Below are 126,823 nucleotides of genomic sequence, written 5' to 3' on the forward strand. Positions count from 1 at the left end.
CAGTGGCCATTTAGATTGCTTCCACCTTTTGGCTATGGTGAATTATGCTACAGTTGGCATGGGTGTGCAAATATCTCTTCAAGATCCTATTTTCAGTTCTTTAGGCTATATACCCAGAAGTGGGTTTGCTGGGTCATATGGTAGTTCTATATTTAATTTTGCTCAATCCTTACTATTTAACAATTCTTTCTTTTGCTTATCTCTATCTGTACCTTATGACAAGCAGCTTAAAAAAACTAGGTAACACTTTTGACATCTGATTGGAAATACCCTTGGCTGGATCCATCAGTTTATTAGGTTCTTCATCTATTTTCCATGTTACTACAGGTAGCAACATGGCTAACCTTGCCACCACTACATAACAAACATCTCCTTTCATCCAGCTTCCAATATTTTCTTCACTTCCTTTAAGTCTTCATCAGCAGTCTCATTGAGGGCCATCAGGATTCAGCTAATGGTATCTTTAAGGCCCTACTACCTTCATCCCACTGCCTGCTCCCAAAGCCACTACATGGTTTATTATAGCAGCACCCCACTTTCAGTTAGCAAAATCTGTTCCAGTTATATATCCTGCATAATGATCACCCCATTCTTAATGGCTTAAAACAACACTGTATTAAATTTTTTCTCATAGTTGGGGGCATGCTGAATGAGCTCAGAGATTCTTGCAACTGTTGATCTCACGGTCATATAGTCAGAAGGGGGCTAGCATCATCTCAAAGCCTTCCTCATTCACATTTCTGGTGGCTGATGTTGGCTGTCACCTTGACCGCACTTGTGGTATTAGCTGGAACACTTACATGTGGCCTCTTTGTGTGGCTTGGGGTTCCTTCCTCATGGCACTGAAATTTAAGGGTATGCTTCCTAAACAGAAAGAGCTGGATGGGAGCTGTATTGTCTTTTATGACTTAACTTGGGAGGTTTTATTTCTGAAGTCATCACAAAGAATCACCACATTCAAGGGTAAAAGACCTTCCACCAATTAACTGGGTGAGAGGCAAGTATCTGGAAGATCATGTAAGACTGGAAATATTTTTTGCAGTTTTATTGTTGTTGTTGTTTTTGGAAAAGACATAAATCTGCCTCAGGTCTCATTTGATGAGGTGGTGACTTGGTTAGTTTCCAAGTTCTATGCCATTACTAGCCACCTCTCTTTAATTATAAGTAGGCCACATGGTCACAGTTATCTCCACAATCAGTAGAGGATAGGATTCTCTAATGTTTATAGGGGGTGGGCTAAAGGGGATATTGTGATCACTCTTCCTAAATGAAGTAGCACAAAGACCTAGATATGAGGCAAAGTTTTGTCAGAAAGATCAGGCCCTGGCCAACTATTACTTGAGGACCAAATCCAGCCCACCACATGTTTTTGTAAATATAGTTTTATTGGAGCACAGCCACACCCGTTCACATTGTTGCCTACAATCATAGAGTTGAGTAGTTACATCAGAGACCACAGGGCCCTCAGAACCTACAGTATTTTCTATATGGCCCTTTACAGAAAAAGACAGATTATTCATATCTCATCATAGGAACAGGTGGTGAATGTACTTTCCCGGCCTCTGGATCTTAGGATCAGAAAGATTTACCCAGTCTCTTTCACTCTCATCTCTTTGATTAAGGTGCATGGGGGGAGGGGCTGATGGGATGCTCTACCACTAAGAGGTGGGAGGATGGTGGACATCTTGGCCACCAACCTCACTGATGAAACTAAACAGACCATGAACCAGAGGCGGATGTTTATATAGACCTTTTTAAAGAAGACCTCAGAGTAGATGGAGTCCTATTCACAGTCTCCAAATCACTTCTTGTCACATCTGTTTAACTACGAGTAAATGAGAGGGGCACCTGGGTGGCTCAGTTGGTTAAGCATCCAACTCTTGATCTCAGGTCAGGTCTTGATCTCCAGGTCATGAGTTCAAGCCCTGCATTGGGCTCCACACCCATAAAAAAAAGAGAGCGAGAGAAAGAGTAGATGGCAAAGTCCGTGAAACAGTTTTTAATGAGGTTGGTATAGGCTGACACAGGAATGAGTCAAAAGAATTGACTCAGAAGGCTTCTCTGTGGAGGGATTAGAGGATCAGGTCTTCCTGATCATTGCTTTTAGAGCTTAGTGGTTGGGGCGGGGGGGAGTTCTTTTTATCTTATGCTGATTACTTTTTTCTTCTCTCCAGAAAGGGCTTTCCATAGCATAAACAGGGAGTCACTTGTCACGGGTTCTCTCTTAATAATAACAAATTTCTATTCATGGAAACTCTTTGTTTTCTGAAATCATTCTCCATGTCTTGAATTCTTCTGCCTGTAAATTTTTGTTTCCTCTACATTGACCATTTCTGTTCATTCCACATACTCTTCATAAATTAGTTCCTTTTAAAGAATGTCTTTCTGCTCAGGGAGTTCTTTAAGAGTTTTTATTTTCAGCTAGAGGGCTTTGTATTTTTTTCCAGTTGTGCTTTCATTAATTGCAGAGGTCAAAAGTCACGTTACAACTCTTTTGTTGTTGTTCTCCCCATTCATGTGTATAGCTCATACCCTATCACTCATTTTGGATTGTGATTTGAATTGTGATTTGAATCTATCATTTTCAACTAATATTCATACAGTTTCTGCACACGAGACATAAATCATCTCTTTTTTTCTCATCTTTTAGTACCTCATTCCAATGATCTACTAGTTGTCAACTAATTTACACCTTTCATTTTCTATTTTATTATATGGTATTTGTCGCCTGATTCAGAATGAAGATCTGGCTATTTCAGTCGCACAATGCAATGATTACAATGTTCAGTTTCATTTTCCTTGTAAACAAGAGTTCTTCTGTGTCTTTCTGAGACTTCTGAATTAATTAAGTTTGTCCTCTCAGCAAGTTCTGAATTCCAGGCTGCTACTTCCTCCGCTCTTCAATCTTGTATTTTCTTCTCCAGTAGGAAGGAGGACTTTCAACTTTATATTGTCTTTATTGCCTTTACTTCATTAGGGATATTTTTATATTTTTGAAAATTTTGTGGAATTCCTTATAATTCTTCGTAACATGTGTATGGATTTCTGTCTTTACAATATATATATTTTTAAAGATTTTATTTATTTGACAGAGAGACACAGCGAGAGAGGGAACACAGCAGGGGGAGTGGGAGAGGGAGAAGCAAGTTTCCCGCGGAGCAGGGAGCCTGATGTGGGGCTTGATCCCAGGACCCTGGGATCATGACCTGAGCCAAAGGCAGACACTTAACCGACTGAGCCACCCAGGTGCCCCTGTCTTTACAATATTTTATCCCAGTTCTTTACTCCATATTCTTTCTTGGTTTCAAGATGACAAGCATGTATTTCAACATGTTTTGGTCATCTTAATCAAGCCCAACGATTGTATCTTTTTCTTTTTTTTTAAGATTTATTTATTTGAGAGAGAGAGAGAGTGTGTGGTGGGGGAGGAGCACAGGGTAAGGGAGAGAGTCTCAAGCAGACTCTGCACTGAGCTCAAGCCTGACATGGGGCTTGATTTTAGGACCCTGAGATCACGACCTGAGCTGAAACCAAGAGTTAGATGCTTAAACAACTATGCCACCCAGGCACTCCATATCTTTTTTTAAAGATTTTATTTATTTATTTTATTTTGGAGAGAGAGCAAGAGCACAAGTGAGGGGAACAGAGGGAGAGGGGAGGGAGGGGTAAAGAATCTCAAGCAGACTCTGTGCTGAGCACAGATCCCGACACCCAGCTTGATCTCACAACTGGGAGATCATGACCTGAGCCAAAATCAACAGTCCAAAAAAAGACACTTAACTGACTGAGCCACCCAACCGCCCCACCCAAGGATTTTATCTTTAATCCCAGTCTCTCCAACAGAGAGATCTCTATTTTTGTTTATTGGTTTCTTCAAATATTTACTCTTAATATTCCATGTTTTTTTTTAATTTGCTTGCCCTCCAGAATTTTAATCAAACTCCCAGATATTGATTTTCAAATATTTGGAATTTTCAAATTTTCTTCATTACATCAGAATGTATTTCTTTAAAGAACTGAAGTTCCTGTCCAGGTTATTTCCCACATTATTGGCTAGACATTCTACCTGGACTAAATTTAACTTTGGCTTAATGGTGTGTAGCATGACTTTAATTAGAAGGAATATTGAACCAATATACTTTTTGAACTATCTTATAGTCCACTTGTCAACATGAGATGTCTTTATTATAAGCAATGGTATCATGGGATTACTTTTTCTTCACCCTATAGAGGCAGATAATCAGGTTATATTTAAGTTCCTTTGAGTTGTTTGATTCTTCTCTATGAATTTCTTCAAGTTCTCATGACATACTTAACAGAATTCTATGTTAGGTTTTTTAGTAAGGCTGAAGATTTTTATTTCCATGGAGTTATGTTTCACTCTAGCAAAATTCCTATTTAGTTAATAAATCTATTTCTCTCTCTACCCCCGCCCTTCTCTCTCCCCCTCTATCTTCCAAGCAGGAAAAAAAATGAAGGGAGTCCCAGGCAGAAGAAAGAACATAACCAGACACAGACATGAAGAAACTGCACTTATTTGTGGAAGAACTCATGTGAGCATAATGGGAGATGTGGCAGGAGCCTGAGGCTGGAAAATCAGAGTGGAGCCAGCGTGGGGAGGGTCCAGTATGGTCCAACCCTATGGAGTCTAACTTAGCTTGCTGAATGGACAACCATCTGAATGTGTTTGTTTGTTTTTACACAGGAGCAGCATGTAATTTCTATGTTGAGGAAAATAATTCAGAAGGTGGATTGATAGTGGGAGACAGGTTTTGGAAGGAGGGAGACCAGTCAGGAGATAGCTACAGTAATTTAGGGAGAGCTGGGGAAGGTCAGTTGTGTTCCAGCTCAAGCAGCATCTTTGAAACACTGAAGGGGAACACTCCATTGATCCACATATGAGAGGCCTAACCTAGGGTGTCAATGAGGAGGAGGGGGAAGTCATTGGAAAGAATTGGATGTAGACTGAATTGGTAGCCTGAGTAGTGCCTGACTGTTCTTCAAGGTGCTATCCCTACTAGGGGCACCTGGCTGGCTCAGTCGGTAGAGCATATGACTCTTATCTCAGTGTTATAAGTTCAAGTCCCACGTTGGGTATAGAGATTACTTAAAAAAAAAAAATCTTAAAAAAAAAGACACTATCCTGACTGAATTAAATCTTTCTGACTTTCCTGACTCTTGCTACCAGCCATTGCTACTCCTGTGCATTGTTTCATCAGTTGTGGTTACATTCATGTAACAGCATCTGACTACAAATGACTTCCCAATATCTGTCTGTGCAGTGCATACACTGTACCAGGTAAAAAAGTGGTAATGGAGCCACTGGAAGACTGACTTGAGAGCCCTTTCATCACTATGGCTGGTAGGGCTTACTTGACACCTAAATGGATGTGAGAGATAAACAAGAAGCCAATGGTGACTCTAACATGTCCATCTCAGGGGCGCCTGGATGACTCAATCCATTAAGCATCTGACTCTTGGTTTTGGCTCAGGTTCATGGGATCAAGCCCCACATCAGGCTCAGTGGGGAGTCTGTGTGAGGTTTTCTTTCTCTCCCTCTGCCCCTCCCCCAAGCACCCCCTCTCTCTCTAAAATCAATCAATCTTTAACATTTCCATCTCAGACAACTGCTTCATTAGCAAAGGTTAAGCGTTACATAGCGTATGAGGCTCTTTAACAAATGGACCATGATTAATTGTGAGAAATCTTAATCACCAGCAACAACCACGACCACAGCTTCTTTGCAGTACACATTGTCGCTACCCTCAGGAGACGACTTGCATGTTAACGCCCTCCCCTGCCTCTACTGTCATCCTAACATTTCAAGGAAATTCACAGGTCATTCTTAGACATTCTTTTTATAAGGATTCCTTAGACCATTCCTATCAGAAAATACTTTTTCTCTCCCATCTTTCAAAAATACCCCTTGCTCCATTCCACTACTCTTTTCTTTTTTTTTTTTTAAGATTTTATTTATTTATTTGAGAGAGAGAGAGAGCATGAACACATGCAACAGAGGGAGAGAGAAAGAAGGAGAAACAGGCTTCCCGCTGAGCAGGGAGCCTGACATGGGGCTTGATCCCAGGACCCTGAGATCATGACCTGAGCCGAAGGTAGATGCTTAACCGACTGAGCCACCCAGGTGCCCCTCTAATACCCCCTTCAATTACTGACCTATTTCTGTCCTTTCTAGAATAAAGGCCCTATAATCATTATCAGCAATTCTCTCCTTCCATTCTCTCCTGAACCAGCTACAATCAGATGTGCACCCACTCCACTCCCAAACTGCTCACCTCGAGTCACCTATCATCTCCACTTTTTCAGAGCCACTAGTTGCTTCCCAGGGCTCATCTTACTCACACTATTAGCAGCATTTGTCATAGTTGGTTGCTTTCTCCTCCTTGAATCACTTGCATTTCTTAGCTTGCAGGACACTTCTCTCTCCTGGTCCCTTTCCCATGTTTCTGCCTGCCCTTCCTCAGTCTTTTTTTCCCCATATTCCTCCTTATCTCTCTAACCTGTAAATGTTAGTTCCCTATCACAAACCTTGGTCTTCTCTTTCCTATCTATACCCATTCACTTGTGACCCTGTTGAGTGTCATGGTTTTATATATCATCTATATGCAGGTGACTCCCAAGTTTATATCTCCAGCCTGGACCTCAGTCTTTCCACATTCCACATTCCAGACCTGTGTATCCAGCTGTCTGTTTGAATCACCATTCAGACCAGTAACATATATTTCAGATTTTGCAAGTCTAAACTGATTTTTTTTAAGTAATCTCTACTCCCAACGAGGGGCTCAAACTCATGACCCTGAGAGATCAAAAGTCACATGCTCTACTGACTGAGTCAGCCAGGCACCCCTAAAACTGATTTTTTGATAGCTGCCCTTCACAAGGACAACTCCATCAGTTCTCTCCATCTCAGTGAATGGCAACTCCATTCTACTGTTGCTTGGTAAAAAAAATAAAAAATAAATATGTTGGTGTCATTTGACTTGGACTCATTTCCCTCTTTCTTATCCCACAGTTGATCTGTTAGTAAGTGCTGTCAGTTCTACCTTCAAAATAATGGAACCACTTCTCACCAACCCTTTTATTGTCACCATGGTCCAGGTCACTGCCACCTCTTGTCCAGATGATTACAAAAGCCTTGGAGACACCACAGTGAAAGGAAAGAAGAAAGCTAAATTAAGGGTCTTGAAAAATAGGTTACACCAATACTTCTACCCTCCAACACTACCAGAACTCATTAAAAAAAACAACTGTAGGTTTGGGGTGCCTGGGTGGCTCAGTCAGTTGAGCTTCCAACTCTTGGTTTGGCTCAAGTCATGATCTCAGGATTGTGAGATCAAGCCCTGCATGGGGCTCTGTGCTCAGCATGGAGTCTGCCTGAGATTCTCTCCCTGTCCCTCTGCATCCCCACCCCCGCTCACACACACTCTCTCTCTCTAAAATAAATAGAAATCTTAAAAAAAAAAAAAAACAACTGTACTTTATCTTGGCTGAACTCCATCTCCCAAGAATAGCAAAATATTAAACCAACTCTATACAAAGCAACTATAAAAACACAATTACAAAAAAATAAATACTTTTAGCTGATAAAAATTCTCCTCCCAAAATGAAACACAAAGTAGTATACTGTTACACAAACTCTATACTGAATTACATATTCTCAAACAAGCATATAAAAACAATTTTTTTAAAACCACTTAGAATGATAAATTTCAACACTAAGAAGAGATAAAAAAAAAAACAAATCCAGGATGAGATGCAACAAGAACTGATCAAACTCAGGAAAGTAGTTGAAGAAAAAGGTGTAAGTGTCTAAAAAAATGAAGGATAAACTACAGTGTGCCCAAGGAAGAAGGAATTCAAATAAAAATTTAAAAGAAACATTGAATCCATTGATGTATGAATGGAATATTATTCAGTAATAAAAAATTAAGAAAATTGTATCATTTGCAACACCATGGATGGACCTTGAAGGCATTATGTAAATGAGATTAGTCAGACAGAAAAAGATAAATACTGTGTAATCTTACTTACATGTGCAATTTAAAACACACATTCCCCCCCACACACACACACAAAACAACCAAATGCATACAAAAGAGATCAGATTTATGGTTACCAGAAGTGGAGGGTAGAGGAAGAGGAATTTCAGGAAGGCGGTCAAAAGGTGCAAACTTCCAGTTATAAAATAAATCAGTACTAGGGCTGTAATGTACAACATGATGACTATAGCTAACTCTGCTGTATGATACAAAGGAAATTTGTCAAGAGTAAATCCTAAGAGTTCTCATCACAAAGAAAAAGAAAGAAACATTGAAGAAAGTGAGTAAAACAACAAGAGAATGAAACTGAGATAAAGATATTTTAAAAGAAATCAAGAGAATGTGATGGGAATGAAAAACAAACAAAAAAAAATCAATGTACACATAATTGGAATTCTTGAAGAAGAGAAATGAAACAACAGAATAAAACTTGTGTTTAAAAATTTTTTTTAAACTTTCCAGAAGTGAATTTAAATATATTTCAATATTTTGAATTTGTCACATTATTAAGGGTCCACCACATGCATGGGGAAAATGACCTATTATAATGAGCTCTGAGACTTTAAAGCAAAGGAAAAAGGCTTAGAGCCTTTAGGCATAATGATAAAATTACTTATAAAGGTAAGGAAATTAGGCTGACATCAGACCTCTCAAGAGCAACCTATAGAACTTTAAAGCTTCAAAATATATATAAATTCATGCCAGAATAAATCTAATCCTCTTAAGGAAAGACAACAAAATAGCACTCAAAAATGAAATACTCACAATGCTTAAAATATAATTAAAAATTACTAAACATACAAAGAACCAAGGAAATGTAATCCATAATTATGTAAAGAAAAATTGGCCCAATTGCAAGAGACCCCAAAATCACATGTAAAGTAGCAGACAAAACACCTTTATAAATACATTCAAGGATGTAAAGGAAAATGACATAATGAAGTGAAAAATGGAAGCTATTGGAAGAAAAAGCCAAATCGAAATTCCAGAGCTGAGATGACATATCTGAAATGAAGAAATTCACTGGATGGAATTATCAGAAGGTTAGATACTGCAAAAGAAAAGATTATGTACCTGAAGATATAGTGATAGAAATGTTTTCAAATGAAGCAGAGAGGGGGGATAAGGGTTGGGGGGAAGAAAAGAACTTTACTTCAGTAATCTGTGGAACATTAAGTTATCTAATATATGTATAATTTGAATCTCAAAAAGTGGAGGCAGAGAAATATTTAAAGAAGTAATAGCCAAAATGTTTCCTAATTTGATGATAACTATGAATGTACATATCCAAGAAGCTCATGAACCTTAATCAGAATTAAAACAAATAAAACAACACCAAGTCATGTTTTCATCAAATTGGTAAAAACTAGTGAAAAAGAGAAACTTTAAAAAGCTTTTGGGGTTGGGCGCCTGGGTGGCTCAGATGGTTAAGCGTCTGCCTTCGGCTCAGGTCATGATCCCAGGGTCCTGGGATCGAGTCCCACATCGGGCTCCCTGCTCCTTGGGAGCCTGCTTCTCCCTCTGCCTCTCTCTCTCTATCTCTCATGAATAAATAAATAAAATCTTTAAAAAAAAAAAAAAGCTTTTGGGGTTTTTGTTTGTTTGAAAGGAGAGAGTGCATGCGCGCACGTGCGTATGCATGCATGCATGCATGGGGGAGGGGAGGGGAGAGGCAGAGGGAGAGAAAGAATCTTAAGCAGGGTCCACACCCAGCATGGGGCTTGATCTCAGGACCCTGAGATCATGACCTGAGCCAAAATCAAGAGTTGGTTGCTTAACCGACTGAGTCAGCCAGGTGCCCTAAAAAGCATTTGAAAACAAAACTCATTAGTAGTGGACCAAAGGCAAGAAATACCAAAGACTATTTTCAGAAACAATAGAGCCAGAACACAATGAAATGACATCTTTATTTCACTAGAAGAAAAACTCTCAACCTAGAATTCTATATCCAGCAAAAACATTTTTCAAAATAAAGGTAAAATAAAGACTTTCAGACAAACACTGAGAAAATTTCTCTCTCTCTCTCTCCCTTTTTTTTTTTTTTTTTTGCCAGCCAGATTTGTACTAAGGAAATATTTTTGGACGTTTGTTGTGCTTAAGGAAAATCAGACCAAGAAAACACCACTCTACCAAGAGAAGAAAAACAAAGAGACAGAGGAAGTGAAGGGGCAGAGGAAAGAAGAGGAAGAGAAGAAAAGAGGAGGTAGAGGAGAAAGAGAAGGAAGAGGAGGAAAAGCAGAAGCAAGAACAGAATAAGCAGGTAGAGAAGCAAAACAAGCAGAAGCAGAGAGAGCCTCCTCTTTTTGTAAATGAAGGGGCCACATGCATATTTTTATGTATTTTCCATAGATAAACACCACAATAGCAGAGCTGAGTAGTTGTGACAGAGACCGGTTTACCATCTGGCTCTACAGGAAATGTTTGCAAAAGTCCAGTTTATATATCTCAAATAGAGATTATCAGACTGGATATAAAATCAAGATCCAACTACATATATTACCTCCAAGAAACATGCCTCAAACACAGAGACATAAGTAAAAGGATGAAAATTATATACCAGCAAACATTAATTGTAAGATAAAGTGGCTATATTAATATCAAAGTAAACACTAGGATAGGTAAAATTAACATGAATAAAGAGGGGTATTTCCTAAAGATAAAAGGAACAATTCACTAAGAAATAACAATTTCAATTGTGTATCTAATAACAAAGCATCAGAATACAAAAGCAAAAGCTCTCACACCAGAGAGAATACGAAAAACCCATATAACCATAGCTGGAGATTTCAACACTCCTTTCTCAACAAGTGATAATACACAGAAAATAAGTAAGAATATAGAAAACTTGAATCCTGTCAACAAACTTGACCCAACTAACTTCGGTAGAACATTCCACTCAGCAACAGTAGAAGATAGTTTCTTTTCAAGCACACATGGACCATTCACCAGAGCAAAACATTTGCTGGGTTATAAAATAAGTCTCGATAAACTGAAAAACAATTGAAATAATAAAGAATATGTTCTCTATCCAAAATGAGATTAAATTAGGAATCAATGGCAGAAAGATCCCTGGAAATTCCAAACATTTAAAAATTCACACACACACACACACACACACACACACACACACCTTTAAAAATTAAATAACCCATTTCTAAATAGCCATGGGTCAAAGAAGAAATCACAAAGGATATTATCTCAAAACATATTTTACTGAATGAAAATGAAAACACAACATATCAAAATACATGGATTGCAGCTAATGTAATGTTTATAGAGGAATTTATACTTTTAAGTGTTCATTTAGAAAAGAAGAAAGTCTAAACATGTTCCCAAGTTTCTACCTTAACAAACCAGAAAAAGACAGTTAAATCCAGAATGAATTGAAAAAGGAAATTATTCAGAAAGTAGCAGAAATCAGTGAATAGAAAATAAGTGGTAAAGAAAATCAATGAATCAAGAAATTGTTTCCTTACAATCAACAAATCTGACAAAACATTAGCTAGATGAATCAGGAAAAAAAGAAAGAAAATAAAATTATCAACATAAGGAAATTACCTAAACATTCGAACACAGGAGACTAGTTGAATACACTATACTATATTCACATGATGGAGACCCATGCAGTTATAGCAAAAAATGAGGAAGGTCTCTGGGGAAGAAATGTGCAGTGGTTTCCAGAATATATTAAGTAAAATAAGTAAAATGCAAATCAGTACATGTAATATGCTACCTTTTATATAAGAGAAGAGGAAGTTAAAAATATACATAAATCTGCTTATGAAGAAACTTCTACATTATAAATTTATTATTATATTTATAGATTTCTTTATAAAAAGAAATACAGGAGAAATTACAACTGAAACCACAAAAATACAAAGAATTATGAGAGACTACAATAAATAATTATACGCCAACAAGCTGGATAAACTAGAAGAAATGGGTAAGTTCATAGAAACATAGTGTCTACCAAGAATGAATCATGAAGAAATAGAAAATCTAAACCTACCAGTAGAGGTAAGAGGGTTGAATCAGCAATCAAAAAACTAAATTCTGACAAACAAAGAAGAATTAATGCCAATGCTTCTCAAACTCTTCCAAAACATTGACGAAGAGGAATACTCCCAAATTCATTTTATGAGGATAGCCTTACCCTGATGCCAAAGCCAAATAAAGACACTTCAAGAAAAGAAAATTATAGGCCTGATGAATGTAGATCTAAAAATTCTCAACAATGTATTAGCAAACTGAATTCAACAGTACATTAAAAGGATCATTTCACCTTGAGCACATGGGATTTATCCCTGGGATGCAAAGATGTTTCAACATCTGCAAATCAACCAGTGTGATACACCATTAACAAAATCAGTGACAAAAATCATATGATCATCTCAATAAATGCAGAAAAAGCATTTGACAAAATGCAACATTTTTTTCATGATAAAACATTCAACAAATCGGGTTTATAAGAAATAAATGTTCCTCAGCATAACAAAGGCCATATACAACAGGCCCACAGTGATACTCAATGGTGAAAGTTAAAATCTTTTCCTCTAAGATGAAGAACAAGAGAAGGATGCCCATGTTCACCACTTTTATTCAACATAGTATTGCAAGTCCTAGCTAGAGCAAGTAGGCAAGGAAAAGAAATAAAATTCATCCATATCAGAAGGAAGAATTAGTTATCTCTGTTCATACATGATGTGGTCTTATATATTGAAACCCTAAAGACCCTACTAAAAACTGTTAGAACTAAGAAATCAATTCAGTGAAGTTGTTCAATAAGAACACAAAACCAACATACAGAAATCAACTGCATTTCTATACACTCACAAAGAACTATATGAAAAAGAAATTAAGAAAACAATTCCATTTAAAATAGCATGAAAAACAATACTTAGGAATAAATTTAACCAAGGAAATGAAAGCCCTGTACACTGAAAACTGTAAGACATTGATGAAAGAGATCAAAGAAGACACAAATAAATGGAAAGATATGCCATGTTCTTGGATTGGAAGAATTCATATGGTGAAAATGTCCATACTACCCAAAGCAATCTACAGATTCAAGGAATCCCGATCAAAATTCCAGGGGTGTTTATTTTCACAGAAATAGAACAAACAACTCTAAAATGTGTATAATCACAAAAGACCCCAAATAGCCAAAGCAATCCTGAGAAAGAACAGAGCTGGAGGCATTACAATACCTGATTTCACGCCATATTATAAAGCTGTAGCAATCAAAACGGTATAGTACAGGCATTAAAAACAGGCACATTGATCAGTGGAACAGAATAGAGTCCAGAAAAAAACCCCTACATATATGGTCAATTGATTTTGGACAAGGAGGCCAAGAACACACAATGGGGAAAGGACAGTCTCTTAAATAAATGATGTTGGGGAAACTGGACAGCCAAAAACAAAAGAATGGGGCACCTGGGTGGCTCAGTCGTTAGGCGTCTGCCTTCGGCTCAGGTCATGATCCCGGGGTCCTGGGATCGAGTCCCACATCGGGCTCCCTCCTCAAGGGGAAGCCTGCTTCTCCCTCTCCCACTCCCACTGCTTGTGTTCCTGCTCTCGCTATCTCTGTCTCTGTCAAATAAATAAATAAAATCTTAAAAAACAAAAACAAAAACAAAAGAATGAAATCGGACCCCTATCTTACACTACTCACAAAAATTAACTCAAATGGATCAAAGATTTCACTATAAGACCTGAAATCACAAAGCTCCTAGAAAAAAACATAGGGGAAAAGTGATTTCCTGGATATCAAATGTAAAACATAAGCATCAAATGCAAAAATAGACAGGGGACTACATTAACCTAAAAAGCTTCTGGACAGCAAAAGAAACAGAGTGAAAAGGCAACCTATGGAGTGGAAGAAAATATTTGCAAACTGTGTATCTGATAAGGGTGTTAATATCCACAATATATAAGGAACTCCTACAACTCAATAGAAAAAAAACCAAATAATCCAATTTAAAAATGGACAAAGGACTTGGATAAACATTTCTCCAAAGAAGATACATAAATGGCCAACAGGTACATGAAAAGGCGCTCAACATCCCTAATCATCAGGGAAATGCAAATCAAAGCCACCTGTGAGCTATCACTTCACACCTGTTAGGATGACTGTCATAAAATTAACAAAATGCAGTTTCCCCTCCTTTGACTCCCCCATATTAATTCGCATTTATCTCTCTTATGGAATTTATCATGTTTTGCCGGGGGATTATACATCAGATCCTTCAGTTTAAATCCTCCTCCTCCTCCTTGTGATCTTGGGAACTATGGAACTTGTTAGTACCTCACTTTCCCTAAGTGTAAAGCAGAGATGGTAATAGCCACCAATAGGTTTACTGTGAGGGTTAAATTAGATGATGCATGGGAAGAATTTAGAACAATGTCTAGCTATATGCTATGTACTACATAATTAAAAACAATTATATCAAAACGGAAAAATATCAATCTCCTAAAAATTGAAAACAAAACTGGAAGTAAACTAACTACATCTCAAGTTGATGGCACAGTCATATAGAGAAAATAATTAGATCAGGTGACTTTAAAACACACCGTTTTGACTATCTGTCCCTAATGGGATATATTACATATACAAACAGAATACAATAAAGGTAGGATAAAGCAGATAAGTAGTTTTATAAATGTCATCAGGAAAAAAGTTTCATCTGAGAAAATAAAACACAAATATAAAATCAAATAAATTAAGATACAACCCTATAGGGACACCTGGGTGGCTTAGTCGGTTAAGCATCTGCCTTAGGCTCAGGTCACGATCCCAGGGTCCTGGAATTGAGTCCCACATTGGCAACTTGCTCAGAGGGGAGCCTGCTTCTCCCTCCCCCTCTGCCTGCCACTCCCCCTGCTTGTACTCTCTCTGACAAATAAAAATCTTTTTAAAAAAATAAATAAAATAAAATAGAATAAAATAAAATAAAATACACAGGAACCACCTTGAATAATTTCTACTGGCCAAACTATTTAAGCATCAAAAAGAATAATTCAAGTAATTCAGATATATGAAAATCCATGCATTCACAATTTTTTAAAAGGCCTTAGTCACAACTGAAGTTGCAAGGGCACCTCATTATTCTAAAAATTGAAAAATGAGGGGCAGCTGGGTGGCTCAGTTGGTTAAGCGTCTGCCTTCAGCTCAGGTCATGATCCCAGAGTCCTGGGATCGAGCCCCATGTCGGGCTCCCTACTCAGCGAGAAGCTTGCTTCTCCCTCTCCCGCTCCTCTGTTTGTTACTCCTCTTTCTCTGTCAAATAAATAAATAAAATCTTTAAAAATAAATAAATAATAAAAAAATAAAAATTGATAAATGAAAAGAAACACGTACTGATGCTTTCTTTCATCTACAAGTTGTATGTTAAGGTAACAAAACAGTTGATGATAAAAAGTTCTCTATGGTGGCTTTCCAGCTGGTAAATTCAAAAGGACTGATAGAATTATAAATTCATTATTGTACAACCTCTAATAAAATACTGGATCACAATCATCAACTGACGCTAAAACAATCAGGTGAAAGGCTGATGAAAAACTTTATAATATAGGAATCAAGCTGACACCACTTGAACCCACGAGCAATATTTCATCAACATTGACACTACAACATTATGTGCCTCAATATGTGATACATTAGGAAGTATAGGGCAAGTACTAGGAAATAATCTTATCTAAAATATAGAACTGAATTTAGTAAAAATTATAGATCTAACTACCTTTCTACAGAAATAAGAGGAATATCTTAAGGAAGGGATATAATAAGGAAGGAATCAGCTAAATCCAGAATATGTAATTTGTCATTTCTCCAGTAAATCAATGGTAAGAACAAAAGGGTAGGGTACTAGTAAAACTGAGTAAAAGGGACTTAACTAAGTGCAATGAACCTTGTTTAGATCTTGAATAGAATAAAGACTAAAGCAACTGTAAAGAGAATCTTTGAGACAATCAGAAAAATTTAAACACTTCATGGATGATGGATAATATCAAGATTTTCTTTTTTTTTTTTTTAGTGTTTTATTTATTTGTCCGAGAGAGAGAGAGAGAGGGCGCACAAGCAGGGGGAGCGGCAGGCAGAAGGAGAAGCAGGCTCTCCGCTGAGCAAGGAGCCCAATGGGGGACTCGATTCCAAGACCCTGGGATCATGACCTGAGGCAAAAGCAGACGCTCAACCAACTGACCCACCCGGGTGTCCCTCAAGGGTTTCTTAATTTTGTAAGTGTGATAATGGCACCGTGGATATGGTTTTACTTAAAGTCCTTATTAGGGGCGCCTGGGTGGCTCAGTCAGTTAAGTGTCTGCCTTTGGCTTGAGTCATGATCCCAGGGTCCTGGGATAGAGCCCTGCATCAGGCTCCCTGCTCAGTGGGGAGCATGCTTCTCCCTCTCCTGCTTCCCCTGCTTGTGCTCACTTTTTGTCTCTCTCTCTCCATCAAGTAAATAAGTAAAATCTTAAAAAAAAACAAGTCCTTATTAGACACGCGCACTGAAGTTGGGATATGCTTTATGATACTTCAGCCAAAATAAGGGATAAATTTGGAGGCCACTATGAATTATATGCCAACAATTCGGACAATCTAGAAGAAATGAATAAATTCCTAGTAACACACCACTTACCAGGACTGAATCATGAAGTAATAGAAATTTCTGCTCCCTGATTTCAAAGTGTATCATAAAGCTATAGTAATCAAAATAGTATGATATTAGCACTAAAAAAAGAACACTAGAACAGAATTGAGAGCACAAAGATAAACCCACATATATATGGTCAATTGATTTACAACATAGAAGCCAAGAATATACAGTGGGGAAAGGACAACCTCTTCAATAAATGGTGTTGGGAAAATTGGACAGCCACATACAAAAGAATAAAACTGTACCACTATCTTACAGTATACACAAAAATTAACTTAAAATGGATTAAAGACTTGAATATAAGACCTGAAACTATAAAATACTTTGAAGAAAACATAGGCAGTCAGCTCCTTGACATTGGTCTTGGTGATGGCTTTTTAAATTTGACACCAAAAGCAAAGGCAACAAAAACAAAAATAAACAAGTGGAACTACATCAAAATGAAAAGCTTTTGCATGGCAAAGGAACCCATCAACAAAATGATAAGAGAGTCTGTGGAATGGGAGAAATATATGTGAGATATATATATATATATATATATGTATATATATATATATATATATATGGTTGTGATATATGGTAGAATATTATTCAGCCATAAAAAAGAAGGAAATTTTGCCATGTGTGACAATATGGATGGATCTTGACTGCATTATACTAAGTGAAATAAATCAGACAGAGAAAGACAAATATTGTATGATATCACTTATATGTGGATCTAAATTTTAAAAAACCCACTAAGCTCATATATGCAGTGAACAGATTGGTGGTTCCCAGAGGTGGGGTTTGGTGGGGTGGGCAAAATGAGTGAAGGTGGTCACAAGCTACAAACTTCCAAATAAGTCTTGGGAATCTATTGGACTATGTGGTGATGACAGTTAATAATACTGTGTTGTATATTTAAAAGTTGCTAAGAGAGTAGATCTTAAAAGTTACCACAAGAAAAAAAATTGAAACTATGTGAGGTGATCGATGTTGACTAAACTTATTGTAGTGATTATTTCACGGTATATACATGTATTAAATCCTTATGTTGTACACCTAAAACTAATACAAGGTTCTATGTCAGTTATATCTCAGTGAAAAATATATTTTAAAAAAGTCAAAATGGGGGCAGGATTAGGCTGTTAAAATGTTGTTAACTGTTGAACTAATCAGGGTTGAGGTTGATTATATGATGATCTCTATTTTTATGTATGTTAACATTTTTCACACAAAACAATGTTACGGAAAAAATTATTTAGCTGTCTCCAGCCTGGATTGGTATAAATTACTTACTGGTAATACACTAAAAGTCAGTTCAATGTTAAGTAATGTTTGTTGGAGGGGTGGGAAACCCTCATTGTGTAATTACATTAACACATAACATATAGTATCCCATGTTTGTGAGTAATAAATTCACTATAGTGAGAAATGGTTTAAAGTTTTAGGTTCTGTTTCTTGAGATGAGATGATCAATTTTTAACTGGATTGGTAAGTTTTAAACCATAAGCTGATAAAGTTGGGTGATAGATACATTTTCCGGAATACGTAAGAAGTCTTTTGAAATATCTTATTTTCTAAAGCAACCTTAGTATACAGCAAAGCTGGCTCCACATATGTGGGGAAGCACATAGCTTATGTGTGCATCTGGCAGAACCCCCAGTACAGAGAAGAGCAGGTGCTATTTCCCAATGACACCTACTTGTGCGCATCCCAATACTATAGTTAGAAAATGGCTCAGATTTTTAGTTGCTTTCCCAGAACTCAAAGATCGTCTTCCTGTTTATCTTGGTGGGATGCCTATGTTGTACTTGTGATTTTTCTGTTCTCTGTAACATATTAAAATAAGATCGTCACAGATGGGGAAACAAGAGGTCATTAGTTAACAATCAGATGTTTGATTTTTATTTCCTGAACAGCAAAGATACTCTCTTGTGAATTTTTAACATATTTTTAAAGGAGAAATGGGGCTAGTCCCTTGAAGGTAGGTTGTTCCTTAGGCTTTCCTCAAGAGTCAACACAGTCCTTTGTAAATTCATTTCCTCACTTAACTCTGTCCTGTGCATTGACTCTCAGCTTTGCCTCAATCTTAGTAAGTCTCTTGTCAGTTTGTAGTGGTTACTGCTTTATAGTTTACGTAAACATTGCCAGAAGCGCAAAGGGAAGCCAGATAGGTGGTGGGTTAGCTTTGGCCCAAGCCAGTGTGCTATGGAGATGACAGCACTTTTACTTTAATTCATCCTTCGGTTTCTAGAACAGTTAATCTGGATTAGATTGGGGGCAGGAAAAAACTCGTAGTAATCCCTGGTTTTGGGAGACACAAGCCTTTGTTCTCCCCCAGAGTATTAGGTAACACTCCTAATGCTACTAATCATATAATCCTGAGAATTGGGAAGGACACTCACTCATTGCCTTACTCTTGTTTCACCCTCTGTAAATGAGCCTAATAATAGTACCCACCTCATAGTGTTTTCATGAGGATTAAATGAATATTTGTAAAATGCTTAGGACAGAGACCGACATAATATAAGCACCATGTAAGTGTATAAGAGATAAGTTCCTTCATGCCAATGTAAATCTTCTCTGTAACATCTGAGTAAGTGGTCACTGTACAATGCTGGTAGAGTTCCAGAATCTCGTTGGTGAACTTCTCATTGGCTGTTGCACTGCCAGCAGACGGTTTGGTGAAACCTCACTAACCTGAAATTAGTTCACAGATTATTGAGCCCGAATAAGTGAAAAATCAGAAATTGCAGCTCTTTGGAAATATCTGAAATAATATTTTATATTTGACTGCTCTGTTCATGAAAATTTTGCAAGTGTCATATTTGATTATTTTCAAGGTATACATGTTCAGTTTGTGATTTTGTGTACTTGGTCGGTACAAAAGGGAAGCTAATGAAGGGTTTTTTTTTTAAAGATTTTATTTATTTGGGGCGCTGGGTGGCTCAGATGGTTAGGCGTCTGCCTTCGGCTCAGGTCATGATCCCGGGGTCCTGGGATGGAGCCCCACATCGGGCTCCCTGCTTGGCGGGGAGCCTGCTTCTCCCTCTACTGTTCCCCCGGTTTGTGCTCTCTGTCAAATAAATAAATAAAATCTTAAAAAAAAAAGTTTTTATTTATTTGGGGCGCCTGGGCAGCTCAGTTGTTAAGTATCTGCCTTCAGCTCAGGTCATGATCCCAGGGTCCTGGGATTGAGCCCCACATCGGGCTCTCTGCTCAGCAGGAAGGCCGCTTCTCTCTCTCACACTCCCCCTGCTTGTGTTCCCTCTCTCACTGTCTCTCTCTAATAAATAAATAAAATCTTAAAAAAAATTTTTTTTTAATTTATTTGTCAAAGAGAGACAGCACAAGCAGGGAGAGAGGCAGGCAGTGGGAGAAGCAGGCTCCCCTATAATCAGAGAGCCCCACACGGGGCTTGATCCCAGGACCCTGGGATCATGACCTGAGCTGAAGGTAGACGCTTAACCGACTGAGCCACCTAGGCGTCCTGCTAATGAAGGTTTTGATATGAGCATCTGTTCTTTTAACTAGACATCAATGAAAAGAGCATACAGAGATGTAAGTACACTTGTTTGCACACCATAGACCTAAATAGTAATTTTTAACAAAATTGTTGTACTACTTTTAGTACCTACATATAACTAAATTTAGAAGAATCCAATGTTTGTGGAATGAGTGTTCTCCAGTAAAGTTCCTGCCCTTGAGAATAGTTAAGAATCACTTATAATTACTCTAGCAAAAGGACTACAAAGTAATTGATTTTACTTGTATTGGAATTATAATTCATATAATTTATGTATATCAAAAATGTTTTAAAAGTTTGCTTTTTTAAGCCATTGAATAGCTCCTTTACATTTTTAAGAATTTCTTAATTAATTTGCTTGGAATCTTGCTTAGTGCAAAAGGCAGACCTAGCAATTCCTTTTTCTTTGTTCCCATCCCATTCTATCCATCCCTCTCTTATGAAACTTAGTCCAAATTCTAGGTTGTCATTATTTGTTTACATGTCTGCCCCCTGCACTGGACTATATACTTGCCCTGTGTATATGTACATGTATATATACATATGTATATGCCCTATATATATGCCCTACATATGCCCTACATACATATACATATGTATATGCCCTATATATATGCCCATATACATATGTATATGCCCTATAACTAGTTCATTTGTGTGTCAAACACAGTGTGGCATGTAGCATGCTTCTAATGCATTTGTTGAAAAGCCTAATTAGCAGTATCTGAAACAATATTTTACTGTATTTAATAAAGCTCCGGGAAAGTTGGATACACAACTCAGATTGATCCAGGTCTTGATTCTTTCCAGAAAGTTGGACTTTTAGTTTGGTTTGGAATTTGAAGCTGTGAGTATAACATTTACCTCAGTCTCCCAAAGTCCAGGCTAATTGGAATTACTGTCCTCTTTGACCAGACTGGATCCCCAGGATACTGTTCATTTATATAGAAGAATTTAGTGACACTTTCAAGTTCTGTATAATTGATGGAGAGCTGTGACGTCTTTGATTCAGGCCAGTTTAAAAAAAAAATTGTACAAAGTGGTTTATAATTATTCCTTATATTCTTCTGCCTTTGACCTACACCTTTCAACTCTTGTGTTGTTAGTTTGAAAGGCTGTCATCTCAAGGACTGATGTTACTTTCAATCTATTCAGAGGATATGCAAGCCTCGCACAGCATTTTCCACATTAGCAGGTGTTCAATAAAAATTGTGAAAATCTAAATTGCAGGTCTTTTTATTCTTAAATGGCAAGTGGAAAGAAATCTTCGGCTTATTTCTGAAAAGGTTTTTATGTTCTACAAAACAAAAATTGTATTCATCGGCGTAGCACAGATTCTAAAACGAGATTTTTTCTAATTTAAAAAGTCGTTAATGAAGTAGTGCTCGTTGGCCGCCAAAATCCAATTCTCAGGAGTAATTCCATCAGTTTGAATTTAAATGCCTGAATGAGGATACTGGAATGGCCACTGATTAACTTGAATTTGGTGGCCAAAAATTTCTTCAGAGGGTTTGACACTCGGCAAGATTTCATAAGGCTTAGAAACGGTTTTTTAAAAAATAAAGTAAAATTTCAGTACCTGCAAATGTGGCTCAAACGGGGCATAGGGGCTTAGATGAGTGCTGCAGCAATACTTACTTTTTGTTTTTAACCACTTCAGGCCTCGAAATCGAGGCTGTGTTGGTGTAATGGAAAAAGCAGCCTTGGAATCTGACAGAGCCTAATTCCTGGATTCAGTCCCAGTCCTGCGTGACCTTGGGCAAGTTACTTTACTTCTCTGAATTTCCGTTTCCTCCTATGCAAGACCAGGGCTGCGAGAGCCACCTTGCAGCGTAGGCTGCGGCGCCCCCAGAACACACCGGGTGGGCCCTCAACCGAGAGCAGCCATATTCCGGGCACCCGCTCCGCGCAGCTCTCGCGGCCGCGCTCTCCCCGGCAGGTGTAGGCACCGTCCGCCGCGCAGGGCCGGGCTGCGGCCGGGCGGCCCCGCCCTTCCGTTCTCGCGGGCCTGCTCCTCGGCGTCCCCGCGCAGGCCGCGGCGGGAGGTGGCAGCGCGCCGGCCTCCGCGTCCCGGGACCGCCCCGGGCGGAGCCCGCAGAGGGGCGGGGGCAGGGCGCCGGGACCCGGCTCCCAGGCCCAGCCCGGCCGAGTGCGGGCGCGCGGAGGCGGCTCCGCGCCTGAGCGTGTGTGCGCGGCCGCCGCCCCCTCGGCCCTCCCCTCGGCCCTCCCCTCGGCCCCCTCCGCCCTCGCGCGCCGCCCGCCCGGGTCGCGGCGGGGCCGTGGTGTACGTGCAGAGCGCGCAGAGCGAGTGGCGCCCGCACGCCCTGCGCTCCTCCACAGGCCGGGCCGGGCAGCCCCGGACGTAGAGGCGGCGGCGGCGGCGGCCGAGGCGGCGAGTCTCGCGCGCCGGGGCCCGCGTGCCCGAGCGGAGGTCGCCGTCCGCCGCGCAGGCCGCGGTCCCTCAGCTCGCGGCAGCGATGAGGCGCTGAGGCGGCCGCCGGCGCTGCGCGGCCGGACCCGAGGACGAGGAAGCGGCCGGGCCGAGGGCGCCGGGCCCCGGCCTCCCTCAGGCGGGGAGTGGCGGGTGCATGGCGCAGTGACGGCCTCTGTCGCTCCTCCCGCTCCCCGGCCCCGGGCGAGGCCCTCCGGCCGCCACCCCTCCTGCTCGGCTGCCGCCTCCAGCGCCGCCGCCGCCGCCGCCATGGCTAATGACAGCGGCGGGCCCGGCGGACCGAGCCCGAGCGAGCGAGACCGGCAGTACTGCGAGCTGTGCGGGAAGATGGAGAACCTGCTGCGCTGTAGCCGCTGCCGCAGCTCCTTCTACTGCAGCAAGGAGCACCAGCGCCAGGACTGGAAGAAGCACAAGCTAGTGTGCCAGGGCGGCGAGGGCGCCCCCGGCCACGGAGCGGGCCAGCACCGGCACCCCGGCCCCGCGCCGGCCGCCTCCGCGCCGCCGCCCAGGGCCGGCGGGGCCGGGGCCAGGGAGGCCAGGAAGGCAGCGCCGCGCCGGGACAGCGCCGCCGCCGCCGAGAATGCGGGCCCGCGGGCTGCCGGGGACGCGGCCAAGGCAAAGGCAAAGGCCAAGCCCGCGGCCGACCCCGCGGCGGCCGCGTCCCCGCCTCGCGCGGCTGCCGGCGGCCAGGGCCAGGCGGCGGCGGCCGAGGCGGAGCCCGCGAAGGAGGAGGACCCGGAGAAGACGAACCTGTACCCGCCGAGCAACACGCCGGGCGAGGGGCTGAGCCACGGCGGCGGCCTGCGGCCCAACGGGCAGACGAAGCCGCTGCCGGCGCTGAAGCTGGCGCTGGAGTACATCGTGCCGTGCATGAACAAGCACGGCATCTGTGTGGTGGACGACTTCCTGGGCAAGGAGACCGGGCAGCAGATCGGCGACGAGGTGCGCGCCCTGCACGACACCGGCAAGTTCACGGACGGCCAGCTGGTCAGCCAGAAGAGCGACTCGTCCAAGGACATCCGAGGCGATAAGATCACCTGGATCGAGGGCAAGGAGCCCGGCTGCGAAACCATCGGGCTGCTCATGAGCAGCATGGACGACCTGATCCGCCACTGTAACGGGAAGCTGGGCAACTACAAAATCAATGGCCGGACGAAAGTAAGTGAGTGCTAGGGGGTCGCGCTGGACATCCCTTACTGGGCGGGCCGCCCCCTGCGCGGCGACAGGAGCCGCTCAGGGCGAGGAGCATGGTTTTTCCTCCGTATAAAAGTGATTTCCTTCTTGTGTAGCACCCCGTAAGGAAAACGGCTCTAATCCGTACATAGGTGTTTATCTAGGTAGCCCCTTTCTCTGTGCCCACTGTTTCCCACCTACTGCCCGTTTACAAACGTCTTATTGCATGGTTTTGTGGCTGAGCTTAGGCCCTTCCTTTCACTTTGCTATTTTCTGCTGTTTTTCCTTTTCCAGTGCACTGTCAGTTCAAACCTTATTGGGGCTTTAGCCTCCCGATTGGGGGGTATTAGAGTAGTACCCCAAGCAAGTGCTGGTTCTGCATCTGTCTTGTGTTTGCATATACCCCTAAATTCTCTCTGTGGTGTTGGACCCACTCATCGGATTCTGGTTCACAGAGTGGAATGCTGTGTTTGGTTTAAGAATCTGCCAGCCTGACCGCGAAAAGGTAAATTTAAAATCAGTACCTAGTCAGAAGACTCCTCGTATTCAGGAAGAGCTTGGCTGCTCCACGCCTTCTCCTATCGCTCCTATCCCCCTCCCTGTCCCTACTGTTTTGAAACCCCCCCCCGCCCAAAACGGGGAAAGAAGTATTTCCGTTTTTAGATCTTGCAGTGTAGGTACGTTACATTTTTAGCATAGGTTTCCTTTATTTGCTTTGTTAATATAGTCCTTCTGTTGAAACAGAACTGTGTTGTAGCTTCCTGGAAAAAAAAAAACAAAAAAAAAAACCCCACGGAATTGGAGCAGGAGGGAGGGCTCATTCTAAAGTCTCAATTTGGTGGAATCTCTTTGTTTTCTCTTTACCGTTGTAGTTTTCCCCCCCACAGATTGTTCCGCTCCTACCTAGTCTAATCCCTCTTCCCTCCTCTGCATGGTAAACCGGAGACTCTTCCCTCCTTAATACTCTCTCGCAGTTCTTTTTCATTTTGCTTCCCTGGTCTTAATCTTTTCTTTGTATCCAGCTCCTCCCCAGGCCGCCCTGCTCCACCCTCCTCCACCATCAATCTCTGTCTGATATTTTGAGTTTTAAGAGCTTGTCTTAGGAGATCATCACGTGTGTGTTTGCACACACACTGACTCTTCCCACTAGTTCTTTTGTGTGTTGTCAGGGCATCTATTTTGGCAATCATCACGGGTGACTCTCAGGCTGCCTGAAGGCTGAGCAAAGGCAATGAAGAAAGTTCTGAGCATGACAATTTTGTGGGGAAAAATACAACATGAAGTCTAATTTATATATTGCCGTCTCATTACTGGATGAAGGCACGTGTCATAATATCATGTAGTTTCAAAAAAATGAACAGTCGCGTAATATTAAGCTAGAAGAAAAAAAGGGAGCCTGATTAGACCTCAGTCTCAGTCTTCAATAAGAATTTCACTTATATATTAAAAAAAAAAACAACAACTTTGTCATGGATCGAATCTTAATATAGTCATGAACTCCAGAGCAGGAAGGGAACTAGCCTGAGGGAATATCAACATAGCTCTATGCAGACTGACCAGTCATTAGTTGAGGTATAAACTTAAAGCGAAGTCATGAAGAAGTTAATGTCCTAAATCTTCCTTGATAGGCTTTCCTTAGTTAATTTAGCTTTCCAAGTTAAGTCTTCTCCTGTCCCCCCTGTTTTCGTCTGTCCTCAGGGAGGGGACAGTAGTCAGCCTAGCTCTTAGAGCAGTTGCTTCTCAAGGGGAGGTTGTTAGAAAAGAGCGACCTCTTCATCAGGCATCCCAGTGGCTGAAGGGAACAGTAGTCGAGGTTGTAAATCACTTTAGCGCACATACTTTATTTAGGGTTTTTTTTTTTAAGAGATTTATTTGCTTATTTGAGAGAGAGAAAGAGTTTGGCATGCACCAGGTGGGGAGGGGCAAAGAGAGAGAGAGGGGGAGAGAATCTCAAGCAGACTCCCTGCTAAGTGCGGAGCCTGAGGAAGGGCTTGATCCCATGACCCTGAGATCACGACCTGAGCCGAAACCAGGAGTCGGATGCTTAACTGACTGAGCCACCCAGGCACTCCGGAAAGGACAGATTTTAAATTCTTTAGATTGATCTTATGCTTACATTCATTTTCAGCGCACAGTTTGAGAATCCGTGAATGATTTTAGGGAATCCCTTTTATTGTATTTGGTTGAGAGAGTTTTTGTTAATTGTGTTTAACCATGTAATTTTAGTATTCCTTAAAAAACCAAAGATCTTGCTTTGGGGGAATGGGAAAGCAGTCAGATTATTAGCAACCATTTATTGAGCAACCACAGTGTGGGGTAGGCACCAGAGTAGGCCCGATACAGACATGATCACAATAATCTTAATCCTATGAAGTGTAGGTAGTAGTACTCCTAACTTACGTTTAAGGAAATATCAGGTCAGACTTGGCTAAGGACTACCACGTATGCTAACCTCGATGGGATTCAAATTTAGGTCACTGAGATACCAAGCCCCAGGCTCTTTCTACTATACTGCATATAGGTAGGATATTAGATGAGCTGTAGATTACTTAGCATACTGCTGGGACTAAAATTTGATACATTTTATTGAGGGCGATAGCATTAGGCTTGTATGTGAATAACTGTACTCGATGGTTGGCCTCTGTAAACTTTTTAGTAGATGACTACACAGTGTTTATTTCAGTATCTGAAAAGCCACTTTATAATTACCCATTTGAATCATGTTCATTTCTCTATAACTTTTAAGAGAGGCAGAATATAGGTACTATACTATATGGGATTGAAGAGAGGGTCTTCAGTTAAGAATTTTGTTATTCTTTACAACACTATAGTAATTTAAAAAGTTACTTGCCACAAATGTGTAGTGTTTTTCTCACTTAGATTTTCACAGCAACACTGTAAAATAGGTAGATTGTTGATATATTTTTCCTTTTCATAGTTCAGAAAGGTGAGCCTCAGGAAATCATGCACTTGTGGGAAATCATGCAGCATTCCAGGACTTAAATTGAAGTTTTCTGACCAAGATTCAAACGTCCTTTTTTATTTATATTATCTATTCTGAGTGGTCTTTGTGTGTATGAGGGCCTGATAATCAGATGATGTAAAATTGGCTGTGGCTCATTCAGTGTTAGGCTTTGATTTCCCCCAAGTTTCTACTTCAGACATGCTTATCTGGCCCACTGTTTGTCCAGCTCCTTTAAAAGAGGAACTGCAGGGGAAGGATGAAGTAATGCACGCCGACGCTGATGGAACTGAGCTTCAGTTTCCACTTTCTCTGGTCCCTTTTTCAGGATTTTCCCCTCTTTTGCCCTTAAACTGACCTTTAATCCTTTTTCCTTTCTCACACCCTTCCTTCAGCCAGCAGTGGTGTTCAGTGGGAAGAACTCATGATTTGTGAACAGTGGTGTCGTGTGGGCCCTAAGAAGTCATAGGTGGCTTTACTTGGGGAGAGAAGAAAAGGAATGCAGATGAGCGGGGATCATGGGAAAGTGCTGCACTATTCAGTTGGAGCTTCTCAGCTACTCTGAAGGAAACGATTTGCCTGTTAGAATAGAAATACCAGAATCCTATGCATATTTTTGGAATTCATCCAAAATTTAACTCTGTTCAGTTAAAATGAACATAAAGAAGAGGAGTGATAAATTGGGTTGAGACTAACAAGAAGCAGATTATATTCCTAAGATTTTTAGTTAGTGTCACTTAGTCAGCTCGGCTGATGATGGCTTTCAGAGCAAAGAATAGGATGAGGAAAATCCTGTTGGCTTTATTATCACTACTGAAGAGATGTGGTGACTGTCCTTTTAGATGTTACAAACAAAACTTCCTTCTCAGTCCACTTCTGCCACTTTCTCTGTATCTCAGCATCCCCCATGTACAAAGGGGAGCAGCTTGTTTAATGTTTTAATAGCTCTATCAGTCTTAAAGATCAAAGTCCGTTATTCCATATGTGAAAAGGTTGAAAACATTGCAGTTTCTCATAGTGCTTTACAGTTTAAAAGAGATATGTGAGGACTGAAAAAGCAGTCTTCATAGGTTGTGACTGAACCAAGTTCAACTTTGTAGGAAAACATTTTGTATAGTGGATTAGTTTACATGTAGTTCACATACACGGTAACTCCTTTAACTATTAAAGAATTTTATTTTAAATTAAAAGGGTTTGGGGCGCCTGGGTGGCTCAGTCATTAAGCGTCTGCCTTCGGCTCAGGTCATGGTCCCAGGGTCCTGGGATCGAGTCCCACATCGGGCTCCCTGCTCACGGGAAGCCTGCTTCTCCCTCTCCCACTCCCCCTGCTTCTGTTCCTGCTCTCGCTCTCTCTCTGTCAAATAAATAAATAAAATCTTTAAAAAAAAAAAAAATTAAAAGGGTTTGTGTGTTTTGGATGTTTATAACTCTTCACCCATCTGTTACCTAGTAAGCCGCAAAAATACCCCACAAGACCTTAGTCATGTAGGAGGACGGCATCTGAACATAGAAGGATGGTGGACTCTGCTGCTGTCCCATCTGGCTGGGATCCTGGATCTGCCATGGCTGCTGTGTCCTTGAGCCAATTGCTTAATATTTCTGAGCTTCAGTGACTCCATTTGTACAGTGGTGTTAAATCATAGTCGCCTTTTCTGCCTCGTAGGCTTGCTGTGAGTACATATAATTATGCGTGTAAAAGCACTTTCTAAATTGTAAAGCCCAGTGTGAAACTGTTGTTAACTATTACTCTACTTTTTTTTTTCTTAAGGTTTTATTTATTTATTTGACAGAGAGACAGCAAGAGAGGGAACACAAGCAGGGGGAGCGGGAGAGGGAGAAGCAGGCTCCCTACTGAGCCGGGAGCCCAATGCGGGGCTCGATCCCAGGACCCTGAGATCATAACCTGAGCCAAAGGCAGACGCTTAATGACTGAGCCACCCAGGTGCCCCAACTATTACTCTACTTATCTTAAAATTTTCCTATTTTTCTGAATCCTTCTGTAAGAGTTAGTGCTTTTCCTGTCTTTTCCCCCTTACAAGCTAGAGGGAAAAGAGACCGAGAATGATCACCCATTTTTGACCTGACCACTCCCCTCCCCAACACATATATTTCTTTTTAAACAGAGAAAATAAGTCCCAGAGAGGTTAAGTGATTTGTTCAAGGTCATAGAGTTCCTTACTGACAAAACTGATGCGACTTAATGCTGCATCTCATGTAAAAGGACATATTCCTACTTAACTAATTTTGGTATTTTTTTTGCCATTTTTGAGAATTGCTTGAACATATATAACTTCCTTTTTCTTCTCCCTTTTACTCCTATCATTGTACACTTTGGCTTATCTGACATTCTAGTTTAAATTTTCCTCCTTTAGGGATGCCTGGCTGGCTCAGTGGGTTAAGTGCCTGCCTTTGGCTCAGGGTGTGATCCCAGGGTCCTGGGACTGAGTCCCACATCGGGCTCCCTGCTCCGTGGGGAGTGGCTGCTCCCCCTGCTTGTGCGTGCGTGCTCTCTCTCTCTTTGACAAATAAATTTAAAAAATCTTAAAAAAAAAAAAAGATTTATTTATTAAAAATAAATAAATTTTCCTTCTTTAGTTAATTCCTCCCTAATTTCCCTAGATGTTCTTTTTTTTTTTTTTTTAAAGATTTTATTTATTTATTTGACAGAGAGAGACACAGCGAGAGAGGGAATACAAGCAGGGGGAGTGGGAGAGGGAGAAGCAGACTCCCCGCTGAGCAGGGAGCCCGATGCGGGGCTCGATCCCAGGACCCTGGGATCATGACCTGAGCCGAAGGCAGACAACTAATGACTGAGCCACCCAGGCGGCCCTCAAGTCAGTGTTTTACTTGGTAAACATGTCTGAGACCATGCATCCCTGGCTGCTAAGCACCATGGCGGACAGGGCTAGAAAGGTAACAGCTTTATTTTGAGCAGGGGGCAAAGACAAGGCAGCACTTTACAGCTACATTGTAACTAGATCCTGCATTCCCTAGATGTTCTTTATTCACCTTCTTTTCTTTCCTCCAACATTAAAGCCAAGCCATTTTCCTGACGCAGACCTTCTGCATTTCTGATTTACACATTCATTCTCTCTTTTGCTTTCCCTTTTTTTCCCCACTATCAGGCTGCAGATCTATCTTTGTTCATCTTCCCCGATGTTTTTTGAAGCCCGTGCCTTTCTGGTATGCCTTTGGGTAGATGTTATCAGCTTCGTTTTTATTTAATTTTTTGCTTTAGGCCTTTAAAGTGACACCAAATGTTTCAGTCTTTCTTTCATTTGACCAGATGCTTAGCTGGTTTTCACTGATGCAGTTTACTACTATGCCTGCCTTTTTGTGTTGTGTTTGCATTCTACCTCCTTTCCCACTTGTTTCTGCACTTGAAATACTGTCTGTAACTATGGGATGGCATTCATATCATTTATGAAGCATATTCATAGCTTGTCTTTGTTATTCCAGCTAAAACCTTTCTGTTCTAAAAAAAATAAAACAACAAACAAACAGAAAACTGACAGATGGTTAACCAAAGCCTTCCCTTAAAATAGTTGTTTTCACACTTGTATTTCCTAGTCCAAATGCTGAACTGTTCTGCCACCTTTATTGGAATGTTTTGTACTTCATTATCACATTTTCCCCGAACCAACTCACAGTTCTGTTTCCAAAGAGCTCTGATAGTATCTGTAGCCTCTATTTGCTCATTGAGGCCACTATAAAATTTTCATGAGTTTGGAATCCTCATTTTCTTTATTCAATGTCCCAAACCCCATTTTTTTGCTAAAGCAAAGTGTATGTACTCTTGGTTCCCCTTGTTTATTCTCTGAGTCCTGTTTTGATAATCTTTTCCTTCATTTGTTCATTCACCAAATATGAAGTGGGGACTTGCCTCTTCTAGGAACTAGGAATGCCTGAACAACGACAACACCGAAGAGCCCTCGTTCTCATGGGGCTTAAATTCTGTTTGAGGTAGGCGAGAAGTGGGGAGAGACAGTCACTAAACAAATGTATAAGTAAATATATAACATGTTAGGCAGCAAATATTAAGGCAAAAAAAAAGAGTGAACAGTGGTTACTCTCTTAGGATCGATAAAGTACTCAGATGATATTACACTTGATCTTAGCCAAAAGGCCGAGAAGCGATTACTCAGATGATATTTAAGTAGACACTTAAATGAAGTGAGGACCTGGGTTATGTGGATACATGCAAGATGAACACCCCAAGTGAAGATACTACATAGCAAATACAATGGCCCTGACATGGAATGTGCTAGATGGGTTCGGAAAACAGCAAGAAAGGAGGCGGCTGTGGTTACAGGAGAGTGAGGAAGGGAGCATGGTAAGAGATGTGGCCCATGAAGTGGTGGATTAGGAAGTAAGATCACATCTGGTCGGATTTTGCCTTGTAAGCCATGGCAAGAACTGTGGGTTTTATCCTAGGTGATGGAGAGTAACTGCAGACATGGTGAAAATGAGTTGCATTCTGGGCATATTTTAAAAGTAGAGTCAGTGAGATTTGCTGATGGATTTGATGTGAGGTCTGAAAGACAGGAAAGAGTCAAGAAGGACTCCAAGGTTTTTGGCTTGGGCAGTCAGAAAGAAATAGTGATTATTTTGTCTTGCCCTAACTTTTCTGCCTTTCTTCTCTTGTCCCACTTTTTCAGTTTCCATTTATAGCAGGTGGTTGACACTTATTTTGCAGCCAAAGCTACAGGAAAAGGTTCTCTGCTCTTCCTTTGCACATTCCTTGGTTGGCTGTGCTTGCTGCTACTGGGTTGGCCTTAGAGCACATCCTTTCTTCTCCAGAGGCTTTGGGGCTTCTTTGCACACCGTGCTCTCATCAGCCCTGCCACGGGGGCTGCCTGCAAGAATTACTACAGCATTTCTGGTGCTGCCAGCAAGTGTGGCTGTGCTGTCTTGCATGAATTGCTCACTTAAGATGGCTTATAGATACAAATCCTGTAAAAAGAATTACACAGATTCTGAAATTTGAGGGAAACATTGGAGAAAATTGAATGGTTCCATGTGAGAGGCAAACAGATTTAGATGTCGAAATAAAGTCAGAAATAAGACACCTTCATTTAAATATGCTGTTGAAAATAAAACTACTGTAGAAAATTGAGAAGAGGTAGAAGGAATATAAAATACCAAAAATAATCCCATTGAGGGGCACCTGGGTGGTTCAGTCAGTTAAGCCTCTGATGCTTGATTTCAGCTCAGATTTTGATCTCAGGATTGTGAGTTCAAGTCCAGCATTGGGCTTCATGTTGAGCCTGGAGCTGCTTTAAAAATAATAGTAATAATAATAAAAATAATAAAATTTAAAAATTAAAAAAAATCTCTTTGACATGTACATAGGACGATATGATAGCTTACTATCTAGTAGTATGAAAAGCAGGGATAAGTTTAGGATAGCTTAGGCTCCATATTCAATGGTCTGAAAAAATGCCAGAGAAATATGAATTCTCATCCCCTTGCTTTGGAGCCTGATACTGGAATTAGAAATAAAAGTACTAACTGTCAAATGGCAACTAATAGTGTTAAAATTAGAATATTGTATCCAGGACTTTGAAGGATAGAAAGCCTCGCTCTTGACTCCAGACAGAAGTATGGATAAACATTAGGTTATTGTGTATGAAATGGTTTTTAAAAATTTAAACCTGAGGGACACCTGGGTGGCTCAGTCGTTAAGCGTCTGCCTTCGGTTCAGGTCATGATCCCGGGGTCCTGGGATCGAGTCCCACATTGGGCTCCTTGCTCAGCTGGGAGCCTGCTTCTCCCTCTGCCTGCCATTCCCCCTGCTTGTGCTTACTCTGTGTGTGTGTCTCTCTCTCTGACAAAAAATAAATAATCTTAAAAAAATTTAAACCTGAGGGCGCCTGGGTGGCTCAGTCGGTGGAGCGTCTGCCTTCGGCTCAGGTTACTGTCCCAGGGTCCCAGGATCCAACCCTGCATTGGTCTGCCCACTCAGTGGGGAGCCTGCTTCTCCCTCTCTTGCTCCCCTGTTTGTGTGTGTGCTCTATCTCTGTCAAATAAATAAATAAAATCTTTAAATAAAAATAAATTTAAACCTGAAAAGTCAAACATGAACTATAGAATCCAGGAATCTATATTCTCAACTTAATTCAAACAACTTCTATTTAAGGCTGAATTTTGTATAATAAAACTTAGATAGGAAACATCAAATCTAGCCAACTAACTGAAAAGGTCTAATCAGGATTTTGGAGTCTTCAGAGATTGACCATGCATCTGAATTTTTTCTCAGTGTTGGTACTCAGCTCTCGTCTATAAATGGTAACTAGAAGTTCTGAGTCTATAGTTTTGTCATAGGAGTATCCTTCATTTTAGCTCCAGGCATTTGTTACGTTCTGTTATGTCTTCCACTGACTTCTTAGCACTATTTCTCTGAAATAGATGTCTTAAAAATTACTTTTTTTTTTTTTTTAAAGTAGGCTCCATGCCCAGCATGGAACCCAACATGGAGCTTGAACTCATGACCCTGAGATCAAGACCTGAGCTGAGATCAACAGTCAGATGCTTAACTGACTGAGCCACCGAGGTGCCCCTTAAAAATTACTATTTTTTTTTTTAAGATTTTATTTATTTGAGAGGCACCTGGCCCAGAGTCCTGGGATTGAGCCCTTTGTTGGGCTCCCTGCTCAGAGGGGAGCCTGCTTCTCCCTCTCCCTCTGCCCTCCCCTCCCAACCCCCGCTCTCACTCTCTCAAGTAAATAAAATCTAATAAAAACAATTTTATTTATTTGAGAGAGAGAGCGTGCAGGTGGTGGGGGGAGGAGCAAAGAGGGAAGGGGAACGAATCTCAAGCCAACCGAAGGCCCAGGCCTTTGCAATCCAACCACAGAAGAGACATCCATCATCTGTACTGTATTCTTTTGTTAGCAGCAAATCACTAGATTGATTCCACATTCAAGGAGAAGGAATTACAGAGGGGTGTGAATGCCATTTCTTGAGTTGTTTCTTCCTTTGCAGTGTCTGCCCCTTAAATGTTATTGTTCTTAACGGTCTGTGCTTTGTCTTCTCTCTTTGTTCTAGTCAACACTTTTTCTCTCTGGCTGATACCATGACGCGCTTGGGAAGCACAGGTTCTTAAGTTAGTTTGCCTGTGTTCAGACCCTTGTTTAGCTACTTGATTGCACTCTGATTTTAGGCAAATTTTCTAACAATTAAAGCATCAGCTTCCTCATTGGTATTAAGAGGAGTTAATAGCACCTAATTCAATAAGGTTTGTTTGAAGATAGATGGGATAACGCATGAGAAATGCTCAGCAGATGATCAGTTAGTGCTCATTTAATATTAGCTGTAACTGTAATAGTAACAGCAGGAGGATGAGGAGAGGAAGAGCCATGACTTCAGCTATTAGGGTTTGTTGGAGCTCCTCGATCTGTGCCTCACCCTGGCGTCTGTAGAGGACTAATGGATAGCTCCACCTGCATGTTCTGGAAGTACTGCAAACTCAGCATGATCAAGACTGAAGTTCCCTCCAGGTTTCCTGCGGGGGGTATGGGGGATGAGGATTGAAGGGGCTCTCTGGTGGGGAGAGGATGGAACAGGTTTAAAATTGACTCTATCTGTGGACTGCATTTACTTTTTTTGACAAGCGTTCACCGAGTGCGCAGCGTATGTCAGGACCAGTGCTGGGAACTGGTCATGTCAGCGCCCAAGCCAAGGTGATGCTCTCTGCCATTCTGGAGCGGGAGACAACCTTGAGCCTGCATTCCCATGCGTGGCGGGTGTTGCTGAGACGGACAGGATCCCACGGGAGCACGTCAGAGGGGGCCGAAGTTGGTCTGCAAGCCAGGAAAGGTCTCCTGGAGGCAGTTACTTAGACTGAGACTTCCAGCACCTCAGTCGGTTTCCAGTGGAGGAAGTCCATTGAAAGTCTCCAAGTCTGAAAAGAGCACAATGTTTTAGAAGAACATACCTTCTTTTATCAATATGGAAATTGTACTCATTTATTTTTATTTATTTATTTTTAAATACCTTTTTTTTTTTAAGATTTTATTTATTTATTTGAAAGAGAGAGAATGAGAGAGAGAGAGCACATGAGAGGGGGGAGGGTCAGAGGGAGAAGCAGACTCCCTGCTGAGCAGGGAGCCCGATGTGGGACTCGATCCCGGGACTCCAGGATCATGACCCGAGCCAAAGGCAGTCGCCTAACCAACTGAGCCACCCAGGCGCCCTTCTCTCTAGGTTATTATAAAAGCCTTTTTCTTTTTGTCTCTTTCCTTTCCAGTCCATTCTGTCCTGGTGTTACATTTCCAAAACACAGATCGTATCATTGTCCTGCTTGAAAATATTTGTTTCCCCTGAAATCTTCGTATGCTATACAGACTTAAAAAAAAAATTTTTTTCCCACTTCTCATCATATACTTTCTCCTCCAGGCACTGGAGCCTTCTTGCAGGTTTCTTGAACCTGTATTTGCTTTCTGCCTCAGTGCATTTCCCTGGTGCTTTCTGTGTGGAAAGGTGGTAAGGAGGTTTCTCTAAGTTGATTCTTGCCCTAGTGCCTCTAAGCAGAATTACACTTCTGTCCTGTCTGTTGCTGTGACACTTACCATTGATAGAACACTTTCTACATTGGTGGGTTTCCTCTACTGAGTGTGAGGCACTTGAGGATGGGACCCGTCTTATCCATGTTGCATGATGCTCCTTGCACCAGGCATCCAGTAAATATTACATTGGAATTTCCACTGCACTACTCCGATTGAGATTTTGATCACTTTATACCTGAATTGTTTCACAGTCTTATTATTTTTTCCTTAATTCACTCTTCTCTGTACCACTTCTATCCATCGTGTATAAATTTACCAACATTTATAAAAATCTTACTCAAAAACCTTCCTGAGTTTTATTTATAAGGGTACAATTTGATTCTCATGCACCTAATGCTGAGCCAACTGCTTAGGCCCACAGCATCTATCTGTTATTTGCTACTCCACTTGGGGAAAAACAACCACTATTTCTGCTGGACTGTTTTCTTCCTCTTGCTGCCGTTCTCCTCCCAACACATCTGCGAGTTCTTTGACTGGTTTATGACTCCCACACCCCTGCTCCAGCAATTTAAATCTTACACATTTTTTAAGATCGAGCTTAACTCCCATTCCTAAATATTGCCTTGAACTCTGTACCTCCACCATTCTTTTTTCTCAAAAACTTTGTATGCCTTTTATTCCTGAGGCATCTTCTCCAGAAAGTTATATAGGGCAGGGGGACTGTTTTATACTATTCTGTCTTACACAAAGCACCTTTCGTTGTTGTTCATGGTTTTTATTATTCATATATTAATACTTAATGAATGGGACTCAACTGTCCTGCCCGGTACCTCACCCTGCTTCCCCTTATTTCCATCTAATTTCTAAAACTACACTTTTTGAAAGGCTGTGAGGCTTTTTGTCCTATTGTGGTGAACTCTCCTTTCTGTGCTTACTGTGCTGTTTCTAGTCCCTATTTTCCAGATAAAAATAACCCAGGCCAATATGGCCTAAACTATTTTTAACTGCAGTTACGGGGAGAAAGGTCTGCTGTGAAGGTGGAATGAAGTCTCATGCCATTGTCTAGGCCCAAAGTCAGTTGATGAGGTTACAGATTGTGGTAGAACCCTGTACGTCCATGAATCTCAAGGGGAAGGGCCTGCGTGTCTTCCCTCCCTTGCCCCCACCAGTGGCATGAGACTCCCCAAGGAACAGGAGTCACTTCACAACAAAGCAACATAATAGACATGATGTTGAAAGTGACCTCTTGTATCCTCTTGTGCATGACCTAGAAGAGAGAAGCTTGTGGCTAATAAGCTGACACAGAGTTCAACATTGATACACATGATTCATGTACAAAGTAAAAATTTTCAAGAACAAAATTTTAAACTTCTAACATACCACAGTTTTATTTTGGTTTTAGAACTGTATTCAGAATTTCAAATAACATTAAAGGAGATTTAAGAGTGATATTTAACAAAAGAGGGCGTGGGTTAAACAAGATGAGAAATACTTTTTTATAACCAGAAAACCTTTGACTATTAACCGCATTCAGGCTTTTAATCAGCTTGGGGGAAACCGTTGATTTAACTGTTCGAAGAGGGCACTGGTAGTGCAGATGATAGTAACTGGACAGTATAATGGTTATTTGAATTTGATCTTGAAATGCACTCAAACATTTGTATGCTTAAAAAGAGTTGCACTTCCTAATTTTGCTGAAGTTTGGAACTTAAGATGTTTTCATTCTCTGAGAATGGTTTTTGGGTTGGTAAGGAAAGTAGCCTAAGATTTCATATTTACTGCAGATAATTTATGTGCAGAAGAATGGTTGTAGTTTTGGGTGCATGTTACCCAGAGTACTTTGTATCAAATTTTTTGAGTAAAGAAAAATTGGGCTAAAAGTCATGTATGATAATAAAATAGCATCCCTTACCAAGAGCTTAGAAGGTTTTTTTTCAAGGAATGATATAAGTTAGTGCTTCATAACTTTGTTTTGTTTCTGGACTTCTTTGGGAATCTAATGGAGGCTGTGTACCTTCTCACCCTAATAAAGAACATACACATAATGTTTTGCTTATAAAAAGGCCCATCCATAGACCCTACATTGAGAACACGTTACAAGAAAAGTTCTAAAGAATAAAACAAAAACCATTTTTAAGCATTTAATATCTTGTTATGGTAGAGTGAGGTTTCTTTCTTTATTCAGTTGCTCTTCTTCCTCCATGTCTATATAACTATGCTTTGGATTTTTCCCCCCATGGTAGGAGTCAGTTTAAGTTATAGAGACCCTGATAAAGGGATATACATTTTAACTTAAAACTAGTGGTATGTATGTATGGACTTCTGAAAGATGTTTGCCTCATAGAATCTGGATATAAAACAAAGCAAAGTTAACCAAGGTGGAAACCATGACCTTAGTACCTCTCCAAGCACATCTTGCTGGGTTAAACCTTGCTCTAGAATTCTAGGCGTGCAGTTCTGCCACGAAAGACTGAGAACCTTTATCACTAATGATTAACACTGGATTATGATTCTCTTTTTTCTCTTCTGTTTATGCTGTCTTATTCCCTGCTCCCGTTGCATATGTTTGTGTTTTGCTTCTCTTTTGGTTTTTTACTTGTGGCATTTCAGTAAGATTAATTTAAATTTTTTAAAAATAAAAACCTTAGGTCACCTGGGTGGCTCAGTTGGTTAAGCATCCCCACTGTTGATTTCGGCTCAGGTCATAATCTCAGGGTTGTGAAATAAGCCCCAGGTCCAGCTCCTCGCTCACTAGGGAGTCTCCTTGTGATTCTTTCTCTCCCTCTCCCTTTGCTCCTCCGCTTGCATGTGCGTGCTCTCTCTCAAAAACAAAAACAAAAACAAAACACCTTAGTAACAGTGCACCAGGGGCCCAGGAGTAGGGGTACTCTTACAAAAATGAAACTAGAATTCATATTGGTTGGTTTTATTTATATTAAAAATAGTTCCTATAATTGTTAGATCTGAAGCATTTAAAATAATGGTAAGGTATTTCTCTAATGTATACTTACTCTAAAGATTCTTGCAGGTGTTTCTTTTCTTTGTCTTAGAATTGTCTAGGGAAAGGGAGGACAGTGGGGAAAAGAGGTGATTGTTGACAGAAGCCAGGAATGGGAATAGCTGTGCTAGCCCTGCTCTGCTCTGGATTCTTGTCCTCTGGCTCTCTGAGCACTGAGCATGTCACTCAGCACCTCTCTCAGTCTTTTCATCTATGAAATGGGAATCATGTTGACCTTATTAGCAGGAGAAATAATGAATAATTGATTATTGTAAGAAGCTTTTTATTTATTTAAAAAATTTTTTTAACTTTTTTTTTTTTTAAGATTTTTATTTATTTATTTGAGAGAGAGTGAGCAAGAGAGAGAGCGCATGAGCGGGAGAAGGGGCAGAGGGAAAAGGAGAAGCATACTCCCCACCAAGCAGGGAACCGGACACCGGGCTCCATCCCAGATCCCTGGGATCATGACCTGAGCAGAAGGCAGATGCTTAACCGACTGAGCCACCCAGGTGCTCCTTAAGATTTTATTTTTAAGTAATCTCTGTACCCAACTTGGGGCTCAGACCCACAACCCTGAGATCAAGAGTTGCATGCTACACCAACTGAGCCAGCTAGGCACCCATGTAAGAAGCTTTTTTTTAAAAGTGATTATACTTTTAGCTTTCAGCACCGCCTTATCCAATTGTTAGGATTTGGCTTGGCTGCCCTTAACTCTAGACCTTTGTTCTCTGTGCATTGTGTTGGTTAACATTAGTATCACAAGTTAAAGTTCAGTTTTAGATTCAGAATTCTTGACCTGTTTTTAATAGGATATCAGAACCTTATTTTTGTTTGTTTGCTTCATTTTAATTTTAATTCCAGTATAGTTAACATACAGTGTTCTGTTAGTTTCAGGTGTACAGTATAGTGATTCAACAGTTCTCTAAATTGCTGATAAATGTACCCTTAAATTCCCTTCATCTATTTCTGATAAATGTACTCTTAAATTCCCTTCATCTATTTCACCCATCCCCCCACTCACCCCCCTCTGGTGACCACCAGTTTGTTCTCTATAGCTATAGTTTTTGGATTTGTCTCTTTGTTTGTTTGTTTTGTTTCTTAAATTTCACGTACGAGTTAAATTATATGGTATTTGTCTTCTCTGACTGACTTACATCACTTAGCATCATTCTCTGGCTCCATCCATGTCCTTCAAATGACAAGATTTCATTCTTTTTATGGCTGAGGAATAGTCTATTGTATATGTGTATGTGTTTATACACACATACACATATATACCACATTTTTTTTTATCCATTATCTCTCCATGGATACTTGGGCTGCTTCCATAATTTGGCTATTGTAAATAATGTTGCAGTAAACATAGGGGTGCATGTATCTTTTTTTTTAATGTATTTATTTATTTGAGAGACAGCAAGAGTGAGAGAGATCACAGAGGGAGAGGGGAGAAGCAGGCTCCCCGCTGAGCAGGGAGCCTGATGTAGGGCTGGATCCCAGGACCCTGGGGTCATGACCTGAGCCTAAGGCAGACACTTAACCAACTGAGCCACACAGGCGCCCCAGGGTTGCATTTCTCTTTTTGAATTAATTTCTTTGGTATTCTTTGGGTAAATACCCAGTAGTGGAATTACTGGATCATCTGGTAATTCTATTTTTAGTTTTTTGAGGAACCTCCATACTGTTTTCCATAGTGGCTGCACCAGCTTGCATTCCCACCAAAAGTGCACGAGGATTCCTTTTCCTGCGCATCCTTGTCAACACTTGCTGTTTCTTGTGTTTTTGATTTTAGCCATTCTGACAGGTATGATGTTATATCTCATTTTAGTTTTGATTTGCATTTCCCCGATGATGAATGATGTTGGGCATCTTTTCACATGTCTGTTGGCCATTTGTATGCCTTCTTTGGAGAAGTGTCTATTCACATCTTCTGCCAATTTTTTAATTGGATTATTTGGGGGGGGGTTGGTGTTGAGTTATATAAATTCTTTACATATTTTAGATACTAACCCTTTATCAGATATGTCATTTGCAAATACCTTCTCCCATTCAGTAGGTTGTCTTTTAGTTTTGTTGATTGTTTCCTTCACTGTGCAGAAGCTTTTTATTTTGACGTAGTCCCAGTAGTTTATTTTTGCTTTTGTTTCCCTTGCCTCAGGAGACATATGTAGAAAAATGTTGCTATGGCCAGTGTCAGAGAAATTACTGCCTGTGCTCTCCTCTAGGATTTTTATGGTTTCAGGTGTCACATTTAGATCCTTAATCCATTCTGAGTTTATTTTTGTGTATGGTGTAAGAAAGTGGTCCGGTTTTATTCTTTTGCAGGTAGCAGTTCAGTTTTCCCAACAACATTTGCAGAACCCTGTTTTTAATTAAAACAAATCTGTTGTTGATTAAGCAGTTGGCACATAGCCTTGGCACTGCGAAAAAAGAAATGGTCAGTTGATAAGGGCATCTTGCACTGAATTTCAGATTGTTGTATTACACCATGGGTCATGAAATAACAGACCAGGATACCTTGATCAAAGGATTTCTCTCTTGCCCCCCTCTTCCCCACTCCTACCCTGCTTTCACCTCCCTTCACCACCCCCATATCCTCTTAGCAAAATGAAGTCAGATGGCAATGAATATTTTATTTATTATTAATTTAATTATTTAAGGTGCATTTTAAAAATTGAAACTCTTGGACATTAATTTTAAAAGCTAGTCATGCATATAAATAAGCTAGTACCCATAAAACAATTGGATTAGATCTCACACAAATGAGTTTATACTTATTTTATAGTTTTTATTGATGTACACATAAATTAGATTGTTTCATAATTTGTTAGTATTACTTAGTATTTCTTTTATTTGCCATATAGTCTATAACTTAATAGGAGGCTTTAAATTCCTAAAAGTTAATTCTTCCCTAAAATGATGGGGAGTGTTTGGGGTTAGCTATTTTTCAGCTGTGCTTTGTGGCTGAAATTTTACTTTTACCTTTAATATATCATCATCTTGTAGTTGATCATCAATTCATAGAATTACTTTGGTGTCTGTGCTATTGAGTTTGACTCATGATAATTGTGCTCATAGTGAAAAATGCATTTTAAGAAGCCTTTGTTGCCCTTAAGAAATTGCTTGTAAGTTCCACACTTTTTTCCTAAAGTTGATTGTTCTTAACATTGTTAACAGTGGAAACATGAAACCCTTGAGAAGTCAGCTCTACATATTATAATATGTAGCTCTTTTTATGTCGACACTGGATAAGATCATTTTAGTCATTTACAAAAAAAATTAAGCTTATATGAAAATAAGTAATGATAAGGGTGCATGGGTGGCTCCACCCGTTAAGCGTCCGACTCTTGATCTCAGCTCAGGTCTTGATCTCGGGGTGGTGAGTTCTAGCCGTGCATTGAGCTCTGCGCTAGGCGTGGAGCCTGCTTATAAGAAATAAAAAAGAAGGAATGGAAGGGCAAGTGAAGTTAAACTGCATGAATCCATAACTGAATTTTTCTTACAGAAATATATCTACCTAGGTATTATATAGAAGAGTGATTGCTTTGAATTATATAATAGTTTAATAATTTAATATAGCTTAAATACTTGGTAATTTTAGTGATTGCTGTCTATTTTTAATTTGAGAGGGAGAGAGTGCATGCTGACGCGCATGTGAGTGTGTGGGGTGGGTGGAGGGGCAGAGGGAGAGGGAGAGAGAATCTTCATGCAGACTCCGTCCTGAGTGTGGAGCTCAGTATGGGGTTCCATCTCGACCCCGAGATCATGACCTGAGCCAAAATCAAGAGTCTGACACTTAGGGGCTCCTGCCTTTGGCTCAGCTCATGATCCCGGAGTCCTGGCATCTAACCCCGTGTTGGGCTCCCTGCTCAGTGGGGAGTCTGCTTCTCCCTCTGCCTTTCCTCCTGCTCGTGCGTGCTCTCTCACACAAATAAATAAAGAAAATCTAAAAAAAAAAAATAAAAGCCCCCCAGGTGCCCCAATTGCTATCTTTTCAATTTGGGAATTGCATATATATCTGAACTGTAAAAATCTTATATATGGAAAAACAGTTGCTGCTTTGTTTGTGACTTTATATGTTTCTGATTATAAAAATAATACAACGCTTGGAAATATACGAAGCAAAAACTGGCAGAATAGAAAAGCAATAGACAAATTAAAAATTACAGGTGAAGATTTCAATACTTCCTTCTAGTCATTGTTATAACCAAGAAAAAGAAAATCAGTAAGGGTATAGAAGACTTGAACACTGTGAACCAACTTGACCTAATTGACATCTGTTGAACACTCCTCAAAATGACCGAATGAAACACATTCTTTGCAAGCACATCTGGGACATCACTGGAATCGACCATATGCTTAGCCATAAAACATGTCTATCGATAAACTTGAAAGGATTGAAATCAGAGTATATTCTTGGACCACAGTGGAATTAAATTGTAAATAAATGATAGAAATCTTGCAAATCCCACATCTATGGCAATTTAACAACACATTCCTAAATCATCTATGAGCCAAATAAGAAATAGATGTAGACATCTAGGTCGATGGACAGGATTAAGAGTCCAGAAATAGACCCATATTTAAAACATCAATTGATATTTTTTGTTGTTTTTTTACAAAGATACTAAGGTAATTCAATGCAGAATAGTTTTTTTTGTTTTGTTTTAATAAATGGTGTTGGAGTACATGGATATCTATCTGGGAAAATAAACATGGCCCTTACCTCACTCCATACACAGAACTAAGTCCAGAATGGATCATTGACTTAAATGTAAGACCTAAAGCCATAAAATTTTTTAAAGAAAAAGTAGGAGAAAATCTTGATCACCTTGAGATGGGCAGCGATTTTTCAGGACAAAACAAAAAGATGAACCATGAAAGAAAAAGACTAACAAATTGGACTCTAAACATTAAAGCCTTTTGCTTATAGAAAAACACCACTTAAAAAGAGATGATATTTTATCTCCTTTGGGGACAAAATATTTACAAAACAAGTATCTGACGAAAGACTTGTATCTGGAATATATAAATTTTTTTGAGATATAAACCTATATTATAATCTACATATACGGAGATAAAAGAGGAAAGAAGTAACCACTGTTAATGCCTTGATATTCCTTTTTTCCTCTCTGGGTTGTGCTGTTATGGCTATTTATTTCTTTATAATTTGCTCTTAAGTTTTTGTCACTTAGCTTCTGTTTTCTTTTATTAGAAAATATTTTTAAAGGCAAAGTTCAGTGGTCAGTGTGATTCATTGGATGATAGAGTCATGGAGATAGATAGGTCAGTGATGGCTCACTTATGTAGCAACAAAGAACTGGTGGAGAAAACCACACTGTGTTTTCCGTTCTCCCATAAATGTGTCTGTCTCTCTTTTTTCCTCCTTGGTGGTAGGTAGGATCTAGTTCCTTGCGGACTGTTGGACTGAAAGCCATAGTTCCTCATTGGCTGTTAGATGGAGGACTTTCTCCTTTCCTTGACCTTTTATAGGGTAGGAAACACGACAGAATTTCACAATATGGCAGCTGGCTTCCCTCAGAGTGGGCAAGTAAGAGAGGGAGAAAGGTATAACTATTTCTTACAACTCAAAAATAAGAAGTGAAACAACCTAAAAGAGGCAAAAAATTTGAACAGATATTTCACAAAAGAAGATACATAAATGACCAGAGTCTATGAAAAGATTCTCAGCATTATTGGTTGTTAGGGATATGAAAATTAAAAGCGCAATGAGATAGCACTGTACCTACACTAAAATGGCTAAAATTTAAAATATTGGCAATACTAAATTTTGGTAAGGATGTTGCACAACTGGAATCCTCATATACTGATACATTCATTGTGGGAGTGTAAAATGGTACAGCCACTTTGGAAAACAGGTCAGCCATTTCTCAAAAAGTTAAATATAGACTCATCATATGGCCCTAAGTATCTTAAGTATTCACTCCTCTGTATCTACCAAAAGAAATAAAAACCTGTCCACACAAAGACTTGAGTAATTATTCATTATAGTCAAAAATAGGAAACAACCCAACATTCCATCATGTGGTGACTAGATAAGATGTGATACATGATGCAGTGGGATCCTATTCAGCCATAGAATGAAATGAACTGTACTCTTTGGGACAACAACATGGATGAATCTCAGAAACATTGTGCTAAGTAAAAGATTGTACCATAAATTATTTAACTAGCTCCTTGTGGTAGAAGTTTGTGTTCTTTCTGGTATTTTGCTATGACAAGTAATTCTGCCTTAGATACCCTTGAAAATATCTAGTTTTTATAAGACAAATTTCCAGAAGTAGAACTGCTGGGTTAGAAAAGATTTTTATATACTTACATGGCCAACATTACTGAATGCTTATGTACAACCACAATTGTAAGTACTCTTTCTACCCAGATTATCTTGTTTAATTCTCCCAACAACCATATTAAGGTGTAGGTACTTATTTTCCTCATTTTTTGGTTGAGGAAACTGAGGTACAGAAAGGTTGTTGTTGTTGTTTTTAAACTTGTTTCAGATCACACAACTAGGAAGTCACAGAGCCAGGGCCCAAATCAGGATCGTGTGATTGCAGAGCTTGCCCTGGTTAAGACACGTGAAGGAGGGTTCTATTTATGCATGTTTTGAGGGTGCTGTATTTATTTTCAGGTCTCCTACTTGATCTTGCTCCGTGCATGACAGAAATTTCTTAATTTTAAAAAGTTGGGGAGAAGCCAAGAATTTATCAAATGAGTCTTTCTCCTTCCTAACTGAAATAATTTCAGAAATGCACCATTGGAATGTTGTTTAATTTCAACACAGACAAATTCATAGTCAAGAAAAATACCAACCATTCACTTAAAGGAACATTCTTTTGAGAGTATACAAATATAGTATACAGTTCTTTGAGCTGGTTTTTTCAATGTAAATCATAAAGAGTATCGATCAAATAGTAAGTTCATATTAACCTCAGACACTTAACCACAATCCTGTCTTCAAAAAGGCAGTGTGTGCCTAGCGTCCTCCAGGCATGTAAGCTTCACATCAGAATCACACTAGTGTCAGGGGCCCCCTGTAGAGCTTCTGAATCAGAGATGTTGATCCAGGGGGAAGGCCAGACAATTTTTTAGAACTTCATGGAGCTTCTAAGACACATTTGGGTCTGAGAAAACTGGTATAGAGCATACTTTTAATCGATAAGGGATCTTAGGAATGCGATGTCTGATATATCAGATACCCAAAGGACATTTGTTGAATATTCTAAACACCTCTTAACAGCGAAAAGCTTGGCAAAGAAAAAAGTTACTAGTGAAAACGACTGGTTTACATTTTCTTGGTTGTATTAATCTTATAAATTGATACTCTCTCACCTTTTCCCCCATGGCTTCTACAAGTAGGTGATACCGTCTGCTTTTACTTGTTCATCATGTATTTATTCCTTAATCTCCCTGGTAATATGATGCGGGCCTTCCAAGCATTCAGGTAGACCCGGGTTTCACTTGCCCCCCTGCCACGTATTAGCCGTGAGACCTCAGAACTTAACCTGAATCCTTTCCAAGCTCAGGTTTCTGATCTGTAAAACTGGGGTGATTCCTGTACCACGGGATTGCTGGGAGGAAGAGAGCAAACCCAGGGCCCAGTACAGGGTCTGTGCATGTGGTTGCAGAGTAAATGGGCCCTGCTCTCCTGCTGCCATCTCCAGCTTGTCTCATCCCCTTGCACTCACCCAGTTTTCTTCAGGTTTCATCACATAACTGTGGCCCCTTAATGCTGTTTGTCTAGTTGGATTTCCTTCTCGCACCGTGAAGGTGTGCTTCCTGTAGGTCTTAGTGATATTTTAGAGGTTTCATATCTGATCTCAACTAATCTTCTGTCATCTTCCCTCTGAAACTTTATCCTGTGTCCCATTTTAAAATCCATGGTCTTGACGTCCTCCACGTCACAGTACTACTAAGCCTTGAATTGATTTGTGCTCCTGGTCTGGCTCTGGTTCTTCCCAGTGTAGGTTCCATTCTCACCCACACCGAGGTGCAAGCTGTGTTTGACCTGCAGTCCTCACTACTGTATTTAGACCTGCATTACCTTGGTTTTCCCAGTAGCCACAAATGTCATCTCCCCACCTCCATTATTCCTTGTCCTTCCTAATCTATTTTTTACATTCATTTTTCCCCCAAAGGGCTAAATAGGTATTTTAGGTTTTGTGGTCCATGTAGTCTTTGTTGCGACTACTCAAGCTCTGCTGTTGTAATGGGAAAGCAGCCTTAGACGGTGTGTGAGTGAGTGTGGCTGTACTTCAGTGAAACTTAGAAAACAGGTGGTGGGCTAGATTTGGCCCACAGGCCAGAGTTTGCTGATTCCTGTCCTAAATGACAGCTCAGATTATTATCTGTGCTTGCTTACATGACTTCAGGCATTCAGTAGCTTGAAAAATGGAGCCTGAATTCCTTAGTGCAGAGTATGTAAGATCTGCTATTATGTGGCCTTGATTTCACTTTATTTTTCTGTACTCCTCATTGTGCATTCTTTATTTTATTTTTTTAAAAATTTTATTAATTAGAGCGTGTGCGCATGCACATGGGTTGGGGGGGCAGAGGGAGAGGGACAAGCAGACGCCCTGCTGAGCGGGGGGCCCGATGCGGGGCTCAATCCCAGGACTTGTGAGATCATGACCTGAGCCAAAGGCAGACACTTAACCAATTGATTAGGACATGCCATGGTGTATTAGGGCATCTCATGGTTCTTTTGTTGGTCAAGGTCCTAGAGTAAGCACTCTGTATATCCTTTTTTTTTTTCCCCCTCCCTCCCTCCCTCCCTCCCTCCCTAATGACCACGCTATACAGTATTTCTTCAAATGGTTTTCTTTTTTAATAATTGATTGCAAGGTAGGACAGTCATCCTAGTGCCCCACTTCCTTACCCTTCACTAAAATATTTTGGTTTTAAGTGTTCTGCTTCCCACCATTTGGAGAAGAAAAATGGGATGCAATTGCACAGACTCCAGAAAGACTGGTTCTCATAGCAGCTGCTCTGAGTAATAGCTCCTAACTCTTAGATGCCACCAGACGCACGTGTTAGCGATATGGTGCTATATGGAAGTTCTTTGGGAAGGCGGCTTTAGGTCTGATGAGCCTGTCAATTTCTTCAGAACATGTTTTGACCTCCATAGAGTAGGATACTATTTTCCCTGTCTCATCTCAGCCTTTCAGAGTTCACTCGGTGATGAAGGAACATCTCTGGCCCTGTATGTCTTCCTTAGGGCTTGGAGGCATTCTACATCAGCTTCGTGGGCGCATCCCTTATGGGGCCTTGGAAATCTTCCTGGCAATATTCTAATTCTTTAAGTTAAATATTTTTTTGTCCTTTTTCTAGACCTGTGCTGGGACATATATAAGTAAAACACAGTCCTAGTCTTAACAGTCCTCATGGTCAAGTGCAGGGATCTGTAGACTTTCCCAAAGGGCCAGATAGTACGTATTTTAGGCTTTGTGGGCCACATGGTCTCTGTTGCACCTCTCAGCTCTGCTGTTGTACTTTTTTTTTTTTAAGATTTTATTTATTTAGCAGAGACACAGCGAGAGAGGGAACACAGAGAGAGGGAGAAGCAGGCTTCCCGCTGAGCAGGGAGCCTGACCTGGGGCTCGATCCCAGGCCCCCGGGATCATGACCTGAGCCGAAGGCAGACACTTAACGACTGAGCCACCCAGGTGCCCCCCTGCTGTTGTACTTTGAAAAGAGCCCTAGATGATACATCAATGACTGAGCTTGGTTGTGTTCCAGTAAAATTTTATTTACAAAAACTGAGGGGCCAGATTTGCCTTGCAGACCATAGTTTGCCAACCCCTGGCCTAGTGGCATTGTGCCAAAGGGTATTTTGAAACCACAGGTAACCAGTGTATCTTCCTTGAGTGTCAGTTTTACTCCATTATCATGTGGAAAAAGTTAAGTAGTTTTAATTGGTAAGTAATTTAGAAGATTCTCTTAATAACATAAGTAGCTACCCATGGCCTAGAAAATTGAAAGGACTATTTAAGATGAAACTGAGCCTTGCAAAAAGTATCTTGTTTGTGGTGAGCTTCTTAGATCTGTATCTGCAACTTACTGTGGTTTGTTGGAAAAGCTGAAAATTGCTGCTAGGCACTGGAGCCGTTGAAGGATTGAGAGGAAGGCAGTGACACCAGATTTTAATTTTAGACAGCTAACTTGGGTGGGGCACAGAGGAAGGTTTAGAGCAGGCAGGACCCGGCCATCCTGGAGGCAAGGAGACGAGTTAGGAGGCTGTTACAGGAATCCAAGCAAAAGATAAGGACCTCTTTTTTAAGATAGAGGTAACAAAGATGTAGAGATTCAGACAGATCGGAGACAAAGCAAGGATGTTTGGTTTGATTGATTGTGTCGGGGAAGGGACATGGAGAAGGGAAAGGAAAGGGTATATGAAGAAGAGCCACCTGAAGGCCAGGGAAGACAGGCAAGTAAGGTGTTTTGGCATAGTTGAGCTTACTTTGCCTGTGTACTGTACACACAAGGAGAAGTTGGTTTTGGAGGTCGAAGACTCCAGAGAGCCGTCTGGAATGTGGTGGATGGCATATGGATAGTAGCTAAAACCACAGGATCCAGTGCAGCCTCTGAGGGAAGAGTTTTACACAGCAAAAGTAATGCTAATCACAGAAGCCTTAGAGGAAACAATACTTCATTGGTGGAGAAGGGGGGGCAGGTAGTATTGGAAGGAAAAGAAACCAAAGAAGAATAGAGGTACAAGAGGAAGATCGGTAATGTCAAACACAGCAAAAGGGGCTTCATTGGCATTGGAACTGGAAGACATGTATTGCTTTTATTAAAAAGGGGGGAGGGTGTAATTTGGGACTTGCCCATGGCAGTTTTACTGGAGTTGTGAACTGTCAGAAAGCAGTGAGTTGAGCAGGAATGGTGGAAGTGAGAGCTGGCAGGGAGGGCCAGACCAGCCTTCTCAAACTGTAGTGCTGTCTTAGTCACTCGGAGAACTTGGGAAAGTGGTCTTGAGTCAGTGAGTCTGGGGTAAGACTTCAGCTTGTGCATTTCCAGCCACCTCCCCAGCAGCGGCAGTGCTGTTATTCTGAGGACTGTCTAGACCATAGGTCCCTAATTGTGCATCGAGGGCCCCCCAGGGCACTGCAGCAGACTCATAAAGAGTGCCTTGGAATATTTTTTAAATTTCAAGGGAAATACGGCAACATCTCTTGGATGGTACAGTATTAAATCACTGTATTCCTTTCCTTGATGTCATACCTTTGGAACCTGGGTTTTTAGTGCTTGTTCTGATAAAAAAAAATGTAAGTACCACCTAAAGATAACCGTGAAGCAGGAAATGAGGCTGTTGTGTCCAATCTGATTCCAGGGTTGGAAAAGTTACACAGGGCTGCCAAGGTACAAAATTATTAGGACTTTCATACCTGCCAAGTGGTTTGGTGCGTACTGCTTAATCAAGAGAGCTCATAGGTATTTCTTATGGCTTAGAAGTGTCATGAAAAAAATTGCTGAGACATTAATTACTCTGTGCACCAAGATAGTCTGAGAACCACGGACATAAACTGTACTTCATAGAAACTGGAGCCAAGCAGTTGAAAACACTGGACGGCAGCTAATAGAGGAGCAAAGGAGGGTTTGTTCTAAAGTAGAAGAGACAGGTATGTTCAGTGCTGGGGCAAGGAGCAGCTGACAGAGAAGTAGATGTGAAGATACAGGGGTAAAGATGTTGACTTGGAGTAAAAGGTCTCTGAGGAGATGGAACAGGATGGACTGTAGAGCCTGCTTTTCTAAAGGTTGCTTCAAACCAGCAGCATTGTTTTGTTGGGAGAAATGCAGAATCTCAGGCCCTAGCTTCAAACCTCCTGAATCAGAATATGGATTTTTAATAAGATCCTTGGGTGGTTTGTATGCATGTTAACATTCCAGAAGCGCTGTAGGAGGCAGGATTAGCCCTACCTAGGAGAAAGGACACCTCCTTTATTTATTCCATCACCACACTGTGTATCTTGTACACACCAGCCATTCTGATTAACAGAAATGAGATGATGGGGCTTTTACATTTAGATGCATTGGGAGTAAGAAGCTGAGGAAGTTTCTTCCTGGTTGCCTTAATTACCTCAGATAAATAAGGTACATCTCCATTAGTGAATTAAAAATTGGGGCTGAAATAATGGCTGAGACAGCCTGCAGTGGTGCTCAGTAACTTGGGTATAGCTACAAAGATTGGATTCATTTAAATTTGCTAGTTTGCAGGGTGAGGTGAAGGAAAACATAAAGAGGGCTGGTAAGACATCTGTCCTGGATCTGGAAAGAGATGAAGCCAAAAGGAGAAAGATGAGAAGGAGGGGTAAGAGGATGGGAGGTCTCCTTGAAAAGCCAATGAAAAAGTCACACATCCTGGAGTGGGAGGAGTGCTGCCCTTATTCTTACCACCAGGAAGAGGAAAATTCTTTCCTGTCAGGCTACAGAGATTTAGCGGGACTCAGTGATGGATTGGCTAACAGGGAAGGAGGATCAGTCTAGAGTGACTCCTAGGATCCCAGGAACACATTCTCATTCATCGGTGAAGAATTGATCTCTAATGAGGGGTCTTTTTTGAGGCAGGGGGAGTAATGCGGCAGCGTGGAGATAGGTTAAGATGAGATTTGGCAATGTTAAATTTGAGGATGGGGGACTATGTAGGTGGAAATGGCTAAACCACTGGAAATATAGATGTGGAACTCAGGTCAGATATGAAGATCGATCTGAGATCAATGATACATTAATAGCTTCTACTAATTGAGTGTTAATCCCTGTCAGGTGGAAAACTGAGCAGTTTATAGGCATTGTCACATTTATCCTCTGCAACCCGTTTTATTTTTTTTTAAGTTTATTTATTTATTTATTTAAAGATTTATTCATTTATTTCAGAGAGCAGGGGGGGGACAGAGGAAGAGGGAGAGAATGTGCAAGTAGACTCCCCACTGAGCGCAGAGCCCCACGCAGGCCTTGATCCCAGGATCCTGAGATCATGACCTGAGCTGAAACCAAGAGCCAGATGCTCAACCGACTGAGCTACCCAGGTGCCCCTATTTATTTATTTTATTTTTAAGTAATGTCTGTATCCAACGTGGGGCTTGAACCCACAACCCTGGAGATCAAGAGTAGCATGCTCTTCTTTTTTTTTTTTTTTTTTTTTAAAGATTTTATTTATTTATTTGAGAGAGAGAGAGCACATGAGAGGGGGGAGGGTCAGAGGGAGAAGCAGACTCCCTGCTGAGCAGGGAGCCCGATGCGGGACTCGATTCCGGGACTCCAGGATCATGACCTGAGCCGAAGGCAGTCGCTTAACCAACTGAGCCACCCAGGCGCCCAGTAGCATGCTCTTCTGACTGAGCCAGCCAGATATCCCTTTTAGGAACCCTTTGAGGCAGGTATCAAACCACTTCACAGATGAAGAGGTAGGCTTAAACAAACTGCCCATGGTTCACATGTTTAGTGAGTGGTAGAACCAGGGTTAGAAACCAGATGTTGCTGATTTCAAATCCATGCCCTTCATGGCAGAGCTCTACTACATCCTTGGTCACCAGCTTAGTCTAGGTGGTGACTGGTACCAAATGTGTTAGATCTCAGATGCAAATGTCAACAACAAAGTGAAAAATCCCTAGGCTTGAGCAAACCAAAAAAGATTGGTCCCTATAACTGTAGATCCTAATGATCAATGCTCTGACACAGTTGGAACCAAGGGTGCAAATAATACCATCAAAACTTGCTCTCTCGGCTCTTCTTTTCTGTTACTCTCTTGCAAGCTTTCTTCATGTGACAGCAAGTTGGCCCCAATAGTTTTAGATTTTCATCCTAGAGATGTACATAGGAAGAGAGCCTCTCTTTACCAAGGGCTCCAGATAAAATCCTGGAGTTGTATCCCATTGGTTCCGATTGGCTTGGGTCATGTGCCCATTTCTGAACTAGTCTCTGACCAGGCTTGATACACTCACCCCAGAGGGTAGAGAGTGAATCTCACCCAAACAAGATTGAGAACCACAGGTCAGGGTTGCCCAAGGACGAGGGGCAGTGGGTACTGGGAAAACAAAGGCAAATGTTAGCACAGGGGCAGAGAGGACATCCTCCTGTGTCATCAGTGTTTGAGGGGCAGACTGGCAGTGATGCGAATGGCTCACGTTTACTGGATGTTTACTGGGTACCAGGTGCAAAATGCATTCTATTTTTAATCCTCATAATATCCCTTTGGGGTGTATACTGTTGTTATGCCCACAGAGAGATTATAAGTAGTGGAGCTGAGATTGAATCCATGCTGGCCAACTCTAAACCTTGCTATACTTGATCATTATACTGTATGTTGTTTTACCCTGTCTGTAGCACCATAACATTTGCAGTTTTCTCATTGTATTTTCACATTTTGTACATTAAAGTTATGGATTTGTGGTGAGTGAGAGCATAGTGAATCAGACAGATCTAGGCCACCATTTGGTCTATTTAATATGCATAATAAATAATTTATATGACTTAAATAACATTTACCTTAAGTGTTAGAGTCGAAATTGCTTTTTTTTTTTTTAATTCTTATTCTTTCTGTTTTGAAATGTTTTGTGTTTTATAGTTTCGTGTTATAGTGACTTTTTCTATTTAGCCCTAGTACTCTTTTTTTAAGACTTTATACCATCCTTGAATATATAATATTGTAGTTGAATTTTTGCATTTTAGTGTGTCTCCAGAAATTATGATAATTTTTAGTTATTCTCGGTTTGTTTAGCCTTCATAACAATAGTTTCAAAATCTTACCCAGTAGTTCTATAAATGCTTTTAAAAAATAAAAAAAGAAGCTAGGGTGCCTGGGTAGCTCAGTCGGTTAAGCATCAGACTCTTTTTTTTTTTTTTAAGATTTTATTTATTTATTTGACAGAGAGAGACACAGCGAAAGAGGGAACACAAGCAGGGGAGTGGGAGAGGGAGAAGCAGGCTTCCTGCCAAGCAGGGAGCCGGATGCGGGTCTCGATCCCAGGACCCTGGGATCATGACCTGAGCCGAAGGCAGACGCTTAATGACTGAGCCACCCAGGTGCCCCAAGCATCAGACTCTTGATTTAGGCTCAGGTCATGATCTCAGGGTTGTGGGATGAGCCCCCCGCACTGGCTTCCCACTCAGTGGGGAGTCGGCTTGAGATTCTCTTTTTTTCCTCTCTCGCTGTCCTCCCTGCCGCCCCACTCTTCCACTCTCTCTCAAAAAAATTTTTAGGGGCACCTGGGTGGCTCAGTCGTTAAGCGTCTGCCTTCGGCTCAGGTCATGATCCCAGAGTCCTGGGATCAAGCCCTGCATCAGGCTCCCTACTCAGCAGGAAGCCTGCTTCTCCCTCTCCCACTCCCCCTGCTTGTGTTGCTGTCTCTCTTGCTATCAAATAAATAAATAAAATCTTTTAAATTTAAAAAAAAATTTTTAAAGCTAATTAGTGCTACCGCAAGGCTTTTATTATCAAATTAATTTATTCTGAGGTTACCCTGTTTGTTTATTAGAATTTGGTATTCACAAAATTAGAAAATAATAGCTTAATGTGTCTTTGACGTGGTATTTTAAGCAATAAAACCTGGTGTTTTGTAGTGACTAATAAAGTGAGTTTTTAGAATATAAAAGTTACTACTGTTTAACTTTGGCACCCATTATTTTTGGACTTTGTGATGCCAGTTATATTTCCTTTAATCCTGTTTGAAATGTCTACTCAGTGTCATTACAAAAGAAGCAATGTAGGTTTGGAAATCGATTGGGAAACCCAGATTTTTGTCCTTGGGGATTCCCATGTCTAAAGAGTTTGGGCCAGACCTTTAAGGTCTCTTACAGTTTTGAAATTCTAGAGTTTTTAGAATGCTTTGTCAGAAGTGTTGCCAGAAGGGGGGCGCTTGGATGGCTTAGTTAAGCATCTGCCCTCCACTCAGGTCATGATCCTGGAGTCCAGGGATCAAGCCCCACATCAGGCTCCCTGCTCAGCAGGGAACCTGCTTCTCCCTCTCCCTCTGCCCCTTCCCCCACTTGTGTTCTCTCTCTCTTTCAAATAAATAAATTAATTAAATATTTTTTAAAAAGTGTTGCCAGATGGAACCATGATGGTCTTCAAACCAGATTGAAAGACTGTATAGTCCAGGTTCCTTATCTTAGAAATAAAGAAACCTGGCCCAGACAATGTGATAGATCTCCCTGCGCTTTATGGCAGGTGCATGGAGCAGGGACAGAGTCTGTCCACAGCTCCTCTTTCCTTGCAACAGTTGTACCACGTTGAAGACTGCTAACATTCATTTATTTGATTAAGGAAACATTCATGTTGTTAGCTGCCAAGATGTGTAAATGCAGGAATGTGTATGAAAAGCCATATAGCATGGAGGCTCTAAAGTGGGCTGCAGAGTCCAAAAGACCTGGGTTCTCAGTCTTGCTGACCACTTAGATCTGCGGCCTCATGTAAACTAGCCATCCTAAGCCTGTTTCCTTGTCTGTAAAGCAAGGCTGGTAGAAGTAGGCATTTTATATAGTTGGGAGGATTAAATGAGATAACAAAGATTATGCTTAGCGTAGTGCCTGGCGTAAGGCTCTCTCAGAGATGATGATGAAGGTGTTCATGAAAGAGAAAAGCAATTAAGATTTACAGAACACTTCCCTTTTTTGTCTTATTTAACTCATAGCCCTGTAAGTAGATGGTGATAATCCTAATTTTTCGAATGAGGACACGGCTCTGGAGGCTTGGGACTTACCTAGCGCCCCATAGCTGTCGGTCATAGCTGCCATTAACCTGCTGCACAGGCAGTGTTTTTAAGCACTTTTTTGTGTACTAGTTCATCAGCAATGCAGGTATACCATTGTTATTTTCACTTTACGGACAAGGGAAATCAGGCACAGAAAAGTTAAATAATTTGTCCAGAGTGACCCAGCCAGGAAGGGGCAAAGTTGGAGTTTGAGTGCAGGCAGTTGGCTTCAGATCCCAGTCTTCTTTTTTTTTTTTTTTAAAGATTTTATTTATTTATTTGAGACAGAATGAGAGAGAAAGAGAGCACATGAGAGGGGGGAGGGTCAGAGGGAGAAGCAGGCTCCCCGCCGAGCAGGGAGCCCGATGCAGGACTTGATCCAGGGACTCCAGGATCATGACCTGAGCCGAAGGCAGCCGCTTAACCAACTGAGCCACCCAGGTGCCCCAGATCCCAGTCTTCTTAATCTCAGTGTGCTTCCTTTATTTTGTGTGGCCTTTGGGGAAGGTAAAAGCCCGTTTTGCAAACTGGAAAGCTCTACGTAAAATGTGGTGCTATTTTTATCTGACTCGGTCCCTGTATTCTGGAGATTATGATCTACTGGGAAGGTGTCTTCTCCAGGCTGAACCTATTCACATCCTGCCACTGTTCCTTACTAGACATTGCCCTCACCACTTTGGCCATTTAAAAAAAAAATACTCTAATGTATCCCCAGAAACGAATAGGGCCTGAGTAGTACAGAATCTAGTCAAACTGTTTAATGTAGCTTAATGTGGCCGTAGCTTTTTAGCGACACAGTGGCTAGTTTAAATTTATGGTCAACCAGAACTCCTTGGTTTTTTGTTTTGTTTTGTTTTAAGATATCTTTTCTCCAAACCATCTTACCCCTTGCATAGTTTACTCCACATGACGAGCATAATACCTGTCTCGCAGGGATTCTGAGAGTTAAGTAAAAGCACGTAGTAATACCTTGGTGGTGGTTTTCCTGTAAAGTGCACTTATCTAAACTTCTCCTATTCAGAAAAGTTACACTGATAAATCCCTCCATCTCTTCATTCAAAATCATTGATAAAAATGTAGATTAATTGGCTTCAGGCCTAAGAAAGTAGACTCTCCTCCCAGGCTGGCACCGGCCTACAGGTGGATTCAAAAAGAAGCGAACTATTAGATTGCACAACTCACATCTCACCATCTTATCAATCAAATATGGGAGGATTTTTCTTCAAGACTCTTTTAAATGTATCTGGTTGGTTCTTCATAATTAATTTACTTAAAATTCTCTCAAATTATATGCAAAAGTGGAGCTTCACCTTAAGACTTCTTGCAACATTCTCTTCAAATTCCAATCCTTATAGCAGTGGTCCTCAGTTTTTATCTTAGGGCCCATGAGTCAGTTTGGTTAGAGTCACTGGGCCCCACCTAGAACCAAAACACAACTTCCTCTTTTATAAACAGCACATTGATTATGCTAAGTGAAATAAGTCAAGCAGAGAAAGACAATTATCATATGGTTTCACTCATATGTGGAACATAAGGAATAACATGGAGGACCACAGGGGAAGGGAGGGAAAACTGAAGGGGGCCAAATCAGAGAGGGAGACAAACCGTGAGAGACTCTGGACTCCGGGAACCAAACTGAGGGTTTCAGAGGGGGGCGGGGTGGGGGGATGGGGTAGCCCAGTGATGGGTATTAAGGAGGGCATGTGTTGTGATGAGCACTGGGTGTTATACACAACTAATGAATCGTTGAACAACTACATCAAAAACTAATGATGTACTAAATGCTGGCTAACTGAACATGATAATAAAAAAAACCCAGCACATTTAGACATAATACTGAATGACAGTCTGTAGAACTTCGCCTATAGTAGACTGACACGTAATGTTGATCAGATGAGCAGGGTAGATGAGTTATTAAGAGGGTTCCGTAAACACTGTGACATAAAGACTGAGCCTGGGCCAGCAGAAAACTGTGGGTCAAAGAAGCAGGTGGCTCTGAAGAGCAGGGAGAAGCAGCAGAGTGGCCCAGATGCTTGTTCTCTCCCGTGGGAACAAGGCTTTGAGAGAAACACTGGAGGTTGCTGGTTCCTGGCACTATGCCTGAAAGTTAGTAGGTGTGAAGGCTTAGAGAACTTAACTTCTTAATGCTTGTTATGGAAATCTTGTATTCTACTTAGGCTCTTCTCCTAAACCATTCACTAGGTATACTTAAACATTCTTTTTTAAAGTAGGCTCTATACCCAGCGTGGGGCTTGAACAACCCTGAGATCAAGAGTCACAGGCTCTACTGACTGAGCCAGCCACATGCACCTACCTGAACATTCCTTTTTTTTTTTTTTAAGATTTTATTTATTTATTTGAGAGAGAGAGAATGAGAGAGAGCACATGAGAGGGGGGAGAGTCAGAGGGAGAAGCAGACTCCCCGCTAAGCAGGGAGCCCGATGTGGGACTCGATCCCGGGACTCCAGGATCATGACCTGAGCTGAAGGCAGTCGCTTAACCAACTGGGCCACCCAGGCGCCCCCCCCCTTTTTTTTTTTAAGTTTTTTTGTTCTGGGGGTTTTAAAAATTAATTTATTTAAGTAATCCCTACACCCCACGTGGGGCTCGAACTCATGACTCGAGATTGAGTCCCATGTTCCTCTGACTGAGCCAGCCAAGCACTCCCCTACTTGACCATTCCTAAAAATAAGCTGTGCCAAGACCGAAAATAAAGCTATATGGTCCTGAATGAAAACCAGTCTGTTGGCATAACTTAGTAACTATGCTTCTTTGTGTACGTGTACACACATGCACATACGTACATAGTGTATGTGTGTTATTTTTGTCATCCTGTGCAAATGGAAGGTTGTTGAACTTCAGATTTATTTCTCATAACCTAGTAATACTTCTGTCAACTTTTAGCATAAGATGGTAAAACTCAGCTTGTATTTTGTATTAAAGTGCAGATGATGTCTTTTCACGAAGGTCTTCAGATGCTCACCTGGGGCACTGCTGAGAAAGACACTTGGCAGAGCAGATCCGGAAGAAAAAATGATCAGTAGATCGTATCAAAGTTGTTCAAGTTATTCTCTCCTTTCTCTCTACCCTTAATCATTAATTGATTTACTCAATAGAGATCTGAGCACCTGTGTTTGGCACAGATTAGTAAGATCTGCTTCATTTTCTATAGGAGTCCAAAATCTGATGGGGGAAACCCAGAAAATAAATATTACAAGGGTGTCTAGGTAGGGCGATTTATAAGAAATTCAGGAACTTTTCTAAGAATGATGCAAAAAGCAAAGAACATTAAACTTGTTCAAAGTGATAAAAGCAGAGTAGAGGTTAATGTTATTTGAAACAGGGCCATCATTATTTTCTGGGACCAGATCTGGTGCTTGCAGTAACTATACTTCTGTGCAGTGGTATGAAGGCTCGGCGGAGTAAGCCCTTCAGCACTGTGACTTTCCCGCACCACAGCCCTTCAGCACTGTGACTTTCCCGCATCACTCGTGGAGGTGTGGCAGGACTGACATGAGATGCCTCATATGCAAGTTCTGTAAACTCAAGTTCTGTAAAAATACAAAGGCTGTGATTGGAACCTCTGTCGGTCACACCACAAACCCTTTTCAGAGGTGTTTGGTTATGGGCCGCCTGGTGGCTCAGTTGTTAAGCGTCTGCCTTCGGCTCAGGTCGTGATCCTGGGGTCCTGGGATCTAGCCCCACGTCGGGCTCTCTGCTCAGCGGGAAGCCTGCTTCTCCCTGCTTGTGTTCCCTCTCTCGCTGTGTCTCTCTTTGTCAAATAAATAAATAAAATCTTAAAAAAAAAAAAAAAAAGGTGTTTGGTTATCTGCCTAGAAAGGGAGTTATGCTGTTGTTGTTGTTACTGTTATTGTTATTATTATTGAAAAACTTCTTAAGGGTCTGATTTATATGTTTTTAATGAGCAGTCTTTTCAGCTAAGAAAGAGTCCTGATTCTCTGCCCATTTAAGTCTTAAACTGAAATAAGCATTTTAGCAATTATGGACTATCTCTCCAAAGCAGTAAGGCTAGGATGAAGTTGACACTTTCAGGTACTTCATTTGAGTGCATTCGTTTGTTTGGGGAAATTTTTATTTATTTATTTTTTTAAAGATTTTATTTATTTGACAGAGAGACAGTGAGAGCAGGAACACAAGCAGGGGGAGTGGGAGAGGGAGAAGCAGACTCCCCACTGAGCAGGGAGCCCAATGCGGGACTCGATCCTAGGACCCTGGGATCATGACCTGAGCCCAAGGCAGATGCTTAACGACTGAGCCACCCAGGCACCCCTGGGAATTTTTTTAAAAATCAGCTTTTTGTTGTTGCATTGATTCTGCATCAAGAATAGCAAATTAAGAACAAAACACAAACATTCTTTTGAAGAGTACCCCACAAAAGGAAATAGTTGTGGTTTACCAACTCCAATACGAAAAGCAGACTGATGGGCGCCTGGGTGGCTCAGTTGGTTAAATGACTGCCTCAGGTCATGATCCTGGAGTCATGCATAGGGCTCCCTGCTCGGCAGGGAGTCTGCTTCTCCCTCAGACCCTCCCCCCATCATGCTCTCTTTCTCTGTCTCTCTCAAATAAATAAATAAAATCTTAAAAAAAAGCAGACTCATGACTTCATAGCTGTGCTTCAGAAATGCGCCTCACAGTCACCTGCCCAAGTGAATGAAAACTTTTAATGTCACTTCCCTGCTCAAAACTCTTCAGTGGCTCCCTGGTACCCATAAGATAAAGTCCAAGTTAATCATCAAGGAACACTAACCTTCCGGGCAGTGGCCTTGGATATGTCCTGCCTCATCTGTCACACCCCTTGCCTGGTGCTTTGGGTTCCCCCTTGCTTATAGTTTACACACAGGACATGCATATGCACACACACTGTGCTCTCTGTTGTCTTTGTGACTTTTTCTTTTCCTGGAACATTCTCCCTGACCTCTATTGTCTGACTAATTCACATTCTTCTTTCAAGACCCATTTTTCCAGAAGCTTTCTCTGACCCCAACTTCCCCTGCAATGGAATAATACTCTGTGCCTGGCCTGGTCATTTTCATTGTTGGCTGTGTTGAAATATCATTAGTTTTCCTCTCTGTCCCACTGGAATATAAGTTCTTTAAGAACAGGGACTGTCTTCCTAAAACTGTGCCTTACACATACCCTAACTGAACATGTTCAGAACTGAATCCCTGATCTCCCACATGCCCCCATCCTCAGGCTGTGCCACCTGTTGTCTTTATCTGTTTACAGTAATTACATTTTTCCAGCTTCTCAAGCCAGAATCTTAGAGTCTTAGAGTCATCCTCTCATACTCCATGCCAGTCTTTCTGGAAATCTGCTTATTCATCCAATCACTTCTTACCACCGTGGCCCAAGCAGTCATTGTCCCTCACCTGATTTAGTGCAATAGCCTTCTAAATAGTCTTTCACTCCTGCTAGCCTTCAGTCCATTTTCTGCACCAGGGGTCAGCAAACATTTTCTGCCAAGGGCCAAATGGTAAACATTTTAGGCTTTCTGGACCACACTGCCTCTATCATGGCCACTCAGATGTGCTGTTGTAACATGACAACAGCCATACAAAATGTAAACGAAGGAGTGTTCCAATAAAACGTTACTTCCAAGGACAGTTGGCTGTAGTTTGCCGATCCTTGCTCTACATGGCAGCCAGACTACTCAAAACCCGCCAGTGACTTCCCCTCCTGCTTCGTCTTTACATTGGTCCCTGTCCCCACCCCTTGCCTCTCTGATCTCATCTTCCAATCTCCCCTGCTTTGCTCTCCTTTCCGGCCACACTGACCCTCCTTTTCCTCAGACATGTCAGGCACAAAGTGTGCATGGAACATTCACTTCCTCATCTCTTAACATTTTCTCAGATGTCAACTTCTCAATGAGGTTGACCTGACAACCCTATTGATAATTATGCCCCAGCATTGTATTCTCCATTCCTGTTGTTTTCCCCCACAGTGTTGATCTTCTAACATAATATAAGAAGTACACCAAATGATTCTTACTGAACACATTTGGCTATACTGACTTATAAAACAAAGCTCCTCAGCAAGCCAGTAAGAGCCTCTCTGCCCCGCCCCTGCCTGTCTTTCCTGCCCCATCTCCAGCTGCTCTGCACTGAGCATTTCCTCTCCCAACACTGTTTACCCATTTGCATTTCTCTCAAGGTGCCATATTTGTTCTTGCTTTTTGCAAATACTCTGTTCCCTTTACTGGGAGTTTCCCACTACTCTGGAAAACTTGTATTTTTATCCTTCAAAATTCTGTTCATTGGTCACTTTGCCCGCATAGTCTTTTCTTTTGTCTTTTTTTCTTTTAAGATTTTATTTATTTGTCAGAGAGAGAGAGAGAGAACAAGCAGGGGGAGCAGCAGAGGGAGAAGTAGGCTTCCCGCCGAGCAAGGAGCCTGATGCGGGACTCGCCCTGGGATCACGACCTGAGCTGAAGGCAGACGCTTCACTGACTGAGCCACTCAGGCGTCCTCGCATGGTCTTTTCTGACACCCGTTCCTAGGAGAGCATTCATCATCTTTGCTGTCTGGGTACCTTGTGTAAGACTGTTTGTGTATATCACACTGTCCTGGATGCTTTTGCATGACTTCCTTGTTGTGACCCAACTTGAGCCAATTCAGTTGTTTGAGTATTAGGTTCTTTTAAGAGATACTGCTCATGTTTGCAAGCTACAGATAAGTGAGCATGATAGATCTACTCCCCCAAAACCTAACATCCAAAAGGCACATTACTATGAAAGCAAAACTCACACGGAGCTCTGCCACACATACAGAAATTTATTAGTCAGCAAGCACAAAAATAGTCTTACAAACTATTTTCTAAACTGCATAAAGTCCCTCCTCTCCATCCTTCTAGGAACTCTGGCAGGTACCTTTTATGAGAGTTTTATTCCAGGCAGAAGTGCTAATCTGGTTGTAGGATTCAGCTTAACCTAGTTGGGATCAGACAAAATTCCCTTACAGGGAACTAATCACAGAACCAGCAGGAATCCCGAGGCCTAGGGTGCATTTCCAAAGAATATTCACCACAGGTTTGTTAGATTCATATGTGTGCTCATGGAGGAACAGTGGTCCCCTTTGATACCTGTAGCCAAACCACATATCCTGAACACGACTCTTTTCTACTACTATAGTCATTTCTCATATCTTTTATGCGAATTACCGTACCCTCTGGATTTGAGGAGAGAAGAGAAAACTGGACTTACCGGAGTGAGGTTTTTTTGTTTGTTTGTTTTAGATTTTTTTTTTTTATTCATTTGAGAGTGTGAGCGAGAGCATGAGCATGGGGAAGGGTCAAGGGGAGAAGGAGAAGCAGACTCCCAGCCAGACGAGGGGTTGATCCCAGGATGCCGGGATCATGACCTGAGCCAAAGGCCAACGCTTAACCAACTGAGTCACCCAGATGCCCCTGGAGTGAGATTTTTTTATTAGCAGCTTCAACACTAACCAGTGATTGTGCATATCCAGTAGGGGTTTTGCAGATGTTAACTCCGTGCTCCAGGAGGAGTATCAGGAACCTCTAATCCATGCCCTCCAGTCCATTTAAGATAAATATGCATTACACTCTATGCTGAAATAATGTACAGAATAGTTTAAAATCACACCTCTCTTCTGGACTCTGGAACTGAAACAGGTATTGAACTTTTCATCCATGTATCCCCTTGCCGAGTGCAGTGCCTGCTCAGTAGGCCTAGGGAAGTGCTGAAGCAGATGTTTGTAATATGAAACAGCTGAGTGTTTTGTTTGTTCTGTTTTTATTTTTCTTTTAATGTTAAATTGCATACTCTGCCAGGGAGTTATATTAATAACATAACAGGTTTACCATAGCTGTCTGAGTATGTGTCTTACCAGTGACATCTCCTTGCATGGGCTCAAATGAAATCACGCCACTCCCTGGGTGGGGATCAAGCTGAGGCCTGCCTGGGATCCCCAACCTCCTCACGGGAGAGAGGTTGCTCTGTCCTCCTCCTCAAGTTTGCGGTTGATGGGGGTGAGGGGGGGCTTTGTGGGTGAGTGGCGTAAATACAGAGCCCTGCTTAGGAGCCCGGGGAAGGTTTGTGCATAGCTGGTGAGATTGCAGCCGAGGTTAGCAAATTATAGGTCTCTGTTCTGACAGCAGGGCTAGACAGCTCAAATAGAAACTTCTTCACCAGATGGCTTCCTAATTTATAAAGTATAACTGCAATTCCTAAAAGGGAAATGGAGAGTGAGTAAGGCATCATTATATGTCTGTAGATCACACTGCCTGTTGGGAGCATCGCCCTTAAGTTGATTTTCAAATGTATATGCAAGTTCTTTTCTCTTGGGCTAGAATGAGGGCCCAGTAAGGAAAGTAGTGTGTGTGGTGTTAAACAGTCCATCATTCCTGAGCCACTTGGGGAGTAATTTGGAACAATGCTATTTATTATCTTTGGTTTTTTTCTGCATTTTTCACATTCCTATGAATATAGTCAGAAAGTCTCTTGGACTTTTTAAAACTTCAGTTTATATTAATAATTAATATGGTTATACTCTGCCTTCCTGCACAAATAATAACTACATTGTATTAAAATATTCTGTAGGAGCATAGTAAAAATGTTGAAATTGCTGTCATGTCACCGGACAGAAGACTAGTAGGTAGCTAAGGAGCTTAAAAATCCTTAGAAAAAGAATGAACAACCCAAGAGGAAAGCGAGTAAAGGATGTGAGTAAGCAGTTAACAAGAATTAAATGGCCAATAAAAATACGAAAACTGCTTTCACAAATTGAGATGTAACTAAAATAATAATATAAATTTTTACCTATCAGATTGAGCAGTTTTTAAAAGAATAAAATTCAGTAGCCAGGATTGGCAAATGAGTGGGAGGATGTGTAGACTCCTACAGAGGTGGAGGGAGTATAAGCTAATAGAACTATTCCGGAGAACGTTGTGGCAATAAAAAAATTTTAAAGACTTATAATTTCACTTGTAGGAATTTAATTTTAGGGAGGTACTGAGGATGTTTACAGTGACAGAGCTCCAGAACTGTTGTCAATCACAATATTGTTTATAATGGCAAGAAGCTTCTTAAAACATTTTATGGAAACAACTTAAATGCCCTTATAAGTCCTGTAGTTTTGTAGTATGTATTTATCATTTACAATTAGTCAGCTTTTGCCTGGTTATTTAACTGTTTTTGCTGTGATCAGGAAAGCAAAGCTTAATGAATTTTTATTCTAAGTGAGTTTATTCCATAAGAATCTGTCCTCTGTTCTCTTCTTCTCTCCCTACACTCTCTTCCTTGGCAATCTCTGGCAGCCACATGGCTTCAGCTATCCCATGTGAAGGTGGCTCCTAAGTCTGCATCTCTAGCCATGACCTCTTTTTGGAGTTCCAGACTCACATTTCCAACTGCCTTTTTTTTTTTTTTTTTTTTTAAGATTTTATTTATTTATTTGAGACAGAATGAGAGGGATAGAGCACATGAGAGGGGGGAGGGTCAGAGAGAGAAGCAGGCTCCCTGCCGAGCAGGGAGCCCGATGCGGGACTCGATCCAGGGACTGACTCCAGGATCATGACCTGAGCCGAAGGCAGTCGCTTAACCAACTGAGCCACCCAGGCGCCCTCCAACTGCCTTTTGAACATCTCACCTGGATGGCCCACCAGCGTGGCAAACTCAGTATGTCCAAAAAATGAACTGGCCTCTCCCAGACCTGTGCTCCCTGCTTCTATTAATGGTCTGTTACTCTCAACCACACACAAACTCGTAAGCCATCTTTGGTTCAGCCATTTCCCCCGCTCCTCCTGTCTGTGAAAGCACTTACCAAATCCCCTCCCTTGTCTCATGGTCACGACCCCTCCCCATTCCACTCAGCCCCTGCTCCCTCTTTCCCCACCCTTCCCAAAGGCCCTCCTGTAGATCAGACTGCTTCCTTTCTTTGTCTGTAGAGCACTTGTGTTCTGACTGGTCTTTTCGGTGTCTTGTTTTTTCCTGCCCCCTTTCCCAAAGCCATCTTACGTTCAACTTGTCATGTGTCTGACACACAGTTCTGATCCTGTTGCTCCCTTGCCCCAAAATGCTGGCTTTCCTCTCTCTCCCTGTAGGGTAAGAAGGCACTCGGCTGTTTCCACAGGCTGGCCCCCTCACCTTTTCAGTTTTCTTCCCCCTTCTCAAGAACTCTGTGCTTTAGCGAGTCTGAATATTCCTTGGCACCAAATTGTTCTGTATTTTCTTGTGTTTAAAACTTCCCTTACATACTTTATTCTGTTTGAAATACCCTCTCTCTAACTTATATATTTCTTTTCAGCTTAGTTCAGATGGAGCTTCTTCCATAAACTCTGGCATGATCTGTCATGGTACTTTCTCAGGGCCTCCTTTTCCATTCTTCTCTTTCCACTTGGAATTAGTTTGTTTCAGTCCCTGCTGATCTTCTGAATGGGCTTTGTTGCCCCACGTGGAATAGAGGCCTGAAACAAGAGAAACTGTCCTTGTTCTTATTCCTGAATCCTGTTTCTCAGTTCAAGTTTCATTTTTGCCATGACATGGATTTGAAAAATATACCTCCCAAAACACACAGTCTGAGGGTATTTATGGTGAGATACTTATTTGCAACATTAAAGTTTAGCAACTAAGTCAAGAGATTTAAAAAAATTTTTTTTAAAGATTTTATTTATTTATTGAGAGAGAGCATGAGAGGAGGGAGGGTCAGAGGGAGAAGCAGACTCCCTGCTGAGCAGGGACTCCGGGATCATGACCTGAGCCAAAGGCAGTCCCTTAACCAACTAAATCACCCAGGCGCCCCTAGAGATTTAAAAAAAAAATTTTTTAAGGTTTTATTTATTTATTTGACAGAGAGAGACACAGCGAGAGCAGGATCACAAGCGGGGGGAGAGGGAGAGGGAGAAACAGGCTTCCCGCTGAGCAGGGAGCCCGATGCGGGGCTCGATCCCAGGACTCTGGGATCATGACCTGAGCCGAAGGCAGACGCTTAACGACTGAGCCACCCAGGCGCCCCAAGATTTAAAATTTTTAATGCATGTAGATTGCCCTCCTCCATTACCCTCCCATGCTAATTAATACAATGAACAAAATTCATGACTTTTTATAAAGTTTTTAATTGTATTTTTTTGGAAATGAGATTTACCTAAACAGGTATAATTGAAGTCTGCAGTTTTAAAATTAGGTTATTCTTACAATAAATACCAACCTGTTCTTAGTTCACTTCTTTTGGTGACCTGTTTTTCTCCATATTTGAGTGGGATGGTATGTAACCCCAGAGGTAGCGATGGTGGTGGGTGGGTGTGCTTTCCAGGATGGTTGGGAAAGAGACTTAAAAGGTAAGGTATAGAGTTGGAAAACACCATATGTACTACATCTGTGCGTTTGAGAATTGAGCATTATGCATGTGGCATTATAGCAGCTGGGGAATCACGTAGGAACCCATGTTACCAATTTCATCTGAACTCTAGACTGAATACAAGCCTTACTGGAGCCAGAAATTGAGGAGGAGTACAGACAGAGTGAGTGAGTTTTCTCTCTAGACTGCTTCAGTTCACATCCCACCTCCACCACTTAGAGTCTCTCTGACCTTTGGCAAGATTTTTATTCTCACCGTAGTTCAGTTTTCTAAACTCTAATGGAGAGATTAATTGTACCTACCTCATAAATTTGTTGTGAAGTCCAAATGACTGGCTTGCAGTAAGTTCTTACTAAATGTTCACTGTCAGCATCCACAAAGGGCCAAGTACGGTGTACACTTAGGCAGTACTTTTTTTTTTTTTTTTTTTAAGTAGGCTCCACACCCAGCATGGAGCCCTGTGTGGTGGGGTGGGGTGGCAGGGCTTGAACTCAGGACTGTGAGATCAAGACCTGCGCTGAGATCAAGAGTCAGACCCTTGACTGACTGAGCCACCCAGGCGCCCCTAGGCAGTACATTTTAATAGGATAAATTTTCAGATAGTACACCAGTTCCCCTCATTCAGGGAAAATAGTACTTTGATAGCCCATAAAATTTTGGTTCTCTTAGCTTTGAATCAATGTTTTAACATAATTCTGTTCAAAAAGGAAAATTTTTTTTAAAAGTTTCCTGATTCAACTTCATACTGAATACAAGTCTTCCAATGCCAGAAATAAATGTCTTCAGATTCCAAAGAGGTATCACAAACCTCTTCCTTCCTTTTATTCTCAGAGTGAAAAACAAATTTATGGTGTTTCTTATCTTGAGAACATCCTCAATCATGTATATTTTCATATCAAAAAGGAAAAAATAGTATTTAATTATTTTGCTTATGTTTAAATAGGCTCTTCCCAGTGGAAATTGAAATATTTAAAGCTGGCATCTCAAAGAGATGACAGATTAGGAACATACCTCAGAATTATAAAGGAGCAATTGTATTGTTTCTTTTTCAGACAAATGCCTAGATTCTTCTGCTGTCCTCTACCCCAAACCTTAGAGGAGTGCAGTCATTTCTGGTGTTGCTTCTTCTGGGAAAGGACAGAAGGACAGCCAGGGAATATCACTTTAATCCCTAATAAGTCTCATTTCAATTTTTCTTGATAGACATTAATGCATTTCCTTATCCTTAGAACTGGTACATCTAATGTAAATCTGTTGGAACAGTTTTATCTTTTATAGATGTGGCTTAGTCCATTTGGGCTGCTATTAAAACAACAACAAAAAACCCCAGATTGGGTAGCTTACAAACCATAGAAATTATCACAGTCCTGGAGGCTGAAAAGTCCAAGATCAAGGTCTCCATGCCTTCTGGTGAGGGCCTTCTTCCTGGCTCGTGGCCATCGACTTCCCACTGTGTCTTCCCATGGTTAGAAGGGCAGGGATCCCTCCAGAGCCTCTTTTATAAGACACTAATCCCATTCCTGAGGGCTCCACATTACCTTACCTCATTACCTTAGCGCCTCATTACCTTTACCTTAGCACCTCCCAGAGGCCCCTCCTGTTGCCATCATCTTTAGGGGTTAGGATTTCAACAAATGAATCTGGGGGTACACACATGCAGACCAAAGCAGTGTGCTTTATAGTATCTTCCATATAAATCCTAGAATAAAGAAGCTGCCTTCTTAAAAGCTACCCCACTGTCACTTAACTGTTTGCTGTATTTGTAATCTTCAGACACTTTGCTTTTCTTCCCTTCACCTTTATCAAATCACATCTGTTCTTTAAAGATAACCTTAGGTATTATATGTAGCTCAAAGCCTCGTCCCTTTATTTTATTTTATCCCACATGAAAACTTCCTTTTTTTTCTAATTCTTTTTATTTTTTATACTACTCAGTTCATCATTTGTTTTGTGTGTGCCCACTTTTTTCTTTTCTTTCCAGTTAAGTCCTTTCAGACTGATACCATAGCAGCCCTTGTTGTAGGGTGATATGGTAGGTATGCCATAAATAGTTTTTTCCATTCTTTTTTTTAAAAGTTTTTATTTAAGTTCCTGTTAATGCCATAAATATTTTTTAATGCTGTCAATGACATCTAAACTAATAAGATGCTCAAGCAGCACCTTATGAGAATGAATGGTTATTAGTTGCTTTACCAAGGAGTTAATAGAAAATAAACTGAATTTACTAAAGTATTGTGAATAAGAGTATGTTAGTTGCATATTAAAAGCAAGCAAAACAAGAACAGCAACGTCAGAGTCTTCTTTACACAAATATATATAAAATGCACCAGGAAAACAAAATTACCAATTAAGAAGCAGAGCATGAATATTATTTCAAAACCGGAAAAGCTGTGTTACATTTAAGGAACTTTAAAATTTTGATGATGCAGATCATAGCTAAGGATAACTGTTTAAATGTGAATACTGGTTGTAAACTTCATCACTGCCACATTTCATGAGACTCAGAGAAATGACCACCCCCCTTTTTTTTAAGTTTTTATTTTAATTTCAGTTAGTTAACATACAGGGTTACCTTAGTTTCAGCACTTCCATACATCACCCGGTGCTCATCACGACAAATGCACTCCTTAATCCCCATACCTGGAGAAATACCTTTTTTATGTTTGCTATAGTCCAAATGGAGAGGAGTCTCGGTACATGCATCAGTTACTAAATGCAGTGTCACTGTGTCATTATTGGGCCATGCGTTACTTGAATAAATTCATGACCCTTCCAAACCTTTGCAGGTTTCCTACAGGGTTTCTCTTTCCCCAGAACTCTAGGAGTGTGGCCCCCTGGTTCTAGATTTGCTGTGATAGCCTGTCTTTTCTGGGTGTGCTTAGGCTCTGTCCTTCAGTAGTCTGTCCTTGTATGGCTGGAGGGGCTTGTCTGGCCATCTTCTGGGACTCTTACTCCTGGCTTCGCGACCCTCACAGTTATGTACCAGCTTGCAGTTAAATGCTGCCCCTAGTTGAAGGTTGGGGCAGAATCTGCTTGTTTGGGCTCTTCTCATTTCACTGCATCCCTCCACCAGTCGCCACCCTGGGTACCACCATGTCACCCAAGGTGACTGATACAGACAGATCCCATGTTGAGGCATAATCCTGATGTCTGCAGTTTTGTTCTGTTCTGGGGTGTCTGGCTCCTCATGACCATTGCTGAGAAACTCCTTTCCTCCATGATGTGTATAGTTATTAAAACCACTCCTTCACCTCGTCTTTCCATGTTTGGAAAGCATTAACCCCATCCATTCCATTCCATAGGGAGAAAACCTCAGAGTCGTCCTTGACTCTTCTTACTCTCCACTTCCAATCCATGAGCGGGTCACGTTGGTTTTCTGCCTTCAGAATTCTCCCCACTTTGCCGCCCTGGGCAGGCCTCCTTTGTGTTACTCTCCTAGAAACTGCAGTAGCCAGCCAGCCCCCCTTCTCTCTCTCCATCCCACCCACAGTCTGGAGTAGCGGTTATGTGGGTTCTGAAACTACATTGCCTGCATTCCTACCTGCCTCTACAGTCATAGACATTGAGAACGTTAAGGAGCCTTTCTGGGCCTTGGTTTCCTTTTTTTTTTTTTTTTAAGGTTTAATTTATTTATTTGAGACAGAGCGAGAGAGAGCACGGGTGGGGGGTGTAGAGGGAGAGGGAGAAACGGGCTCCCCCCTCCCCGAGCAGGGAGCCCGAAGCAGGGCGATCCCAGAACCCTGAGATCATGACCTGAGCCGAAGGCAGACACTTAACCAACTGAGCCACCCAGGCGCCCCCAGGGCCTCAGTTTCCTTAACAGTTAAATGAAGATGAGGATGATGATACTTTTTACCTCATGTGGTTGTGCCAGATGAGTTAGTACACACAAATTACTTAAAATAGTGCGTGGCAAATAGTCAACATCCAAAAAATACTAGGTAGTGGGTGATACGGAGGTTATTGCACTTGTTAGTTTTTATTCATACAGAGTTGAAACTTACTTTCTTAAAACATTGATCATTGATCTCCATTGATCATTGATCTCCGTTGGCTTCCGTCACTTTTAAAACAGTATCCAAAGTCCTGACCAGGGCTTGCTGAGCCCTCCAGTGGTTTGCCCTTGCTCATTCAGTCCAGCTGGCCTGCGGTGCTTTACCACTTGGCCCACCCACTTCTGCCTTTGCTCTCATTTTCCCTCAGCTGGAAATGCTGACCCCACAGATATTTGCACAACCTGCCACTCCCTTCACTGAAGTCCCTGCTCAGTGTGAGCCCCTCACATAGGTCTTCCTTGACCACTGTTCTAGAAATCATCCTGTTGTTTTCTATATCCTTCAACTTTATGAAAAGATAACTACCTAACAGTGTATTATACATAAACATGTATAATATTATTTCACCATGCTAGGTTCCCTAATAAATAAAAACAAGGGACTCTGTTTTGTTCATCATTGTAGTCACTGCCCGCCTATCTTCCCGCCAAGGCCTTTCAGATACATAGTTGGTGCTCAGGAGGTGTTTGCTATGGGATGGATGGGATGGGGTGGGCTGGAGTGGGGTGGGCTGGAGTGGGGTGGATGAACAAAGACAGATTTTCCCCTTTGTTCTTTGCACAAGAGATTCTGAGGTTACCAGATAGTTGGAGACGCCTGAGTGAACTTTTTCGAGATGAGACCACTTTAGAGAAGAGTTCAGGTTGGGTTTTTTGGTTTTTGTGTTTTTGGGGTTTTTTGTTTTTCATTCTTTTTGTGGATAAGACTGTATCATGTAATTTACAATAATTGTCTTTATTAATTATAGGTGGGTTAATTGCTCTGTTAAACTGGTATCTTATAGTTCCTGTTCAAGGTCTGTTGCATGTGCCTTACATTAGCAGCTAGTGACAAGGAAATTATTTATCTTTTATTGAGCATTATTAAATCCACTAAACCCATGCTATTCTGCCTGTTATTAACAACCTCAAGTCCCAAAAGAAAGCATTTAAGTCTATCTGGAATCAGGAAAAATAGAGACATATGAATATACACCAAAAATTCTGCTTCTGAAAAAGCAGTAGGTCCAGGGTGTCTAGGAAAATGTGATTTTTTTTTTTTTTTAAGCTTTCGGGTTTAAAATGCTTCCTAGTCTCTCAGAGTGGAATACTGAGTTACTTATTCACTAATCAGTTGAATATGAATTTTAAAAATTAGCATTTGCCTTTTATCTTAAATAATGATGTAATCTCATTACTGTTTGATAGCTTTATAAACTGATTCACTGACATTAATACTGACCTGTTGACTTCAATACATGAAGAAATTGGAGAAATAAAAGATTTCAGGAATAAGTGGTAACCTTGATCATCTTTGTTTTTGTTTTCTTCATAATTCCTGAGGTTTTTTTCTGTGAAATCACTCTTTCTAGTTTCAGTCAGTTAGTATGTACTACAGTTCTAGAACACGTGCGTTCTTCCGGTGCTTTTTATTTTGGACCTCTCTTGCACCTTCATGCTTAATACCAAACAATCTTCTGAACTACATCTCGTTATAATGTGAGCAAAAAATTATTTTCTGGTTTGAAGAGGAATTAGTCACATGCTAATTTGTCATGTAAGCCTTTTTTTTAAATCATGGAAATTAAGTGAGTGAATATTTGAAGTTGACCTTCTAATTTCAGAGACAGTGTCAGATGAGGTATTTGGCTGTCAGATAGTAATGCAGGTGTTCTGTCTGCAGGAAACTCAGGAAGGACAGAGCCTCCCATGGAGCAGAACAAAAACTCACTTGATCTTGATCATCAGTGTGAATAAAGATCCTGAAAGTGTGTCCTGCAGTCCTTCTGGCCTCTGATTCTCCCATGTGGGTTTTTCCCTTCACCATTAGGCAGACCTCACCAGGCCTTGAATTATTCACCAACCTACCCTTGTATTCTTTATAAGTGTCAACATAGGCTATCTTTGCCTCTTCTTATCTACAAAATATGATTTTTATTTAGAAGAATTTAAGTGTAGGAGTCGCCAAAAATCAGAGATTTCTTTTATATGCTGTTTTGCCTTTTTTATTCATCTATGTATAGACTTTTAAAATCATCATCATTATTATTACAGGCCATGGTTGCTTGTTATCCAGGCAATGGAACGGGTTATGTACGTCATGTTGATAATCCAAATGGAGATGGAAGATGTGTGACGTGTATATATTATCTTAATAAAGACTGGGATGCCAAGGTATGCAACTTAATTGACCATTTATTTTTTCCCCCATAGCTATTAAGACTCATATTCCTCTTAGGGAGACTGTCTTTACTTTAACACATGGAATAGTTAAAAATTCCTTAGATTTGTTTCAGTTTTGGGTATTAGGAGTGGATCTTTGTAAAGTGAAACATAATATTATCTCAAAAAGTGGATTCCCTTATTTTCAGATATTGAGGCATGCATCCAAATTTAACCTTTTTTATTTGTTGTTGTTTTGTTTTGTTTTTTAAGTAAGCTCTACGCCCAACGTGGGGCTCGAACTCACGACTCCGAGATCAAGAGTCGCATGCTCCACCGACTGAGCCAGCCAGGTGCCCCCCCAGAATTTAACTGTTACCAAAATGTATTTCATTAAAATATACACCTTTTAATAGCTTTAATAAAAAAAAAAAACTCCTCTGCGAATAATTGCTTTATAATGGCTTTTAAGAGAGATTATATATAAACAACTATTGTGGATTATTTCCTACTTATTCCTGTTGCAGAGATCTTATCTGGCATTCGGTTATTGAATCGAATATTGGAGGCAGGATTCCTTCTTTTCCTGATTATGGAAAAAAACTAGAAGTTTATCAATACTGACAAATCCTTTAAAACCAATTAAGTGTACAATACATTTAATTTTCTCTTGTTTTAAATATTTATTTCCTTAATATTGGCCTGAGTTTCACTTGAGTTTAAATGATTGAAAGTTCAGAAGTATGTCATGCTTTCTTACTGCTTTGGAGGTTGTCTAAACTAATTTTTGGTTGATTTTTAGAAATCCTTATTTACTTTTATTGAAGCAAAATATTCAAATAGAAAAGTGAACACAATGTATATCCCTGTGGATTTTCACAGCATGCACACACCTGTGTAGCCAGGGCAATTTTTAAAAACCAAATAACCTTTAAAACACTTCCCCGCGGGGCGCCTGGGTGGCTCAGTCGTTAAGCGTCTGCCTTCGGCTCAGGTCACGATCCCGGAGTCCTGGGATTGTGTTCCCTCTCTCGCTATCTCTCTCTCTGTCAAATAAATAAATAAAATCTTAAAAAAAAAAAACACTTCCCCGCCACACAAACCTATACACAGAATTGAAAACCACTAAGTCTTAAATATGTAAAAACCTAGTCCTGTCCTAAAACTTAGGATATGCTCATCGTGCTCTTTCTGTGTCATACTGATTTAAAGATTCTCCTCTGTCCGAGTTCAAAAGGGAGGTAAGTTTTACTGCTAAGTAGATTAAGTAAATTTCAAGGCATTCTGTTAACAAGCATGGTCTTTCCGTTATAGCTTTCAAAGTTTAAAATAGAGACATAAATCTGGTCATTTGCCTTGAGCCTAATGCACAAAACAGTATAATTTTGGTTAAAACTTAAAAATTTATTTATTTTTTTATTTTTTTAAGATTTTATTTATTTGATAGAGAGAGACACAGCGAGAGGGGGAATACAAGCAGGGGGAGTGGGAGAGGGAGAAGCAGGCTTCCTGCGGAGCAGGGAGCCCAATGTGGGGCTCAATCCCAGGACCCTGGGATCATGACCTGAGCCAAAGGCAGACGCTTAACGACTGAGCCACCCAGGTGCTCTAAAAATTTATTTTTTTCCCAATTTTGTGAGTATCTTGAAAGCTAGAAATATGTTTGAGCAACTCCTAACTTCTGTATTTTGTTAGGTTCTTTCTAGGCTGATCTTTTAATTTTGATCTGACCTAGCCAGGGTCATTAATATATAGTTTTTAAATTAGTGTATAAGCTGAAAAAAGTCCTTATTAGTATTTTTGTATGTAGAACTGAAAACTTCTTTGCAAGATTGCACTGAATATGTGCAGTGTGCCAGACATCGTTCTGGGTGCTGGAGATAGAGCAGAAATAGAAATAGCCTTCATAGAGCCTGGGATCTAGTGGAAGGTACAGATCAATAGATTAACAGTGACAACTGGTTAGGCCCAGTGCAGGCAGGACAGATTGCTGTGGGACTGCCTGGGCGGGTCAGGGAATGTTTCCCAGAGGAAGATTGGAAGCTTTAATTTTTAAACAATTCCAGCAGATCACCTGTGATATTCCCAGTGACTCCAGTCAGAGGTCAGGGGGAAGAAAAGGATGTGTTCTTGGTCACAGTCTAGAGATTCTTTAGATGTTTGCATGAGTGCCGTGGGAATCAATCTGAACAGAACCTGAGGAAGGTGGGCAAGGGTACAAGTAGCTTGAATTTAACTTAAGGATGAGCCTGATAAACAGCTTGCCTAACTACAGATTCTAGGCTCAGCCTCCATGATGTCTTAAATATTAAAGTTCCTTTCAATTTAAGCATCTACCTGCTTAGGAGTTTAGTTCTTCAAGGGTGAAGGGCTACTCAGTTGTGGGTGGGTTTGGCCTCGCTTTAACTCCCCCCAGATTGTAAATACCATGAGGCCCACATCGGTGGATGTTATTCCCTACTCTGTACCCGGGGTCCACCCCAGGTCCCAGAATACTCAGTCTGTATTAGAATGAATAGGTGAGTCCATCTAATCCTCAATAGAGATGGATGTGTATTGGGATAAATAGTAATTATCCTTTCTGGATGGAATCCAGTTCTGTAAACAGGTAGCCTTCAATGTGTCAGGCGCAGTCTAGAAAGGGAGAGCTATAGTCTCTAATAACGACCACAGTGATGATGGTGGTGACAATAAATGATGACACTTTGTACTGATGAAGTTAAATTCTTTTTTTTTTTTAAAGATTTTATTTATTCATGAGAGACAGAGAGTCAGAGGCAGAGGGAGAAACAGGCTCCCTGCTCCATGGGGACTCGATCCCAGGACCCTGGGATCATGACCTGAGCCAAAGGCAGACGCTTAACTGACTGAGCCACCCAGGCGTCCCTAGTTGAATTCTTTAAGTAAGAGGCATTAAACTTGTGACTGTCTTATTAATTACTGTTGAACCTTAAAATACAATAAACCGTTTATTTGACATCACCATTTAGAGTAATTTATCAAGATGATTTGAAACGGACACATTTTTAAAGAATAGGCTAATTAAGCACATCATAAGTATCCCTACATAAGAAACATGTGCTAGTTTTTACAACTTGTTTCTAAGTGTCATTTTAAGCCTTTTGAATTCAGATAATACTTTTGTTTCATCAGTAGTTACAGAAATCCCTAAAACAAGAAATGAATTTTTCCTTGTATCAGTGCATGTGCTGGAATCTCAACTCCTCTTCATACCTTGTTATTTGAGATACATTTGTGAATAATCCAACTAAGAATTTTGATTCTGAAATGGTCTTTTTTTCCTCCCTAAATTTCATTTTGTAGCGTTCTTGCTCTCATACTCACATATTTGGCTCTTTTCCATAGGTAAGTGGAGGTATACTTCGAATTTTTCCAGAAGGCAAAGCCCAGTTTGCTGACATTGAACCCAAATTTGATAGACTGCTGTTTTTCTGGTCTGACCGTCGCAACCCTCATGAAGTACAACCAGCATATTCTACAAGGTGTAGTATTCCTTTTAAGAAAAAATTGGTAAAGATTATGGTAGGAGAGGAGGGGGATAGGTAGGATATACTTGAGAGTTTTCTAGTGAGTATCTTCCTGTTCTTTAGTTACCTTTATCATAACGCTTCAGTCATAACTACTTTAATTTGAATAATTTTATTTATGATTTATTCCCAGTTAGCGCTAAAAGTTTGTGACTTTGCATAACCACTTCCATTTGGGGTAAGAAATGGAAGTACAGGTCCTTTCCTTCCTCCAGCCTGTCTCATTATTTTGTGCGTCTCTGACTATAATCCGTTCTGATTCTGTGAGTGGATTCACTTGGGGGACAGAAAGATTCAACAGAGAAAGGAAAGGACAGCTTTTCAAAGGCAGTGAGGGAAGAAAATGAAAGGGATAATGTAGGAAAATTAAACAAAGCAGAAAAACAGGACACCTGGAGAGTAGAAATGAAGAGGGAAAAAGAAAGGTTGCCACGTGGGGGAGTTAATGTTAGAAAAATAATGCGTTAGCTTTAATAATAAGCATCTAGGAGCCTTATTATACTTTTTGACGCTTTCTACATTGAAATGTTAAGACTCTTAAACTAGAAGATGTTGCAGACATTGTTATAAATATTTGTAGAAAAATTGCACTATTTTGTAAATACCTATTTTTCATTATAGAAGGGGCTTTGAATCTTGTGCTAGTGAGTTATGGGCCTGCAGTTGTTAGGTCTGGTGAGAAGAGGCTTAGGCATAGTCAGCCCAGGAGAAGAGCTGGCTTTTCCTGGTGGTATGAGGCACGGGCCAGCCCCAGGGAGGTTCAAATTCCAAAGACTTTATTGTCACCTCTCTTTTTTCTTGGTTCTTTTCCTTCTTTTCTTCCTGTCCTTTACTTTCTTTTTTTCTTCCTTCCTTCCACCCAACATGGGGCTCAAACTCATGACCCCCAAGATGAAGAGTCACATGCTCTACCATCTAAGCCAGCCAGGCACTCCTTTATAACTCGCTTCTTCCTGAGTTATGTTGCCTTTAACCCTAATTCACATAGTGGGCAGGAAGCTGAGTAGTTTGTGGCTAGAGATCCAAAGAAGCCATGAATGGAAACCAGGGGGGGATCCTGTCCCATCACATGATGTGCCATCCTAAATCCCCCATCTCTCTTCCCGGCATCCCAGTGCCCATCTCTGCCCCTGCTGTTTCTTTAAAACCCTTTTTGACCTAGAACCTGCTTCATAGACCCTCCCTTTTATGGAATCTTGAGTATGGTCTGCTTGTATCATTTCTAAATAAATAAATAACATTTTTAGGTAGTAAATGCCAGACAACTGTGAAGGATAGATACTACAAGACTCAGAGGAGGGAGAAAATGGTGTTAATTGGAACAGATGGAATAGATGGGCCAGGTTTCACAGTGAAGAGGGGAGCTCAGCCAGGCCCAGAATGACCAGAAGCAGGGAGTTATGACAGTGTTAGGGAAGCTCTGGGAGAAAGGTCAAGGTTGTTCAAGTTCAAGACTTTAATTACTAAGTAACTGAAAGTTTGGGGCATGGGCAAAAGAGAGAAAATTATCTCTCTGTGCCCCTTTCCCATTCCCAAGGCCACCTGGGAAAATAGAAGAGGCTACATGGAAGGAGCAGAATCTGGAAGTCAGGAGGCCAGACTTTGACCTCAGTGTCATCACTCAGCAGCTTTCCCCATTTGTCCAGACTTGCAGGCTCTGACTCTACTCTGCCTTTGACTCCTTCCTGATTCAGGTCTGTCACATTGTAGGGCTCTTCATTCGACCAGTGTTGCCCACCCCCCCGCCCCGGCCCCAGGGAACACTGGCCAGAATCTGCAAGATACTTTAACTAACTGTTGTGTTCTACTAAGGAATTCCCATGTATAGTGTGTTTTTACTTCCTATGGTGTATGTACACTTCCCCCATTATTGGGACCAGGATTGTAACTGTGTGCTTTGTAGTATTTAATAAAGCAGAGAGTCTTCCTTTATTTGTGGAACGAACTGTTCCAAATAAGTGAAATTTTCAGAGGAATAAAGTTTAGCTAAATAAACTTTAAATGTCAAACACAGTGTAATTATTTTGATAAAAATCCCCAAAACTCTAAGGATAATTTAACTCTTTCTTGATGACACCAGGTTATAAAATTACAAACCTCCACTGTTGGTCTTTGCTGTCCTACAGTGATGTCCTCAGAAGCTGTTGGAACTGTGAGCCCTCCCGTTCGCCACAGGGCCCCGGCCTCGGGTCCTCTTCTGCTTCTCTTCTCTTCTTTGAGAACTTGTGCTAGTGATACTGTGCTTTTTCTGCCGGGGCCGTTCTTTTCCTTTCTTCCTGTCTGTTTCTGATCTGCTGTGGGGTCGCAAAACAGATAAGCAAGCCGGTTAAGTAGGTGTTAAGAAAACCCTAAAAACTCCTCAACTTTGCAACATCCATTTTGGCTATTCCTGGTTCTCTGCTGCACTCTTGAGCGTCGAGGTTCCTGGAGAGGTGGGTTGTTACTGCGCTCAGTTATCCTCTGACACATCCAGTCGAGGCATTGTTTGGCATTACACGTTTTAATAGACCATTGCAAGAGCATACCACTATTTTTTCCCCAGTGTGATCATTCTTACCCTATTCTAAATTTTCTTTTAGGTACGCAATAACTGTTTGGTATTTTGATGCAGATGAGAGAGCACGAGCTAAAGTAAAATATCTAACAGGTAAACGTTATTTGGGGCCAGGGTATCCCGCAAGGCAGGTGCCCCGCAGTCCCGCGGTGCTGGCCGTGAGCGCAAACACGGTCTTTATTAACTCCACAAAGACTTGCTCCTTGTTTTTGTCAGATTCCTTAATTCCCTTATGTAAAAGAGGACTTCTCTCAAGTCATCTTCATTGTTCTCTTTAACGAACAACATTGTCCAAAGATGAGGAAAGTTTGAGGCAAGAAACCCAAGCAAATGATTCAAATACAAGCTGAGTTTTTCTGTGATTACCCTTTCCAGTCACCGGCTGCCCAACTTGCCCAACTTAACTGCCATCTGGCTTCCTCTCATTCTCCCGTTAGAAGGAAGTCAATAAATACCCTTCCCTTTTTAAATGTACATGCTCTAAGGAATATCCGGGTCTTCCACGTTGAATGTGGACATGAAGAAAATGAATACAAAGGAGATGAATTGAAATGCCGAAACCAAAAGTCAAACAGGCGTGTCGAGCCCGTCCCTGCCAGCCAGTGGTGTCCATAAATCAACACACTTGAACCGAATCTGAAGATCCTTCAGGATGCCAGCCCCACCCATCCCCAATTCCCACCCGAAACTGCCTCCTGAGAGTAGGGGGTCTTAGTTTTCCATCGATGGACCACTTCTCTCTTTTCTTTAACCCTGCCTTACAGCTCCAAAAGTCTGCTCAGTGCTCACATGACTGATTCGCTGTATTTTCATGAGCCATTGATAATCCCACATCAGCCTTTTGTAAAATTACAAAATTGGATGTGCATTGCTTTTTCTATGTATTTTTAAAGTTACTATTTGTGACAGAACCCTAGTGGGGTGCTTTCAGTGACGCTGAACACACTGCTATTTTATAGCAATTCAAATTGCTTTTCAAGTAAAAGGAGGTAAAATTATCTCTGTAGAGAATGGCTTTTCCCTTTAAAGGTTTACCAGTTCAGAGTAACGCGTTCATTATAACAATGCTGTGGGGTAGCGAGTACAGTAGTTTTCAGATGATGTGTGTTTGCAAAGCTGAGGCATTGTGCACACTGTTAGGAGCTCAGTGGGAAGCAGTATCAGAATAACAGATGCTCTCTGGTGCTTAATGAATGAATGAATTTTTTTTTTTTCCCCTTGCAGGAGAAAAAGGTGTGAGGGTTGAACTCAATAAGCCTTCTGATTCCATCAGTAAAGACGTCTTATAGAGCCTTTGATCCAGCAATACCCCACTTCACCTACAGTAATTGCAAGCTCTTTGTTAACTTGTGAATACGAATAAATGGGATAAAGAAAAATAGACAACCAGTTGGCATTTTTATAAGGAAACAAACAACTTTGTCATGTTGCATCAGAAAGAAGATTTTGACTGTGTGACTTTGTACTGCATGATTGACTCCAAACCTGTGATTGCTCATGGGAAGAATATAAGCTACCAGCAGAAAATGGGGTTGACATCTGGACGTGAAATAAGTGCCCTAGGTAGAAGTTTTTCATTCTTATATTTTGCCAGATCTGTCATCTAGATGAGTTCATTTCATCTCTCCCTTTTTTATATAGTAAGTTTGAATTTGAAGTAATTTTTGTATGATCAGGTACAATACATCAAAACTGAATTGACAAAAAATTACAGTATTACTCCCCCAAATAGCATCAATCTATTTTTGTAAACTTCTTCGTACTATTAAATTTTGCCCTAAAAAAGACCTCTTATCATGATTGTTGCCAGTGACTGATGATTACTTTCATTTCCTTTTTACTTACCATAAGAAAAGGAGCACTTTAATCGCCAACTGAAAACTCAGATTGTTTTGTAGTCCTGTCTTTTACACTAATTTGAGCTCTTAAAGATTGCTGCTGTCCTGTTTTTGACATTGTTCATAACAAAACATTAACAGTAAAACCGTCACCGTTTACTACCAGTAACTTTTGGTTCATGTTTTATAAGAAAAAAATACCCAGGTTTTATTCTTTTAAGTTAGTATTTTTAAAAGACTAAAGTGACTGGCACTAAACGAACTTGAGTTTGTCCTCAGCATCAAGTTCCCAAGACAAAGGGCTCTCTCATGCTTTCAGGTATATCCTGTAGATGTAGAAGGTGACGACGTCCCCTTCCTAAGACTTTCCCTTTTGCTTCCTGTCAAGTTGATCGTACTTCCAATTTTGCTGTTACGTTTTCTTCCTACTCCTGTGACGCACGTGGTCTGCAGTGGAGAACCTGGCTTCTGTTGGCTAGCTTTAGGGGGAGACTGAGCGCTGGGGCTGAGCCGCGTTAGTATAGACCGAATGTTAGCGAATCCTCGGAGCCGAGCCAGGGCAGGCATTCCTCAGGCGCGAAGGTCGCCTCTTTGTCAGTACTGAAAGCTGGATGTTTAGCTTAAAAATACAAAAGAAGTGGAAAACCAGGTAGCTTTATTATTCTATTCTGTTTTGTGACTTTTCTTTTACTTTTCAGAAAAAAGAGGGACTATTACACTATCACACAAGGCCTCCCAGACTTCTGTTTTTTGATGTATGAACTGGGAAGGATGTCTAGGACTTTGTTTTCCTGGGCTGATCTCTAGCAGAGCCCAAAGGGTGGTATCCATGTTTAGCATGAATTATGGGTCTAGACCTTGCCCACTTCAGTTTTCTGTCTCTGTCCTTGATCTTTGCCAAAATGTGTGTACAGAAATACTTCTGTATATTTCAACTCATGACAGTTTTAGCATCTGTATAGTTTGTATTCAATTAGAGACCTTTTCTATGGAAAGCTCAGTAATTTTTATTAAAAGATTGCTATTGTTCATGTAAAACATGAAAAAAAAATTGTTTAGTGAAACCGACAGCGTGGACTTAGGGCGGGATGAAAGATTCAGTATCGTGAACTCACTTAGGAGAACTTGCAGGAGAAAATTCGAGTTTATTGTTGTCTTTCCTGCCCGTGCTCGGTTTTGTTCTCCTTCCTCTTCTGTGTTCCAGACAATGCAATGTAAACCTCTCTCTAGTCAGTGCCTCTGCCGGCCGGACCTGGGGATGCAAGGTGTCTCTGCCCTCTGGTCTGCGGTGCGGCGTGCTGCGCTGGGCCCCCACTCAAAAGCGCTGTCGTTTTTAGGTCTAGTAGAAGTTGTGTTCTGTTGGGGGGGTGCGGTTCGTGTGGTTGTCAAGGTGGGACTGCAACAGCCTTTCCTTCTGGGAACCCCTGTGTCATTCACATGTGTATCTCTGCAGTTGTGCAAAGTGTCAGATTCTACTGTCTGTGCGTGTGCTTTCCAGGCAGGTCTTAAAATTTGTATCTTTCAGAAAATTGTAACAGATTTCTTGGAGATGATTGTGAAAGGATCAGGAAATCCAGGATAGCCATTTCTTTAGTATCCATTTAAAATCTGTTCGTTTCATGTTAGTGGGACTGTTAACTTGTCACCAAGCAGGACTCTATTTAAAACAAAATTTAAAACTACTCGTGGCCTATATGTGTTTAATCCTGGTTAAAGATAAAGCTTCTAATGCTGTTTTTCATTCAACACATTAACCAGCTGTAAAACACAGACCTTTATCAACAGCAGGCAAAGAATTTCAGGATTCATACACAGACGGTAAAGTCATGTAATTTGAAAAGCAGTGTTTCATTATGAAAGAGCTCTCAAGTTGCTTGTAAAGCTAATCTAATTAAAAAGATGTATAAATGATCTTGAAAAACTTATGGTTGTTATTTCCAGCTGTCTTTTTTTTTTTTTTTAAACCCTTTATCATACACTGACTTTCTTAATGGGCCCTTCCATCAGATAAAGTGCTTTTCTATCACACATCTCTGGCTTAGTCCAGAACATTTGGTATTGCTTTTTATAAATGATAACAAGGGAGAGAGAGAGAACAGTCACCATAGAAGTCTAACAATTTTAGAAACATCCCAGGGGTAATTGGCCTGTTCACGGGATCCATGAGCTCTTTGTTTAGATTCTCAACATTTGGATTCTTGCCCTTTCAATAGAATTTTTAAAAATTACTCTCACACCAGTGCTGTTGAGTATATCTGTGTCACCCCTCTGCAGCAAACAGGAAGGGGCATTAGGCATAGATCTGTAATTGTCACAGGTGTCCTGTGTGTGTGTATGCACAAAAGTTTAATTCGTGTGGTTATGGTCAGAGACTAAAATATAAGCGCTCTTGTAATGTGAGATCAGTGTACATGTTCATTTATCTCTTACCTAAAGAACTTTAGTGTGGTGGTTTTGTTATGTTCTAGCCTATCGTGGGGCATTCGGGAACATGTACTGAAATATAGTGGGGTGGATTAAAGGAGAGGGCAAATAAGTCAGAGATGAAGACTAATTAAATTAGGTCGTGTTGTAAAAAGAGCACAGGACTGACAAATCTCTGTTTAGTTCTGGCCCAGTCACTTAATTATGTGACCATTGGAGCCTTTCTCATCTGAAAACAAACACCTGCCGAGCCGTGTGAGACCTAAATGAAGTACAGATTATTTCCGAGGTGCGCATGGCCCAAGCGTGAGGACTCTGTGGTGGCCATAGACCGCCGTGGTAAATATTTACACCGTATGGTTAATCACGTCCTCGTGGACTGGAGGTTTTCAGTTCACGTACAAACACTCACGAGGAGATGCCCAGACTCTACCGCTTCAGGATCGTTCTTTGGACATCCAAGGTCAGGAATCCATTCCCCCCACTCTGCTGTTGGTTTTAATGCAGATTCTTTTCCTTATCACCAGCAAGTAAATTTCACCTGAAATACGGCAAGTGCCCAAGGATAAACCATTGGACAAATGACATGAAGGGCCTACCTAGAGCCAGTGAGGTGCAATGCCTTCAAAATGCTGAAGGAAAATGCTTTCCAAACGAGAGTGCTAAGCTCGGGCAAGTTACTAATGGAGTGTGAGGGTAAAACAAAGACACAGATCTTGAAAAATTTACCACCCACATACCCTTTCGCAGGAAGGCATGTGAAGGACATGCTACCCCAGATTGAGGAAGTCAGCCGAGAAAGGGGAAGATAAGGGATCCAGGAAACAGGAGACCCAGCAGAGTGGTGGAGGGGGTCTCCAGAACAATGGGGAAAGGAGACCTCAGGAAGACGGCTGCCTAGCAGGCAGGCAGGGAGACAACTGCTCCAGACTGCTAAGGGCTAGAAGCCACAGGAAAAGTAGGAAAATCAGGACATAAGGATACAAGCAAATTGTGGATGAAAAGTCATCACGATTTACTCTGCGTCCCAGCTCTGAATACCACCAGTAGTCTGAACTATCAACCTGATCTAAGTTACAGTGGAATTACATGAGGAAGATGGGGGATGGGAAGTGTGCTGTCCACTTGGGGGGGTGGGGATGGGCTGGGGGGCTGGACAGGGCCCTACATTCTTATCTTTCATGTGGGGAGCTGGTTAGCAAATAAGCTTTCATCCGGGAAGTCCAACGTGTGGCAATGTGATTATGTTACAGAGAACGAATCAGGCAACTAAACCTGAAGAGTCACTTAAGAGTTAAAATTTGTGCTCAGGGGAAGAAATCTAAAGCCATTCCTATGCCTGAGTCTTTAGATGGAGCCTGCTTTTTCTCTGTGGAAGCTCGTGGAGTTACTGTCTGTCCCTGGACCTCTGTAGTTTTCCAGTGTTCTTTAGTGTGGTAGGCATGTGGTCTGTAAATTCATGCCCTACGTGTGGGGACATTTTCTTAAACGATTACATTAATTATGTCCCCCCTCCATTCTCTTGCTCTTTCTGGACCTCCCATGGTCCAGACACTGCATCTACTGGGTTGTGCCTCTTGCTCTTAGTTACTGTGTGTCTTTGTCCTTTACGTTTTTTTATGTCTCTTTTCCAGTTTTGCCAGCGAGGGTTTCATGTCTATTATCAGGTTTTAATTTTCAGGAGCTCTCTTTTGTTCTAATTTTTTTTTTTTTTTTAGTATATAAGAACCAGTTCTGCTTAATAGATACAGTATTTAACCTTGCTTTGTGTTCATTTTAATTTTTCTCTTTCATATTAGAGGTTTTGTTCACACGTCTGGTTATTCTTGCTGGGTGTTCGTGTCTAAGGGGAGGTACTTGAGCTTCTGGTTTTCCAAGAAATATCGGCAGCCGCCTAAATCTGAATCTCTTTCGTAATCTTCCCAACACATGCAGATAAGGAGAACCGAGTAAGTCACCTAGAACGCATGCCCGAAGCATAACCGTGAGACACAGAAGTTCAACCTGCAGGAAAGCAGAGAACTAAGCCTCCGAGGCCAGCATCAGGACCCACGTGAAGGCAGAGTCAGGTGGAAGCTATAAGATAAAGGGACCAGGGAAACAGGGGCCTGGTGGTGGCAGTACACAGCGGGGGGGGGGGGGGGGGAGGCAGGGACCCCACCACAAGTGATGGAAATACAGTCTCCGACTGATGATGGCTGACTCAACGATTTTTCAACTTTACGATGGTGCAAAAGCAATACGCACTCAGTAGAAACTGTACTTGGAATTTTGAGTTCGGATCTTTTACCAGGCCACGGATCACGTGGTACATACTCGCTCGTGATGCTGGGTGACGGCAGTGGCCTCAGCTCCGAGGCAGGCACGTGACCACGAGGGTCAACAACCGACCCACTTCCTACCGTTCTGTGCCCCAACCGCCACTCTTGCTTTTCACTTCCAGTGCAGTATCCAGGTGATTACATGAGCTGTGCATCACTTTATTATTAAACAGGCTATGTGTTAGATGACTTTGCCCAACTGTAGGCCAACCTCCGTGTTCTGAGCACGCTCAAGGTCAGCTGGGCTGAGCTGTGATGTTCAGTAGGTTAGTGTATTAAGGGCATCTTCAGCTTACCATGGGTTCATTCAGTTGTAAGTCGAGGAAGATCTGTTTTGATAAATCTGACCCTGGTTCAGCAGAGCACTGACCACTGGGTCATTGAGGAAGAAGTTTGAAAGTTCACGAGATTGAAGGTGACTGTTTGGGGAAGGTACCGTTTCTGGGAGAAGGGGTAGAGGTCTCCTGGAGACTTGATGGTAAAGTGCAAGAAGGAAGCAAGGGTCTCACAGGGATGGAAAATATCACAGAATCAGAAGAGAACAACCCCTCCCAGCTCAAAATAAAAGTGTTCTCTCGGGGGAATACTGCATTTCCCTGTACCAGCAGAACACTAGTGAATCAACTCCAGTAAGCCACGCAAACCCCTCCTCTCTGCCTGGATAGAACCAACTGTTTCTGCAAGTCAAGAAAAGAATGCCTTTCAAAATGAGCAGAAAAAGGAAGACAACATCTATAAACACTGCCATTAGAAAACAAAATGAGAATCGTTTACACCTGATGAAAAGTCTCCCCTCAATGATAAGGCAGAAGAGAACTGCAACAAGAACTACCCTGAATCAAATATCCTTAAACAGGACTTTGCAGAAATTAAACTTAACACCGGAACTTAAAAACTCAAGGGCGCCTGGGTGGCTCAGTTGGTTAAGCAACTGCCTTCGGCTCAGGTCATGATCCTGGAGTCCCGGGATCGAGTCCCGTATCGGGCTCCCTGCTCGGCAGGGAGTCTGCTTCTCCCTCTGACCCTCCTCCCTCTCATGCTCTCTGTCTCTCATTCTCTCTGTCTCAAGTAAATAAATAAAATCTTTAAAAACAAAAACAAAAAAAAAGTTAAAAAAAAAACCAAAACTCAAAATATCAGGGACACCTGGGTGGCTCAGTTGGTTAAGCGTCTGCCTTTGGCTCAGGTCATGATCCCAGGGTCCTGGGATCGAGCCCCGCGGGCTCCCTGCTCAGTGGGGAGTCTGCTTCTCCCTCTGCCCTCCCCCTGCTGCATGTGCACACGCCCACACTCCCTCTCTCTTTCAAATAAAATCTTTAAGAAACCTTTCCAAATGTCAGAACAAAAATGAAACAAAAAGAAAACCTTCAGCAAGCTGTAAAAAATTTAAAAAGACAAAATTATCTCAAGATTAAATTACAGGGTGGCCAAGGAAGAATAGATTTCGACTGAAAATACAGTGAAGGGCATTGGAAAAAAGTAGAAAAGCAGCCAAGAGTCCATAACCAAAGTTAAAAGAGAAAGTAGAGTGGGTACACACAAGTGTGTATGCATTGAGGGGTGCTCACATGGTGAAAGGAGCATGGACAGTCGGCCAGTACACAACATGGAGGACTCACAGACATGCTAAGAAGATGGACTCCAACCTCCCCTTGTGGATCCTGTGGAGGTGGCTATTGAATATCTGGTGTTAAGTATGGAACTGAACAAGTGTGGGTGGGTCCATCTTCATAAATGCATTACTGGGGCGCCTGGGTGGCTCAGTCGGTTAAGCGTCTGCCTTTGGCTCAGGTCATGATCCCAGGGTCCTGGGATCGAGCCCCACGTCGGGCTCCCTGCTCAGTGGGAAGCCTGCTTCTCCTTTCTCTCTCCCTCTGTCAGCCGGTCAGGTGCCCCTCTATTGAATTATTTTAAATGTATACAAATGCATAAAAGAACCCTATGAGGAATCTAATGTAAAAAAATATAAATACCCTCCCGTTTCTTTCATATAGATGCAGATTTTCATATATTTAGTTTGCAAGGGATGCTTATAACCTGGAATGATTTGGGTCTTAAGAGTGTTCTAGCTTGAAAATACACAACCTTGGATTCTTCAGAGAAGTACGGAGAAGGGGGCGCCTGGGTGGCTCAGTTGGTTAAGCGACTGCCTTTGGCTCAGGTCATGATCCTGGAGTCCCAGGATCAAGTCCCGCATCGGGCTCCCTGCTCGGCAGGGAGTCTGCTTCTCCCTCTGACCCTCCCCCCTCTCCTGCTCTCTCTCTCTCATTCTCTCTCAAATAAATAAAATCTTTTAAAAAAAAAAAAAAAGATGAAGAGTCGGCATTTACGGGGTTATTATTGAGAAAGCACATAAAAATGGAACTTGAAAATGCCTAGCCATTTCATTCACTTAACACCAAGAATCTAAGAGGCTCCTCTTTGTTCTGTTAGACAAATTCTGATGTAGGGGCAAGGGACAGTATTTGTGTCCTAGGAAGCCTTCAGATTAATGTGGGCGAATGAGAGCGAAGTGCGTTGTCTCAGACATACTCAAAGGAAGAGCACTATAATTTCAGAAATAGTAGGAAAGTATAGGTGTTGCCTTGTCTGGAAGGCTTCCTGTTATGAACTGCCCGGTTTTGCCCTATGTGTGGGTTACTGGCTTGCTTTCTTGCAGACAACTGTGAAGTCAGCGTGTTGAGTGAGAGGTGAAATGAAAACAAGACTAGGGAGGTTAGGGTGCCCTGTACATCAGTCCTTGTTTGTTTGAACAAGCACACATTCTTGGCCTGCTGTGTCTCTTCGCGCAGGACTTGAGATCATAACCTATCCTTTCCTTTCTACGAATCAGAACTGGCAATTATTGTTCCAGTTGTTGGCAAGTTTCTCGTCCATTTGCTTTGGGCTCGGCTTCGTTTTTTTCCTCCCGAGAAGTTTAACTTACCAAGAGCGCCCCCTGGTGTTCGGTAAACAAAGAGGGTAAATCTTTTGGCAAGTTTGGCTCCAGTAGGGAAGGGAGCCAACAGCCGCTTGTTTCTGTATTACAGTGCACAGCATTGTAATTAATAATTAATAATGATCTGGCTCCAGATTCACCCAAGACCAGTCTTTTCATTTCAAAAGATATGTGATGATGAAGTATGTATCCTATAACCTTCTGGTGGAATGTTAGAAAAAACAAGAAACCCCAGCGCTAAATCTCCACATGGCATCCTTTTAACTCCCAAGGCAATTTAATCTGTAATAATAATTGTCATACTAGAGTTTCACTTCAGTGGTGCATATGCTTCTAGTCAACAACTACAACAAATTGCTAAAAAAGCGAGACACAGGGTAACAGGAAACCAGTGGCCCTCAGTAAGAATGAACAAATTACGAAGAGCTCACCTTTGTTACGAGCAGCCTGATGAGAGGTCCTGCATGTACCCAGGTGCAGGATCCCAGGGAGGCACTAAATTTGCATGAAGATACAGTTAGCTGTTTCACTTTGATAGTGAAATTTACTTAAAAATCCTGTAAGCTTTGCGGGGTGCCTGGATGGCCCAGTGTGACACTTGGTTTCCGCTCAGGTCATAATCTCAGGGTCGTGCCTTGTGTCGGGCTCCGCGCTCAGCACTGTCTGCTTGAGATTCTCTCTCCCTCTGCCCATCCCACTCGTGCTCTCTTGCTCTCTCAAATAAATAAATCTTTAAAAACAAAATCCGGTAGCACTGGCTGTTAACATGCAACTAATGAATCGTTGAACACTACATCAAAAACTAATGATGGACTGTATGTTGGCTAACTGAACATAATAATAAAAAATAAATCCTGTAGGGGCCCCTGGGTGGCTCAGTCGGCTCAGCGTCTGCCTTTGGCTCAGGTCATGATCACAGGGTCCTGGGATCGAGCCCCGCATCCAGCTCCCTGCTCAGCAGGGAGCCTGCTTCTCCCTCTCCCTGTCTGCCACTCCCCCTGCTTGTGCTCACTCACTCACTGTCAAGTAAATAAAATGTTAAAAAAAAAAATCCTGTAAGCTTTGAAAAAAACAAGCTCAGTGCTTTAGGACATGGGACAATATGAGTGTTTTGTTGTATTTTCCACTTTAGATACACATTTATGTAGTCTAAAAAGCAAGACAGAACTTTCCAAATTTAAAATTAGGTGATAGTGGATAGCCCTGACTCGAGTTTTTATAAAGTTTACTACCCTTCTCCCCCACCCCATCTCTCCAGAATGAAGGGTGATAGCATTTAAAGGTTGACCCAGATACACCAGCTGTTACTAGGGCAGGGCGTGGACTTTAATGGTAAAAAACTAAACCAACAAAACAGAAAACAATTTCTCTGATGTAAGTGACTCAGAGTTGGGGGTAGCAGAATTCTTTTGGTGCAAGTTTTTTCAAAAGCTTTAACATGAAGTGAAAGCTATATAATTCCACATTTAAAATTAACTTCCCTTTTCTTGCCTCCTAACTTGTCATCATCCCTTAAAACTGACCAACTCAAGGGGCGCCCGGGTGGTTCATTCGGTTAAGCGACTGACTTGATTTCCAGCTTGGGTCATGATCTCAGGGTTGTGAGAGGTCATGTTCTCAGCGCAGAGCCTGCTGAAGATTCTCTCCCTATCTCTGCCCCTCCCCCGCCAAAGAAACAACTGACCAACTCTTCATTTTACCACCTAGCTCTTTCTCAACCCACCCTCTCTCCAGCCCTGCCACTGCCCTTCTTCCTCCCATTAATGTTGCCCCCAGAGAATCCATCAAAACACTTCTCAAATGTTCTTGACTGGCTTACAAACCTTTCGAACCCCTCTCCCCACCCGCCCCTCCCCTCCAGAGCACCGCCTCCACCTGAATCAACAGATGTGTCACCAGGGACCACACAAACCAAACATAAAGTGGACTTAACACCACCCTCAAAATTCCACCTAGCTAGATCTGTCTGCAGTCCTTCTGCCATTTTACCCCTCACATCTTACTCTCTGTTCATTTGGACTGGCTTAGTTCCCCCAGTAGAATGTGCTGGTCTAGCTCCAACACCTTTCTTGTGCTCCCTCATTCTGCAAGGCCCTTTCCATCCTTTCTTACCAGGCTACCCTGACTCACCCTAGAAGATCCAGCTTGGAAGGTGTTTCCTCCAGGATACATCCCCTGATGTCCTGGCTGTGCTGATCGTCCTGAAGTCCCCACAGCTCCCAGCAGAAACCAGTCAAGTGCACTTCCTGTGTTCAAATTAATCTGTTCTTGTCTCACTACCCAACTAGGCTGTTTTTATAAAGCCTGAGGACATGGACTGTCTTATTTACTTCTTTGCCCCAGAACCTCATACAATTTTGGCTCAAAAACGGTTTACCTGCATATAATTTGCTAAATTGAATTAAGAGAAAATGATCCTCTGTGAAAGTATATAATTGCATATATTCAACAGAATACACATTTTAAGTCATTTATCTATAAATATTTATTAAAATACCATTTTTCAACTTCATACTTAAGAAATATCAAAACTTGTAAACACTCAACCAGATGAGCCAACGAAAAGGACTGATAACAGTGTGAAGACAGTTGAACAACTGGAACTCTCCTACATCGCCGCCAGTATTTACTAAAGTCAAACCTGCAAACACCCTGTGCCCTGGCACCTCCAGTCCTGGGTATATGCCCAACGGCAATGAGTAAGAATGTTCTCAGCAGCATTATTCATAAGAGCCAGCCTCAGACTGGGACTAATTCCCACGTCCGGTAATACTAGAATGCTCGGATAAACTGGCATATTCAGACAGACACTACAGAGCAATGAAACAGAAGGAACTTCTAACGTGGCAACGAGGGCAGGGCTTTATGAAGTTCAAAGACAAGCTCAAGCAACCCCTGGGGACGAGATGTAAACAGTGGTTACATTTGGAGGCAGTGGCTGGGGCCCGTGAAGAGGCACCCATGCGGCCGCCTCCTGCGGGAGCTGCAACGTTCCCTCCCTGACCTGGGCAGCCGCCGCCCAGGAGAGCACGATGTCCAAGTCCAAGTTCACAAGTCCAAGTTCACACTTCAGAGCTGGCCCCTCAGGTGTGTGGTCATGTTGCAACAAAGGTCAGAAAAAAGAAAACCTGTGAACTAAACTCTTGGAAAAAAGCCAACATGCTAGAGGTAACAGGCATGAGAAAGTAAACTTACGATAAAAGGACCTTTGTCTCTTTGCTGTAACATGGAAAGGGATGTTTTCAAAAAGAATTATACTTTTTAAAATGTCCTTTTTATTCTAACGGTTACAACTTTGGCTTAAGGTTCGTGATACTGTTTCCAGATAATGTTCCACTGTTAACATAAACTAGGCAACTCCGTGATGTTACTTAGGCCAGTTACTCAAGCACTTGATCCACTCATTTGGCTACATTGTGAGAAAACTGCTCAACTCTGGCTTACGGGATTGCAGGAGTAATAGTCTAAAATTTTTATTTCAAACTATATTCCTTCTGTACTTTAACCTAAAACCTGCTGCCACCTTTTTAGTGATGACAGAAAATAAAATTCTTTAAAATACAGAAAATGCATTTCCTCCTAAGATTAAAAAAAGAAACCAAAAAACCAAAAACGGTGAGTACCCTAAAACAACTAATATACTTTGTCCTCCAGATTGTATTTTTGGTCGATGTGTCTGACGTTCTGAATATTAACTTCCAGTTCTGGGACTGAGTTTTAATATTAATAAATATTCAGTTTAGCCAAATACCTGGCAGGATTCCTCACTGAATATTTTGAGGGAAGTATATAAATAAAAAGATTAAATACCTTTAATCAAATACCTTTAAGAGCAAGAGAGAACAACAGTATCTAAAAATTATACATGTAAACACGCAGAATGAACTCTGGGCTACAGGATACGCAAGGCAAGAGTGGAAATATAGCCCTTTTCAACACAGAATATTTTCCACTACAATCTCATATATATATATATCAAACAAAACTAGATCATTAACCTACAAATCTTAGTATTACTTTCACCGAACTTCCGGAGTGGCTGACCCCCTATTCGTGGGGTAATACAGGTGGCGTGTGACACCATTTGTTTTTCCAAGACTTTTTCAACTTTCGACTTCGATGCTATCCCCTACAAGGCACAAGTCCAAGTGCTCATTAATCTGAGACTCCACAACCTCATTCTGACAGACGGGACAATCAACCATTCTGGCTGAGCTGCTGGGGTTCGGAGTCGCAGCTGTAGGATGGGGACTCCACTTTGGAGCATTTCCACCACTTTGTACTTGCTCTTTCTTGATAAAATAACTGTCAACAACAGTCTTGTCTTCTAGCCTGGCTCGTTTACTTGGGAACGTCTCTTCAGGCCCACTCACATCCTGGGGTGCAGTCACAGACGTTGATTGCGATGCTTTTAAAGAATTTCTCAGGGGTTTCTTCGAAGAGGTGACCCTTCTTTGAGAACCAGAAGAGACTGAGTTTTTAGCGATGTCACCAGCTGCTAGGCTTTTTGTTGGAGATCCATTCACACTTCGGAAGGCCTTCTGGCTGGCAACTGAGACTCTAGGAAAGTAGTTGCTTAAGACATTTTGGTGACTGGTAGTGAGAACAGGGGACACTAGAGGAGTTTTTTTACTCGAACCATTCTGTTCCAATTTCACCTCAATTTTAGAATTACGTCTAAGAGCTTTTGCTGAATGGTCTTGACTTAAAAGATCTTGGGTTTTATTAATAGCATATGGAGTGACAAACTTCCCAGATGAAGGCGAATTGCTCGTTTCTCCGAGAACATATCCTTTCCCGCTGAAAGGGATTAACAGTTGGGTCTCACCTCTGTTGAGTTTCTCTGCAAAAGAAGCAAAGGTTTTCTTGACTCAAAATTAATACAGCAACAAATGTTAAGCTAATGACCTATTAATGGGAGAAGGACAATCTGCAGCGGTCAGGGGGCTCTGGGATGGAGAGGACACAAAGGATAAAAAACATCTTCTATTCAGATAAGGAGTTCTATCATCCAAACACTACCAGCAAAGGAACTTTTACCTTGAAAATCACTTAGCATTCTTTTTTTTTTAAAGATTTTATTTATTTATTTATCTGACAGAGAGAGCGAGCGAGAGCAGGAACACAAGCAGGGGAAGAGGGGAAGGGAGAAGCAGGCTTCCTGCCAAGCAGGGAGCCGGATGCGGGCCTCGATCCCAGGACCCTGGGATCATGACCTGAGCCGAAGGCAGACACTTAACTGACTGAGCCACCCAGGTGCCCTGAAAATCACTTAGCATTCTTGAAGTTTAGTTCCAGAGGGAGAAGTCTGCTCCCACATTCTTACCTTTTCTCCTACTCCCACAGAATGAGGACATATAATCTCTCCACGTAAATTCTTCTCTAGCTTCTCCACTCACTGAACATTTTGGATTTGGGAAGAGTAGCTTATTATGTTTCTGGATCCAACCAACAAATTCCCAAGGGAAGAAGCATTAACTTTAGTGACCTGGTTCCCTCTTCAAAAGGCAGTTACTCTGAACTTCATAGGAAAGGGATAAATCTTGAAGATGAAGTACCAGCACATACATGTCATATCCTTTTCCCATTCTTCTCCAATGAAAATACATACATCAACAGCAGAAGTCACTCGGCTAGAATCCAACTGATAGGAAGGGCTGGGGTCAGGACTAATTCCGGGCATTGTTATTTGAATTATTGTTTTTATTGTGACAATCATTTTGCCTTCTGTTTCCCAATGACTCATCAAGTCAAGACAGGGAAAGGGACTTTACCCGCCAATATTATCCGTGGAAACTATTTCTACTTTAACTCACATCTACATCGAGCGAAGTACATTTTTCTACCATCACTTCATAAACGGGGATTTTTTTCCTAAGGCCATGCTTACAAATATCTCTAGGAGAAAGAATCCTCCTTAAGCCCGTCCTAGCAGCAGTGCTCCAGAGGCCAGCTCTGGCTTCACGTGGTGAACCGCGGTCCCAGCCAAGGGGGAAGCACGGACAGCAAGCTACCTTTATCTTCTGGGGCTGTTGGCGGCGTCCCCAGTGCTGTCTTTCCTCTGCCCTTCCTGGAGTAGTTCTCTGGCTCCTTGATTTTGATGTAAGTGCCGCCGCAGGTCTTCTGGTGCTCGGCCCACCAGTAGTCGTGAGCAGAGGGCGCCCGGTTGGTGGCGCGCTTGACGTAGCCATAGTAGGGCTTCCTGTCCCTGCACGGGCCGCTGCAACGCCACCAGTGTCGCCGGTACTCGTCCACCTCGTCGTGGAAAGTGTGGCACACCTGGGCAGGAGAGAGCGCTCAGCGTTAAGGGGGCGAGCCCACCAGCGTAAGAAAACTGGTAAGCGGCCTTCCACTGTTGGAACCCTCCGGTTTCTGAGAGCTCCCTGCGGTGACGCTTTGGGCAGGACAGCGACTAGCCTTGGCTTCTGTGCAAAAGCTCCTTTTAATGGGCTAGCAGCAGCTAACACTTCATGAACTGTCTAAAGACAGACAGATGGGAGGTTAGAAGACAAAAAAAAAAAATTTTAACCCATAAAAGCCCCTATCAATGCTAAAACCTTTAGAAACCAAATTTTAAAATAATCAAAAATTATGATAAAGACACAGTTTCATATAATGCCGAATTGTTCCCCCTGCTCAACTGATACTTTCCCCCACAGGTCACACTCCCAAGGAGTCCTGGACGATCTCCTATAAATGCCCCACTCCACCTACACAAGCCTCTTGCCTGATGCAGCCTCTGCGACACCCACTCCACATTCTCGAAGCTCTTTGCTCGTGTCTGTACTGAGCCTTACGGGGCATCATTTTATCTGCTTAAGGTGAAAAGCTCCCCAGATTTCAACTGTCTTCATCTCTGTGTCCCTAGCAGCTAATACAGGCTCCAGCACAGTGAAGGTGCTCAGTCAGTATTTGCTGCCTGACTTAATGAAAAGCTTCATTCATTGATTCAAAGAAAATTCTCTGCAAATGGGCTTTGCAGTCCTTACACAGGATCCTTTAGTTGCACCCTCTAGAAGAACCCTACTTACAGATGAAAGCGGTCTGGATGAGAGGAAAGTTAGCCCTCCCACCTTGGTGGCCCTGAGGATAGCAGGGCACCACTGAAAAACCGATAATCCTAAATAACTCCTCGTACCTTTTTCTTCTGTCTTCTCGTAGAACATTACTACTGTACAAGATAAGGAGCATCCATAGGTGAGATTTTTTTTTTTTCTTTTTAACCAAAGACCTTTAACTTTCTAACAATTTCCCCAAGGGAAAGAATGTAAAGCCTTCTACAACTCTACAGCTAAGTTTTATACTGGCTCTCCATCCTAAGCAAAACACCTCTCTGACTTGCCAAGCATGCCAACAGTACACGTTATGTTCGGTGCACAAGACCCTGGAGGGTGGGGGTTTGGGGACAAAGAGCTACGGAACACCTGCCTTCTCCCTTATGTTGAGAATTCTTCACTTAATTCACTGGTCAAACAGCCAGGGCACTGGATCTGTTTTGCTTCAAATTCCTGTAACTCCTACAGCCTGGGATGTGACTTCTTTAACGATGTCGTCACTAAAATAAAACTATGCAACTGGATGCCCTGTGGAGTTTGTTATAACAGGATGTAACCTGTAAAAGCAAGGGGTGTCCACTCGGTAAAACCTCTCCTAAGTGAAAACACACAGACGTGCAAGATAAAAGAATATATCCTCTTCCAACTGAACAATAGGAAGTATACCAGGACTTTGCTTAAAGTGAAAACGCTAATGAGGAAACTAAAAGCCTTTTGTACCAGCAACTCCACAATTCTTTTGTTAATGCAGGCCACTTTCTTATGTTGAAGTAACTCTGTTTGATAATACACGAGCTCTCTGGAAAATTAAAGCCAACAGCTAGAAAAAAATATACAGAAGGTGAGCACTTTCCATTTTCCACCACACTGGCCTTTATTGCAGGAAATAATCTTTGCAGGAACGAATATTCTATTTAGTTCAATCCAGTGCAGTACCCATTAAGCCCTAGTGGGGGTGCTGCATCACACGTCTTATACAACGATGTGCAAAGCTAAGAGCCGCCCTGTGTGCAGAGGTGGGAAAGTAGAATAAAATACTGTAAAAGGTCAAAGAGCTGCTGAGGACATTCAAAGGACGGAGCAGTCCTGGCCCGCCACAAAGACGCAGGGCATGTGACAGAGCAGAGAGGAAGTGGCGCATGTGAGGGAGAGGATGTGTGAGGAGCGGCACGGGGGCTGCAAAGTTCCCTCAGAAGCCAGACAAGCTGGGGGCTGTGAGAGGCAGGAGAAAAGGAACAGTACGGTCACCTAATAAAATGAATCCGTAATAATAAAAGCACCTAGTATTTTAACTTGTACTCAAACCGGGCTACAATGTTTTGTGTGTATTTTCTCCTTTAATCCTCAAGGACCCGCAGGTAAGTATCCTTACTGCCCTCACTGCCTCCTCCTGCGTGAGGCCCCACCGTTCGCCATCCGTGGAGCCAGCATCGGAACCCTGGCATCAGACTCCTGGGTTTTTTGACCCCAGGCTCTGCTTCCTACAGTATCACGCAGAAATATGAATCCAGGAAGGCTTCTGGTGATGGCAACGACCCATGAAATGGCAGCACATTCAGGAACGATCAAAGGAGGAGACTATCACAAGGAAAGGAAGCTAAGGGACAGTTGTAATGACCCAGAGGTAGTGCAGGCCTGCAGCCACTTCTGCATCCAGTGTCGCCCTAGCTATGCTCAGAGGCCTTGGGGGGCCGCGGTGAGGCCCAGCCCGAGACGAGCCAGTCAGCGTCTCTTCGCCCGTCTTATCACTCACTGTGGAAAATCCTCAAAGACAGTATTTATTCCTACCTGTTGTCTATTTTTAGTTAAATCCCAAGGTTTACTGAATAAACTACTAAAAATCATAAATGTTATACTTGTTTAATATTTAGTAAACTAATTACTTAAATTAGTAAATGTTATATTTATTTATTATTTAAATCATATACCGTTATATTGGCTCCAGTCAGGCGATTGATGCGATGCATATGTTTACAAAACTCTGGGCCGTGCCCCTCCCGGTCTTTATCATTATTAGTGACAAATAAATAGGCATGTATCATTTCATGCAAGAGGGTCTGAAACAGAAAACAATTTGTTAGGGTGCTTTTGAAAATAAAAATGCATTTTCTTACTCTACCTGGGGGTCTTAACTCTGTTTGGATCACGGGCTCCTTTCAGAAATTGACAGAAGTCATGAACTGTCTTTCTAGAAAAATTACATACACATACATTCACAAAACTTTGCATATATGCTCCGAAGCTCTGCAAATCCCAGGTTAAGAACTCTGTTCCAAGAAAAGCCTTTTTAACTCTTCATCAAAACCCAAAAGGAAAGATCAATGAACTCAACTACATAAAAACTTTAAAATTCTGGGGCGCCTGGGTGGCTCAGATGGTTAAGCATCTGCCTTCGGCTCAGGTCATCATCCCAGCGTCCTGGGATCGAGTCCCGCATCAGGCTCCCTGCTCGGCAGGGAGCCTGCTTCTCCCTCTGCCTCTCTCTCTGTCTCTGTCTCTAATGAATAAATAAATAAAATCTTTAAAAAAAAAACTTCAAAATTCTGTGTGGGGGAGAAAACACAGTGACTGAAAAGACCAATTCAGAATGATATATGTGCAATGCATCTCTCAGGCTACTAATTTTTTTTTAAAGATTCTATTTATTTATTTGAGAGAGAGAGTGAGAGAGAGAAAGAGCACAAGAGGGGGGAGCGGGAGAGGGAGAAGCAGACTCCCTGCCGAGCAGGTAGCCCGATGCGGGACTCGATCCCGGGACTCCAGGATCATGACCTGAGCCGAAGGCAGTCGCTTAACCAACTGAGCCACCCAGGCGCCCTCAGGCTACTAATTCTTAAAACATGAAGAGCTACGAAAGTCAACACAAGATGACCAACAACCCAATTTTCCAGTGGGCCAAGGTCATAGATGGGTTCACAGAAAAAGAGATATAAAGTCTCTGTCATTGCTATAGAAACCAAATTTTAAAATGATAAAAAATTAGGATAAAGCATAAACATGAAAAAAAATGTGCACTTCATTTATAAAAGCAAATACAAACTAATGCTACACCAGTAGGCCACTCCTGCTTATCTAGAGTAGCAAAACTCCTGAAGTTTGACACAATTAGTAAAGCTAAGGAAAAAAACATTCCCATCTATCTCTGATGGGACTGAAAAATGGTACACACCCTCACAGAGGAGAATTTGGTAACATCTCACAAAATTACAAATGCATTTATCCTCTGACCCAGCAATCCCGAGACTAATAAGAAAGGTCATGTGTACCAGGTATTTTCATTGTGGCACTGTTTATAAGGTTAACACTGGAAGTAAGTGTTTAGCAATAGGGGCCTGGCTGAAGGAACTAGGGAAAATCCACATCACAGAATTCTATACAGACTTAAAGAATGAAAAAGATCTCTATGAAATCATTTGGAGAAACCTACAGGGTATACTGTTTAAATGGAAAGGACAAAGTACAGAAGAACCTACACAGTATTTTGTATGTTAGGTGATTGGGAGAGGGAATAAGAATGGACATAAATATCTGCAAAACAGGGGCACCTGGGTGGCACAGCTGGTTAAGCATCTGACTCTTGGTTTCAGCTCAGGTCACGATCTCAGGGTTGTGAGATTGAGCCCCGTATCTGGCTCCACACTCAGCACAGAGTCTGCCTGAGGTCCTGTCTCCCTCTCCCTCACCCCTCCTGGAGGCTCATGCTCGCTCACTCTCTCAAATAAATAAATCTTTAAAAAAAAATTTGCAAAACAGAAAAATGAAACAAAAAAGAAACTAATAACAACAGTATCCTACAGTAGTCAGGAAGTTCAGCATAGAGAGGGATGGGGTAGGACAACATTTCTGTGTGTATAGCTTTCTATAGTTTTGGGATTTTTGAATCATGTAAAATTTCGAAACAAACAAGAAAACCTACTGCTCTAGTGAATAGCATTTGATGGTAAATCCTGTGATTGGCCCAAATTTCATCTGAATTTACATAAATCTTCTTTGAATTAAAACAACAGCCTACTGCTCATTTCCACACCAAGGATGCAGAAGTGTAGGTGCAAAATTCACAAAAGTATTTAAGGCTGCTATTTAATAATGTATCCTAAAGAAATATGAATACATTTTTTAAAAAGTGAAAGTCACAGGGCGCCTGGGTGGCTTGGTTGGTTAACCGTCTGCTTTCGGCTCAGGTCATGATCTCAGGGTCTTGGGATCAAGCCCTGTGTCCGGCTCTCTACTCAGCAGGGAGCCTGCTTCTCCCTCTCACTTGCCCTTTGTGCCCTCCCTCTCTCTCTTTCTCAAATAAATAAATAAAATCTTAAAAAATATATATGCTTAAAAAAAAGTGAAAGTCATAAAGGTCTTCAAGAGCAAACCTTGTTCATAATTTTTTTTACAAAGAATTTCCATCAGAAGAACTAGACTGCCATCAATGAACCACAGTCTTATCAAATTACGCTGAACAGAAAAATGGGTGAATCAAACATTTTAACTTGGTCATTACGAAAACATCCCTTTTAAAATTATCAACTCCGGGGGGCGCGTGGGCGGCTCAGTCGTTAGGCGTCTGCCTTCCGCTCAGGTCATGATCCCAGGGTCCTGGGATCAAGCCCCACATCGGGCTCCCTGCTCTGCAAGGGGCCTGCTTCTCCCTCTCCCACTCCCCCTGCTTTGTGTTCCCTCTCTCGCTGTCTCTCTCTCTGTCAAATAAATAAAATCTTAAAAAAAAAAAAAAAATCTTTAGTCTGATACAAGTTTTCTGTTATTGTTTGAATGATAATACTTTTTTCCAACCTTCTACATTTAATGCATGTATGTCATTATCTTAAGCACATCTCTTTTCATCTAGTATGTCATTTCATGTCTTTAATTAGTGCTTAGTCCATCTACATTTAATATAATTACTGATATTGTGTTTATGCCTTTTTTTTTTTGCAGGGTTTTGTTCCTTTATTCCTTTTTTTTATTATTTCTGCTGTACCATTTTACACTTAGTAACCATTTACTTTTTTTCTAATTATTGGTAAAAAGCATGTAACATAAAATTTACCATCTTAACTATTTTTAAGTGTACAGTTCTGGAATATGAAGTATATTCACATTGTTCTGAAACCCATTACCTTTCACTATCCTTAAAAACACCATCTTTCATATTTCCAAGCATGTTTTAACATATTTCCCATCTAATCTCTACCACCCTACCCTCTTTCATGCATACGTTTCAAGTGACATAACTGGGGCAAGACCAGTCACACTGGGTGCATCTTGGGGAATTTCAGGCATCTTCTAGACTCAACTAACCATAATCTGGGAGCTCCCACTGCTCCATTTTGCTAGTGAAGCGTGCCCTTGCCCACGCTGGTGGTTATACCAGCTCAGGTAGATATTCTGGGAGGGCGGCACCATGGTGGCTGAACTATCAAAATTTGTGTGCCTCAGTAGGAAGATATGGGTCCTAATTTTTTCTCTGCTCCTAAATATGTAACTTCAACCAGTTACTTAGCCCTCTGAACCTTAACATCCTCATTTATAAAAAGGAGGACAACACACATTGTACAAAAACAGGGTTGTTGTGAAGATCAAATTAGATAATATACCTGAAAGCCTTTAGCTGTGAAGAACTATAAAAATATAAGGTAATCATTAACAGGTGCCCTGCAGTTAAAGTTTGCAATGACAAAAAACAAGTTTTTGGTTTTTTTTTTACATTACAGGTTAACTCACAGCAGCCTAGATCAGTAATAAGCATTTTTAATTACTCAGCTAAGAATCAAGTTTATGCAAACAATACCTCTACGAGATCCTTTCTTGGTCTCAACTTTAAAAGAGGTTCACTGAGACGGATGGAACACATTCCACCCCTCCCTTCATAGCTGCATATCCCAGCACACCTGGAAAACAACCACCACAAAAGCATCATTCACCTAATATACACAAAAGAGAAATACAGATGAAAGAGTAAATCCTTATACATTCTCGGGCAGTTCACACTAGTGTACCTTCTTTGTTAGGAGATACTTGCATTTCCCCCCAGTGAGAGAGATTTGTCAACAGTACTGCATCCCTTGCCCTAGCCAGGCAGGCTGCAGGAGCCCGAAGAGGACAATCCTGTTCTGCTCCCAGTCTCCTCCCTACAAACTATAATCAGTCTGTGTTAACAGCCAGATCTCCATTAGCACATCTCTAAAACTGTAATCGAAGCCTTTATGAAGATTTGTTCTTTAAGCACAGTTTCGTGTCATATCTTAATATGTCTTACTTTAGGCTGTTTTGTATCCCTTCAAAAACAAGCACCTGGCATACAACCCCATCTTAAACTTGTTAATTCCGTTCATGTGCAGGAACAAGTTATTTCAAACCGGGATTTCTCAACCTTAGTGCACATCCTTTTAGAGGCATCCCCGAAGATCCTTTGGGTCCAGAAATATGGAAACGTCAACCCCATGCCCCTTCTAACACCTGAGCTCACTAGTAAGTGGGGATATCTCAAGGAGCATAGAAGAGGACAACACACATCCTTGGGAGACTTCGCTGCCTCCTCGGCATTCTTTCTTAGGGGCTGACTGGTTGCTTCTCCCTCCTGGGTCAGAAATGTGTTAATTTATTTTCAAATCAGAGGAGATCCAAAGACACATCCTTTTCTCTCACTGTGTCCTCTACAAACCAAACTGTTCCCGGGACGGGACACACGGTTTCTTAAAGTTGCTCGAGCGGGAGAGAGACAGAGTAGGGAAGAGAGAGATACACCGAGAGGAGCTGCCGGTCCAAAACAAGACCCCCGGGCCCATCGGGGCGGAGAAAGAAGAGAAGCCCAGGGCCGGGGGCTGCAGGGAAGCTGCCAGCCGCCCTCGTTTCCCCAGCGGGGCTCGGGACTCACAGGGTCATTCGCATGCTCCACTTCACCTCGACGGCCTCCAGCTGGCCCCAGAAGAACTGATCGTTGAACTGCACAAACAGGGCCTGCAAATCCGGGGTTGGGTCCACCAACTCCCAGGACGCGTCCACCAGCGACAGGGGCGCCTGGGCCCGGTCGCGCTCCGAACCCTGCAAGTTCCACTCCTCCTGAAGCCGTAGTGCCAGCACCAGATCCTCATCCATCACGGCCGGTGTCCGCCGGCGTTAAGCTGGCCCCACGTCTCCGAAGCTCCGAGGGCCTGGTAGAGCTCCTAGGAGATACCGGCTCTCGGGCGGCTCTCGGGCGGCTCTCGGGCCGCCCGCCGGTCTCGCGAGAACTCAGGAATAACCGGCTCTAGAACGAGAACTGAGTTTGCCCCAAACGCCGAAGCCAAGATTCTGGGGCTTAAAAAAGAGAATTCGGCATGACACCTCCTAGTGGGCTCAAAACGTGGGTTCCCAGGGCTTGGACTCCAGGGAGGTTTCAGGAAACTGGTTACCGCCTTACGCTTCGCCGCTAACTTCAAGCACCAACGTCACGCTCAGCCCATGCGCAGTACCCACGTCCCTCTGCCTCGCCCTCCACTCGCTTCCGCAATAGCGCCCCCGGCGCATGAGCCCTAGGCGGCGGGCGTTCCTGCGCAGGCGCGGTGTCTGCGCCCGGCCCCTGCGCAGGCGCGGTGTCTGAAGCTCAGACCCGGGCGCAGGCGTACTCGTCTCTCTTCCATCCTGCTTCCTCAGCCCTGCAGCTCGGCGGGGCTTGGGTGGGTCTCCACAGCGGCGGCACCGGCGGCGGCGATAGTGACAGTGACTGCGTGAGTCTCGGACGGAAATGGCGATGGCGATGTCGGACAGTGGGGCGACCCGCCTGCGGCGGCAGCTGGAGTCAGGGGGCTTTGAGGCGCGGCTGTACGTGAAGCAGCTCTCGCAGCAGTCGGACGGGGACCGGGACCTGCAGGAGCACCGGCAGCGCATCCAGGCGCTGGCGGAGGAGACGGCGCAGAACCTGAAGCGCAACGTCTACCAGAACTACCGGCAGTTCATAGAGACGGCTCGCGAGATCTCCTACCTGGAGAGCGAGATGTATCAGCTCAGCCATCTGCTGACCGAGCAGAAGAGCAGCCTGGAGAGCATCCCGCTTACCCTGCTGCCGGCTGCCGCCGCCGCTGGCGCTGCTGCGGCCTCCGGAGGGGAGGAAGGGGGAGGTGGCGCGGGGGGCCGAGACCACCTGCGGGGCCAGACTGGCTTTTTTCCCACTCCCGGGGGTGCCTCCCGCGACAGTTCGGGCCAGGGCGAGGAAGGGAAGCAGCGCACTCTTACCACCCTGCTCGAGAAGGTGGAAGGCTGCAGGCATCTGCTGGAGACGCCGGGGCAGTACCTGGTGTACAACGGGGACCTGGTGGAATACGAGGCTGACCACATGGCCCAACTGCAGCGGGTGCACGGCTTTCTCATGAACGACTGTTTGCTGGTGGCCACCTGGCTGCCACAGCGGCGGGGGATGTATCGCTACAACGCCCTCTATCCCCTGGATGGTTTGGCCGTGGTCAATGTCAAGGACAACCCGCCCATGAAGGACATGTTCAAGCTGCTAATGTTTCCCGAGAGCCGTATTTTTCAGGCGGAAAATGCTAAAATCAAACGAGAGTGGCTGGAAGTGCTGGAGGAAACCAAGAGGGCCCTCAGTGAAAAAAGACGAAGGGAGCAGGAGGAGGCCGCGGCCCCTCGAGGACCGCCCCAGGTGACTTCCAAGGCCAGTAACCCATTTGAGGATGAAGACGACGACGAACCAGCTATTCCTGAGGTAGAAGAAGAGAAGGTGGATCTCTCAATGGAATGGATCCAGGAGTTGCCTGAAGACCTGGATGTCTGTATTGCCCAGAGGGACTTTGAAGGAGCCGTTGACCTGCTGGATAAGTTGAACCATTACCTGGAGGATAAGCCCAGTCCACCTCCTGTAAAAGAACTAAGGGCCAAAGTGGATGAGCGGGTCCGGCAGCTCACCGAGGTGCTCATGTTTGAGCTCTCACCAGATCGTTCCCTGAGAGGTGGTCCCAAGGCTACTCGAAGGGCAGTTTCTCAACTAATCCGGCTTGGCCAGTGCACAAAGGCTTGTGAGCTGTTTTTGAGAAACAGGGCAGCAGCTGTGCACACTGCAATTCGTCAGCTTCGCATCGAAGGCGCCACCTTACTCTACATTCATAAGCTGTGCCATGTCTTCTTCACCAGCCTTCTTGAGACTGCCCGGGAATTTGAGACGGATTTCGCAGGCACTGACAGTGGCTGCTACTCTGCCTTTGTGGTCTGGGCGAGGTCGGCCATGGGCATGTTCGTGGATGCTTTTAGCAAGCAGGTGTTTGATAGTAAGGAGAGCCTCTCTACCGCGGCTGAGTGTGTGAAAGTGGCAAAGGAGCATTGTCAGCAACTGGGTGACATCGGACTCGACCTCACCTTCATCATCCATGCCCTTCTGGTGAAAGACATCCAAGGAGCCTTGCACAGTTACAAAGAAATCATCATCGAAGCCACTAAGCATCGCAACTCTGAGGAGATGTGGAGGAGGATGAACTTGATGACCCCAGAGGCCCTGGGCAAGCTCAAAGAGGAGATGAAGACTTGTGGGGTCCGAAACTTTGAGCAGTACACCGGGGATGACTGCTGGGTGAACCTGAGTTACACCGTGGTTGCCTTCACCAAACAGACCATGGGTTTCTTGGAAGAAGCCCTGAAGCTGTATTTCCCAGAGCTGCACATGGTACTTTTGGAGAGCCTGGTGGAAATCATTTTGGTTGCCGTGCAGCATGTGGATTACAGCCTTCGGTGTGAGCAGGATCCGGAGAAAAAGGCTTTTATCAGACAGAATGCATCCTTTCTCTATGAGACCGTCCTCCCTGTGGTGGAGAAAAGATTTGAAGAAGGTGTGGGGAAACCCGCCAAGCAACTCCAGGACCTGAGGAATGCATCCAGACTTATTCGTGTGAACCCTGAAAGTACAACGTCAGTGGTCTGATGCCCATGGCGCTGTGTCTATGTATGCGTATATATTGCTTATATATTATTTATATTTATATTACGTTGCATTAGCATATTCTTTATAGTTTTAAACACAGCTTAAAAATAAAAGACGCCCTCTCAAATAGAAATGCAGAATCAAAAGGAAAAAGAAAAAAAAGTTAAAATTAAGCCCAAATAACAGAACATTGGAATTATTAAAACATACACTTTCCTTTTAAATTATGCTCTCTAATGAATATATTGTCACACTACAGCATTTCAGGGTATCCTTTTGGGTCAAAACACACTTTCTTCCAGTCTATATTATGCAGTCCGGAGAAATCGTATCTATAAATATGTAGAGTTTAAGTATGTTGTGAGGTTTCCCAGTTCACTAAAATGTTAGGTCCTCTTAAAGAGTACAGTGCCATACAAAATACCCTTCTTCATACACTTCCCCAACTTAAAATGTGATCGAACAATTTCGGGAAAAGAAAGGAACTGAGAACATCGGTTTTAGGGTAAATTTCGGTCAAAAGAATTCCTTCTGCCAGTGGCTAATTTGTGGACTCAAATACTTGGGTCCTTATAGAATACAAGGGGACGCTTTCATAAAAACAGCTCAGCAAACATTGCCATTGTAATTTGAGTGGCTAATAATTTTCACTGCTAATTAGCGGCTTTCTAATACTTGATTTGGGAGCATTTATATGAATCTTAAGGACTGTGGTAAATTTTCTTTCCACATATTCCTGAACTGTGTGAATTCCCAGCCGCAGTTTTTGTTCTTATCATACTAAAAAAATTAAAATGATTAAAAGAAAACCACCCAAACAGGACAGACTGAGGAAGCTGGCAGCGGCCAGTGATTTTTAGCTGCCTTCCCCCACTTTCCTGATAAATTATATATATAGTGGCTCAGACGGGAGAAAAGTTTTCATTGAAATATTTATTTAGATTTCAGGGAGGATCTAGGATGGGAAATCACATGCAAACCCTACAGTGTTCTCAAGTCTGACTGCTTTGGGCAGAGATTTGGTTTTGTTTTTTTGTAACAAAGTGGAGAACAAAAAGGCGAGACAATGTGCCCAAAGCCAAGGGAGGAAAAGAACTTTGCTCCACTCTGGACTCCTACTAAAATGCTACATCCTGCCTTTTTCTTGTTTTGTGTTTTCCTTTGTTCTTAAAAGTAAATATAATGCTTACTTTAGATTGTTTAGTAAAACAAAAATAGCTAAAGAAATTGGAGCTTCCCAAGATTTCTGAACTACTGCTTCTGTTGTACATGGATTACATGGGATTCCCCATCTTTGAGAGAAATTGTGCTAAGATCCATTTTTATCTCCAGCCTCTAGTTGTGATTCTTGTCCAAAAGTGCCATTTCTGATGCCTAGGACTTCCAAAGGTCATGTCTTTTATCTGAATTCAAATACTGGTATTAAGACTGGAAATTATGTAAAACCTAAAATGGCTTCCAAGAGTGGCTTAGGGTTTGTGAAGCTCCTTGACTCAGTTACTCACTGCCAGAGGAGCCCTTTTATTTATTTTTAGCTATGCATTTTAAAAGTTGAAAATTATCAAAGTTACAGATTTTCTTTGATTACTTTTTTCACATAAATTTAGAATTTTCTAGATAATAACCATAACTGGGTATCTCAGCTGAGCAAAAACAGTTATAATTTGTCTTTTTTAAGATCACTGGAAACTTGAATTTGATAACAATGTTATGATTATTTTGTGCAACTTATGGTTTCTAAAATTATATTGTATAAAACACGTGTAAATATCTGATGCTGGGTCCATGGAATGATACTTCTGAAATCAAAACTTAAGGCATGAAGTTGTAAAAACTTAAGTGTGTGTACTCCGATATTTAAATGGTTGCTTCTTCATAGAACTGTCTGCTTTCTAAAACTGGAAGTACAGAATTTTCTTTGGGTAAAATTTGTGTGTTCCTTAAAGTTGTAGCTGAAGGAAGTCTGCTGGTGGTGATTCAGTTAGTGTGGGAAGTTGATCAAAGACCACCAGTATCATAATGTCTCTTCCCTCTAATTCTTGTTTCGTTAGACTCCAAAACAAGTCCTAAAAATTGAATGCAGGTAGAGTTTGTCCAAAAATATAGCACATATTGTAATATACCACTATAGAGTTGATTGCCTTTTCTTGTCTGCTTCAAACATAACACTGTCACTCGAGCTTGGAATCACAGACTTGATTGAACTAATTACTGTTGAAAAAAAGACACCCTGTGGAATTAAGTCTCTTTTTGATTAAAGCCTCATTTCACTTAAAGTGCTGAACACTTATTTTTGTTAAAAATACTACCTATAGTTAAATTATCGGCACTTGTATTTTGCAACTTGCTTACCTAGGATTGGGAATTTGGGACTTGACATGAGGTATAAAATCAGTATATGTACATTTTGCTTATTGATACGCTGTGATAGAGGGAATCTGAAATGTTTATCAAAATAAAGCTTAAAATTTTTCTTACACTGGATAAAATTGGTGTTACAGTGTTCTGTCTCTCTTTAATTAGGATTCAATATTCTTACGTTCTCGTTACAGAAATATTGGGGTTTTTTAAAAGATTTTATTTATTTGACAGAGAGCACACAAGCAGGGGGAGTGGCAGGCAGAAGGAGAGGGACAAGCAGACTCCCTCCTGAGCATGGAGCCCCGAAGGCAGACGCTTCATCAACTGAGCCACCCAAGTGCCCCTGAAATACTGTTTTGAGAGCCTAGGTTGTTTTTTTTGTTTTGTCTTTCTCTATGGGGATGACAGGTAGGAAGCTGTTAGCTATTTAAATATATGTTCTGCTTACTGTCAGAATTGTGATTAAATCAGATCTCAGTTTTTTTTTTTTTAGGACTACCTTAAATGGGAAATTTCAGATATACAAAATGAATTTGCTCTAAAAAGTGGATTTTATACCATCTGCACATCCCTAAATGAAGAAAATATAATGGAGGCCATATGACCTAGGAACTAGGAGCATAAAAGACAAGGGTCTGTTTTTTAATACATATAGATCCTGAGGGAACTTTCACATATAATTGATTTAAAACTATTTATTGAAAAATAAAAGTATTGAATGCTATGCCTTACATTGACTACAGTGTGGTGTGGGGTGGGGAGGACAAAATAAATTTGAGCATGCTTTCTCTGAAATTCTTAAGAATTGGAAAAATGGAGGGGCGCCTGGGTGGCTCAGTTGGTTAAGCGACTGCCTTCGGCTCAGGTCATGATCCTGGAGTCCCGGGATCGAGTCCCACATCGGGCTCCCTGCTCGGCGGGGAGTCTGCTTCTCCCTCTGACCCTCCTCCCTCTCATGCTCTCTGTCTCTCGTTCTCTCTGTCTCAAATAAATAAATTAAAAAAAAAAAAACTTTAAAAAAAGAAAAAAGAAAAAAGAATTGGAAAAATGGAGAATAAAAATTTGGAAAAACTAGGTTAGAGAGTAAATTAAATACACAATAGTGTGTTGCAGATTACATTAATTAAACAATTGCATGCAGACAGTGTGTTGTAAGAAAAAACCCAAAACAACCCTGTGCGTTGTCATTTTCATACTTAGTATTTCATGGGAATACTGAGAAGAGGGCAACGTGTTTTTGAGGAGTTTGGAGAGTCTTCATGGAATTGTTGGCATTTGAGCCAAAAAAATAAGAATCAGAATATTTGACATGAAAAAAATTCAAGTATGATAAGCAATGTGGGAACCTTCCTTTAGGGAATCATTTACCAATGATTACTGCGTTCCAAGCAGTGTGATAAGCACCTTTATCTGGTTATTTTATCTAATCTTCACATCAATCTATGAAGGAGTTGAAGTTTTGTGAAGTAATTTGCAAGTAATTCAACCTACAAAGAGTTCCCTAAGTGGCCCAGAAGGGATTTGAACTCAGACTCTCTCTGGCGAGGGCTTCTGAGCCATTGAACTATATTATTGGATTATGTCTGATGGTTGACATCTCACTCGTACAGATTGCTCTTTATTTCAAAGGCTTATCCATTCACAAGTGTATTCTGTTAAAAGTAAAGGTGTTATGTCACAGGATATTTTTTTAAAGATTTCTTATTCATTTGAGAGAGAGCACAAGCGGGGGGGAGGAACAGAGGGAGAGGGAGACGACAAGGGGCTCAAGGGGCTCAAGGGAGCCTGACGTGGGGCTCAATTCCAGAACCCCAAGATCATGACCTGAGCCAAAGGCAGATGCTTAACCAAGTGAACTACCCAGGCGCCCCTGTCACAGGATATTATAATTCATAATTTCCTTAAAAAAAATAAAATAGCAGATTTGAGTTAATGAGATAGTTAAAACCAGATTATTTCCATTGACACCAGTTTGGTTTTGTTTAAAACATTTCATTTAGGGACTTAGGGTGTCTGGCTGGCTCAATGGAGCATACGACTCTTCGTCTCAGGGATATGCATTTGAGCTCCACATTGGGTGTAGAGGTTACTTAAAAATAAAATCTTGGGGCGCCTGGGTGGCTCAGTCGTTAAGCGTCTGCCTTCAGCTCAGGTCATGATCCCAGGGCCCTGGGATGGAGCCCCGAATCGGGCTCCCTGCTCGGCAGGAAGCCTGCTTCTCCCTCTCCCACTCCCCCTGCTTGTGTTCCTGCTCTCACTATCTCTCTCTCTGTCAAATAAATAAAATATTTTTTAAAAAGTTTAAAAAAATAAAATATTTTTAAAAATTTTTAAAAATTAAACATTTTCTTTCTTAAAAAAAATTTATTTATTTGACAGAGAGAGAGCGCCTGAGAGGAGGGAGGGGCAGAGGGAGAAGCAGACTCCTTGCTGAGCAGGGAGCCTGATGCCGGACTCGATCCTACGACTCCAGGATCATGACCTGAGCCGAAGGCAGTCGCCTAAACAACTGAGCCACCCAGACGTCCCTATTTCTTTTTTTCTTAAGTAATCTCTCTGCCCAACGTGGGTCTCGCACTCATGACCCTGAGATTAAGAGTCACATGCTCTGCGGACTTCAGCCGCCTCATTAACATCAATTTGTACATTATTGAATTCTTTGTAATTGGTAAAATTAAGTAGTCTCGAACTTGATGAAATGTCATTGGGCATTAAGATACATGTAACTTAGCTCCTACAATAAGTGGTCAAGCTCCTCAACAGCTGAATGGGTGCCATTGAAATAGGAAAGTTGCCGGACAAGAGCTTGTTTTTTAAATGTCACCCCTGATTAGTTTCACCTAATATGTTGACTTACTCTCAGATTTATTATCTACCTAGCTAAACACATTAAATGAAGTTACATAAGCCAAGCCAGTGTTGAAAAGTCTCTAAAATATTTGTGTGTGTTGTCTCAGACATCGCCAGTGGGAATTACTGTAAACTGGGGCACTGGCAATTCGGCAAGACTTAAAACCACAGAATTATACAAACCCTTTGACCCTACAATCCACGTCTGGAGATTTATCCTACAAAATATATATATATATATATATTTGCATACTTCCTAAATTAAATTGATCCATTAAACTTATGTGATTTATGAATAAGTTTTTAAGAACACTTCTAGTTTCCGTTTTTGCAAGTTGCACTCAGTCCTGACAACTAAAAAGCTGAACAGACCAAAAAATCAACAAGTCTTGGATCCACAAAGAGCGGGGCAAACCACCACCCCAAGACTGGTGAGACCAGTGGGCAAATGCAAGAAGTCCTGTCTTAGGGAAGCAGAGGCTCAGAGGGGAAACCACTGTGGAAACCAGTAGAGAAACTTCAGTCGGAACCGACAAAAGCTGGAGACTCCATACCCACAACTCAGGGTTAAAAACCCCAGGGGGGGACCCAGTCCTAAGGGGAAACCCCACAATATTGTGAACTATACCTCCTTCCAGGTTCTCGCAGTTTAGTATCAGAGGGAAACCCCTCAGGCTTCCAGCAGGGGGCAGGAGAGGGACCATTCTGAAATGGGATAGAGCCCTCTGCTTTTCTTAACAAGATTTGCCCTCAGGGGAGACTAGTTAACCTGAGCCTAACCTGCTGGGGTAGTATCAGAGCCTGGCTGACCAGGGGAAGGGAAATACCCAACCTTAGCCCACTTTAGCCACCCTGTCCCCTGCAAGGGGGAGAAAACAGCTGAGAAACACTTCTGAAATTCACTGAAAGACAGACCTAATCACCAGATGGTAGAGTTCTGCTCCCCCACACTTACCGTCACCTCACTAAGGGCCTATTTACAGCAGTTCCTTTTTCCTGGTAACTCCATGTTCAGCTACCGAGAAAAAATTGGAAGACATACCAAAAGGCAAAAACACAATTTGAAGAGACAGAACAAGCATCAGAACCAGACATGACAGGGATGTTGGAATTATCAGACTGGGAATTGGAAAAAAACATGATTCACCTGCCAAGGGCTCTAATGGATGAAGTAGACAGCCTGCAAGAACAGATGTGCAGTGTAAGCAGAGAGATGGAAATCTTCAGAAAGAACAAAAAAGAAAGGCTAGAGGGGCGCCTGGGTGGCTCAGTAGGTTAAGCATCTGCCTTCGGCTCAGGTCATGATCCTGGGGTCCTGGGATCGAGCCCCGCATCGGGCTCCCTGCTCAGCAGGGAGTCAGCTTCTCTCTCTCTCTCTCTCTCTCTCTCTCTCTCTCTCTCTCTGTCTCTCCCCCCTGCTCATGTGCGTGCTCTCTCTCTCAAATAAATAAAATCTTTAAAGAAAAAAAAAAGAAATGCTAGAGATACAAAAAAAAAAAACCAAAAACCCCACAACAACAAAATAACAACAAAAACCCACACTTGTAATAGAAATGAAGAGTGCCTTTGATGGGCTGCTTAGTAGACTGGACCTGGCTGAGGAAAGACTCTCTGAGCTGGAGGATGTACCAACAGAATCCTTGAAAACTGCAAAGCAAAGAGAACAAAGACAAACAAAACAAAACAAAACAACAAAAACAAACAAAACCCCAGAATATCCAAAGACTGAGAAACAACCATAAGAAGTATAACATACTGTAGGGGTGCCCGGGTGGCTCAGTCAGTTGAGCGCCTGACTTTTGATTTTGGCTCAGGCCATGATCTCAGGGCTGTGAGATCAGCCCCACGGTGGGCTCCACGCTCAGTGGGGAGTCTGCTTGGGATTCTCTCTCCCTCTCTCGGCCCCTCCCCCTCTCCACTCCCCCATGCTCTCTCTCTCAAAGAAAAAGTGTCACATACTGTAATGAGAATACCAGAAGGAGAAGAAGGAGAGAAAGAAACAAAAATATTGGAACAGGTTTTACTGAAGAGGTTACAGTTTTTGTAACAGCACGAGGGGAGACCGCCCAGAGGCCTGTGGAACTTCAGTGCGCACATACAATGTAATACCATGCAGCTTGACAGTGAATGTCCTGTCCGGGTCCTGAGGTGGAAAGATGTTGTTAACGGGGGTGTCTGGCTGTCTCAGTGGGCAGAGCGTGCGACTCCTGATCTTGGGGCTGTGAGTTCAAGCCCCACATGGGGTGTAGAGATAACTTAAAAAAATAAAATATGGGTTCGCCGGGTGGCTCAGTCAGTTAAACGTCTGCCGTTGGCTCAGGTCATGATCCCAGGGTCCTGGCATCGAGCCCCACATCGGGCTCCCTGCTCGGTGGGGAGCCTGCTTCTCCCTCTCCCTCTCCCCCTGCTTGTGTTCCCTCTCTCGCTGTGTCTCTCCCTCTATCAAATAAATAAATAAAATCTTAAAAAAATAAATTAAATTAAGTATGTTGTTAAGTGTAAGGCAAAGTGCAGAATAATCATACACTGTGCTACTTTAGGAGTAAAGAAGGAGAAAGTACAGTTATATATTTGCATAGAAATTCCGAAGGGGTCCAAGCAGCTAGAACGGACTAGATGGAGGCAGGCATGGAAACACACTACAGATTTTTTTTCATATTTGAACATTCCATGTTTCCAAAACATTAAGTAAGAAAAACATTTTTAAGTATATGATCTTAAAAATAAGATCCACACTTTCCATTCCGTCATATGTCTTTCTAGTACTTTTTTTATACGTATGTGTGAGATCTAAGGATACTTTTTTTTTAAAGAAAGAGAGAGAGAGAGAGAGAGCAGGGGGAGAGGCAGGAGAGAAAGAGAATTTCAAGCCGACTTTGCATGGAATACAGAGCCCCACTCAGGGCTCGTTCTCACAGCCCTGAAATCATGACCTGAGCTGAAATCAAGAGTCAGATACTTAACCGACTGAGCCACTCATGTGCTCCTAAGAAGACTTATTTTTAAAGACTTTTATTTTTGAATATTTTCAACATATAGAGAGTAACAGGAATATAAAGAATCCCGCATCCTCATTGCCCAGCTCCAACGATTGTCAACATTTTTCATTGTTTCAACTGTACCCAGCAACTCCACACCCTGCCCATCCCCACTGGGTTGTTGTTAATTATTATTATTACTTACAGTTCTGCTGGAGATAAACTTTACACACACTGTAATGTATAAATCTTAGCTCTAAAATTTTGGAAAGCGGATCTACTTACGAACCAACTCCCCAAAAAAGATGTCAACCATTTTCATTTTTCCGTGTGGTGATGATGATACCACCTCTCTTCTGTGTAGCCCCTGCTCTGGTTCTTTCCCTTACTTCAGGTTCTTTTTCTGGAAAAGAAAACCGGGTTTTCATACACAATTGAGAGCGGTAACACTTAGACGCTGTCGCCGGGCGCTTGAAGGTTTCAGTGAGTTATTTTGGGCGAGCCTTCTCCATGGAGATACCAGGCACATTCCTGCATCCCCAGACTCGCAGCCCTCGCTATGCTGGGAAGCTGGGAAGGGTTCGAGGGGACTGTGGGGTGGGTGGTTCTAGTCTTTCTCTAAGAGATGAAACATCCAAGCCAAGGTCAGACTGCCCGATATGTAGTCCCTTTGCCACCTGTGGCTGTTTAAATATAAATTATCAAATAATAATAAAGCTCAGTTCCTCGGATATACTAGCCATACTCCAAGCACTAAATAGCCACGGGTGGCCAAGTGGGTACCTGATCGGACTTCGCAGATACAGAACATCTCCATCATTACAGAACATTCTACTGGACAGGGCTCATCTAGGAGACAGAAAGGAGGGTGAGACATCAAAGAAGTGGAAAGTGAAGTTTGCAAGATGCAGAACTAAAAAAAAAATGTTGAGGGGTGCCTGAGTGGCTCAATAGGCTAAGCGGCTGCCTTCAGCTCAGGTCATGACCCCAGAGTCCTGGGATTGAGTCCTGCATCCGGCTCCCTGTTCCACAGTGAGCATCCTTCTCCCTCTGCTTGCCGCTCCCCCTGCTTGTTCTCTCTCTCTCTCTGACAGATGAATAAATAAAATCTTAAAAAAATTTTTTTTTAATTTAAAAAATGTTGAAAGCTGTCTCTTTGGGATATGTACCCTTCTACCATCATTTGCTCCTTGTGCTTCGTTTTCTTTGTGCTTCGTTTTCTTTTTACCTGCTGTTTTACCTGCTCCCTTTTTATTGGTCCAGCCCTCTGTCCTTACTCTCTCTTTTCTCTTGCTCTTTTTTCATTAAATCGTATTTACTGACGATCAAGAAAATTTTGCTCCCAGTTCTAGTGGACTAGGTATTTCTGAACAGTCCCTCCCTGAGGACAATTAGAACTATAAAAAATATATAAGCAAAGAATATATTTGAAGACTGTAGCATAACAAAAATACTTATCTGGTGTTTCTCCCTGGTCCTGGCAGGAGGCTTCTCAACCCGTGGAATTTCCCGAGTGATAGGAGTGTCTTTGTTATGTTAATAAGATGACTCCTGGTGGGATCCTAGATGGCTCCAGGATGGGGACTGGTCCCCAGAAAACTAATCATGTGACTAGAAGACTAGAACTCTCAGCCCTCCCACCCCAAACCCCAGGAGGCAGGAGAAACTGGAGATTGAGTTCAATCATATGGCCAGTGATTTAATCAAGCTGGTGTATGGGACGAAACCTCAATAAAACTGAACAAGGCGGGGTGCCTGGGTGGCTCAGTTGGCTGGGCGACTGCCTTCAGCTCAGGTCATGATCCTGGAGTCCCGGGATCGAGTCCCGCATTGGGCTCCCTGCTCGGCGGGGGGTCTGCTTCTCCCTCTGATCCTCTTCCCTCTTGTGCTCTCTGTCTCTCATTCTCTCCCTCTCAAATAAATGGGTAAAATCTTTAAAAAAAAAAAAAAACTGAACAAGGCTCCTGGAGCTTCCTGGTTGGTGGACGTATGGAGGTGCTGAGCACATCCAGACCTCGCAGGGACAGAGACTCCTGTGGCGCTCCATCCCCTCCATGCCTTGCCTTTTGTGTCTCTTTCATTTGGCTGTCCCCGAGTTGTATCTTTTATAGTAAAACTGTAAGTGTAAATATAGCCCTTTCTTGAGTTCTGTGAGTTATTCAAACTTGGAGTAGGGCTCATGGGATACCCCGAATTTATGGCTAGATGGACAGAAGTGAGGGTGGGTTGAGGACACCAAGGACTTGCAGCTATAGCACCTGACATGCGGGCAGTCCTGTGGGTCGGAGCTCCCTAACCATCGGGATCTACATTAACTCCAGGTAGTTAGGATTAGAATTAGACTGAATTGTGGGATACTCAGTGGTGCTACTGGGGTCAGAACATCAAGGTATTGCAGAGCTAACAAGGGAGTGAAATATTATGGGGCAAAAGTCCAGAAGAAGGAAACCCAGTGAGGTGAGCCCAGCATTTGAAAGTAGCTTTTCTGGGACACCTGGGTGGCTCAGTCAGTGAAGCACCTGCCTTCGGCTCAGGTCGTGATCCCAGGGTGCTGGGATCAAGTCCCGCATCGGGCTGCCTGCTCCGCGGGGAGTCTGCTTCTCCCTCTCCCCTCCGCCGCTTGTGTGTGCACTCTCCCTCTCTCAAATAAATAAATAAAATCTTTTTTTTAAAAAGTAGCTTTTCGGGTGCCTGGGTGGCTCAGTTGGTTAAGCGACTGCCTTCGGCTCAGGTCATGATCCTGGAGTCCCGGGATCAAGTCCCGCATCGGGCTCCCTGCTCGGCAGGGAGTCTCCTTCTCCCTCTGATCCTCCTCCCTCTCATGCTCTCTGTCTCTCATTCTCTCTCTCGCAAATAAATAAATAAAATCTTTAAAAAAAAAAAAAAGAAAAAATATATATTGTCTTTCCTTTTCCAAAAAAGCACTTTGAGGGGCGCCTGGGTGGCTCAGTTGGTTAAGCGGCTGCCTTCGGCTCAGGTCATGATCCTGGAGTCCCGGGATCGAGTCCCGCATCGGGCTCCCTGCTCGGCAGGGAGTCTGCTTCTCCCTCTGACCCTCCCCCCTCTCGTGCTCTCTGTCTCTCATTCTCTCTCTCTCAAATAAATAAATAAAATCTTAAAAAAAAAAATAAAAAGTAGCTTTTCCTAGTGTTTCCACGTCGCTTCTTGGGAAGTGGCAGAATGAGAAGTGAAGCAGGCTGTCAACAGACACACGGAGCTAGAGAGATAAAAGTCAGACTTTGGGGCGACCCTGGCAAAATCCCATCTAAACTTTGGAACGGAACCCTAAAAGTCGATACCCTATGAATAAAGAGGAAATGAAGTGGCCATCCTGAGGATTGAAACCATCATTCCTGATGGGTGGACCCGTCTGAAACCCTAACTGGATTAAGGGCATCTTAGGCGGCTAGTGCCTCTGGCAGTCTGCTAGGAGCAAAGACTCCATCTTTCACCCGGATGATAAAATTCTCCCGGGCTTCAAATATTCCTTTGTGTGCAATGTGTAGCACTCACATAAAAATAATGAGCTCAGTGAGGAAAAGAGACCATTTGATTAGAACCCAAGAGAAACCATGCATAGCAGAAACAGACCAACAGAGGACCCACAAGAGACGAGTTGGCAGGCACAGACTGATACGTTCACAGGAATAAACACAACATTGAGTTTCTCAGAGAACTGGACGCTAAAAACAACTAACACAAAAATAATGAAACGGCATGCCCAGAGCTGTAAAATTCAAGAACAGAAATGGAAAACTCCATAGAGGGGTTTACGCAAGTAAATCAGACGCAGCATGAATGACCTGGAAGGTAGGTTGGAAGAAAAGTCTCCAGACTAAAACACAGAGAAACGGAAGGCACGCAATTAGAACCTCAGAAGGAAAGAGCATTGTTTTCCTATTTTCGTCTTTATATTTTCTTTTTACCCGAATGTGTGGGAAATTTCTTAGTCTTCCAAACTCCTATTGAATTTTTCATTCCATATCTGCTTCCACATTTTAAAAAAGATTTTATTTATTTATTTGAGAGAGCGAGAATGAGAGAGAGAGCACATGAGGCGGGGAGGGTCAGAGGGAGAAGCAGACTCCCCGCTGAGCAGGGAGCCCGATGTGGGGCTCGATCCCAGGACCCTGAGATCAGGACATGAGCTGAAGGCAGTCGCTTAACCAACTGAGCCACCCAGGCGCCCCTGCTTCCACATTTTTAATTTCCAAAAGTTCCCTTTGTGTGTGACTGTCCCCTTTTGCTAGAGCACCTTATATTGCACTGAGGATATTCAGAATATCTGGTTTTGTTGCTGCTTCATGTTGACGCTTTGTTCTGCCTCGTGCATTTTCTGCTTTTCTTCATCCCTCTTGTGAAAGAGGTACTACTTACTTGCCACTCCTGTTTACAGTTTGGGAACCAAAGAACTGACAAGAAGCTCTGAGCACATGGGTGGGGTCTTGCCACCTCTGGGCTTCCAGTGTGAGATGATCTGGGGACCCCGATGTGTCACAGCTCCCCCTGGCACCCCTTTGTCAGATTGCCCATAGACTTCTCCAGTCTCTTGCCTTGAGGTGTGGCTGACAGCGCTCTGGGAGCTGAGGAGACACCTCGTCCTTGTTCTCAGGTACCACTTCGTCTGAGGAAAAGACCTCCTAGTGGTCACAGAGGCGGACACAGGCAGGCCCGGCTTTGAGGAGGAGGAGACAAGACGGGATCTAATTGCTTCATAAATAGCTTTTATCCCAATCTCCTGAAAGAACTCACCACTGAATGAGAAGAGGGTTCACGAATGTACATACATGATTATAATGACCTGTCATAGGGATTTCAAATAATAATGGAAGCCCAGAAGAAGTTCAATGATATATGAAGAATGGGGTGGGGGAGGGCGGAGGTTCCAGGGGAAAAGAAAACAGATTCTGGAAAGGTGACGTGAGAGTTTGTTTGGGTGGAGAGGTAGGAAGAATCTAGTCCTTTGCAAAGCATGGAGGCCTGGAATTGCCACCTGCATTGGGAGCTGGGCAGGGAGGACCACACTGGGAGCAGAAGGGGAGAGTGCTCAGGAGCCACGTCTCCCCAGAATCCATCTGGTGTGTAACTGTGCCCTCTAGTTCCTTCGGCTCTGGCTCACAGCTGACTACGGGGCCATAGACTTCATTCTGTTCCGGTCCTGCATTCTGCCTGGCCCAACCCAGTTTGACTTGTTACTGAGAAAGCATCCTGAGTCCTCCACCACCTGTCCCTTCCTCGGTCTCCAGAGCAGTGCAGGCATTTGGCTGTGACAGACGGGCTCACCAGAGAAAATACAAGGTGCAGTTCAATTTGAATCTCAGATAAACAATTTACAACATAAGTATGTCTCAAATACTGCAATACTGGGGACAAACATGAGCATCGCAAATACTTAGGCTAAAAAAATAAAGAAGAATCCCATTCCAGGCTAGCTGCCCGCAGGACGTAAGGGCTGTGCTCAGCTCCTGCTGACCGGCTAGGACTGGCATGGGCGGGGGGAGGGGGGAGAAGAACAAAGCTGCCTCTGCCTACGCACAGCCCGGAACGCAGCTTTACCAGGAATAGAACTATTTAGCTCTCCATCCATCTGACACTTGTGTCTCTTTCTCAATGAGCTCCAAACCTAAGGAAGGAGAAGCGCTTGGTTCATATCATCAACTCTAACCGTAACCTCTGGCGTTGTTGGGGATGCCGCCCCCAGCACACCCAGCTCCGTCGGGGCTTTGTGTGGTGTGGTCACCGGTCACAGGCCCGTGAGGGTTACCGTGGGGTGTCCCCCGGCCGCCCCTCCCAGTGGCTCCTTCAGACGCCTCAGCCCTGTGCTCGCCTGGGGGACCCTTTTCGAGGAGATTGCTCCTCTCCAGGGTCCTGCTGTGTTCTAATGTGGCCGGGGAGACCAGTTGCAGGACAGCAGCTCCCCCCAGCCCCGAAGAACTTCTTTCTTTGGGTGGGGGGTGTCAATGGGGGGGCATCTCTCCCTCGCCGCTCCTCTGTTCAAGGCACTCTGCTTCTTCCTGCAAATCCCATTTCCCACTTTGGGTTTAAATCACTGAAAACAAAAGCCTCTGGGGGAAGCATTTTGCTGGCAACTTGTTGCTTTCCCCTCGGCTGCTAACTTCCCTCAAGACAAGGAAAACGAAGTCTAATTGTGGGTTCGAACTGTAAAAAAAGGAAAAGGGAACATATAAGGAGAAAAAGAACAGAAACATCAAGAAATATTACTCATCCACATATGTAATAGGTATATACATGGGGTCTTGCCGGGATGAGGATTTTAAATACAGAGAGAGCAGGGGGGAGGGAGGGGGAAGAGAGAGCGGGACTCAAGGCCCCCGCCCCCCCCACTGCCCCCAAATTAAGCGCTTCAGTTCAGAGTTTGTTGCCCACGACAGGTAGTGTGCTGGGCTAAAGCTGCAGGTTTTTTTTTTTTTTTTTAAGATTTCATTTATTTGTTTGACAGAGAGAAAGACAGCGACAGAGGGAACACAAGCAGGGGGAGTGGGAGAGGGAGAAGCAGGCTTCCCGCGGAGCAGGGAGCCCAATGCGGGGCTTGATCCCAGGACCCTGGGATCATGACCTGAGCTGAAGGCAGATGCTTAACCTACTGAGCCACCCAGGCGCCCCAAACTGCAGGGTTTTGAGTATAACGTTACCTTCTAATTTATTTAATTAAGCCCGCGGTGGGTGCTTGATATATGTTAGCTGCTATGATCGCTGTTTGTCTCTGAGCTGCCAGGGTGCCCAGAACACCCCCCTCCCTGAGGCTCAGAGGGGCCCGGGCATTGCTTGGCCCCATGTAAACTGGTCCTGTTCCCACAAACTAGGCAGAGAGAACAAATCAGCTGTTCGAGAGCACCGAGCAGAGTTTTTTCCTATGAACGCTGGTGCAGTGCGCCAAAAATCTGCAGCTGGAAAATAGAGTCTTCCAACCCGAAAGGGGATTGAGTTTTTCTAATTTTAAATTTTTTAATGCACTTCTTTCTTTCTTTTTAAAGTATTTTATTTATTTATTTGAGACAGAGAGAGCATGAGCCGGGAAGGGGCAGAGGGAGAGGGAGAAACAGGCGACCGCTGAGCAGGGAGACCAACGCGGGGCTCGATCCCAGGACCCTGAGATCATGACCTGAGCCGAAGGCAGATGCTTAACCTACTGAGCCACCCAGGCGCCCTTTTAATGCATTATGAAAGAATCTAGTCCCCATCCCCAAAAGAAACATCATGAGGAAAAATCAGATAAGAAAAAAATTTTTTTAAAAACCATGTCATTGAAAAAATGTAGCTATTGATTCTGCGTTGGCCAGTGAATTAACAAGGGCTCTGCTCCAGTTCCAGAATATCATTTTGATTAGCAGCATATCCATGTGCGATGCTGTCACTGAGCGCAAGCGGGCCGGGGTGCTACCTCCCTCGATCAGCTGGGGCATCCACAAGTCTGCTCCCCCCGGTTCTCGGATTCCGCCCCTGCTTGCACAGGGATGGGGTGCTCAGTGCAAGGCGAGAGCCAGTGGTCTGGCTCACTTCCACTTGCTCCCACCAGTGTCCCTGAGATGGATGCCCCCTGAGAGCCATCAGATTTAGGTGCTACACCTAGACCTCAAAACCCAGCGTGGCGGGGCAAGCGGGCAGCCTGCACGCTAGATCAGCTCCCCCAGCTCTGCAGGTGAGCCGCCTGGGCACTAGCGAGAGCGTGAAACACGGGGACTTACAACTAACTCTCCAGGTGTGGTCTGGTGTGATCTCCAAGCTTGCCTGAAGGAACTGATGAGTGACGTGATGAGCACTGGATGTTATACGCAACTGATAAATTAGTGAACACTAATTGCCTGAAGCCAATGAGGTACTATATATTGGCTAGTTGAATTTAAATTAAAATAAAAATTTTTAAAAATGAAAAAAGGAACTGATGAGTCATTCTATCTCTGGGACCAGAAAGCTGGACAAGTCGCTTTGCGTCTTTGTCAAACTGAAAGTCAGAAAACTCATTTTTCATTCCCAGCTAACACAGCTGAGGCAGGCTCACACTTTCTAAGAAAAGTTCATTTTCATGTGTTAGTGATTTGTGGGGTTGTTTCCTTTTTGTTCTCTGTAGTCAGTGGCCCCGTTTCCAAAGAAAGCATGTTTCAAACCCTCAGAGACGACACAGAAGCAGCACTTTATGGACTCCACAATCCATTTTTCCCCCTGAGATGATTGGGATCTTTCCTTTCTGCTTCCTCTTATTTCATGGTCAATAACTTCTAATAGGTTTCTCATTTCCTGACTCCCAGGAGCTGTTCTCCATCTGGTTTTGTTCCAGACAATGCAGAAGATGCTAATTCGAGCCTCCTGAACCAACCTGCCACAGAAGCACAGTTTGGTCTCAGGGACATGCCTGTTCAATAGCTGTTTGTAGATCAGTATAAGCCGGGCCTTGGGGGCCCCCAGTGGCCTTTTAGACTGGTTCCAACCATGCTGGTGCGGTCTCTGATAAATCAGGCAAAACCTTTCCCCCCACAGGCAAACTGGTTTTACAGAAGGTTACCTGTTAAAAGTCACAACAGAAGTGAAAAACAAAACAAAACATTCAGAAGGTCCATTCTTTCACAAAGAGGTAACGTGCATGCTTTCAATTACTAACCATTTGTTTTCTCAGTGTAGGCCATTGAGAGAAATCTGACAGAAGCAGTGCAGGCTGGATACTTGTGAGCTGAAAGGGGACAAATGAGTGGTTGACTTCACTGACTTAGGAGATCCAAACCCTTAACTTGCCAGAGAGGAAGCCGACCAACGTGTGCCAGAGAACCCGAGCAAGGCTCATGACCTGGACATCGGGGAGAGGCAGGGACATGAGGACGAGGTCTGCTCTTGGGAGTTTGTGAGAGAGCATTAGAGCCCCAGATAGCCTGCCCACCTCGCCCCTCCGGGGAGCTGCTCCTCTGCCTCCTGAGGAGAGATGTTCTCTCTGAAGAGGTTAAACTAAAGTGACTCTAGTCTTAGATTCACTGAGCACAGTTGGGTCTAGGTGTTGTGAAAGCATATTTGCTGGATGAGACCCTCAGCAACCCCCACGCCCCGCCTGCTGGCAGTGACTTACAGGACATGGAATGATTCCTCTGTGGAGAAACTGCCTGGCCGAAGAGAAGACCAAAATCTACTGACGTTTTGGATCTCTCAACAAAACCGCCAGGCTTCTGTCCTAGTACCTACCTATGCAGCCCACTCTGGGAAGCCCGCCCCCGCGGAGAGAGCTGCCCATCAGCTCCGTGGTGTCTCACTGCTAAGTGTGAATGGGTAGGCAAAGGTCACTGGATATCTGGGGGAAATCTCAGACATGAAAGGCAAAAACAAAGCAAAACACTGGCAGGGATAGAACCGCAAGAGACAAAGCAAATGTCCACAAAACCATAAATGTTATCTGAGAGAGTAAGAAGATACCATGTCCATGAGACAAAGACAGGGGGTTAGAAAATTAGAAGCCAGGAGGTCCTAAAATAAAATAATATGAATTTTAGCAATAAAGAGTCGAGAAAACAGAAGGGAGCTAATTATAAAAGAAATAATACAAGAACATTCCTGAAGAACTGAAGAACACACATCTATTAAAAAGGTCCACTGAAGGCTCAGAATAAAGGATTCAAAGATTTTATTTATTTATTAGAGAGAGAGAGAGAGAGAGCAAGTGGGGAGGGGGAGGATGGGGACAGAGGGAGAGAGAGAATCTCAAGCAGACTCTTCACTGAGCACAGAGCCCGATGTGGGGCTTGATCTCATGGCCCTGAGATCATGACCTGAGCCAAAATCAAGAGTCAGATGCTTAACTGATTGAGCCACCCAGGCACCCCCAGAATAAAGGATTTAAAAACATAGACAATAAACCAACAAAATGAAAAGGCAACCTACTGAACAGGAGAAAATATTTGCAAGTCATGTATCTGATAAGGGGATACTATCCAAAATATACGAAGAACCCACACAACTCAATAGCAAAAAAAAAGCAATCCAATTAAAAAATGAGCAGAGGATGGGAACAGACATTTTTCCAAAGAGAACATCCAGATGGCCAACAAGTACATGAAAAGATGCTCACCATCACTCATCATCAGGAAGAAGCAAGTTAAAAACCACAGTGAGAGATCACCTCACACCTATTAAAATGGCCACTCTCAAAATCCAAGAAATAACAAGTGTTGGTGAGGATGTGGGGAAAGGGACCCTTGGGCACTGTTGGTGAGAGTGGAATTGGTGCAGACACTCTGGGAGACAGTATGGAGGTTCCTCAAAATATTAAAAATAGAGCTACCCTACGACCCAGTAATTCCACTTATGGGGATTTATCTGAAAGAAATGAAAACAGTAACTTGAAAAGACATCTGGGGGTGCCTGGGTGGCTCAGTTGGTTAAGCGACTGCCTTCGGCTCAGGTCGTGATCCTGGAGTCCCTGGATCGAGTCCCGCATCGGGCTCCCTGCTCGGCAGGGAGTCTGCTTCTCCCTCTGACCCTCCCCCCTCTCATGTGCTCTCTCTCATTCTCTCTCTCAAATAAAAAAATAAATAAAATCTTTAAAAAAAAAAAAAAGAATGGGGTAACATGTCAAAGTTAAACAGTATAGATAAGAGGGGTGCCTGGGTGGCTCAGTCGGTTAAGCGACTGCCTTCGGCTCAGGTCATGATCCTGGAGTCCCTGGACCGAGTCCCGCATCGGGCTCCCTGCTCAGCGGGGAGTCTGCTTCTCCCTCTGACCCTCCCCCTCTCATGTGCTCTATCTCATTCTCTCTCTCAAATAAATAAATAAAATCTTTAAAAAAAAAAAAAAGAAAAGACATCTGGACCCCCATGTTCACTGCAGCATAATTTACAATGGCCAAGACATGGAAGCAACCTAAGCGTCCATTCATGAATGGATAAAAAAGCTGTGGTACATACACACACACATAAGCCATTAAAAAAAAGGAAACCTTGCCATTTGCAACAGCATGGATAGAACTTGAGGGTGTTATGCTAAACGAAATAAGGCAGACAGAAAAAGATAAATACTCTATGATCTCATTAATATGTGGAACTGAAGAAAACAACCCCCCCCTCCCCAACCAAAAAAACCCAACAAAAAACCAAGTTGGTGGTTGTCTGGAGAGGGCTTGGCAATGGGCGAAATGGCTGAAAGCAGCCAAAAGGTGTACATTTCCAGTTACAAAATGAATGTCATGAAGATGTAATACACAGCATGGTAACTATGGTTAATACTGCATTGCATATTTTATTTTATTTTATTTTTTTAAAAGATTTTACTCATTTATTTGGACAGAGAGAGAGACACAGCGAGAGAGGGAACGCAAGCAGGGGGAGTGGGAGAGGGAGAAGCAGGTTTCCCGCGGAGCAGGGAGCCTGATGCGGGGCTCGATCCCAGGACCCTGGGATCATGACCCGAGCCGAAGGCAGACGCTTAATGACTGAGCCACCCAGGCACCCCTGCATTGCATATTTTAAAGTAGACAAATTAGATCTTGAAAGTTCTCATCACAAGAAAAAAATTTTTGTAACTGTATGGTGACAGATTAACTAGACTTATTGTGGTGATCATTTTGCAATATATACCGATATCAAATCATTATGTTGTACACCTGAAACTAATATAATGTTATGTCAGTTACATCTTACTTAAAAAAAAAAAAAAGTGGAAGAGAAAGACAGAAAACCAGGAAGATCCAGAATGAGGACTCCAGCCGACATTGCTGGATTTGAAGGCGACCCGAGCCAAGGAAGGAGGGCGGGGTCTAGGAGCTGGGAAGGGCAAGGAAACAGATTCTCCCACTCGAGCCTCCTGATCAAGCTGACGCCTTGATTTTAGCCCAGTGAGATTCCTTTCAGACTTCTGACCTCATCAATTCTGAGATCATCTATATGTTGAAGCCACAGAAAACAAAACATGAAACACTGACAACAAACACATCACCCGAAATTTCAGAAACTATAGAAGAGAGATCCTAAAGACCTTCTGAGAAGGCCTATAAATAGGTTGTGTTCAGGAATCAGAACGCTCTTTCGACTTGAGAAGAATAACTTGAGAAACTAGAAGACAATGGAGAGATGCTTTTCGAAATTCTCAGGGAAAATAATTTCTAACTTAGAATTCACCCAGCTAAATCATCAGGCAACTATGGGTGGAAAGAAGACATTTTTACACAGGTGAGGTCTAAAGCATTAAACCTTCTTACAGTGGAAGACCAGACTTCACTAGAATTGATAAACAATCAAAAAGGAAGAAATGGGACCCAAGGAGGGGAATCCAACACAGAAAAGTGAAGGGAATTGCCAAGAGGACAGTAATGGGAAATCCCCGGTTGACAGCTGTGTAGCAGGCCCAGAGTGGGTTCTAGAAAAAAATGACACTTGAATCTATCGATGGGAGATTTGTACTTTCTGTCAGAGTTGGTCATTTTAATTTAGGAAAATGAGTGAAGCTATGAACAAAGTCAAACAAGGCATCAATATCTATTTTCTACCCCAAATTGAATGTTCCCGTTCTGTTAGTGGAAATAGAGATGTAGGGGAAAGTTGTGATTTCTACCATGGCTTAGCCATACTTGGGATATGGCAGGTGTCTGGGTGAGGTACTGAGTTATGCATGGCAGCATAATGCTGTTGGGCGGAGCAGCTGGGCGGAGTCAGGCTCTCAAGGTTGTAGGTCAAGGATGCAAGCACCTAAGCCCACAGGAACCCACTGGAAAGCACCCAATCTCATCTTCTCTGAGAAGCCAACTAGGGTTTGTCCCTGTCAGTCGCAGTAGTAACAGATTACGCTTATTGCCCAAGACAGTTTCAAATATTTTACCGACATTCCTATTTTTTTTTTTTCTTTTCTACGTAAGCTTTATGCCCAACATGGGGCTTGAACTCAGGACCCTGAGATCAAGAGTCGCCTGCTCTACGGACTGAGCCAGCCACGCGCCGCCCGTCGGCATTCCTATTTCTCACAGCCCAACAGGGATTATCATCATCCTTATTGTATGGATAAGGAGCCTGAGGTTTTGAGTATAAATAAATCACACAAGAACACGGGGCAGAGCTGGACTTCAAACCCAGCTGGGCCCCAGGCCTTGCATTTTTAGCTGCTACACTATCCTGTGTTTGGATAGGAGACTTTCTTGGAAAGCCACCTGCTATGGGCCTTTTTACTTACTTCAAGGCAGTGGCGGCTTCAGAATTTCTAGATAGGCGGGAGTGGAGGGGCGGAGGGACAGCCGTGTGGTTTAAAACTCTGGCTGTGTGCAGGGGCATGTGTGGGGGTACAGGATGGGGAACAGGCATGGGGTAGGGCACAGGATACGTGCTTTGCAAGTGCATTAGCATAGGAAGCATGCTATCTTCTAAGACGTTAGGTTTCCTTGAGTTACTTGAGAGGGTTTGAAGAGACAGGGGTCCATTTCTTACAGCAGCCTCTGTTCCACGGCCTCATTCGGTTTTGGCTGCACCCCGCCTTCCTGCCCCTCTACTTTGCTGGCTCTGATGTCAGAGCTGGCCAGGAGAGAAGCTGACA

General features: G+C 42.4%; 3 protein-coding genes, 2 non-coding genes and 1 pseudogene across 9 annotated transcripts; 3 read left to right on the top strand and 3 right to left on the bottom strand.

Annotated features, from left to right (window-relative positions):
* The first annotated feature begins 22,367 nt into the window (after window positions 1-22,367).
* EGLN1 (egl-9 family hypoxia inducible factor 1) lies at window positions 22,368-82,400 on the top strand. Of its 3 annotated transcripts, XM_045877828.3 has the most exons (5): window positions 22,409-23,832; window positions 72,442-72,561; window positions 75,916-76,052; window positions 78,677-78,744; window positions 79,876-82,400. In XM_045877828.3, the coding sequence occupies exons 1-5, from the start codon at window positions 22,924-22,926 to the stop codon at window positions 79,938-79,940; spliced, it is 1,299 nt and encodes a 432-aa protein (XP_045733784.1). In that variant the 5' UTR covers window positions 22,409-22,923; the 3' UTR covers window positions 79,941-82,400. The 3 variants fall into 3 exon arrangements, with proteins under 3 accessions (XP_045733786.1, XP_045733785.1, XP_045733784.1); XM_045877830.3 differs by lacking the exon at window positions 75,916-76,052 and having other exon boundaries at window positions 22,368-23,832; XM_045877829.3 differs by lacking the exon at window positions 78,677-78,744 and having other exon boundaries at window positions 22,390-23,832.
* On the bottom strand, window positions 29,666-29,796 carry LOC123847242 (small nucleolar RNA SNORA63). The gene has a single exon (XR_006791484.1). It is a non-coding gene; the product is annotated as a small nucleolar RNA SNORA63 (small nucleolar RNA).
* LOC123847301 (U2 spliceosomal RNA) lies at window positions 30,768-30,947 on the bottom strand (annotated as a pseudogene).
* LOC123847248 (small nucleolar RNA SNORD35) lies at window positions 57,964-58,049 on the top strand. Its single transcript, XR_006791490.1, has one exon. It is a non-coding gene; the product is annotated as a small nucleolar RNA SNORD35 (small nucleolar RNA).
* An 8,232-nt stretch (window positions 82,401-90,632) lies between the features above and the next one.
* Window positions 90,633-102,710, bottom strand: SPRTN (SprT-like N-terminal domain). Of its 3 annotated transcripts, XR_010412430.1 has the most exons (6): window positions 102,096-102,709; window positions 101,010-101,109; window positions 97,156-97,284; window positions 94,187-94,451; window positions 93,499-93,816; window positions 92,879-93,015 (listed from the first exon to the last, which is right to left on the bottom strand). XR_010412430.1 is itself a non-coding variant. In XM_045877832.3 (5 exons), exons 1-5 carry the CDS (start codon window positions 102,314-102,316, stop codon window positions 92,276-92,278), a joined length of 1,455 nt encoding a protein of 484 aa, XP_045733788.1. In that variant the 5' UTR covers window positions 102,317-102,703; the 3' UTR covers window positions 90,633-92,275. The 3 variants fall into 3 exon arrangements, 2 of the variants coding, with proteins under 2 accessions (XP_045733788.1, XP_064450705.1); XM_045877832.3 differs by lacking the exon at window positions 93,499-93,816 and having other exon boundaries at window positions 90,633-93,015; window positions 102,096-102,703; XM_064594635.1 differs by lacking the exon at window positions 93,499-93,816 and having other exon boundaries at window positions 92,859-93,037; window positions 102,096-102,710.
* Window positions 102,711-102,813: 103 nt separating this feature from the next.
* On the top strand, window positions 102,814-107,611 carry EXOC8 (exocyst complex component 8). Its single transcript, XM_045877831.3, has one exon. It carries the CDS (start codon window positions 102,945-102,947, stop codon window positions 105,120-105,122), a length of 2,178 nt encoding a protein of 725 aa, XP_045733787.1. The 5' UTR covers window positions 102,814-102,944; the 3' UTR covers window positions 105,123-107,611.
* Window positions 107,612-126,823: the final 19,212 nt, after the last annotated feature.

The sequence above is a fragment of the Mirounga angustirostris genome, unplaced genomic scaffold (genome assembly GCF_029215605.1).
Source record: "Mirounga angustirostris isolate CCGP_5_RB_7025 unplaced genomic scaffold, mMirAng1.0.hap1 SCAF_6, whole genome shotgun sequence".
Lineage (NCBI taxonomy): Eukaryota > Metazoa > Chordata > Mammalia > Carnivora > Phocidae > Mirounga > Mirounga angustirostris.

Excerpts from the sequence above, each read along its gene's own strand:
- EXOC8 (XM_045877831.3), top strand. The coding sequence starts at position 102,945 with ATGGCGATGGCGATGTCGGACAGTGGGGCGACCCGCCTGCGGCGGCAG.
- SPRTN (XM_045877832.3), bottom strand. The coding sequence starts at position 102,316 with ATGGATGAGGATCTGGTGCTGGCACTACGGCTTCAGGAGGAGTGGAAC. Across the intron at positions 94,452-97,155 it reads TGACTGGAGCCAATATAACG|GTGTGCCACACTTTCCACGA; the intron begins GTATATGATTTA and ends TCTCCTGCCCAG. Across the intron at positions 93,016-94,186 it reads AACAGCCCCAGAAGATAAAG|AGAAACTCAACAGAGGTGAG; the intron begins GTAGCTTGCTGT and ends CTTCTTTTGCAG.
- EGLN1 (XM_045877828.3), top strand. The coding sequence starts at position 22,924 with ATGGCTAATGACAGCGGCGGGCCCGGCGGACCGAGCCCGAGCGAGCGA. Across the intron at positions 23,833-72,441 it reads AAATCAATGGCCGGACGAAA|GCCATGGTTGCTTGTTATCC; the intron begins GTAAGTGAGTGC and ends TTATTATTACAG. Across the intron at positions 76,053-78,676 it reads CAACCAGCATATTCTACAAG|GTACGCAATAACTGTTTGGT; the intron begins GTGTAGTATTCC and ends ATTTTCTTTTAG.